At 39.6% G+C, this 144,179-nt stretch overlaps 2 protein-coding genes across 3 annotated transcripts; one reads left to right on the top strand and one right to left on the bottom strand.

Annotated features, from left to right (window-relative positions):
- The first annotated feature begins 51,937 nt into the window (after positions 1–51,937).
- Positions 51,938–59,466, top strand: LOC132822670 (uncharacterized). Its single transcript, XM_060835919.1, has 2 exons — positions 51,938–52,347; positions 58,867–59,466. Exons 1-2 carry the CDS (start codon positions 51,938–51,940, stop codon positions 59,399–59,401), a joined length of 945 nt encoding a protein of 314 aa, XP_060691902.1. The 3' UTR covers positions 59,402–59,466.
- An 8,935-nt stretch (positions 59,467–68,401) lies between these two features.
- acss2 (acyl-CoA synthetase short chain family member 2) lies at positions 68,402–142,368 on the bottom strand. Of its 2 annotated transcripts, XM_060836419.1 has the most exons (19): positions 142,076–142,368; positions 141,381–141,576; positions 119,146–119,237; positions 110,594–110,697; positions 110,136–110,208; positions 102,110–102,185; positions 101,787–101,919; positions 101,288–101,332; positions 92,375–92,512; positions 90,138–90,308; positions 89,576–89,709; positions 88,579–88,711; positions 83,424–83,480; positions 82,412–82,492; positions 78,921–79,029; positions 78,544–78,612; positions 75,190–75,366; positions 69,448–69,522; positions 68,402–69,346 (listed from the first exon to the last, which is right to left on the bottom strand). In XM_060836419.1, the coding sequence occupies exons 1-19, from the start codon at positions 142,215–142,217 to the stop codon at positions 69,222–69,224; spliced, it is 2,130 nt and encodes a 709-aa protein (XP_060692402.1). In that variant the 5' UTR covers positions 142,218–142,368; the 3' UTR covers positions 68,402–69,221. The 2 variants fall into 2 exon arrangements, with proteins under 2 accessions (XP_060692402.1, XP_060692403.1); XM_060836420.1 differs by lacking the exon at positions 101,288–101,332.
- Positions 142,369–144,179: the final 1,811 nt, after the last annotated feature.

The following is a 144,179-nucleotide window of genomic DNA, read 5'->3' as shown; positions in this document are numbered from 1 at the left end:
TGCTCCGGTTTCCTCCCACAGTCACAAAGATGTGCTGGTCAGGTGAATTGGCCATGCTAAATTGCCCGTAGTGTTAGGTAAGGGGTAAATGTAGGGGTATGGGTGGGTTGCGCTTCGGCGGGTCGGTGTGGACTTGTTGGGCCGAAGGGCCTGTTTCCACACTGTAAGTCTAATCTAATTCTCCACCAGTCTTTGCCACTTTTAATGGCTTATGCATGGATATGTCCAGGTCTGTCTGCTCTGGCACATTCTTTAAACTGGTAACCCTCTTTATACACTGTCTATCTGTGGTCTTTGCAGTAAAATGTATCACCTCATACTTCTCTGCATTGAACTTCATCTGTCATTTACCTGCCCACTCCACCAACTTGTCTGTATCCTTTTGAAGTTCTCCACTGTTCTCACATTTTACACTGCTCACAAATTGTGTCATTTGCAAGCTTTTAAATTGTGCGCCCTGCCTTAAAGTCACCCACCAGACCTATCTGCCCAGTCCAGTTGACTGACTGCGGTGTATTTGTGAAGTTGATAAAAGACTTCTTTTAAAATCCTGCTTAGCTAAAGACAGTCATTAATCAAACACTGTTCAGCTGTGCTTGACAGGGTAGGAGCCAAAGTAGGAGATTGTTGTGGAAATAAAGCATAAAACGAAAACATACTCAGCCAAATATGAAGAGTGGGAGTAATAGAACAGTGCGTCTGGTTAATTACCTTGGCGCACTATAACCAAGAAAATACTTGTGATAACGGATAATCTTCATAATTGGTTGTGTTTGTTATTGAAAATTACTAGTGATTGTTTCTAAATGGAAGGAAATTACTGTAAATGAGCCATTGGAATCTGATGTACAGTACTGGTACTTTTGAACTTGCAATAAAGTGCCTTTTGAGGAAATATAGTTGCTCAAAGCTCTCTTTACAAACATTATGTTGGCAGAAATAGTTTACCAGCTATTTGCATTAACTGGTGATTGTTAAAGGCACGTTAGACCAATGAGTTACATACGCCTTTTGGGAAAATATTTCCAATTTAGAAAGTTCAATTTTTATGTATAGTAAAATCTATACAGATTCACAAAAAAGTAGTTTTGTTTATACCTTGTGGCCTGATCTGTACATTGAATACTAAAGTTTAAGTTGCTGTTGCCAGTTCATAAACTATCTCCAGGACTTTTCTCTTTTGTTCATGCTCAAAAGGCAGTTTCCCTCATGTGATCAAACTTCCTGCAGGCTGAAAAGTGCAGCTCTGTTCATGCCATGTGTGTGGAATAATGGCCTAAAGTTTAATAAGTAACTTTTATTTGACATACACAGCATATAAACATTCAGCATGGGAAAAGTACTCAAAATCCTAGAGATCTGCCTGCTGGAGGTGAGTCTCATTAAGGTGAGAGGTTAAGAGCATCTTCCTAAGTTTGCAGATGACACCAAAATTGGAGGTATAGTGGACAGCGAAGAAGGTTACCTCAGATTACAATGGGATCTTGATCAGATGGGCCAGTGGGCTGAGAAGTGGCAGATGGAGTTTAATTCAGATAAATGCTTTTGATAAAGCTTTTAATAAAGTCCCACACAGGAGGTTAGTGAGTAAAATTAGGGTGCATGGTATTGGGGGCAAAGTACTAGATTGGATTGAAAATTGGTTGGCTGATAGGAAACAAAGGGTAGTGATAAACAGCTCCATTTCGGAATGGCAGGCAGTGACCAGTGGGGTACCGCAGGGATCCGTGCTGGGACCGCAGCTTTTTACAATATATGTTAATGATATAGAAGATAGCATCAGCAATAACATTAGCAAATTTGCTGATGAACAAAGCTGGGTGGCAGGGTGAAATGTGATGAGTATGTTAGGAGATTACAGAGTGGCCTGGACAAGTTAGGTGAGTGGTCAGATGCATGGCAGATGCAGTTTAATGTAGATAAATGTATGGTTATCCACTTTGGTGGCAAGAACAGGAAGGCAGATTACTGCCTCAATGGAATCAATTTAGGTAAAGGGGCAGTACAGAGGGATCTGGGTGTTCTTGTACACCAGTCAATGAAGGCAAGCATGCAGGTACAGCAGGTCGTGAAGAAGGCTAATAGCATGCTGGCCTTCATAACAAGAGGAATTGAATATAGAAGCAAAGAGGTGCTTCTGCAGCTGTACAGGGCCCTGGTGAGACCACACCTGGAGTACTGTGTGCAGTTCTGGTCTCCAAATTTGAGGAAAGACATTCTGGCTATTGAGGGAGTGCAGCGTAGTTTCACGAGGTCAATTCCTGGAATGGCGGGATTACCTTACACTGAAAGACTGAAGCGACTGGGCTTGTATACCCTTGAGTTTAGAAGACTGATTGAGACATATAAGATTATGAAAGGATTGGACACTCTAGCAGCAGGAAACATGTTTCCGCTGATGGGTGAGTGCCGAACCAGAGGACACAGCTTAAAAATAAGGGGTAGACCAAGTAGGACAGAGATGAGGAGAAACTACTTCACCCAAAGAGTGGTGGCTGTGTGAAATGTTCTTCCCCAGAGGGCAGTGGAGACCCGTCTCTGGATTCATTTAAGGAAGAGTTGGATAGAGCTCTCAAAGATAGTGGAATCAAGGGTTATGGAGATAAGGCAGGCAGAGGATACTAATTAGGAATGATCAGCCATGATCATATCGAAGGGCTGAATGGCCTACTCCTGCACCTATTGCCTATTGTCTAAGTGGAAAACTGAAACTGCATTCCATGTCGTGTTTTCTTGACATCAAGCTTGTATGGCAAGTTTGGTAAAATAGAAAGTTGAGTACTAATGGAGTGAATTGAACTTCAACAAACTTTAAACACTGTCAATTGGCACTTGCCATTGCCTAGCAAGCATCTTTTTCATGCTGCTTTTGTACAGCATCACAGGTAGAGTGAGATACTCCCATTGTCGAGATGGAACCTACCTGAATTCTCATCTAATTCAGCCACATATCTCGCCCACATTGCTCAGGCTCCAATAATTAAAAGTTTGGCCCTAAGTTAAAGAATTTGATCTCCCCAGTGTTTGTTTGAAGGAAATTACACCTTACCCAAGACCTATTTTGTAGAATTCAGTCTGCAACATAAAAATCTTTTAATTAATGTGCTGCACTTCTTTACATGAATCTATTTGACACCAGTTGCGGGTTGAGAGTGATTCAGTGAAACATTGTGGAGTGGACAGCCTCGGAAGAAAGAGTGGGAGTTTCAAACCTTCAGTAGTCTTTGTCCATTGTCATCCTGTGGTGGCCACAGCAGAGCAACCACATCTCATGTTCTGAGACAGGCCTAGTGTTCAAACTTGCCAGTGAATAAAGCTTTTGTCTGTGGCAGCTTACAAATGTCGCTGTAATCATGCTGATACAATAAGTTCTTTTACTCGCAGGACGCCAGGACCATTGCAGCAAAATGAAACATGGGAAGAGGAGTAGCTTTTCCATTCAATGAGATCACAGTTGATCTGTATTTTAATTCTATCCTACATGTTAACTATAACATGATCAAGCAAAACACAGAGTTAAAATTATTAATTGAACTGACATCTATTGCTTTCTATAGGCAAGACTTCCATGCTTCCAACTTCAAAGTATTTCTAGGATCTCTGACAATTTCTAAATATTTTTGACATTATAGTATGTAAAAGTATGTGTTGTAGGTTATCATTATATTCAAACGGTCACTGTGTTCTGTTGCTGCTTCCTTCCAGTGAAACAACCTTTTTGGTGAACCAGGTACATATCTACAGCTCCCAGTGAATGCACTGCTGCTATGTTACTCAGCACAGGACGTGTGACAGATAGACAATAGATAACAGACGATAGAACATGACTTGAGTGTAAATTTGGATTATGGTAAATGAGAATTTTGCATCATCAACCTTACTGTTTTGGTCCTGCTCCCTGTTCAAGACAAGTCTACACAGCCAGAGATAGATACGGATACCATAGGTGACCCCACATCTTCCAGGTTTTGTTGAGCTCTATGAACTCCACAACAGTATGCTGGCCCCTCTTCAAGACCATTGAACTTTAAGTTGTTCTTATTCACGCAATCTACCTAAATCAGATTTTATATTGCAGGGTAGACAAACTCCAAGTCACCAAGGATAGGAGACCCAATAGTTACCTCCATCTTGTTTTTCCCACTCAAAGTGGTCTACCAGAGCCTGGTTGATGTCACATGCCAACAGTTCCTTGGAGCTACAGATGACAGCTGGGTGAAGGTGAGAAACAATGGGGAATGAGCCACTCCAAACTCGATAAGCCTACCTCTAAGAGGTACTACCCCTCCATTACACCATTCTGTAAAGAAGATAAGGATAGTATTAAACTTATAAGAGAGCTTTATAAAATATTTTATAAAGACTGGATACACTGCCTGGACTGTGGTGGAGGCAAGTTTAATTGAGGTTTCAAGAGGATATTTGGTGATTATTTAAATACAAACAATGAAGATAGTGGGAGAATGTCACTAAATATTAATGCTCTTTCAGACAATGAATGCAAACCCAAACCCAAACCCTAACCCTAGCCCTATCACAAATGCAATGAGTCAAATGACCTCCTCTGAACTGTGACCATTCTATTGTTCTGTGAAATCCAACTAAGCCAATTACTGTTCCATCAGTCAAACATCAACAAATGTTAATTGGGATAATTAACATTACCATCAAGCACTACTTAGCAATAAGCTGTTCTGATGCTCAATTTGGAATCCATGGGCCCACTCAGCTTCTGACTTCCTTACAGTCCATTTTTATTACCACCATATAATGCACTGGACAAGGGCTTCAACTCCATTTTCCAGCCCATTTCTCATATCCCTTGATTTCTTGAAAACCAAATATCTGTCTGTCTCAGCTTTAAAAATATGCAATGATTGTGTATCCACTGGCGAGAAAGATGTACAATCCTTTGAAATAAGAAATTTTTCCTCACCTCAGTCCATCTCCCCTTATTCTCTGACTGTACCAACATGTTTCAGACTCCCCAGCGAGAGGAAACAACCTTGTGATGTCTGCCCTGTCACACCCTTTCCGAATTTTCTTTGTTTCACTTAGATCACCTCTCATTGTTCTGAACTCCAGAATGAAGAATCAATTAGCCGCATTCCCTGGTTGGCACTGAATTAGTTGGTCTCAGCAGAAGCATTATTTCCAACTGAAGTAACAGGGGGAAAATGTCAGATTCCGGTCTCTGCTTTTAATCAATGGACCTCCTGCTGGAAAATGTGCCCATGGAGTGAAGGAAGATTGGGTTTCATTTTGATGGGCCTATCTCATGCACAGTAACAACTTATAACTCTGAGCCCTCACATGAAACACAAAAGCCATTGGATGTGGAAATACTATTTATTGGGACAATGTTATGAGTTACTCTCCCAAGAAAGAGATTCACCTGCGAACAACGAATGTTGAAAATTCAAGATTATCAACAGAGTACAGCCAGAATGTTTTCCGTTAGATCACAATGCTCTAAAATTAACTAATAAACATATAAACAATGAAGGTTGTTTTGGTTGTTGAAATGTGAGCTTTAAAATTTATGAGTTTGTTTAATACATACTGGAAATTAAGTTGTCATTTAACAACTGATCGGCTTAACAATGTAGAGCTATTCCCACCTTGTGAAGCTGGAAGTTATTAATGCTAATGCTTTCATGGATAAAAAGGGTATCATTCTTCAGGCTTGTTTCTGTGCAAAAATTATTGTTGTGTTTTACTTACTGAGTAATGATTGTACACAATGAATGTTTTCTTCTCTGCTGTGAGGAATACTGGAAATCAACTAACTTAGTTTCCTGTCTGCTGAGTTCCACAATCTTCGTCTCAGATTGTATAGCATACAGCCAGCTAAGCTCCAGCTCAGAACAATTCAATGACTGTAAAATTAACAAACTCAGCCGTGCATTGTACCTCTGTAAGTTGTCACAGCCAGAAACATAAATTTACCAACATTTCCTTATTAGAAATATAGAAACATGGAGGACAATCAGGCCATCTGACCTTCAAACCTGCTTCGCCACTCAGTATCATCATAGCTGACCCTCTATCTTAACACCATAGTCCTGCTTTCTCTTCAGACCCCTTGACGTATTTAACATTAAAAACTCATCAAACTCTATCTTGAACATATTTGATGATCTGATCTTCACAGCCTTCTGTGATATTGAATTCCATAGATTTCAACCTCTGAGCGAAGAAATGTTTCCTCATCTCAATCCTGAAAAGCCCACCCCAGTCCTGAGACTATAACACTTGGTTCTAGGCTGCTCAACCTGGGAAAACATTTCTCTGCATCTAGTCTGTCTAGTCCTGTTAGAATTTTATACATTTCAATCAGATTCCTCCCCCTCCCATTCTTCTAAATTCTCATGAAAGCAGGCCCAGTTGAACCAACATCTCCTTGTAAAAATTCTAGCCATCCCTAATATCTCTCACTTGTAAACAGCATGGTTACAATTGCCACTCTCCAATCAGTAAGAACTGCTCCAGAGTCTGTAGAACTTTGGAAGATGACCACCAAAGTGTCAAATATTTACAGGGTTGAATCATCCCCAGCCTCTGAACTATGCGGGAAATGACGAGATAGCCGGGAAATGTAGTGAGAATGAAATAATGAAACTTCTCAATACGAGGTGAAAAATGTCAGAGTTTTCCATTAGGTTTCAAAGACTGAAAGAAATCTTGTCAGTGAGCAACGAGGGGCCTATTTGCATGCATTAACATCTCATTATGCGAATATCACCTCATTTATATGCAGTGCCAATTCCCGACATGAAAGTTATCTACAGATGCAGCTCGCCAGTATCTTCACTGGCTCTCCAGCTGGGTCAGCATTCCCGAGGATCTCAGGGCACACTCCATGGGCAGTGACTGCTTGCATCTACAATCTAAGGAGATTGACATCAACAAAGCACCAACCTCACCAGATCATGGTACATTTCAGGCTTATTTGTAACACAGTTCAGCACATCAGTACTGTACTTTGGAACTCTTCAACACCTTTCATTGCAATGTTGCTGCCAGACTACTTTGCATTCAGGGACTGGCATTATGGTCCCATGCATCACAACAGTGCACCACAAAGTTCTTAACTCTAATTATTGCTGGAAAAACAAGCTAATAAAAGTCTAACAAAGTAAAATGATTGTGCAATAATGATTAGATAAATTAGCATTGTAAATTAATTGACAACTTCACAATATCTAACGCTTCCAAATACAAATGTGACAAATTAGCAACAATAGGTGCTATGGAAAGAGTAGAACTCCTTCAGAAAGGATTGTAACATCATGTGGCATTAAGGCAAGATTGTCTCCTCTAACTTCATTCTTGTAGCTGCAGTTAGAATGACAACCAATCAGATATGTGATGATGTGAAATGAAAATATATTTACACACGCAATATTCTAATGACATTGAGGTGTCACCTATGCCACCTGGATGCCCCCAGAGTGCTTTCTTTTTACTTCCCTCCCATTATGTCTAGGTGTAGCCCTGGGTCTACAGTCAGGATGAAGGGAGTGTGCACTAAAAAGGAGCCTTTTGGGATGGACAATTCCAGGCATATTTAAAGCTAGATGGCCCAAAGATGCTGACAGTATCCAGCCCAGATGGAGGATCACCCTCCTTGAGTTGAACTTCCACAGGATTGAGGATTGCAGGGAGGGTGGAGGTGGAATATCTCTGCAGCAACTTAAAAGGATACTTTGAAGGGGCCTTTATGTAATTCCTCCTTCACAGGCACCCATTTTATCTCCTGGCCAAGCTATTGATGCTGACAACAAATGGTTACAGTGATGGTGTATGGGTTTGCTTGCATCTCCAGCAGCTATTGAGTGTTCTGCTGGACCTAGTTCTCCATGGCAGTGGCCATCCTGTCCAAGTTGGTGCATACATGCTGTAGCTAGCACACTAAAGAAATGTTGGTGGACTCCTCCAATCTTTGATCCAGTTTGTCAAAAATCTTCAACAAACTTGCCTGCAGCTCCAATATTTGTTTGTACATTTATACATAGTTATTAATGGCCAATACCATGGGTCTCTACTGTCTGGTCTCTGGCAGTTCTCTGAGGGCCAACAATCTGAAGTATTCCTTCCTCAGCCTGCCATGGACACATGTTAGCCATGTGCTCACAGGAAAAAGCTCCTGACTCTTATCTAGCTAAAGTACCTACCAAGGTCTCAGTATTTGAGCCAGTTGAAGGTGCAGGAGACAGCTTTGCCAATGCTTCCTCAGGGGTTTACAGTGGTGGCAAATGGAGAGCAGGAAAACACATCACAATGAATTTTATCTGTTTTCCGGAACATGGAGCATCACAACATGAGCAGTCTTTATCTTTTCCAACTAATGAAAGGATTGTCTCCTCCTAGAAGGTGAGCAGATAGATGTCAGATAATCCGCTATCCATCATTGCTCACTCTGCCTTATTATGAGCTGTTGTCTTCTGGAATGAAACAAAGACAGTGATTGAATGAGATCAAAGCAGCTGACACATTTGTTAATGTTAATGCAGATAGGGAAAAAGTGGTGAGATAAACCAAGTGAGTGAGTAGGCAGCACAGCAGACTGAAAAGTCTGCTAATCTGGTGAATTGGGTGAGTGGGAGCCACTGAGATAAGATACTACATATAATTGTGAGCGTGGGATGCCATGAGCCATTGTAACAGGTGGGCTCAGTATCAGAGTGAGATGAGATAAGAGAGAGAAGATGCAGAAATTCATGAATCTCTTCCTGCATTATTGGGGAATCTTCATATTATAGCAATGTTACTGACGTATGGTGGCAAGTTCAGACCAGGCTGGCCAGCGTCTGATGCTTTGACCTTCTCTGGCAGCCCTGAGGAAAGAGGACAGTCCTTCTCTCCACCATCTGTCTATCAGGAGCTCCAGATCCTTATCCATGAGCCAATGTACCAGCTTGCCATATCCGTTGGAGGTTTTGGCTTGCAGACTTTGAACAGGTATGAAGCTGGAATTCCAATATGATGCCAGCAGCGTGAATAGTGGAAGGATCTGGCGACAATGAGCATTTCTGTCATGGCATTTTCACGGTGTTGTAGGGGAGGTGCATTTTTAATGAGTGCGCATCCTAAAATTGTGCAAAAAATCTCACAAGAGTCCACAGACCGAAACCCATCAGAACATTTGCTGATATTAACATTTGCCATATTTGGAAATATTCAGATTGTAGAATCCATTGTATAATCATTTTACAACAACAGTAACATGTCAAGTATTCAGTTTTGGATGTTTCAAAAAAACTTGACTGACAATTACCATTGAGGTTGAAGTGGGCATGTTGTTTGGTCCTGGAAAAGCCAGTAAAAGAAAGGAAAAACGCAGTGAAGATGGGATGAGAAGGACACTGAAATCAGTTAGGTTGGCATAAGGTAACTGGTATGTCTGTGACAGGAGAGTTAAGAGCAAAAAAGCCAGCAAAGCAAAAAAATTCCAATGAGAGGAGCCATAACAAGTGACAAATGCAGAATGTGAATTGAGGTGAAAGACCCAATGAAGGCAAGGAATACATCAGGAATCTATGCTTTAAGATGTTTTTTATACAAAGGTTCTGTGTGCTTGAATACTGCCTTTCTGGACCTGCTATTTCCCATTTATCTCTTATTTAGTGTCATCTTTTGCTCATTTATTTGTTCTCTGTGTCTTACCCCAACATCCATTTTGACATTTCATAGTGACTACTCTCCACACTTGTTTTATTCTTTCCTCCAGTCTCCCACTATTTCTATCTCTGAATGCAATTAAACTCTGTTATCATTCTAAATTTTTCTGTCTGACAAGAGGTTATTAACCTGAATGATTATCTCTACTTCTCTCTCCAATTGACCCATTGTGTACTTGCAGCATTCTCTCAATCAGGATTTCTTCCTGTTCTTCTGCCTGTGCCATTGTTATAGTGAAGGGAATGCAGTAGATAGTGGATAGGTTGGAGAGTTGTGCAGAGAAATGGCAGATGAAGTTCAATCCAGGCAAATGCAAGGTGATGCATTTTGGAAGAGCCAGTGCAAGAGGGAACTATACAATAAATGGAAAAGCCGTGGGCAAAATTGATTTACAGAGAGATCTGGATGTTCAGGCCCATTGTACCCTGAATTTGGCAACACAGGTCAATAGAGTGGTCAAGAAGGCATGCGGCATGCTTTCCTTCATCAGATGGGGTATTGAGTACCAGAGTTGGCAGGATAAGTTACAGTTGTATAGGACTTTGGTTCGGCCACATTTGGAATATTGCGTACAGTTCTGGTCACCAAATTACCAGAAAAATGTGGATGTTTTGGAGAGGGTACAGAAGACATTCACCAGAATGTTGTCTGGTATGGAGGGAGCTAGCTTTGAAGAGACATTGACTAGATTAGGATTATTTTCATTAGAAAATGGAGGTTGAGGGGTGTCCCTGATTGAGGTCCTCAAAATCATGAGAGGTATAGACAGGAAGCTTTTTCCCAGAGTGGGGGACTCAATTACTAGGGATCATGAGTTCAAGGTGAGAGGGGGAAAATTTCATGAAAATATGCGTGGAAAGTTCTTTAGGGAGAGGGTGGTGGATACTTGGAACACATTCCCAATGGAGTTGGTAGAGGTGGGTACAATAACGTCATTTAAGATGTATCCAGGCAGATCCATGAATGGGCAGGGAGCAAAGGATACAGATCCTTGGAAAATAGGCAACAGGTTTAGATAGAGAATCTGGATCGGCGCAGGCTTGGAGGGCTGAAGGGTCTGTTCCTGTGCTGTAATTGTCGTTTTGCTTTGTTTTTTGCTCTAACAGAGAAATTCTCTGAAGAAAGCAATTGCTGAACTTTGCATTCAGATAGAAGTTCATTCGAAAATAAGTCTTGTTGCTTCAATGAATTCATAGCCTTTTTGAAACTTTTAATAGGTTAATCAATTGTGTTGATTTGCCCTTATTTCAGTCACCTGAAACATTTTGAAAGCAGTTATAAAAGACTATAGGGCCACCCAAAAGCACAAAAAAAAATCAGCAAACAAACGAACAGCCTGCGTTTCATTTTCACATAAACTCAAGGCAAAAAAGAAAAAAAAACAGGAATCAAACAAGACAATTGTCAAGCGCCCCTCAAAGGTGTAGACAGGTATAATGTATCAAATAAATATGGAGCTCCTTTATGTCATAAAAGAACTACTTCAATCTATGAAATTGAGTGGCACATGGATAAGTTAGTGGTCTGCCAAGTCTGCTCGTGAATAGAATATTATCATAGTGATTTAAATGAAGCTTTTTGATACCGATACTTTACCAAAAATTGTAGTGTCTGCATCAAGGTTTTAAGGTTTCCATTATCACAAATCAGAAATATGTATAATAGAGAACTCTGTGTGTAACTTGTATAATTCATATCTTATAACACAGTACTTTGGCATGACAGCAATTTTTTCCAAAGTTTCTAGAAGACAAAAATGAGCTATGAGATATGCTATTTGAATTAGTAGACTTTCTTACACTGAAGCAGAAACATGTTGCATCAAAGTGTTTGCTTGATAGTCTTGTTTCTCATTTGAAAATACAATCTGCTGTTCACAGGATCTTTTTACTATACAGTTGTTAACATTTCAACTTTAACTTTTTTAAACAGTATCACATCAACTGAGGATAGCCAGTCTCTGCTGTGAATGATGTAACAGTTGGGGAATTCACAGAATGTGTGTTGGCAGAGTTGGAGAATAAATGACTAACGGTCATTGAGAGAACAAAACAAACCTCTTCGAAGTTATACAATTACATGACACAATACACAATTTTGAAAATCCAAAATCAGCTTAACTGAAAAGCTACAAATTTGAAATAGATGTTTTTATTCCTAAGATTTATTTAAAAGTTTTAATAATTTGTCAGGGTCACGTTACAACGTCCTTGTGCACAATTGAATAAAGCAAAGTAACCGTTTGTAACAGAGGGGTGGTTTTCTGTAATTGTTTTGAAGTCTGACACTGACTTGAACAAAAATAGATTACAGAAATAGCTGCAAGGCTGTCACTATCCTACAAATATGCATTCCCTTCAATGAAAATTGGGTTAGAAATATTTCATGCTAAAAAGTATTATACTCTGTAGATGCTTTTGAGTCATAATATAAAAATTACTATAAGCTATAGTACATTTATGCCTGGTAATAAAGTCAAATCACAAAAGTTGATATGGAAGATACATATTATTGTAGACAGTGTCTTCTTGTTTGCATTGTGGCTCCCAACACCACCCCCCTCCCCAAATCAAACTACTTCCATTTATTAATGAGATTGTCTCTCTGTATGCAACATCTAAGACTTTAGGTATTTTTCAAGGTTTTTGAAAATATGGACAATCCATTTTCTCATAAAATTAGTTCTTTTGTGAGGTCATTAACATGAATCGGTACCGCAATTTCTTTCTACACAAATTTTACAATATCTGTGTGTATTTTCAGATTCTACCTATGATGAGTAAAAAGGGTGTGGGCGCAAGTTTTGCATTTCCTGCGGTTGCAGGGAAAGATGCCGGGAGTGGAGGTTGGGTTGGTGGGGGGGGGGACCTGATTACGGAGTCACGGAGGGAGTGGTCTTTTCGGAACACTGATAGGGGAGGGGAGGGAAACATATCCCTGGTGGTGGGGTCCGTTTGGATGTGGCGGAAATGACGGCGGATGATACGCTGTATGCGGGGGCTGGTGGGGTGGTAGGTGAGAACCAGTGGGGTTCTGTCCTGGTGGCGATTGCAGGCCGCCTACTTGCGGAACGCTTCAGGGAACACCTCTGGGACGCCCGGACCCACCAACCCAACCACCCCATGGCTCAACACTTTAACTCCCCCTCCCTCTCCACCAAGGACATGCAGCTCCTTGGACTCTTCCATCGCCAGAACATAACAACACGACGGTTGGAGGAAGAGCGCCTCATCTTCCGCCTGGGAACCCTCCAACCACAAGGGATGAACTCAGATTTCTCCAGTTTCCTCATTTCCCCTCCCTCCACCTTGTCTCAGTCGATTCCCTCGAACTCAGCACCGCCCTCCTAACCTGCAATCTTCTTCCTGACCTCTCCGCCCCCAGCCCACTCCGGCCTATCACCCTCACCTTGACCTCTTTCCACCTATCACATCTCCATCGCCCCTCCCCCAAGTCCCTCCTCCCTACCTTTTATCTTAGCCTGCTGGACACACTTTCCTCATTCCTGATGAAGGGCTTATGCCTGAAACGTTGAATTTCCTGTTCCTTGGATGCTGCCTGACCTGCTGCGCTTTAACCAGCAACACATTTTCAGCTCTACCTATGATGAGCCTATGACTTTAAAGGTATATTTTGTCCTTTTTTTATGAAAACAGGTTAAGACAGGAGTGATAAGCAGTCTGCTTTAAGCCAATCAAGTAAACACGTGTTTTTTTAAAGTTGAATGGGTGCTGTCAAGCTTCCACAGAATCAAGATTTTAGTTTTAGTTTTCAATAGCTATTGGGATTGTGAAAGCTGCAACATTTTTCACTCTCTCTTTTTTTACTGTTGCTAAAAACTGAAGTTCTCTTCCTGATGCTAGAATTGCATGTGAGACACTCTACTAACTTTGCCTTTGCCAAGGCTGTGTCTATGGGATGTTACTATATTGGAACAGATAATGAAAAGTTCATTATTTTGTTAAGTATTTCAACAGACTTACGATTAAGCCAATTCTTTCATTTTCTTTTTTATTTTGTCTTTTTTTTAAACAATATTGTATGAATAAAGGGTGTTTTGTTTCAAGCCTGGTAGTTTGATCAATTGAATTGTACTTGCCTTTAAATAAGAAAAAGTTAAGGTCTAGGTAGTCTCCTTGATATGTTTTGAGGGGGATTGGTCTGATCCATTACACATTGTACTATGTGTATGTATTATTATACTCTAATGAAATGATTTTGAGTTCTGTTTGAGATTATTTCTTCATCCATCTGGTCTATTAGGTGTAGCAGTAATGACCTGCTCAAGAACAGATCCTCTACTCATTATTCCACTGTTTTCAGTCACGCCTTTTTATTTTCATGTTGCTCATAGAATCCTCTAACTTTCAATCTCATGTCATCTCACATCATTGTTCTTTTAAGCTCTCATTGTTCATATCTCTCTCATGACCCTCCAATCATTACTTTCAGTTGGTTCTCATACCTTTGAAAATGACTGGGTTTTCTTGATGATATTCACTAATGATCTTTCCTCTACCCCTATTCTGAGGACTTCTTCATTGCTCTGGTGTTTTTTTTCAACTCAACTATCCATCCTTCTCCAGAACAATATTTCTCAATTTCTTGTCTTTGGATGTTCGTCTTTCTCAAGATCCATGTCCCAGTTCTGTGCAACAGCAGTTTCCAAATTAAAGATGTGTAAAATGTAAAATGTCTGCATCCATTCAGTAGCACTCCATGAGGATCAATGCTTCCTGCATGGAGGAGGTCATGGGCTCAGACTTGGTGCTACTCATGGCATTGTTGAACTCCATGTTGTTTGTGTGGGATCAGAGTCTCTGAAGTCTCACACTGCTATTTTATAAATATCTGTTTCTGTGATAATCACCAGGCTGAACATGTGGCTGAATTTAACATTGCTGAACTTGCCCGCAATCCTTTGATAGGCTGTTTACCAGTGACTGACATTCGTTCTAACCTCTCAGCATATCTCACAGATGGGATAGTATCTGTATTTGTATTGTTGAAGCATATGTTAGACTGATGTTTTGGTTCATCCTCAGATGGTGTCTCCCGCTTTGAGGTCTCAGTCGTCTTCAATATTTTCTCCTGCACTACCTCCGCCACCTGTCTTGCGGGACACAAGGGTGCAGTTATTACATTAAGTGATACCCTCTTCCTCCTGCCTGTACATGCCCCTGAGCTTTATATCAACACAGAGATGGCACTAATAAGACAACTGAGAAGGATTCATATCTGGAGTCATAAATCAATCTTACTCTCTCAGCTACGTGCCCTCATCACCTGCTGCTGCCATATTCCCAATTTCAATCACTCCCCTCTGTCATTGGCATTACCATTGTGAGGTATGCAATACTGCCACCATTTTTCTCTGCTTATTTGCGTTATGAGTTTTCTTCTTAAATTATAAAGGAAGAGTGGCACACAATCCTCCTATCCCAGTGATGTGTCATTTTCACTGACCATTATTGGTGCATTTGGGAGATCTGCAACATCCAGTGAATTGCTTGGCACTGTATCAAGTGTCAAGTATTAATGATGGTGTTCTGATATAAGCTTTCCTCTGTCTTGGTTCACACATTGATCTTTGTTGAATCCCTGAGCATGGCATATCTATACCAGTGCACGTGCCATGACTGACGTATTATACATGCAGGAATGCCACCATGCCAGCTCTCACCAGGTGATTGAAATGCCTCTGACAGTGCACCAATATAACTGTCGTAGCAGCTCACCTCTTTGGCCACCTGCTAACAAGGCCTTCTTTTAGATTAGATTAGATTACTTACAGCGTGGAAACAGGCCCTTCGGCCCAACAAGTCCACACTGACCCGCCGAAGCGCAACCCACCCATACCCCTACATTTACTCCTTACCTAACGCTACGGGCAATTTTGCATGGCCAATTCACCTGACCCGCACGTCTTTGGACTGTGGGAGGAAACTGGAGCACCCGGAGGAAACCCACGCTGACACGGGGAGAACGTGCAAACTCCACACAGTCAGTTGCCTGAGACGGGAATTGAACCCGGGTCTCCAGCGCTGTGAGGCAACAGTGCTAACCACTGTGCCACCGTGCCGCCCACATGTGACTTGTCTATGACACTTGTGAAATTCTACCACATATCCTCTGTGGATAATTTCACTCTCAACTATGGAAAAGCCTTCAGATAGACATCGTTTGACAGTGAGACTACCTCACAGTGAAACTTGTCTTTCCAAATGCTAGCTATCTTCAGCTCCAATCTTCAGTTTATTTTGTGTGTAGTTGATCTGGAGGCTGCAGGCTGCCTTTATACAGGGCAACTTCAATCTCACTGACAGCACCAACTGCTCATTACAGAGGAACCTCGATTATCCGAATATCAACTATCTACAGCTGGAGTGGACAAGGGGTGAGGGCGTGGATGGGTTGGGGGGGGGGAGGGGTGCGCGGTTGGTGGGTGGGAGCACATTGGTGGGGGGTGGCAGACAGTGGATGGGACTGCATGGACAGGGGCATGAGGGTGGATGAGGGAGTGGAGTTTTATTCAGGGTTGGGGTGCGGACATGGGGCAGTGTGGGGACAGACAGTGGGGTGGGGGGGTGGTAGGGACAGATGTGCGGTGTGCTGCTGCCTAGTCTCCTGAACAGGGAACGGACTTAACAAGTGCTCGCTGTGTCAATCCCATTGAAGTGATGGGGCAGCGGGTTGTTTTGGTGCAGGAGGCTTCAGCAATGCTGCAGGTCCTTTACACACGTGTGTGTCTGCTCAGAACCAAACCCTGAGACAGAGAGAGGGAACAAGGCAGGCAGAGTCAGGACAAAGGAAACTTCAGAAAACTCTGTGTCCCAGAGGAGAGGCATTGAATCAATTAACTGAATGATCAATTATCCAAACGAAATACTGCCTGCCCATCTCGTTCGGATAATCAAGGTTCCTCTGTTCTTGCTATTGGTCAGTTCCCTGGAGGGGAATTAATAAGACAAATTATGCAAGATGTTTAAAGAGGTGCCACCATCAATGTATGTGTATCCATGACCCAGAAATGGCCCAAGCATTGAACTCTCAAGAAACTCTGCAAATTCCAGCACTTTACATCCTTAGTTCTCTGTCTATTGCTGCTGAAACTATTAATTCATGTCTTTATTGCAATGAGTATCCATGTTGCCAGCATTCTGTTCATTACCTTTCCTGCATGGTTTATTGAGTAAACACCACTGCCAGCATGATATGGTCTGCATGTTTCTCTATAGATTAGCTCACAGACGATAACACAAAGACTGGATATTTGTTGAGACAGATACTTTGAAGTTTACTAAGATCTCCAACTATTTGCACTGCTGTGACATCTCAGACCTATCCACAGTTTGGATTTAGTTGCTTACTGACTGTTACATTACATGTAGGTGAAAGTGAGGACTGCAGATGCTGGAGATCAGAGTCTAGATTAGAGTGGTGATGGAAAAGCACAGCAGGTCAGGCAGCATTTGAAGAGCAGAAAAATTGACATTTCGGGCAAAAGCCTTTCATCAGGAATTCCTGATGAAGGGCTTTTGCCCAAAACATTACATGTACCTAATCACTGATTGAATACACTACACTGACTCCATTGCACTAATCAGAGTGACTGCAAGTGAGATCTGTTAAGCGGGAGAATAACATTGTGATGTTATGTGACTGTCTGAAAGGTACACCTCCCTTCATTCTGAAATCTAAGCAATAATGCAACAAAATCCATTTCTCTCAATTTGTTCTCCTCTCGATCCAGATGTCTTCGCTTTAACTGCATAGCTCTCAATGTATTACTCTTCCCCTAAATGTGATACAATAGGATATTAACTGGAAGTTTAGAAGTGGCTAATGGCCTCATTTTATCAGAGGAACAACTAAGCAGCATAGTATGAACCAGGAACATAGATTATACAACAAAGAAAGTGTTTCTCTTTTAGATCACACCACAAGGGTGAGGGATTCTGATTTGTTCCAGTAACGTCGAAGGTTCTTCCTTCAAAATTGTGTAGCTTGATGAATTCGGAGCACTGCATTGCAGTGGAAGGGCAGAAGAAAAGCATTGCTTTCTTCAGCATAGAACAGCACCTGTATCTTTTTCTGAGCCAGATTCCTCCTCTCACAATGAGCTAATAATACCAACTCAACTTCTGTCATAAGCTGAAAATCAATATTATCCTTTTTACCTGAAATAACTGAGACAAAGACAGCAACCTTTTCCCTCCTAGGGTCTATAAAATACATTAGCTCGTTAAATATAACATTCATTCAATAAGACGATTGTAAGTCACCAAACCCCAACTATCTATATTATAAAACCTTCACATTTTTATGTACTTTCTGTATTTCGTAGTTTCATTGTCATATAATAGTATAAATCTCATGAAATCGTTACTTGGAAACACATACAGAACACATTTAACAAATGTGAAGTAGATTCCAGCTGTTTATAATGAAAACAATTTTTACTCAAGAATTGACTCTTCTGCCTTCTTTAGTACTATTATTACAAGAGATTCAATGCTTCAATCTATGGACTAAAATCTCCATTTATTAAGTACAACGGACATGCAGCAGGTGACATTGTCGCTAAAGGTCATTCAACAGTTGCCATAGACAAAATGTAACCTGTAACAAAAGAAGTCCACCAGTCTGTCCGTTAACTTGACATTTCTAACAGATGCATTTCAAAGTAACTTCATAGGTAAACAAAACAAAATGGATTAAATGGCAAAGTTCAAGAGGGAAAGCTGTCTCAAAGATTTATAAAGAACAGGTTTGTAACCTTATACCCTAATGATATTTATACACTCTTAAAGAAACACCAGGGAACTGTTTGGATGCCCAGAGTAAGCAGAGGGTGAGATGTTTAAACTGAAGTGAAATGTTTAAAAAAAGATTCCAGCAAGTGCTATTATGATTTGGTGATCTTCTTTGACAATAGTCTTCCTGAGAGAAAAGCATTGATGTACAATCTCAATGTAATATTTATGTCTTGTGGGAAATCCCCAGGAGCTATCTCCCTCTCTTGCTTGAGGAATTATATCACCAACATTACTTAAATATCAGTCAAAGGGATCCTTTAATTTTCTTGCCAGGCTACCACAGGTTTAAGCATAATTATTTTAGACTATTAAAAATGAATAAATACACAACTGCCTCAAAACTATTTAAGATGCTCATTCAACATTTTTTACAGCAAAGAAATCTCCCTTTGAAAAGGCAGATTTCAACTCATTAGTAATTGAACCAGAGGAGATATAATTATTTTAAAATAAAACACACTTGTCACAACAACCTGAAATGCACAACTGGAAAGATGGTTAATCCAGATGGCATAGTAACTTTCATAAGGAAATTGGATATGTACTTTTAAAGGAAAATGTGAGTAAAGAACAAATGGGGGAAGATTAATTGGATAGATCTTTCAGAGAGTCAGCACAAGCATTAAAGGAGCAAATAGCTTCCTTTTGTGCTGTCAGCTTCTCGGATTGTAGTCCATCATTCTAAGTAATCATTGTCAATGTAAACTTCTCAAGAAATTACTTCTCTACTTCCAAAACTCAAAAAAAGGGCTAGTTTCACGGAATATGGCAAAGTGGTGGTGTCAAAAACCAACTAAAGGGACTATAGATACAGTATTACATATATCTGAAACAAGACAGTTCCATGCAGTGAACCATGGCTACAAAAAAAAGCATTAATACATGATGAAAGTAGTCAAAGAATAGGAAAAAAGGGAAGTCAAAGTTAGGGACGCAGCAATCCTCAGTGCTATCTGGAAATGTAATACCTCTATAAAGTCCATACTGATGAAATGGGTCTAATATAGATTATTTGTGTTTAAGGTTGTTGTAAGTGTTTGCTCTGAAAAGGTCCATAATGTTAGATCGTGAGTTTTCCAGTGATGTAAAAATTATTATATAAGGTAATAGTTCTGAAAGGGCAGGTTTTCATGTTATATTGGCTCCACCCATTCTCCAGGGGCTTATGCCCGAAACATCAAATCTCCTGTTCCTTGCCTGACCTGCTGCGCTTTTCCAGCAACACATTTTCAGCTCTGATCTCCAGCATCTGCAGACCTCACTTTCTCCTCCACCCATTCTACTGAATTCACACAATCTGTGGGTGAAGTCAAGCAGTTCAAGTCAAGCTGTCAGAGGGAATGCTTATAACTATATCAGAACCCTAAAGCCCCAGTAATAATGCCTGATCAAATGTAACATTACTTACTGACCATCAAAATCTTCAAATTCCCTCAGAGTCAGCTGCATCAGTGATTCTGCTTGATTCTGATGCACAACTCCAATCTACCCTGCTCCAATGACTATCTATCAGAATGTCTAGCCCATGGACACCTTGCTTTAAACCAAAATTTCACGGCAATGATCAAAACAGGAACCTTCTTCATCAGTAAGACCAACAGAATGTCCACTCTTACATTAATTGTTCTGATCCCAGCTGATAGTAATACAGGACACATCAGACTCTAAAGCAAAACATGGCTCGATGGACTCTAAGTTTTATTTTTGCAATTTCTTGAATGTGGTGGTCAGTCACTAAACATATTCACACAAAGTTGCCAATTTACTTTGAACAAAGCTTTAGTTTATTTCAGAAAAGAAAAAAAAAATCCATATATAAGGTAATTTGGAAACATCTTATCATAAATAGCAAAAAGAAAGGTTCAACCTTTTTCCCAACAACATACTTTACAGGCACTCAACCCCAGTGAAGTATCACCCCTCTCTTCAATCTTTAATTTGTTTATGTCAATGACTGAGGTAAAAAAACAGCATCCTGTCAGTGATGTTCAGTGCACTCACCAGGTATGATACTCTGCATAATACAGTCTCTCACTAAGACACACCCACAGGGTAACTCACTAACTTTGCCTCACCAAACTCTGAAAAAGCTCAGATTAGATTAAATTCCCTACAGTGTGGAAATAGGCCCTTTAGGTTCACACCAACCCTCTGAAGAGTAATGACTCAGACTCACTTCCCTTTGACTATTGCACTTAATACTATGGGCAATTTAGTATGGCCAATTCACTTGAATTGTACATCTTTGGACTGTGGGAGGAAACTGGAGCGCCCAGAGGAAATCCACACAGTCACAGGGAGAATGTGTAAACTCCACACAGGCAGTCGCCCAAGACTGGAATCGAACCCAGGCCTCTGGCGCTGCGAGGGAACATTGCCAACCACTGAGCCACCATGCCACCCTTCAGGGTTTTGTTTTCTTAACCGTATCCACTTGGGCTGTAAAACTGTTTTAAAATGTTTTTCCAGCTCTGATGGCCGAGACAATGCTAAGGCTAAACTGCACTTCATGCCAATATAGATTGTTTTTTTCTGATCTATAACTGTTCGTGGCTCCTCTCCATCTGTGGGTTGCAAATGTTGCATTAATAAACATTTCAGCAATTATTCCACCAGGTAGCCTCTTGGGTGTTTAGTTTAAATCACAAAAACTTTTGAAAAGGCTTATTTGACCCAATGCTGGCCCTTTAAAAGTTGCCTTCTCAAATTAAAAGCTCAAAAACTCATTTAACACTACTTTAGAATGTAAGTTGCAATATGCTAACAATATATTGTGGTTTTCATTGCATAATAAATAATCTTGCTCATACATTTCACAATTCATGTTAAAAAAAATTCAATAGACCAAGCTGTAAGGTTTTATTCAGAAATAACCATTAGAGACTTCTATAGCTTACTTAAATGTTATTCACAAGAGCATGTCAGTGACTAGGAATCCTGCAGATAGTGACCCACCTCTTGAGTACCCACTGCCTGAAACCATCTATAAAATAAAATAGGCATGTGATTGAATACTCCCACTTGCCTGAATAAATACAGCCCAAACAACACTGAAGAAGTTTGACATCATCCAGGACAAAGCAGCTCGCTTGTTTGGTACCACGTCCACAAGCATCCACTCTCCCCACCACCGAAGTTCAGTGGCAACAGTGTGTACCACCAAAAATACACTATAGAAATTTACCAAAGATGGTTAGACAACCCCTCCAAATTCACAACCACGATAATCTAGAAGCACAAGGGCAGAGATACATGAGAATATCACAACTTCAGGTTCCCTTCCAAACTATTCTGACTTAAAAACATTTTGCTGTTCCTTCAGTGTTACTGGGGCAAACTTCTGGAACTCCTTCCCGAAATGCATTTTTGATCTAATTACAGCATATGGACTGCAACAGTTCAAAAAAGCAACTCACCACCACCTTCTCAAAGGCAATGAGGGACAGGCAATAAATGCTGGCCAGACTGTGATGCCCATGTCCCCCAAACAGATTACTCAGAGCTGGAGGCATCTCAGTGTCATTTTTCAATTAATTTTAGCAATATTCCATGTGACAAACAACAAACCAGAGCACAGAAATGTCTGTTAAGGTTCTCCTTTTGAACAGAAATTACTGAATTCTTGAGGAAATGCCAGGACAGCCAATCAGTGGAATGAAGACATTTAATGAAAGAGTAGTGGCAAATCTAATAATAGTTCCTTCTTAGCCAATAACTTTTTTTTACTTCATGGGGTTATCTGAAGCTTTAATTCTAGCAAAAAATAATTAGGTTCTGACATAGCTCAGTAAATTAATGCAGCTGAGATTTTATAACTATTTAGGTCACAACTTTTGCAGTGTGATAGGTTTAAGGAAATACAGAGAACAGCAGCAACCTTTATACCTGGCCTTTTTTGACCTCTCAAAGGCCTTTAACTCTGTTAGTTGGGGGGGACAATGGAGCATCCCCTTCAAATGTGATTGCCCTCAGAAATTCATCATTATCCTCAGCTTGCTACACAATGGTATGTAGGCCATGATTCTCACCAGAGACCCAATTGTCTTCTGCAACCTCTCTAGTGCTATCATGTCCTTGCAGTAGTATTGCAACCACAACTGCATATGGTATTCCATCTGTGGCCTCACCAATGGTTTATAAACTTGTACCAAAACCTCCTTGCTCTTGTATTCTACAGCCCGGCTAATGAAGATTGCCTTCTTCACCATCCTGTCGATCCGTGGTGACACCTTCAAGGATCTTTAGACTTGTACACCAAGGCCCCTTTGCTTCTGATGGGAGGCTAGCAAACCTTTCAAGGGAAAACCTACAATGGAAATGTGTACTTTATCTGCCTCATTAGAAAGTATCTATGTGGTTTAATTATTGATTTTTGGTTCCATCAAAATCACATTTAAGCATTTTCTAATCCACAGCTCAGAGATGTTACTACACAGTTCTGGAGCAGGTGGGATCCCAAGGTTCCCTGTCACAAAGGTAGAGGCATTACCACTGCACCACAAGAGTCACAATTATGCTGACTAAGAATCAGTTATGATTTATTAACAGGAATACCCAGTGTTGTGGTTCTGCTCGCCGAGCTGGAAGTTTTTGCTGCAAACGTTTCGTTCCCTGGCGAGGGAACATCATCAGTGCTAAAGGGAACATCATCACCAGCTCGGCGAGCAGAACCACAACAACGGATACCCGAGCTACAAATCTTCAATCAGATTTTAAATACCCAGTAGGGAAACCCTACCCAATTCTCTACCAACTTCTCAAGTCTATAAGGACATGTGAAATAAATATACAGTGGCACGATTCTTAAAGTTTTTCAGATCTTATATGCATATGTAAAAATGCATTTGGATTCAAAAGATACAGAACTGGACAAGAAATGATTTCACCACAATAAAAAAGACCGTGTCCAATGCTGGTTGTAAAATGACTTCTGCAAAGGTATGATTCCAGGTTCCCCCCCCAACCCTTTGTGCTTAGGCTAATTCTAGCCTAGCTAATGTGTTCAACAAGTACATTCTCATAGAAAGATGATTCTCCTGTATTTGCTATTCTTATCTCCTGTTAATATATGACACACTTTCCAGCCAAACACACTGAGAAGTACTTAGGAGTGGGATCACTCTGATTTTCAGCATTATTGACCAGCAAATTTAATTAGACTTTAACTGCTGGACCAACTGACAGCAACTAATTCAGCTCAAACCAAGCAGCATTTTTGTTTAATGTCATGACTGAACATTTCACAGTTATTGTTGTATTTTAATTTTTGAAAAATAGTCCTTTACATGCAAATACTTTATTCAAATAGTGACCACTCTTTTTCGCAAACATTCTGTTGTTGATTTTCCTGGCAGAAACGTTTATCCAGATGCCCTAGACCATTCCCTCGATGCATGACATTGCAGATTTGTATCTCTAGTGAATAGAAATGATGAAGTTGTACAACTATGTGCTGATTGCCTTTTTCCACAGAGGATTCCAGTAATGCATAGCTCAATCTCTTTAAGAATGCATACCACTATATAATGTTGCTGTTAATAGCAAAGAATTTGTTGATTAAGACAACAGTTGTAGATGCCTTTCAGCAGTTAGATAATGTCAATTAACACTGTGTGAAATTCTGACAAAAATTAATCTTCAGTTCCAGCCATACCATTGATTTGCTGCATTATTTTGTACAAGCATCGAATTTCCTATTCCTTGGATGCTGTCTGACCTGCTGTGCTTTAACCAGCAACACATTTTCAACTGTGGGATAACTTAGCCCTGTCTATATTTTGCTGCTTATGCTGTTTGGCATACAAGTGATCCTGTTTGGAGGCTTCACCAGGTTAACACCTCATCTTCAGGTATGCCTGGTGTGCCTTCCTGCACTCTCCATTGAACAAGGGTTAATCCCCTGACTTGATGATAATGGTTGAGTAGGGGATATGCCAGGCCAAGAGGTTGCAGATTGTGCTGGATACAATTCTGCTGCTGCTGATGGCCCACAATACCTCATAGATGCCCAGTCTTGAGCTGCTAGATCTGTTCAAAGTCTGTCCCATTTAGCACGGTGATAGTGCTATAATGTAATGGAGGGTTTTCTTAATGTGAAGGCAGGACTTTGTCTCCACAAAGATTGTGTGGTGTTCACTCTTACTGATACCATCATGGACAGATGCATCTGCAGCAGGCAAATTGGTCAGGATGAGGTCAGGTATGTTTTTCCCTCTTGTTGATTCACTACTTGCTGTAGACATGGTCTAGTAGATAGCCCTTTAGGACCTGATCAGCTCTATCTTTAGTGCTGCTGTCAAGCCATTCTTAGTGGCGGATATTGAAATTCCCCATAAAAGTACATTTTCTGCCGTTGCCATCCCCAGTGCTTCCTCTAGGTTTTGTTCAACATGGAGGAGTATCAATTCGTCATCTGAGGGAGGACGATACGTGGTAATCAACAGGAGGTTTCCTTGCCCATGTTTAACCTGGAGCCATAAGACTTCATGGGGTCGGGCGTCAATGATGAGGACTCCCAGGCAACTCCCTCCTAACTGTATACCACCATGCTGTCATCTCTGCTGGGTCTGTCCTGCTGGTAAGTTCAGACATATCCAGGGATGGTGACAGTGATGTCTGAGACACTGTCTGTAAGGTATCATTCCATGAATATGACTGTGTCAGGCTGTTGCTTGACTAGACTGTGAGACAGCTCTCCCAATTTTGGCATTAACCCCCAGTGTTAGTAAGGAGGACTTTGCAGTGTTGAAAGAGTTGTTTTTGCCGTTGTCTTTTCTGGTCTTTGTCTGAACTGTCCCGTTTCATTTCTTTGAGACTTTGTAGCAATTGGTACAACTGAATGGCTTGCTTGGCCATTTCAGAGGGCAATTGAGAGTGAACCACTTTGCTGTGGGTCTGGAGTCACATGTAGGCCAGACCAAGTGAGGACAGATCTCTAAAGGACATTAGTGAACCAATCATCAGTAGATTCTTAATTCCAGATTTTTAAAAATTCAAGTGCCATGACCTGCCATAGTGGGATTCGAACCCTGGTCCCCAGTTTCTGGATTAATAGTCACCACGAGGCCATCGCCTCCCCCAGTGGCCTTATGACTATGACATGTTAATGATTAAAGTAATTTAAGCTGTGCTTATCTTATGATTTTACTTAAACTTTATTTAAAAGAATAATGAGCATGCTGGTGAACTCAGAAAAGAGAAGATTGATATGCAAGTGACCTTGTGATTGCATGAGAATGTGTACCACTTGTAAAAAAAATTACCAGTCAATTATCTTCAACAAATACTAATGATGGGTATTGAGTGACTACGTATGATACTGAACACAATAAATCTGATTTACTTGTATCGAACCAATCAGTGAATTAGCCAGTGTAGTTAACAGTGGTTGCTAACATGGGAACTTATCTAGTATCTGTGTGATAATGAGTTACAATGACTTTTGAGCCAGCCAGTATGGCATCTATTGGCAGTGCAAAATGACTCACTCTTGTGGCGCATTGGTAGCATCTCTACTTCTCACCAAGGTGGCTAAGGGTTCAAGTCCCACCTGCTCCAGATGTGTATAATAACATCTCTGAACAGGTTGACTAGAAATATAAAACAAGTCATCATTTACCTCACTCCCTTCTGTGGTAGCTGAGCTGTAGATTAGCATCACAGAAATGTATTAGCCTGATCCCCTGTTGCCTCAGCCAGTGGGAAATGTATTGAAAAATAATGAAATCACAATACTGTAAAGATGAATGTAACAGAGTGAGATGAACATTAATGTCAATGAAGAAGACAAATAGTAATTGATGTTCAAAAGAGAGAAATGTAAGAAAGTATAATTTTGTAAAAAGAACAGCGCAAAGAAATAAATGTTAAAATGAAGACTATGAATGGTGTGGAGAAAATGAGAAATCTAGAGGTGCAAATGCATAGAATACAACGGCTGAAATGCAAGTCATAAAAATTATAATGGGGCAAATATGATTTTTTTTGTTATTGAACAGCAGGAAAATTACGTTGAATTTGCCTGAGAAATTGACTGGCCTAATGGAAGGATTGCATCAAATCCGGAGCAGTCAGCTGTAGGAAGAATAGAATAGAAATTGGTCCTGAGATCAAAAAACACTATTTTTCAGGAATACATTCTGTGACCCAGGGCATCTAAAATACATCTATTACATGTTGGCTCCCAGCACTACTGGAGACCAATGCACTTGTTGTTCAATACTACACATGAAGAGAATTTGCTGTCATATTAATATCACCAGACTAGTAATGCAGAGGTGCAGGGTATTTCACTGGGGACACGCATTCAAAGGCAACTATAGCAGCTGCTGAAATTCAAATTTAACTAATTATTTGGTTTCATAGATTCATAGGTCCATATGGCGCAGAAAAAGCCCTTCGGCCCATCGAGTTTGCATTGACAGAATTACCACAAAGTATGCTAATCCCAATTTCCTGCACTTGCCCCATTTCCTTGAATTCCCCTCATTCATGTTCAATTGAACTAGAGACAGACTACACATGATTTGGAAGGGCATACAACTTTGAGCAATTCAGAGGAAGTGTGTGTCTTAATTTTTGGACTGAAGGGATTTCTATGAAAACAGTTGGGCCATTATTCACTGAATGTTTCGAAGAATGAGAGATGATATTTAAAAGAAACAGATGGTTTTGTTGGGTTTAGAGAAGGATGATCCCCAGTATGTTGTAGGTAAAGTCATTGCATTACATTAAGGTGTCTCATATGGACATGCTAACTGGTGGCCAGTTCTCACAAAGGAAGAACCTGTTTGATCAGATGACTCCTCCTCTTCCTTCAGATAACTTGTCCCAACAGAGCTTTGGTAACCATGGGATTCTCCAGTGGGATTGAAACTGGAGCTTCTGGCTGAGAAGTCAGGATCCTACATAGAATACTGATTACTATGCAATCAGTAAAACTGCACAACCTCGAGACATGGTCAGGGAGCCAATCAAACAGGGCTCCCAAAGCTCTGAAAAAGGTGATAGAAATAAATAAGGCATCTTGTACCTCAGTTGTTCATGGGTTTCTGGTAAGAAATAAAAACAGAAATTGCTAGGGAAATGCATCAAGTCTGGTAACATCTGTGGAAAAAAAGCAAAGTGATTGTTTTGAGTCCAATGTCTCGAATGAAGAGTCATCAGATTTGAAATGTTTAACTCTGCTTTCTTCTTTTGGATGCAACCAGACCTGCTGAGTTTTTCCAGCAAATTCAGCTTTTGTTTCAGATTTCCAGCATCCACAGTTCTTTGTTTTATATTATTACAATCTAGCAAGGGCTAGTTAGTAGTAATGTAAAGTGGTTATGATATACATAATGGACCTATCACACCTAAAGGCCAATTGCAAAGCTCAAGGTAATGGATAAGAAGTGAGGTCCCTGAACGAGCAGAATGGAGTGAAAGTGAAAGGTAGGAGAATGCATGCACCTCTGATAGCAGGTTTGAAATTGTTCTTGCATTAGAAAATTACAATCTAATTCTAATTTTGCAAGAAGGATATTGTGCAATAGTATTCTTACAGACATAAATTGCAAGTAGAGAGCATAGTTCGAGTAGATTTCACCATGTTTTGGCACAGAACATTGAAGAGAAGTCCTATTGCTTGTAAAGGTGGCTGTCAATAAACTTCTAAGTAACTAATGAAAAGCAAAACAAAGGGGATTAGGCAGTTGGAGTCAGTTTATTTTGTGAAGTAACAGCCATGTGGGTAAAGTGTTGGAAAAGGTTATAAGAGATAGAATTTATAATCATTGAGAGAGGCATAAGTTGATTATACAGTTTGTGAAGGGTAGGCCGGGCCTCACAAATCTTATTAAATTATTTGAGATGTAGAGCAAACAGGTGAATGAGGGTAAAGCAGTTGATGCGGTGCATATGGATTTCAGTAAGGCGTTTGATAAGGTTCCCCACAATAGGCTATTGCACAAAATACAGAGGCATGGGATTGAGGGTGATTTTGCAGTTTGGATCAGAAGTTGGCTAGCTGAAAAAGGACAGAGGGTGGTGGTTGATGGGAAATGTTCATCTTGAAGTTCATTTACTACTGGGGTACTGCAAGGATCTGTTTTGGGTCCACTGCTGTTTGTCATTTTTATAAATGCCCTAGATGAGGGCAGAGAAGGATGGCTTAGTAAATGTACGGCTGACACTAAGGTCAGTAGAGTTGTGGATAGTGCTGAAGGATTTTGCAGGTTTCAGAGGGACATAGATAAGCTGCAGAGCTGGGCTGAGAGGTGGCAGACGCAGTTTAATGTGGAAAAGTATAAGATGATTCAATTTGGAAGACACAACTGGAATAAAGAGTACTGGGCTAATGGTAAGATTCTTGGTAGTGTAGATAAGCAGAGAGATCTCGATGTCCATGTATGTAGATCTCTGAAATTTGCAACCTAGGTTGATAGGTTTATTAGACTTAGACTTACAGTGTGGAAACAGGCCCTTCGGCCCAACAAGTCCACACCGACCCGCCGAAGCGCAACCCACCCATACCCCTACATTTACCCCTTACCTAACGCTACGGGCAATTTAGCTTGGCCAATTCACCTGACCCGCACATCTTTGGACTGTGGGAGGAAACCGGAGCACCCGGAGGAAACCCACGCAGACACGGGGAGAACGTGCAAACTCCACACAGTCAGTCGCCTGAGTCGGGAATTGAACCCGGGTCTACAGGCGCTGTGAGGCAGCAGTGCTAACCACTATGCCACCGTGCCGCCCACATTAAGAATGCATATAGTGTGTTCGCTTTTATTGGTAGAGGGTTTGAGTTTTGGAGCCACGAGGTCATGCTGCAGCTGTACAAAACTCTAGTGCAGTCGCACATGGAGTATTGCATAGAGTTCTCATCACTGCGTTATAGGAAGCATTATTGGAAAAGGTTCAGAGGAAATTTACTAGAATATAGCCTGGTACAGAGGGAAGGTCTTAAGAGGAAAGGCTGAGGGACTTGAGGCTGTTTTCATTAGAGAGAAGATGGTTGAGAGATTATGTAATTGAGACATACAAGATAATCAGAGGGTTAGATAGGGTGGACAGTCAGATCCTTTATTCTCGGATAGTGTTGGCTAGCACAAGGGGTGCTAGCTTTAAATTGAGGAGTGATAGATATAGGACAGATGTCAGAGATAGTTTCTTTACTCAGAGATTAGTAGGGGTGTGGAGTGCTCTGCCTGCAACATTGCAGCATGATGACTCAGTGGTTAGCACTGCTGCCTCACAGCACAAGGGGCCTAGGTTCGATTCCTGTCTCAGGTGTCTGTGTGAAGTTTGCACACTCCCCCTGTGTCTGCGTGGGATTCCTTCAGGTGTTCTGGTTTCCTTCCACAATCCAATGATGTGCAGGTTAAATGAATTGGCCAGGCTAAATTGCCCATAGTGTTAAGTGCATCAGTCAGAGGTAAACATAGGATAGGGGAATGGGCCTCTCTTCAGAGGGTTGGTGTGGACTTGTTGGACCAAATGATCTGTTTCCATACTGTAGAGAATCTAATTTAAGCAGTAGACCTGCCAACTTTAAGGGCATTTAAATGGTAATTGGATAAACATATGGATGAAAATGAAATAGTGTAGGACAGATGGGCTTCAGATTGGTTCTGCATGTCAGCGCAACATCAAGGGCAGAAGAACCTGTACAATTCTATAATGTTCTATGCTCTGTGCAGCAGCTTTGTATGTGAAAAAATCTTTGCAGGTGGGCCCTACAAGGTTAGAAGGAGGCTATTGACAAAGGGCCTTTTTAAAGCAGTGGGGTTTACAGATGTTAAAGTGGACATTCCCATAGCTGGTAAAGTAATCTTGAAAATCTTTTTTATCTCTTTTGGCCACATATTTATGAGAATGTAGATTAATCAACATAAAAGTTCCATTTCCTTTTTTAATTCATTCACAGTATATAGGCTTGGCTGGCCATGCCAGCATTTATTGCCCATCTTTAGATGCCCTTGAAAAGGTGATGTTGAGCTGCCTTCTTGAACCCCAACAGACCATGTAGTGTAGAAACACCCAAAATGCTGTGAGGGAGGGAGTCAGCAATAATAAAGGACCTAGAATGGTGTATGACCTGAAGGGAAACTTGCTGGTGATGGTGCTCCTATGTATCTGCTATCCTTGTCTTACTGGGTGGTTGAGTTTGTTTTTGTGAAGGAACCTTGGTGACTTGAAAAAGTGCATCTTGTAGGTGGTACACTGCCTTTGTGCGTCAGTTGTAGACAAAGTGAATGTTGAAGGCATTAGATGGACTGTTAATAAAGTGGGCTGCTTTGCCCTGGAATGTGTCAAGCTGCTTGAGTGTTGAACTCACCCAAACAATGTTAAAGGAGTTCTAGTCATCTAAATAAATGGAGACTATTCCATCACATTCTTGAATTGTGCCTTGTAGCTGACAAATAAGCTTTGATGGATCTGAAGATAAGATACTCATTGCAGGATTCCTAGTCTCTGACCTGTGCTTGTAATTACAATATTTACATGGCTAGTCCAGTTCAGTTTCTGGTCAATAGTAACCCAACAGAATGTCGATGATGGAGGCCTCAGTAATGACAATGCCATTGAATGTCCGGGGATACAGTTGAATTCTCTTCTGCTAGAAACAGTCATTTCCTGGCACTTGTGTGACACAAATATTTCTTGCCACATATCAGCTGGATGTTTCCAGGATGTCTGGATGTTTCCAGGTCTTGCTGCATTTGGAAATGGAATGCTTCGTTATCTGAGGAGTGAACACGACCCACTTCTGATCTTATTATGTAGGGTGGTTACTGATGAAGCTGAAGATGGTTGGGGACACTATCCTGAGGAACTTGCAAAGAGGACAGATGGGCTTCAGATTGGTTCCGCATGCCTGATGAAGGGCTTATGCCCGAAACATCGAATGTCCTGTTCCTTGGATGCTGCCTGACCTGCTACGCTTTTCCAGCAACACATTTTCAGCTCCGCATGTCGTCTAACCTGCACATCATTGGATTGCGGGAGGAAACCGGAACACCTGTTGGAAACCCACACAGACACGGGGAGAGTGTGAAAACTCCACACAGACACACTGATTCCCAATGACACCAGTTTTGCTAGGGCTTCTTCATATCACACTCAATCAAAGGCTGCCTTGACATAGAAAGAGGTCACCCACACTTCCCCTCTTGAGTTCAGCTCTTCTGTTCATGTTTCAACAAGGCTGTAATGAAGTCAGAAGTTGAGTGGGTCTGGTGGAATCCAAACTAAGCTTCAGATTGATACCTCTACAGGGTGGTACTTTATATTTTTCAGAAACAATATCATCCAAATACACAAAATGCTAAATGAAAACTTTGGAAATTAAACATGTGATTATGGCCAGAATGGTGTTTCCTTGTGGTGGATTTTTCTGAGATGTATTTTACTGAGAATAGGTTGTGCTCAACTAAAGAAAATTCTTTATTTCAAAAGGAAAACTTTCAGTCACTCGCCTTGTGAATGTTGATGATTTCTTAAGGGGCATTACTGTAGGATTTGAGAAATATAATTTCAAAGACAATCAATAAATTATGTTAGATTAGCCAATCTGGAGCGATGGTAAATAGGGCAGTAAGTCATTTCAATCATGACCTAATATAATGTCTGAACAGACTTGACAACTGATGGTCTACTCCTGACAGGAGGCAGTTTTAATCTGAACAACCCTCAGTGTCCAACTCTGGTCCAAGGCTGGTTTTACAATCCATCTAATTTTACTCTTCATTAAAGTCAATGCAAGAACAATATTGAGAGGGGTGTGGAAACCCATATTTTAATTGGTCCCCTGGGTTTCCCGCAGGCTAGTTGGGTTAAATCTCTCACCATGAGTTTTGTTTTGTTGCTGTTTTGTCCACAAATTATCTTGAATTTACCTAATGGTGCCACCTTGTGGTTCGAATATGTAATTGTTAACAGAAAGTAAATACAAATAATACCCATTGTACAATATTGTTTTCAGTTCTCTTGATGTTTGAAAATTTGAAATAAGAGCATGCCCCCTAGACCCTCACTAGAATCATTGGTAAGTGAGATAATCCTGTTACTCTGGATAGAGCATCTTAACATTTATATCTTAACTGCAATTATATGCTTATAGCAATTGAATTGCTTTTTAATGTAAAATTATGTCATAGTGAGTGATTGGAATGATCTCCCAGGCATTATATATTTCAGCATCCTAAATATTTCAGATCAAAAGGAAAATCCTCATTCTCAATGGATTAGGCAGTTATTCAGTATGTGAGAAACCAATACATTGAAACAAAGAACCCGTTTCTATCCTCAGCAGTGCTGCATTAGCTCTCACATTCGTAATGATCTAAAATTTATCTCCATATTCTGGATTAAAGAATGGGAAAACTGACAGAACTTTGATTCCTGATCACCATCAAGCAATGAGAAACATGAATCTTTGACAAGTACTGAACTGGGTATGGATGTAGTGTTCAATGTGGTTGAAGAATGTACACTACGTGACCAATATTTTGAGACCACTGATCAATAAGAAAGCACTGTGACAAGAGAAAGGTTGGGTGTACAGAATTGGTAAGGGGAAGAAACAGAACTTTTAGTGTTTAAGATGACTAACTCTGGTAACCAATCCCCCACCATTGTTCTAAAAGCAAAATAAAGCAGATACTGGAAAACTTAAACACAGCATCTGTGGAGAGAGAAGCAGAGTTAGCCTTTCGAGTCTGTTAAGACTCCTCTTCAGAACAGTTCAGGTTCTGAATAGGAGTCATATTGGACTCAAAACATTAAGGAGAAAGTGAGGACTGCAGATGCTGGAGATCAGAGTTGAGAGTGTGGTGTTGGAAAAGCATAGCAGGTCAGGCAGCATCTGAGGAAAGTAGAATTGACGTTTTGGGTAAAAGCCCTTCATTAGGAGTGAGAGCCTCATTCCTGATGAAGGGCTTATGCCTGAAATGTCGATTCTCCTGCACCTTGGATGCTGCCTGACTAGTTATGCTTTTCCAGCACCACACACTCAATTCAAAACATTAATTCTGTTTCTTTCTCCGCAGATGCTGCAAGACCTGCTTCATTTCTCCAGCATTTTCAGTGCTTGCTCCATCATTATTTTTCTTTAATTCATAGCATCCATGACTATGATACATAACTGAGACAGAATCCCAGTGGAGCACTGGGACAACACCACAAAGACAAAAGATTCATTCTTCAGATGACACATTGATTGTTAATCTTTTCTGCCTGCTGTAATGTTCAAGTTGAATGTTTTTTTTAGATTAGATTACCTACAGTGTGGAAACAGGCCCTTCGGCCCAACAAGTCCACACCGACCTGCCGAAGCGCAACCCACCCATACCCCCAACACTTACCCCTTCACCTAACACTACAGGCAATTTAGCATGGCCAATTCATCTAACCTGCACATCTTTGGACTGTGGGAGGAAACCGGAGCAAACCCACGCAGACGCAGGGAGAATGTGCAAACACCACACAGTCAGTCGCCTGAGGTGGGAATTGAACCCGGGTCTCTGGTGCTGTGAGGCAGCAGTGCTAACCACTGTGCCACCATGTCGCCCATTAAAGATCTCATGGGGGAAAAAAAGGAAGTTCTTCTGCATTTCTGACTAATACTCTTTCCATTGTCATCAGAAAAGTGAATTAATTATTATTAGAGATAAACCGGTCATTTGCCTTACTATTATGTGCTAAGTGCTCCTGCTTGATAGTAGAGAACAAAGAATGCAGTTCATGAACCTCAATGTTAGTTGATGAATTAAGAAGAAGTGGGAAGCAAAGTTCTAGGTGCTGGAATGGGAAATGCAGATATTTCAAAAGCACAGAGAACCTACTGAATTTACATGTAGTGCATCATATTCATTTTGTTAATCCACTCCCATCTGAAAGTTTGACAGGAATTTTGAAATGGAGTCAGCTTTTCCTGGAAGTGATAAATGACTACTGCTGCGTTATCAGTTGACAGCTGGCCTGTCGCTATTGGGAGGGAAAGTACTAATTTCATGATTTTGTTAGGAAAGATTTTATTTTACAAAAACACCTGTAGAAATGTGGATACTGAAAATCAGAAATAAAAACAGAAGTTGCTGGAAAAGCTCAGCAGGACTGTCAGCAACTGTGGAGAGAAAGTAGAGTTAACGTTTCAGGTCCAATGATGCGACTTCAGAAGTGATTTTATTTAGCTGTTCTTGTCAATATCCATGCAAGCAATGAAAAAAAAAGAACATCCAAAATGACAATCAAAACAGAAACGGCTGGAAAAGTCAGCAGGTCTAGCAGCATCTGTGAAGAAAAATGAGGGTTAATGTTTCAGGTCAGGTGACCCTTGCTCAGAACCAGACCTGAAACATTAACTCTGATTTCTCTTCACAGATGATGACAGACCTGCCGTGTTTTTCCAGCAAGTTCTCTTTTTCTTTCTGATTTACAGCATTAGCAGTTCTTTTGGTTTTTACCCAAAATGACAAAGTCCAGAATCACACTGGTGTTCAATGGATACTTTGATCATCACATGAAATAAAATACTGCAGGTGCTGATGTTTCTATTCTGAAGAAGAGGCATTGGACTTGTTACTTTCTCCACAGATGCTGCCAGGTCTGCTGTGTTTCTCCAGCACTTTCTGTTTTTATTGTTTTGCTAACCATATGGTTAGGTAGCATTTTAGTGCCCAGAACTAGATGCTCTTATCTTTGAATCTCTATCTACATTCTTTGCTATATGTTCTTCCAGGGTTTGGATGTTTAAACCTTTCAGTAATAAACCAGTTCTTTATGCCACAGTTTATTTTTCAAAGATTAAATCAGTGAACATGCAAGTTCTTTTTAGGATCTGTTGCATAATTAAAAAGGAATGGTTTGCAAATTTGGACATCTATAAGACCATAAGTCCATAAAACATTGGAGCATAAATTAGGCCATTCAGCCCATCGAGCCTGATCTACCATTCAATTATGGCTGATAAGTTTCTCAACACTATTGTCCCACTTTTTCCCTGTAACCCTTGATCCCATTGACAATCAAGAACCAGTCTATCTGCATGACCTGGCCACCGGAGCCTTCTGTGGCTGTGAATTCCATAGATTAACCAATCTCTGGATGAAGACGTTTCTCCTTTTCTCCATTTTAAAAGGTTTTCCCTTTACTCTAAGTTATCTGTTCTATTATGGAATGGTTCTGAAAGTATTAGCAGTGGTAACTGCATTAGGCTTCACTTAATCCGATTGTGTCCTGCAGCTTTGGGTGGTGAAAATTGAATCTAGCTGAAGATCTTGATGGAATCAGACATACCATCCCTCGCTTCTGAAAGTCTTATGTCTAACTAGCAAACACGACTTTTGCCTATTGCTGTCATGCAATAAGCTGCAACTTGTTCTTAAGACAAGTCCCTCTTGTTAAGATTCAATAGTGGGTCATTGTCTACCAATATTCACTAAATAGGCCTTTATACACAATTAGGAAAGGAGGATCAGTGGCAACATTGTCCCGTAACCATTAGCAGATTGTTGATGGTTCTGCAGCACATATGACTTGGTGATCAGCAGTGGGATCATTGCTTCAAATATTTCAATGTAACAACAGTGGAAAAGATCCATTCAACAAGGAGAAAAAAAATCAGGGTAGGTTTTGCACTTTAAAGGCATTACTGCTTTAAGAATACGCAATGAGTCAGCAGCTACAAGTGCTCAAAAAGACAAGCAGACCCAAAACCAAACTCCAGGCTAAATGGATAGAAGTAAAAAAGAATAACTTACCATCCAAAGTGAGAGTTGCCACCATCACAAGAGGGCTCCATAAGATACAATAGCAAAGTCAAGGGCTGTTAATTTAATTAATACCAAGGCCTCCTCATCAGGAATATAATCGAGCCAATTTAAAGCGACAAAAGAGTAAGTTAAATGACAATCTAGCATAAGAAAATGATTTCAAGATTGTGAGAAGATCAGAAGACAAGTAATTTAAACCATACATTTGGCAGGAAGATTTACTATGTCCAAAGCCACAGTGGAGTTTGCACATTCTCCCTGTGTCTGCGCGAGTTTCCTTCGGGTGCTCTGGTTTCCTCCCACAGACCAAAAAATGTGCAGGTTAGGTGAATTGGCCATGCTAAATTGCCCGTAATGTTAGGTGAAGGGATAAATTTAGGGGAATGGGTCTGGGTGGGTTGCGCTTCAGCGGGTTGGTGTGGATTTGTTGGGCCGAAGGGCCTGTTTCCATTTTGTAAGTAATCTAATCTAATCTAATCTAAAGTTTATTTGAAAAATTAGGGAAATGGAAGTGCATTGTATATTAACCCATGAAAAATGGGAAAGTATCCATTTTCCCCATGAAACTTTCATCTAGGCTGCAGAAATTGGGAAATCTTTGATTTTGACTGCAGGAGGTGGGAAACTACTATTGATCACGACAAATGCAAAGAACCTCAGCAAGCAGTACTGAATTACAGACTGCTTTTTTTTAAATCAGAATTTAAACCTTTAAAGGAAGTAAAATACTACAGTATTGCCATATTACAGAATCGAAGTTATTATTAGCAAAAAAAAACAATGCTATAATAGAGTTTAAGGTCTTAAAATTGAGGGTTAAAACAACACCTAGAAAATGCTTTATTATCATTTGAGAACTTGGCTTTTATGGTGGAGAACTGATGCATAATTTAAGTTTGATTTGTATTTCTACATTTGGTATTTTAAGAAAGGAAGAGTATTTTCGTATCATTTATTCTGAATGGTTCTGCGGAGTCTGAACATTGTAGATATGTGTATTCTTAAATGAAGGTTTGCAGCTTTGGAGTAAAGCTTGAGGTGAACAGTTCTGTGCATTGGATAAGAAAGGTGGAAGTAATCATGAAATATAGTTGCCAAACAACAAGGGTCCAGAATCACAGAAAGACAGAGCTTTTAGAAAGTCAAACAGGATGCAGGCTCAGTAAGAGTGAAAATGTGCTATTAGTTCAACAGTGTTCAGAAAACTGGGGCTGGAGAAAAGGTTCCTGAGACGCTTAGAAGGAAACTGCTGGAAGCTGAGGATATAGAAAGCCAATGCATTTGCTCTGAAAGTGTTAGAAATCAGTAAGAAAATAAGTAGCTACATCAACTGAACAAGGAACTTTAAAATGGAGACAGTATGTTTTTTTCACTGAGGTTTGAGTAATTGTAAGATTGCTGTTGAGCATAAAATAGCTGAGTCTATTTCTAATATTTGTAATAAGACTGTTTCAATTATTTCTTGCATATATGTAGCATAATTAATGTTTTGTTTCCTTTTGTATGTAATAAAGTTTGTTGTTTAGTTAAAAGTACACTGGCAGTCTCTTGTGACTAACCACCATACTAAACAAATTGCAAAAATAAAACTTAAATTTTATCAAGTCAGATCTCTTCAATCTGATTTACCCAGTATTACCATTAGCTGGAATCACACAGGAGGCCAACTGAACCTGTCTACTTTGGAAGGTATAAATACTCTAAACACACAAGTGACAAACCAACACCAGAAGTTGGCCAACAGCCAGTTTCCATGCAGTAGAACAAACCAACTTCATTGGCACAAGCAGTGCCCAGCTATGACAGAATAACACCACATATATAAAACTTCCAGCTGGTATGCAGAAGTAGGATACTGTTTATAGCAGTAAAAAGCCAAATGTTTATTCACACAAAGATATTAATGTGGTAGAGCCACAAGCATATAAAAAAATGCATGAAGCATTCCTCGAAGATAGTGGTTATTCAATTAACTCAAATATAACTCTCATTAATTTTAAGCTTGATAACCATGGCAAAGGGAACAGTATTTACAACCTACCTGGAGGGAATTGTGTGTTTCTGTTGGAATAACCCTCAAGAGTACTGTGATGCTATGAATAAAACTACAACACAAGAGCATAAGAGAGTTGTCAATATACATGGAGTTAATACTTCTCACATTTGAGTCTGTATCCCTGCCTTAAATCGCAAATTGTTCAAATAACTTAAGAGTAAAACTTGTTCCAAGGGAACTATTAGTCAAGGAACAAACTATTGTAATGTAAAGAAGCAACTGGTAAAAGATTCCATTGGACTTCCTTGACTCGTGATGAAAAAGAAACAAAGTATTGACATTATGTATCTTAGCTGTTATCATAACAGATGGAAGTCTGCGACTACAAGAGTGGAAATGTTTCCTAATTCTGCTATCATCAAAAACCCTTCAGAAGACAAAAATCTGTGAAGTTTGGAAGAGAAAGAAAATACTGAGAAGAAGAATGAGCAGTACAATCAATATCCCCACTTAGCAGGCCATACGGCTACTTGGAGGTTCAATATGTGCCAATTGAAATATCATTGCATTGATTTCTGAATGCATAAGCTATTGCCACACAGACAGGCCTCAGAGATCTGTCAGCTGAAAAACATGGAGAAATGCTGATTATAGTCAAAATTAGAGTGGTGCTGGAAAAGCACAGCAGGACCAAACGTTGATTTTCCTGCTCCTCAGATGCTACCTGACCTACTGTGCTTTTCCAGCACCACACTAATCTTGACCCTGCTTGCTGATTATAACCTATTTGATCTTATTGACAAATCGTTAAATGAAGTTGGTCAGACTGCACAACAATCTGATGAACAAATTGATTCAGCAGATTTTATTTTGTTCCCAGATAATGAGTGATCACAAGGTCAAGAGCAGTATTTCAATCCTTCATCTTTCAAACAAGAACTATCAGTGGCAATGATAGAGGTAGTAAGTTAGCAGAAATGTTTTGTGCCATGATTGAAATATAAACATGTTAAGTTTACTAAGAATACATCTGATGAGGGTGAATAAAACTGCCCAACTGACTTAACAAGTTGAAGTCAGGTCCTTACATATTTCAACACAGGTGAATCAGCAGATTGAGAGTAAAGGTTTGCTTATGCAAAATGAAGATGAGCTGTAGAGAGCTTTATGGAAAGCAGTCCAAAGTTCACAGGTTGAGGACACTGTCAAAAAGACAAAATTGTCTGGTCCAGAAATCCAGGATATTGCAAGGATATGTTTTGACAGAGTAGACATCTTCCCTGATGGACATTCATGAGACTAAAGGTCCTAGGTGATGTTATGAGGAGCTCCTCTACAAAAGGGGTTCAGGAGATTAAGATTCCTCCAGTTAAGGTAATGGAATGACTATTGGGTTTAGCAGGAACAACAAGCTCCATAAAGTATATCTAACAGACAAAAAAGATAATCAGCATCTCGGTCAACAGTCTCCAATGTAGTCATCTACACATCTTCCACATTTAAGAATGCATTTTGGAAATCTCAAGACCATCTGAAGGGGGAGGGGACATTGATGAATAAAAGTAGTCATATGCCTGAAAGTATGATTTTTAACTACAGGGATAAAATGCTTGGTGGGAGCAGCTGTTGTATAAGGTAATAATTCTGAAAGGGTTAACGTTAGAGACAACATTAGGTTCGACTCAATCCCATGATGTCATGCGGTCTTGGATGGAAAAACAGGAATCTATCTTAAGATCCCATGGGATCAGAAATATCATCCCTGGTTATGAATTGACATAGTAATTATAAGACCATAAGACATAGGAGTGGAAGTAAGGCCATTCGGCCCATCGAGTCCACTCCACCATTCAATCATGGCTGATGGGCATTTCAACTCCACTTACCAGCATTCTCCCCGTAGCCCTTAATTCCTCGTGGCATCAAAAACCTATCAATCTCTGCCTTGAAGACATTTAGCGCCCCGGCCTCCACTGCACTTTGCGGCAATGAATTCCACAGGCCCACCACTCTCTGGCTGAAGAAATGTCTCCGCATTTCTGTTCTGAATTGACCCCCTCTAATTCTAAGGCTGTGTCCTAGTCTCCTCGCCTAACGGAAACAATTTCCTAGCGTCCACCCTTTCCAAGCCATGTATTATCTTGTAAGTTTCTATTAAGTCTCCCCTCAATCTTCTAAACTCCAATGAATACAATCCCAGGATCCTCAGTCGTTCCTCATATGTTAGACCAACCATTCCAGGGATCATCCGTGTGAATCTCGGCTGGACACGTTCCAGTGCCAGTATGTCCTTCCTGAGGTGTGGGGACCAAAACTGGACACAGTACTCCAAATGGGGCCTAACCAGAGCTTTATAAAGTCTCAGTAACACAACAGTGCTTTTATATTCCAACCCTCTTGAGATAAAGGACAACATTGCATTCGCTTTCTTAATCACGGATTCAACCTGCATGTTTACCTTTAGAGAATCCTCGACTAGCACTCCCAGATCCCTTTGTACTTTGGCTTTACGAATTTTCTCACAGTTTAGAAAGTAGTCTATGCTTTTATTCTTTTTTCCAAAGCGCAAGACCTCGCATTTGCTCACGTTGAATTCCATCAGCCATTTCCTGGACCACTCTCCCAAACTGTCTAGATTCTTCTGCAGCTTCCCCACTTCCTCAGTACTACCTGCCTGTCCACCTAACTTCGTATCATCGGCAAACTTCGCTAGAATGCCCCCAGTCCCTTCATCCAGATCATTAATTATGTAAAACTACCAAATGTAACCAGTCTCAATTGTTATCATGCATTAAATTACATCTTGTTAGGCCAAATGTTTCTTCTTGTTAAGGCTCATTAATGGATTATGTTCTACCAAACATGCCCTTAGACCCATATAGAAAGTAGGTATTGTTTAACCCATTAAAAACACTAGAAAGAAGGATTGCTGACAACATTCTACTCCAACCATTAGCTTCTACTGGTTAGTTCTGCAGTACTTGCAACAGAAAGTATATGGGATTTAGAAACTGAAGGGAGCTCTGAAGAAGCTGCATCAGTAATGATCATAAAAATCAAATAAGGTACAAAAAAAATTACAAAACATAATTTCAAATTAAACTACATTAAATCTGAAATATTATGCGCAGTTTTGGTCTCCTTATGTGAGGAAGGATGTTCTTGCTATAGAGGGAATGCAGCAAAGGGTTACCAAACTGATTCCGGGTGGCAAGGCTGAAGAATGAGAAGAAATCAAATCAGTTAGGGTTGTATTCACTGGAGTTCAGAAGAACAAAGGGGTTTCTCATAGAAACCGATAAAATCCTAACAGAACTAGGCAGGTTAGATGCAGAAAGGATTTCTTAATGGTAAGACAGTCCAGAACCAGGGGTCATTGTTTAAGGATAAGGGATAAACATTTTAGGACTGAGATGAGGACAAGTTTATTCACCCCGATTGGTGAGCCTGTAGAATTCACTACCACAGAAAGTAGTTGAGGCCAAAACATTGTGTTTTTTTCAAGAAGGAAATAGAGAAAGCTCTTGTTGCTTAAGGGGTCAAGAGATTTGGGATGGGAGGGGAGGGGAGGGGAGGGCAGGCTTGGGGTATTCAGCTCAATGATCAACCATGATCCTATTGAATGGCAGAGGAGGCACAAGGGGTGGATAGCCTATTCCTGCTCCTATCCTCTATGTTTCCTATGTTTTTTATGTTAACAAGTCAAGGGAAAAACAGGAACTACATAAACACATCAGGAGTGATTAATACCTTTAAATAGTCTTAATGGAATAGTGGAAAATAAACTGAAAACTGTAGGAAACTGTATTATTTTAGCATTACATCTTTCACTTTATGCTCCAAGGCTTGAGCAGTATAATTAGGGATTCACTTTGTATATTGCTTTAATAAGTTAAATGCTAAACTTATTCCTATCCTCTGGACCCACCAACACTGACAGTCTCTATTTCCACATCAGACACAGCATAACTGTGACTATTTGCTCAAGAAAATGTCAAGCTTCTGAGACTAAAATTTTAACCAAAAAATAGGGGTCAACAAATCCCCTTCTCCCACTGTCTCATTGCCCGTTTATAGCAGTGTATCAGCATATTTCAGAGTTAGCAAGTCAGGGACTGTTCCAGACATTGCCACTCCCAAAACTTGTGCAAAAGGAGCCTAAATGAACTTTATTATTGGATTTGTATTCATAAAATAATATTTCACAGTGATGCAGACACCATTTTGTGTGCATGAAGTTCAAACTTATTAAATTAATTTAAAAATACACATAAATACAATTTCATCAAACATCACTGATTTATAGACTAATTTTAGTAACATCATCAACAAGGTGTAATCAAGAAGATCTTTCAGATGATAAAAGATTTTTCTTTACAGACTCTAAATATTCTTCAGCAATATTTCAAGCCATCTTCATGCATCCAGCCTTTTGGGAATTGCGGTTTTGGAAGGATTTTTCTTTTGAAAGTAACCATTGGCATAAGCTTTAAGCTTAAGCTCCCAATGAGGATCAATTACTGCAAAACTGTAAATCTATTATTTTATCTGCCAATTATCTTCACCAATAATGGCCTGAATTTTTGAAAGCCTCTCTTTCATTTTAAAATGGCAGCAGAGGCTGAAATCCAGCAATACAGTATACAACATGGCAAGAGAGTGGGGATGGGCTCCAATTTGCACATAGACACTTCATACACCTGCAGATGTAAAAATACAACTGCCTCAGGCTGACCTGATTTTCTCTAGCAGAATGTCCAAACACAACTTAGGCATTTTAACCCACATAGGAAAAGGTCTAAAGCTAACTTGCTTAAAAATATTAGTTTATATTGCAGGCCGATAAAAGTGGCAGTCATCCAACTATTTAAAGTATCAGCACTGGAAACTGAAGATACATGAAACCCCTTTTTTCTTATGTAAATAACCTTTATAAATTAACAGATCAGATCGGACATCTAAAGCTCTTGCTCAAGGCAACATTTCCTTGGAACCCTAAATGCTGACCAATGATGATCTGCGTTCCGGGCAGAGCCTTATTATCATTCTGTCAGGTGATTTTCTATTATCCAATTAACTGCGAAGAAGAGTCAAAGAGATTAGTCAGGCAAGATCATCCCTCATAAATATATTTGGGTTTTATTTACTGTCTCAATGATTCACACCTAATCTTCATAATTATTCCTGATACTGAGCATTTATTTTTCTGGGTGAGACAAATGAGTTTGTAGTTAGAGCAGATTTGTCCCTCATTTTTAAAAATGGTATTTTTTTCATGCTAAATCTAAATGATTATTTGTTATATTATAAGTGTTTATGTTTCAATATTTTTTCTTAAACACTGCAAATTCTTGCTTTAACTTTCATAGTTATATGGGAAGTCTAGGCCATGGAGGTCTAGCTTACCATGTGATGACAGAGTGAATAGCCACAGCAAGCCCTTCTAAAAGAATCCAAATGACAGCAATTGACTGGACTGCTACATTAAAAAAAGTTGTGATTTCGGTTGCATGACTCAATTTTGCTATTCCATCCACTGCTCACTATTCTTTTAATGTAACATAAACATTTCCTTATTCCATGCTTTGCCATGTGTTCATACATGTTCATACATTCAAACATGTTAAGGCTACAGAATGCTCTGATGTAATCAGATTTGCTACAACGAACAACAATTGGGATACTGAACCAGGCAATAATAGGAAAGAAAATATTGACAAAATGTTGAAAATAATTTCACAATTCAAATATTTAAAAAAATATTAATCTTGGTAATATTACAGCTTGGTAATTTTCTATCAATTCTAATTGCACTAGATGCAACAGAGGCTGTGCAAAATGATACTGCTGGGGTGGAACATTGCAGTTCCTCTGTAAAGGAATAAAGGTGGAACAAAAACGAGGTAGACACAGAGACAAATAAGGCCTGGTCCTGGGACTCCTGGAAACTATCTGAAAAGTTCAGAAACTGGTGTGACAGGGTTTCAGGAATTGCTTTGGCCTTCTAAGACACTGTCCGAAGAGCCATGCATTGCTCAGGCTCTGGTAGTCTTTTTTCTCTCATCAATTGCAAGAAAGTAGTCAGTTAAGAAAATGTAATCATGGTAATGTATAAATCATATCACTTAGTATGAAACTCATTGGTTAAATTAAATATTCAAGACCAATTTTCTCTTTAGGAAGTAAAACGAGACAGATTTGAAACAAAAATCAAGAAAGTGTATGGGAGGACTCATATTATCTTGCACACTGTGATCAGCCTTGAGCTCTTTTTGATTTAACTTTTGGCAATCTGTCCTAATACATCCTCCTGTTGCCCAGTAGTTTCATTGGTTTTATTCTTGTCAAATGCCTTGGGAGATTTTACTATGTTAAATGAATTGCAAAAATTTACTTTTTTTTCTGAATTTATCTGGACTTTTGAGGCTCAACAGTTCCCCAAATAATTAGTCCCAGTTTTTAGCAATTAAAGTTAAACCTGCAAAGCAAGAGTTTTATTGTCAATGAAAACCAGCTCTTAAATATCCTTAAATAATTGCAAACACCTAAATCTGAGCAAGAGCTGTTGTGTGAATCATGTGTTGGATTCCTATTTGTTTACAATGTCAACCTACTAGCATTGGATACAATGGTGATTTAACACATCCATTTGAAAAGTGGGCTTCCGTGAATGCTTACAGTGCACATTGGCTACATTTGATGGTGTTCGATAGGAGAGCATTGACATTTATACTATTACAAATTCACTTGTTGGTTATAAATAGTTTAAGGTGTGGTGTATTGTTTATACCATCTTCAACGCTCAGTGACATTGTAATATTTTATCATACTAAGATTAGTTTACTGTTTAACTAATGTGGATAAAATGTGTTGACATAAATAACAGCAAAAATCAATAACTTTGTTTTGTTTAGAAATAACAGTAATATCATGAAAATGTTCAACAAATCTTTGTAAACATGTACATAATGCTATTAGATCGCTATCATGATGTCACATTAGTGAAGTGCTGTCATGATTTTTCTCACATTGCTTTCCTTTTCCAAATAACTATATTTAGAAAGGTGTCCTTTAAAGTCTGCTTGGAGAGGTCATCACAACAGTAAAATGTCCCTGGTATTTTTGAATTTTTCAAATGACATGAAGATTGGCTAATTTGTTGAGGCAATGAATCATTGAATCAGACTGAGCAATAAACATCAGGTTCAAATTTCAGTCTGTGGTGAATTTGCTGACCTTGCTAGCCTCATGAAAATAAGGGTCATTTTCCTTGAGTTACGGAGGGAAAGGTACTGTTTGCTATCCAGTGAACATTCCAGTGAGCCCATTGAAGTGTATCTAATTGGATGAGGAAAGAATCAGTCTCTGTAAGGCCCAGGTTACATAAGTTAATGACCAACTGTTGACCCCCACATGCAAATAATGAATAATACAGCAAGATATCAATGGGTGAGTGGTAGATGTCAAATGTCTCTTTGGAAGATGTCATAATTTTGGGAGAGGAGAACATAAACATAAAGAAAAACAAGGGACATTTTAACTGAATTACCAAGTCTAGAAGAAACTATGCAATAGTGGAAAGTTATATACAATTAGTAGCTTTTTTTTTTATTCATTTCTGGGACGGGGGCCTCCACTGGCTAACCAGCATTTATGGCCTGTCCCTAGTTGCCCTTGAGAAGGTGAGCTGCCTTATTTAACTGCTGCAGTCCACCTGCTGGAGGTTGACCCACAATGCTGGTTGGAAGGGAATTATTTCAGGTGTCTGCAATTAAAGAGGTTGAAATCTTAGCAGCCAGCAAAATGTCTACTTTTAATTGTTTCTTAGAATTTTTAATCTTAAATGACCAAAAACTGATTATGTTATTGGAAAATATATTCCGAAAAGGGGCTTCATAAGATTTAGAACATGTGCAAAATATATTCCATGATTCAGTGATTAACCATCAACTCAATCCCAACAACTTTATTTTCCCTCTCCAATTTCCTTCTCTCTGCCTCATTTGATACCCAGCTAGGCTAAAGTTTATCAGGTACTAGATATTCACTAATATTTTATGCCCAGACACCAACTTATTATTCATTTGTGAACCTTTATAGTTCCAGTTAATTCATCAGTTGGATGATATTCTTCTTCTCTCCATTTACAACTGAGATGATGGAAAGTATTTTCATTACTTACGTTATTGGGAAAACTGGAAAAAATTCTAGTATGTGACAAGTATAATTCATCAATCAACTGACCAACTGAGGGAAACTTCCTTCTGTGTCATTTATTGTCTGAGAAAAATAGGATTTGCTGAATAATGAGATTCAAAAATAGATTTGACTGTCTTGCACTAAAATTAATCTTGATGTATGTTAATGAGAAGTTTAGAATTTTAATATAAATTGCAGATTAATTAATGTGTGTTTCACATGAAGGTGATTTTATCTATCAGGTTATTATCCAGTTTCAAAAATACAAAAAAAACAGTAGATTCCTGTTTTCTTTATGACATGAAAAATAAGTTGCAAGTATGTGAATATACTGCATTTAAGGATAAATGTAACATTGAATTTACAGTTCACCAGATCAATGTTTAATCACATTGCCGCATCATGGAATTTAGAAAAAAAATGAATCCTTTTCTCCTAATGGTACTTGTTAAGGCAAATAATCTACTGTGAAGGAGGTGTTTAGTGAATATTTTAAGGAGCATCTTAATAGTGGACAGAGAAGCAGAGAAGGTTAGAGAAGAAATGTCAAGCTGAGGGCTGAGACAGCTGTAAGCACAGTTACCAAGAGTGGAGTGATTAAAATCAGGGATTCCCAAATGGCCAGAATAGAGAAAATCCAGAGATCTTTAATAAGTTTGGGAAGGCTATTGAGTTGGGAGCTGCAAGGCCATTAAGGAAAACAAGGATTAGAATTTTAAAATCAGAGACTTGCTTGACTTGAAGCCAAAATAAGTCAATGAGCACATGGATGAAGTGTAAATAAGTTTTGAAACAATTAAGATGGGTGCAAGTGTTATGGAGGAGGTCAGTTTGTATCACATGGAAGGTGGGAGGCTGGTTAAGGAGCATTGCAATATTTAAGTTTAGGGGTAACAATGGTTTGAGTGAGGATGTTAGCAACACACAATCTGAAGGTTAGGGGTGTGAAATTATGCTAGCTTGGTGATGGGCTTAATATATGGTCAGACACAATATCTTGAAGTTTAAGGATCCTAACTCAACTTAAAGAAAGTCATGTGTCTCAGTGGTAGTGTTTCTACCTCTGAACCAGAAGTTCTGAGTTCAAGTTCCACTTCAAGACTTGATGATCACAGAAGGTGCATTTACATCATACCCAACCTGTAAGCCTTCGCAATATGCCTCTGGCAGTTGGCAGAGTCACCAGCTCAGCCATGCTTGAGACAGCAGGCAACTGTCAAGCTAAAATCTCTGGTAGGGTTAGGGTTAGGGTTAGAGTGAAGTGGTGTACTTGGAATCACAGGAATTATTATTCTGTAGGAGGAGCACATTTGGATCGTTATGGCTGCGCCATTCTCCTGCTTCCTCCTATAACCCATCATACTGTTTCTTTCCAAATAAGAGTCTAATTTCCTTAGGTCACATCAAATGAACCTGCCTCCACCAGACTCTCAAACAGTGCATTCAGACCTATATCACTTTCAGTGTGAGAAAGATTTTCCTCGTGTCACTTTTGCTTCTTTGACAATTATTTTAAATCAGTGTTCTCTCATTCTCAGTCCTTCCACCAGTGGGAACTATTTCTACCTATCTACACCATTCAGAACCATCACAATTTTGAATACCTCTAATAAGTCTCCTCGTAGACTTCTATTCTCTAAGGAAGATAGTCCTAACTTTTCCAATCCACTCTTATAATTCAAGTTACTCCTCATTCTCATTAACTTCTGCAGCCTCTTCAATACCTTCAAATCTAAACACACGGTATCCAGAACAATACTACAGCTGAGGCCGAACTAATACCTTGTACATTTTCAACAATACACTTTTGTATTCTATGCTCCTGCTAATAAAACTTAGAATATTGTATGTCTCTCCAACCTTGAGAATGCATATCTTGTGCAATGTGGGAATTCCAGGAAGCATTGTGCTCAGGAAGTGCCATCAGTTGCACCAGCTCTGGGTTTCAAACGTTAAGCAGCAGTTAATGTCACTACGGTGCACCCTTGAGGCTGGGAACTACATCTATGGTACATTTATAGATGACGTCACCCCACAGCTTAGTAGTTTGCAGGCGGAGTGGGATTGGGTGACCACCTGGCAATCAAAAAGAAATACACGGCTGGTGCAGGAGTTCCCTGAATGCTTCTCATTGTTCAATCAGTTCTGAATACTGATGAGAATGATCGTATATCTGAGCAGTGCAGACAGACCCAAGTTCATGGCAACAGCTGCTCAGAAGGAAGAGGGAAGGAGGTATAGAGGATACTGGAAGAAAAATAATAGTAAGTGATTCAAAAAGAGGATAGATAAACATTTCTGCAATCACAGATGTGAATCAGGATGGTGTTGCCTCCCAGGTATTGCATTTTGGTCAAACAAATAAAGGCAAGATTCTACAATTAATGTGGGGCTTTGGGTAGAACAGAGAAACCTCGGGGTTCATGTACATAATTCTCTGAAGTTTGCATCACATGTAGTTAGGGTGGTTAAGAAGGCATGTAGCACAGCTTACCTTCATTGCTCAGACCTTTGAGTATAAGAGTTGGGACATAATGTTGAACTGGTGAGTACTGAAGTACTGTATCTAGTTCTGGTAGCCCTGTTATAGGAAGGATATTACTAAGTTGAAGAGGATTCAGAAAAGATATCATAGAGTCATAGTGTGATAGAGATGTACAACACGGAAACAGACTCTTCAGTCCAACTTGTCCATGCCGACCAGATATCCCAATCCAATCTAATCCCACCTGCCAGCACCTGGTCCATATCCCTCCAAATCCTTCCTGTTCATATCTAGATGCCTTTTAAATGTTGCAATCGTATAGCCGCCACCCCTTCCTCTGGCAGCTCATTCCATACATGTACCAACTTCTGCATGAAAAACGTTGCCTCTTAGATCTCTTTTATATCTCTCCCCTCTCACCCTAAACCTATTTCCCATCCCGGGGAAAAATAACCTTGTCTGTTTATCCTAACCATGCCCCTCATGATTTTATCGACCTCTATAAGATCACCCCTTAGCTTCCGACACTCCAGGAAAAACAGCCCTAGCCTAATCAACCTCTCCCTATAACTCCAATCCTCCAACCCTGGCAACATCCTTGCAAAGATATGCCAGGATGTTGCTGGGAATAAAGGGTTTGAGTTGTGGGGAGAGGCTGAACAGGCTGTGACTTTTTTCACTGGAGCATAGGAGGTTGAGGGGTGATATTATAGAGGTTTATAAAATCATGAAGGGTATTCGTAAGATGAACGGTGTGTGTGTTTTCCCTCGGGTGGGGGATTTTAAGATTGGGCAGCATATTTTTAAAGTGAGAGGAGAAATATTTTTTAAAAAGATATAAGGGACAATTTTCTTTTACACAGCGCATGGTTGTGTGTGGAATGAACTTCCAGAGGAAATGGTGGATGTGGTTATAGTTACAGTGTTTGAAAGAGATGTAATTAAGTACATGAATAAGGAACGCTTGGAGAGATATGGACCAAACACAGGCCCTTGGGATTGGTTTAGTTTGAGATTATGGTTGGCATTGGATTGTTTGGACCAAAGGGTTTGTTTCCGTGCTGTATGACTCTGTGACTGTGACTCCACAGTGTCAAGGTCAAGGATGCCACTGAACAGCTGCTGAGCATTGTGAGGGAAAAGGTGAACAATCAGCAGCCCTGGTTCACATCAGCAGCAACGTCATGGGTGAAAATAAGGAACAGTCAAAGTAAATGAAAGGAAAGCTACCATCAATGCGCGTGGAATGAATCTGAGTAGAATAACTTCCAATCCAGGTCTGGCAGAAAAAAAATGACAGCTGAACAACACCCTATCTTCAAAGAGCAGAAGAACCTGTGTGTATATGGGCATAACTCTCTGAAAATAGCAGGGCTGGTCATGTGAACAGATAATAAAACATCCAGTAACTTAGGTTTTGTTAATAGAGGCACAGTTACAAGGGCAAGGAAGTTATGTTGAACTTTTATGACACACAAGTTCAGCCTCAGTTCAAGTATTGTAACCTGTCCTGGGTGTTGCAGCTGTATAGGGTGCTAGTGAGGTCACACCTAGAGTACTGTGTACAATTTTGGTCTTCTTACTTGGCAAAGGATGTACTGACACTGGACAGGTGAAGAGAAGATTCACCAGTTGATTGTGGAGTTGAGAGAGTTGGCTTATGAGAAGAGATTGAGTAGACTGGGACTATACTCATTGAAATTTAGAAGAATGAGGGGGAATTTTATCAAAACATATAAAATTTTGAAGGGAATAGATAGGATAAAAGCAGGAATGTTGTTTCCATTGTTGGGTGAAACCAGGACTAGGGGGCATAGCCTCAAAATGAGGGGAAGCAGATTTAGGACTGAGTTGAGGAGGAACTTCTTCACGGGTTGTGAATCCGTGGAATTTCCTGTCCAGTGAAGCAGCTGAGACTACTTCACTGAATACTTTTAAGGCAAAGATAGATTTTTAAGACCATAGGAGCAGAAATTAGGCCAATCACCCCATTTTTGAACAGTAAAGGAATTAAGGATGATGCTGAGTGGAGAGTAAGTGGAGCTGAGTCTATGAAAAGATCAGCCATGGTCTTGTTGAATGGCAGAGCAGGCTCAACTGGGCAGATGGCCTACTCCTGCTCCCATTTCTTATGTCCTTATGTGCTACACTTAATGGTTCCAGCCATGAGGAACTTCAATTATCAAGACAGATGTTGTCACTGGATAAAATGGATGGAGGTATTGAAAATCATGAAAGGTCTGGCCAGAGTAGATTGGGAGAAACCGTTCCCACTTGTGTAAGAAAGAGAGGATACAGTTTTAAAGTAATAAAAAAGCAAAACTGATGTGAGGAAAACGTTTCATCCAGTTGAGTGTTGAGGTCTGAAATGTACTGCCTGAGTGTGTATAGTGGATGCCAGTCCAGTAAAAGCATTCAAATTGGAATTCGATTGCTATCTGAAAAGGAAGATGATAACACGCTTAAGGGAACAACGACAATAAGCAATGACTCATTTAGAGAGCTGGTGAGACACAGTAAGGCAAACGAGGTAAAAACAAGGACTGCAGATGCTGGAAACCAGAGTTTAGATCAGAATGGTGCTGGAAAAGCACAGCAGGTCAGGCAGCATCCAAGGAGCAGGAAAATCAACGTTTCAGGCAAAAGCCCTTCATCAGGACCACAAGCCTCTGTGTTAATTCAATGATTTCAGATATCGTGGGTTGCTATCCCAGTTAATACAATCCTGACTCTACCTTAACTAGTAAATGATGCGACAAATATTTATTAGCCACCACAAGTAAAGATGCGTGTGTAGCTACCAGACGGAGAGGCCAATGTTATTTCTACACTCAGAAAATGAGGAACGTGAATCTGATTCCTGATGAAGGGCTTATGGCCGAAACGTCGAATTTCCTGTTCCTTGGATGCTGCCTGACCTGCTGTGTTTTAACCAGCAACACATTTTCAATGTGAATCTACCTACATTCCAAGGTAGGAGTAAGGGGATTAATTAATGAATGAGCCCGATCGATCCTCCAGTCGGCAGGGGGCGCACGGCCGCGGATTCGGGTCCGCGCTGCAGGAGTCCGATCGATCCTCCAGTCGGCAGGGGGCGCACGGCCGCGCTGCAGGAGTCCGATCGATCCTCCAGTCGGCAGGGGGCGCACGGCCGCGGATTCCGGTCCGCGCTGCAGGAGTCCGATCGATCCTCCAGTCGGCAGGGGGCGCACGGCCGCGGATTCCGGTCCGCCAACATCAAGAGGCTGATGGCGGGGCTGGAGTAATGGAGGCTGAGTGCAGGCGGTTCCACGGCTATCAATTCGAGGCTGACGAGGTCTTCCAACGAGGCTTGGCCCAGCTGGGAGATGCGGTGCGGTGTTCTGAGGAGCGACTCCTTGAGGCCAAGGTGTACTATTACTGCAGGTAGGAGTCCCAGGCCCAGTCTCCCTGACATGGTGCCGTTTGGTTTCACTATGTTTTAATCCAGATGCAGCATCTCAAGAGCCAAGCTCCAGCTGCTTCCCATTCCTGTTCATCACAAACCTGATTCCTTACACTCCAGTAACTTCCCTTTTCAATCTTATTGTACTTTCATCTACGTTTTGCCCGCTATTTTAAGGGGGTTGGTTAGCTCAGTTGGTTGGACGGCTGGTTTGCAGAATGATGCCAGTTCCCACACCAGCTGAAGTTGGTAAAAAGGTCCCACCTTCTCAGCCTTGCCTGAGGCATAGTCACCCTCAGGTTAAAGCAGCAACAGGTTCTCTCTCTAACGAGCCTCTTGGTGTATGGCAGTTTTTTTTAAAAAAAACTATATTACACAGACAAATCAAAGAAAATTGGAGCAGAATAGGCTCCAAAGAGCATCATTATCAAAATCAATGACAAAAAGGCTAAAACATTTAAATTGAAATATAATTTTGTCAGGTGACAATGCACCCTAGCCCCCTACTGATCGCAGAATGTGTGAAATGTTGTGCATTCCCACTACAAGGATACCCAAGCATGGACATGATCATGGAAGAGGCAAGCAGTTGGGTACACTAACCTCATCAGTGGCATGAGCTCTTAACATGTTCCTCGTTCCATGATATGCCTTTTCTCTCTATTCCTCTGTTCTGACATTTTTGTGAAAAGATAATGCTGATCTTCTCTCCTGAATGGTAGCAGTTTCTCTGCACATGCAAACTTCCAAAAAAACCTACAATTATTTGGTTGCAGCACAGACACAGATTCCACTTTGGTGATTCTACCAGTTTTTAATGTGAACAGCTTTTAGCAGCATTCTAGTGTGCAACAGAAAGAATTTTGCAATGTACAATAGTTTTCTATCATTATACTATGAGTAAAAAGTGAGGTCTGCAGATGCTGGAGATCAGAGCTGAAAATGTGTTGCTGGTTAAAGCACAGCAGGTCAGGCAGCATCCAAGGAACAGGAAGTTCGACGTTTTGAATTTCCTGTTCCTTGGATGCTGCCTGACCTGCTGTGCTTTGACCAGCAACATATTTTTAGCTATCATTATACTATATCTGCTAAGTTAACCCGAATGTATCACAATGCAGACTTTTCCTGTTATCCTTACCCACTTGCCTTCCCACCTCTTTTGTCATCCACAATCTTGGTAGTAACATTCACTTTCCTAATACAAGCCATTAATAAATATTGTAAATAAGTGTGGGCCAGCACTGATCCCTGTGGCACTCCAGTAGTTAAAGGTTGCCATCCTGATAATGCCTCCCTTATCCCAATTCTCTGTCTTCTGTTAGTTAGCTAGTTCTCTATCCATACTTATATACTACCTCCTCCACCATGTTATTATTTATTAAGCACCTTTTGAGAATCCAAATATATTACATTCACTGAAACGAATCCCCTTTATCTATCCTGCTTGTTGCTTCCTCAAACCATTATAATTAATTAATAAGGAATCTGGAAGATTACTGCCAGTGCCTTTTTGTCTATACTTCCTTTAATATCCTAGGATGAATCCCAAAGTTCCAGGTAACTTAAGTCTTTAGCCCCAATGGTTTCATGAATACATTTTCCTCTAGTAATAGTTATTCTATTTATATACTCTGCTCCTTTTGCCCCTTGATTATTTAGTAGTTTTGGTGTGCTATTAGTGTCTTCTACTATAACAATCAATGTATTTATGAAACCTCTCTGCCATTTCCTGGTTCTCCATTTCCCCAGCATTGTCCTTTTAAAAGCCTATGTTCACTTTGGTTTCTTGTTTCATTTTTATATTCTTAAAGAAACTTTTGCTGTCTAGCTATTACTTGCAAGTAAGACCATTAGGTATAGGAACAGAGTTAGGCCATTCAGCCCATTGTTTCTGCTCTGCTATTTGATCATGACTGACATGTTTCTCAACCCATTCACCTGCCTTTTCCTGTAACCCTTGATTCGCTTAATAATCACTGACTATCTATCTCTGGTCTTAAATACACAATGACTTGGCCTCCACAGCCCTCTGCGGCAATGAGTTCCATAGATTCATCACTCTGGCTGAAAAAAATGTCTCAACTCTGTTCTAAAGGGTAATCCCTTCACCCTGAATCTGTGTCCCTGGGTGTTAGTCTGACCTACTAGTGGAACCATCTTATAGGACACAAAACATTACAGCACAATACAGACCCTTTGGCCCTTAATGTTGCGCTGACCTCTAGGCCTCTCAGTATCCAGCAATTTTTAGTCAGATTCCTCCGTATTCTTCTGAACTCCAATGAGTACAAACCCAGAGTCTTCCATCGTTCCTCATATGACGAGCCCTGAATCCGAGGGATCATTCTTGTAAACCCTCAAAAGTTTTTTCTCCCGCTTTATTTGGTTGTCTTCTGGAGGTTTTTAAAACTTTGCCAGTCCTATGGCTTACCACTAATTTTTCGTTCTATTTAATGCTATCATTAACTTGCCTGGTTAACCTTGGTTGGCTTCTCCCTGTCCAAGAATCTTTCTTTCTCACTGGGATATATCTTTGCTGTGAGCCATGAACAACTTTTTAAAACATCTGTAATTGTTGCTGAAACATCTTTACTGCTAAACTCATCCAATCACCTGAAGTCAGCTCTGCTTTCATTCGTTTCTAATAACACTTAAGTAGCAACCAACTGTGCTAAGCCTACATAAGTTGTTAACTGTCAAATGAAATGCTACATTTTACCATGTTATGCAGTGGACCTTTTACTTTGACATTGTTTATTAAATTTGCCTCAAGACATTACCAGATCCAAAATACCCTGATCACTGGTTGAATCCACAACATATTATTCTAAGAAACTGTCCAAAATACACTGAATTCTTCCTTGTGGCTACCTCTACCAATCGGACTATCTCAGTTTACATGAAGATTAAATTGTATATGATTAATGTACTGCCTTTGTTACATTTCCTCATTATTTTCTGATTTATTCTCTTTCCAATTGTTTAGCTACTGTTAAGGCGCCTATTGACTATGTCTACCAGTGTCATTTTTTTTTAAACCTCTACTCATGTAAATCCCATGTCTTCTGACCCAAGACCATTTCTTGCTTTGGTATTCATTCCATCCTGTTCCAAGAATGCTACCCTTTCACCTTGCTTGCCTATCATAGAGATGTACAGCACAGAAACAGACCCTTCAGTCCAACTTGTCCATGACGCCAGATATCCTAAGCTAATCTAGTCCCATTGCCAGCACTTGCCCATATCTCTCTAAATCCTTGCTATTCATATATCCATCCAGATGCCTTTTAAATGCAGCAATTGTACCAGCCTCCACTACTTCCTCTGGTAGCTCATTTCATACATGCACCACCCTGTGTGAAAAGAATTGCCCCTTAGACCTCTTTTATATCTTTCCCCTCTTACCCTAATCGTATACTCTCTAGTTCTGGACTTCCCTACCCCAGGGAAAAGACCTTGTCTATTTATTCTATCCATACCTCTCATGATTTTATAAACCTCTATAAGGTCACTCCTCAGCCTCCGACAGTCCAGGGAAGGTAGCCCCAGTGTATTTAGCCTCTCTCTACAGCTTAATCCTCCAACATTGCCAACATCCTTATAAATCTTTTTTGAACCCTTTCAAGCTTCACAACATAATTCCAATAGGAAGGAGACCAGAATTGCATGCAATATTCCAAAAATAGCCTAACCAATGTCCTGTACTGCCGCAACATGACCTTCCAATTCAGATACTCAATGCTCTGACCAATAAAGGAAAGCATACCAAACTCCTCCTTCACTATCCTATCTACTTGTGACTCTACTTTCAAAGAACCTGCACTTCAAGGTTTCTGTTCAGCAACACTCTCCAGGACCTTACCATTAAGTGTATAAGTCCTGCTCTGATTTGCTTTTCCAAAATGCAGCATTTCGCATTTATCTAAATTAAACTCCATCTGCCTTGCCTCAACCCATTGGCCCATCTGATCAAGATTCCATTGTACTCTGTTAACCTCCTCCGCTGTCCACTACAACTCCAATTTTGGTATCATCTGCAAACCTACTAATTATATCTCCTGTGTTCACATCCAAATCATTTATGTAAATGACAAAAAGCAGTGGATCCAACCCTGATCCTTGTGGCACTCTACTGGTCACAGGCCTCCAATCTGAAAATCCACCCTCGCCAGTTCTGTATCCAAATGGCTAGTTCTCCCTGTATTCCATGAGATCCAACCTTGCTAACCAGTCTCCCATGAGGAACTTTGTCAAACGTTTTTGAAAATGTCACATACCCCGAATGTATAATTCCCAGCTATGATGTCATTGTAACCATATGTCCATAATGGCTCTATGATTATGCCACAATTAATCTGTATTTGTGCTATTAATTCACTTACTTTGTTCAGAATCAAAAAGCAGCACATCACTGCTTTCTACTCACTCCTTTGTGGAGCTAAAATTACCACACCTAGCTGAGTTTACTTGTGCAATATCAGATAACTTTTTTATGAACAGAAGTTATGTAATGTTTAGAGTTAGCCATTTTGCCCTTTACTAAGAAAGTGACCTCGATTCATGATATTTCGAAGGAAGAAGCATCTGAAAACCGTTTATACCAGTGTAAAAATCGGATTTTAAAGACTATTTTTTAAGGTGAAATTTATGGGGTTAACTATAACATGGATACTACTTTTGAGGAGCTGAAATTCATGATATAGTCCAAAGTACCGTATCATTAGCAGAAGCCCAATTGCTCTCTAAATGAATATAAAAATCACAATGAATTACGGTAATTGCTGCTTCATCGTTATTTGTCTTCTGTGCAATTTTAATAACTTTCAGCTTTTTCCGGAGGGCATTTTTACACAAAAAGAAGAAATTTCAAAACCTCAACTAGGTGTATGACTGTATTCCATGATTGTTACAGGGGAAATGAGCTCAGTGGAGCTGCACACAACTGAACCTGATGTGTCTTAAACCTTCCCGTCAGTTTCTTCCATTTCCTTCCGTTTTCTCGGTGCAGTTGTTTTAGTTTTTCAAACTAACATTTTAAGCTTTTATTTTTGATTAAAAAAAGTTACCGGACATGTGACTCTCATACAGTCTCACTGATCATTGTAGCCATAACGTTTATGTACAGGATAATACCTTGACTCATTAATGTTGACTTGTTATCTGCAAAGAACTAGGGTTGACTTTTACTTGAGATACATGGAAAATTACAGATTCTTTGGCCAAAAATAGAGGGTCAACTTTTACATGAGATTGACTTTTACTTGCAAATACATGGTAACAATAAAATGTTTTCACCTGTACACAAACAGTGCCAACTGAAGTTATATATTAATAACCATATCAGATTGTTGTATATGATTGTAACTGTATTGGAGTTGATGTGTCTGGTGGTTCTGATAACCAATTAAAAATTAATGTTAAACCAATACCAGAGTTATCCATATGATTTTCAATGTTTTTCTCTGCCTTTGATATTATCTACAATTTTCAGAGAGAGATAATCATGAAAAGCATGGAAAAGCTCTCCATTTGATTGACACTGTCATAGAATCATACAGCACATAAAAAGAGGTCATTCAGCCCACTGAGTCTATATTCTACATCATATAATAAGTAATAGCTCTTCTCCAATACTCAAAATCAAGAAATCCTCGTGTGCAAATTACATGCATTGTTTTAAACCATGAACTTCAGGAAGACCTTTGATAAGGTCCCACGTAGAAGGCTGGTCCAAAACATGAGTGCCTATGGGATTCAAGGTAAGTTGACAAACTAGATCCAAAATTATCTTACAAATGGGAAGCAAAGGGTGATGGAGGGTTCTTTGTAGTTGGAAGCAGCAAGCAGCAGTGTCCCAAAGGGATTATTGGTGCATGGGGTCTTGCTGTTTGTTATTTATATTAATGACTTGGATGTGTCTTTTGGAAGGTTTAGTTACTAACTTTGCAGATGATACAAAGTCTGGGAGTGTTTAGATAGTGAGGAGGTCTGATATTGATCAGCTGGCAAATTGAGCAGAGCAATGGCAGATGGAATTTAATCCCGACAAATAAAGATGATGCTTTAGGAGGTGCAATAAGGAAAAGATATACACAATAGTAGGCCTGTCAGGAGTATTGAAGAAAATAAAACCTTTGTTGACAAGTCCATTGATCTCTGAAGGTGTCAGCACAGATAGACAGGCTGAAGGACCTATTTTTGTGCTGTTTGACTCTGACTAATGGAAGTAATAATGATGCAAAATGGGGATGCAACCAATTTTGACATTTTGAATTTGTGGGTGGATGGTGCATTTATCAGTGTCATCTAAATGACATATATTTCCTTGAAACATGTTTAAGAACACATTGCTTTGTATAAAAATGGAAATGCAGCTTTTTTTTACAAGTTTACTTTATTGTTTCCATTTGTTTTGGGATTTTGTGACAGTTCCTGCTTGGATTAATGTTAGGCAGTGGCATTTGTGTGGAAATATCAAATAAAACTCCCACTTTTTCTAGGTTTGTTGGACCCATTGATCTTGAAAGCTACAAAGGATGGCTTTCTTCACAAATAATTGATGCCAAGAATGACTTAGCGGCAGAGGAAGATATGACAAAGGCTTTTGAGAGACTGCTCAGACAAACTCCAAGTGATCAAGGACAAAATGACGAAACAGCAACAATAGAGACCACAAAGGTCAATTACTCGCTACCCATAGATCAACAAGCAGAGAAAATGGAGGATGTGAGAATGCAATTTCAGGTTAGTGAAGAGATAGAAGGTAATGATCACAACACGTACTGTGGACTAACAGAAGACAGCCAAATAAAGGAACCACATGAAAATAAAACAATTGGTGACACTACACATCTTTCAGCTATTACCACAGAAGTTACTGGAGAAAGCTGCACCTTATCTTTTGCTCAAGTACTGCACCTTGTGCAAAGTGGACAAGAAATCCCTGGCATTCAAAAACACAAAATTATGTCAATTAATAGTGCACCTACTGTTTCACAAATGGCAAGGAAGCTTAAACCTTGGGAAAGGGTGTAATATTTTTGTTATGAAATGGTATTGAATTATTACATTTCCTGTAATTAAAATGCAATCATAACTAGCTTCAACTGAATTAGAGGCAGATTTGTGGTTCTCCAGCTGGAATTTGAATTTGGTAACCAGATTTTCCTAGTTCTTGATGCAAGGGTCAAGATATAAAATGTCCTATTGTAAGAGGAATGTTCAGTCATTCACCTATAGAGATAATTTTCTTCATAATCATAAAGACATGTTGCCAGTCCAGAGTATTCTCCATTCCTGCTTGAAGAATAATCACAGCAGTAAGGGTATCTACTGTAACCTGGGAGACATGCTGTGATTTGCGAGAGAAGAGGAAAGTAGATTGAAGACTTAGAGAATGTATGATTAAAGATTCACAATTACAAAGTTGAATGCTGGTTCTGCATCTTTTTCTGAAATTTTTGTAATAAGTAATGCATGTTAATTGATTACTAGTTTTATATAAGAACAGGAGTAGCCAATTCAGCCCATCAAGCCAGCTATGCCATTTAATATTATCATGGCTGATCAAACACTTTGGTGCCTCTTATCCACACCATCTGCACAGTCCTTTATGCCATTGATAATCAAAAATTTATCAACATCTACTTTGAACACACTCAAAGACTGAGCTTCCACAGCCCTTCTGGGGTGGATAATTCCAAAGATGGATCATTCTCTGAGTAAACATATTTCTCTTTGGTCTTAAATGGTATCCCACTTACTTTTAAAGTTGCGCTGCCTGGATCTAGACTCCCAACCAAGGGAAACCTCTTACTTGCGGTACCTTATCTATCCCTTAAACTACATGTTTTGTAGGTTTCAATGAGCTCACCTCTTATTCTTAGAAACTCTTGAGAGGACAGGCCCAGTTTGCCCGAGCTCTATTCATAAGACAGTCCTACCATCCTGGGAATAAGTGTGGTGAATCTTCTTTGTACTCCCTCAATGACAATAAATTATTTAAGGAGATAAGTACACAGTATTCTAGGTGTGGTCTAACCAAGTTGCCATATAATTAAAGCACTGAAAGTCACATCATATTACTCATGTACTCAAATCATCTTGTGATAAATGCTAACATTCCATTAGCTTTCCTGATAGCTTGCTGTATCTGCATGTTAGCCTTCAGTAACTTATTGACAAAGCCACTAAGGTCCCTTTGCACATTTATACTTTCTGACCTTATACTATATGAGAAATATTCTGCATGTATTAGCAAAATGGATAACCTTAAATTGCCATGTTCTTATTCATTCACTAATTCTGATTAAATCCTCTCGAAGAAGTCTTACATCTTCCTCAAATACACATCCTTCATTAGCTTTGTATCATGTGCAAAATTGGAAATACTATGTTTGGTTCTCACATCCAAACCATTGATATATAGTGCCCAAGTTCAGTTCTTTGCAGTACCCCACTTTCACATCAGCACACTAACTAATGACCCAGTTATTCCCACTATCAGTTTTTTTGTGTTAATTCATTCTTAATCCATTCCAGCCCATTGCCTCTTATACCATGTGCTGTAATTTCATGTCAGCCTTGTACTTATTTTTCTTAAAAATAAAGTTGTATCAGTTCTGATAGAAAAAAAGCTGCAGCCACCAGTTCTTTTATAAACTGTGGAGGTTAGGTGCACTCTTACCTCTGAATCAAGTTATAGGTTGGAGTTGCACTGCAGACACGAGCATGAAGGTCGATACTCCATTACAGTGCTGAAGAAATGTTGCAATGTTCGAAGCATTGTCTTTCAAATAAGATGTTAAGTCAAGGCCCATTCTGATTTCTGAGCTAGCAAGAAAGATCCCATGACATTATTTATAAAGAGCAGGGCAGTTTTTTTTTTCTAGTATACTGGTCAATATTCTTCAGATTACAAACATATTTAATGGTCATTACCACTTTGTGGGAGCATGCTGTATACAAATTGGCTGCTGCATTTTACATAACAGTGACTACACTAAAAGCAATGGATATACAACATTCTGAGATGTCCCGGCATCAGGAAAGGTAATTGCAATTTTTATATTTTCCACTCTAAAGAATTCACATTTAGTAGGAAATCTTAAACCATAGATGAATACACGTCTATTCTGGCTTCTGTTACATCAGACAATTTATTAAACTTGATTGAGATAAGTACAAGTAAAACTTGGATTATCAGGTAAAAATGCAGCATTATCATTCTAATATTATAAACATTATACCGTTGTCATCACTGGCATGGCAAGGCAGGAACTCACTGTCTGAGAGTCAGAACAGACATATATGGTTGGTGCAATCATTACCTATTGCTAGTTTTTAAATAAGTTTGTCCTGCATCCACTTCTCACTAACTTGGAACAAAAAGGTGAAGCTGTGCTTTGAAATCTAGACAACAGATTTTAAAAATTGCTTGTGAATTGCTACATGACTTAAACATTGCTAGACTGAGACAAAACTTTCATCGGCATTTGGATGCATGAAATCAGATTTTGAAAAGGAACAGTATACAGGTTGAGAAGAGAATGACGATGGTTGGGCCTCTGAGTGGTCAGGGTATTGCTGTGAGAATACAACTGAGATTGCCAGTGTGCATGACTCTTGTCCCAAAGGGGATAAAAAGAAAATGTATGTACAAATTTCTTCTGCTTACATCATACTGGGGGAGGTCCCTGTTTTATGAATGTTCATAATTACTAACACAAGCTCACACAGGATGACATATGAACATTTCTTGTACTTACAAACGCCAGCTTTGTACTGTTCTGCATTGTGTTCTAAGTTGCATACAAATTGACTTACAAATCGATGCAGGAACTGAACCTGTTCGCAACCTGGGACTGTCTGTCTATATAGCTTCTAGCATGGTAAATTCATCACACCACGAGCCTGACTGATGAGCTTAAACCAGTTTCTGGTATAAGAATCTGGCTTTTTCAATCAATAGTGTTCAGCTGCAGAATCATAGGTTGAATCTAACGTTGAATCATATCTAATGGTGTTGAAGCCTACAAACATGACCACTGTGAGGATAATTGACATGCTGCCTGCTGTGTTGTTTGATACAGTCTGCCAGCCATTGGGATGTTTGGCCTACATACCTGGCATCACACCAGCAATGAAAGTCATATAACATTATTAATTAGTGTGGAAGGTAAGCCATCTTTATGGCTTGACAGTAGCATACTGTTTAGAAACCATTTGTGGATTTACTGCAAAGTAGTAGCATAAGAAAACTAGCTTCAGCTGTTCAGACACTTCGCTCTCCCAAATACACTCTGAAGAAATCCTTCACTTTCACAAAGACCATACAAGTTTGCTTCCCAAACTTGTATCTGCTCCGATTACGTTTTGATGCTTCAAAATTGCTGCAACCCCTTAGAGAGAGGAGATGGATGGGTTGGAAAACCTGTAAGAATGAAGAAATTGAGCTGTGTGGCAGCCATTGCTGTCTTTAAGCTCACAACCCAAAATTTCAGCTTATCATTGTTAAAGTGGAGATTTGAGATGGCCCAGGGAATCCCTTATGGACTCAGACCTGTAAGCCTCTCTCTGTTCATCCCAGTGATCGTCTGACATTAAAAAAACCTTTTTACAGACAGTTTAGTTTAATTTTAGTCATCCCCTTTATTTACCAATAGCATCACCGTTACAACATAACACTGATACCTATAAGCTAAACTAACTATGTTCTAATAACTGAGGAGAGTAGGGTACCAGCTCTTCAAGTGCCCCAGCAGGCTACTCCGACGTACTGATACAAAGTGGCTTCCTTTATACAAAAGTTTGAAAAAGACATTGCGTGTTCTTAATTAGACAGATAACAGTGAAAAACAATAATTCATAAAGAAGCAAAGTTAATTGACAGATCTGTGTGCGCTTGACTGACCATCAGGTGGTTAAAAACAATCCAGCCGAGTTAGGCATTTGCTGGCAAGATAAGTTCCTATAAAGAAGTACCAATCTAAATTAAGTGGGAGATGTCAAACAGTAACCTTGCACAGCTCGCATGTCTGATATCATTGTTTTACGAAATGGTTTCTTAGCAAGGAGGGCAAACCTTTGACCATAAAATGGCTTCCCAACAGACTATCAGAATCTCTTCAATGTTAGGTTTAGAATAATTTTAAGCTGGGAGCAGATTCCTGCTTTTTATCTTAAGCACAGAATCATTCTGTACGTGATGCTGAAATGTTACTGCAAGGCTGTATTTAAAATGATTAATTAGTCTCGAATTAAACATGCCTACTTTTCAAGTTTGTGACTAAAATTTAAATAAGACATAAGATCTGACTAGTTAGAATTGACAGCGGTGCAGTCATGGTCTGTAAAAACAAGTTGAAGCTTTACTAATATTACCTTTTACAGAGTTTGCATTTCATAACCAGTAATGGCTACGTAAAATCACCAAAATGTCTCAAAATGCAATTAAATTCAATCCATAGCAAGTAAGCACAAAGATTTAATTTTCTACTGGCTCCAACAGCCTCAGCACTAAAATGGTCTGTCTTTCTCGTGTCCTTCTGAACTCTAAAGTCAGGGTTTTGCAACAGCAAAGAATTTTTTTTCTCTCTGTGTCTGCCCCGCTTGCAAGGGGTAATGAGAATCCATTATAATTGACAGTGTCTGACCATTAATTACAAAGCTTTTGATAGTACAGAGTTTCGTTTCAGGGTCAGAATCAAACACTGTCACTAATTTCACAAGGGATCAGCTGTGAATGTTATCACTTGGTGTCCTGGTCACAAATTCACTGATGCTAAGGCAAATATTCTTAATTGCCTTGCAGCATCCTGTTGTCACTTGGTGAGCCCAGATGTCGGTCTTCTACATTCCTCAAGATCCCTTCCTTTTTCTGAGCTTTCCTGCCTATTTTCTACTGCAGTAAATGTGTTCTATAATTCAGCATTACATTTTAGTCTAAATGTTTAAAGACAAGTTTTAAGGCTATAGACTTTCTCATCACCCCTACCATGGAATATTTACATACTGAGAGCAATAGAATGCCCACGTACTTTTTTGACATTGCGAGTTCAATTGCCAATATACCATCCAAGGAGGCCATTGATATTTGCACTATATTGGAGCAATCTAGATGTGCCAAAAGTATCTGAATCTGTTTTTTATCAGACTTGTGAACTTTGAAATTGACATCATGATTTGCTGTGTCAGCATTATGCCAACCCAAATAGACTGTTTTGCTATGGGATTCTGTCCAGGCCTTTGATGCGCTAACATCTTCATTGGTTACCATGAGAAGCATGTCTTCAATAGAATGACGATTAACCTTCTACCCCTGCTGAACTTCCAAGCACACAAACATGAAATGTTTAAGATATTCAAATCTTCGTCTGCAAAGAATTTTTTACGCAGGTTAAGAAACTACATCCTGCACTCAGATTGTCAATAGAAATGAAGCATTCAAATGAGCTCCTTCTCAATGTGTTTGTTAAGGAAATTTGCAGTGGTTCTTAATTTTTTTTCTCTCTATTGAAAACCTGTGTTGACTGGTTATTATATGTCTTGACATTCCTACACTTTCAGAAGTTACAAGATCAATGTTATAAGCAACCTTATGAATAGGGCCCTAGTCATCTGCTAACCATGTAATTTTGAGGACTACCTCAAAATTACCCTGAGAAGGGGAAGCTTTTTCAAAATTCGAACAGGTGAAGCCAGCTGTCCCAGGCTGCTACTTTGTAGTAAATGTAAGTGCTTTTCTACACAGAATTCTCCACGAACAAAAAGATGCCTTCCTGCATCACAAGTCTGGTATGAATCTCAGTGCCAGAATGTTGCTACGTATGCAAGGCCATACATCTCAGAGATTTGCACACCATATCAAACATGTGCTGCTGACCATTTGCAGTGGTGCTCATGCAGCCTGTGCTTGCAAGCCTTAGAATACCATGCCCAACATTAGGAGTGATCCTACCAATGTTTACTGAGAAAACTTGAAAATGCTAAGAATTACATTGGAAATCAATTTAAGACAGTCAAGGTCACAGTTTGACGCATTTTCACATGCTAGAAGCTGTGAATAGTAACACACAGGACCCTGTCTTATGTAAGCAAGAAGCATTTGCACATATTTTTCACGTTTTCCTATGAGAAAGTAGTCAAACTGTCAATCTCTGCTGCCTTCTCATGGAAATACCCAAATGAATCAGTAACCCTGAGAACTCTGGTTACTTGTGTCCTTGTCAAAGACCAAAAGCCTCAACTTAATGTCTCCTTTTAGCAACGTACAAGCAACATAGCTGTAATTAATGCAGAATTTCAAACATACATCGTGCAGTGTTTGTGTGGAGATAAATTCAAATGTAGTATAATGGTTGGAAAGAAAAAATTCCTCATGCAGCAAGAAGTAGTTTAATAGACATTACAAGCAAGAAATGGACAACAGTGTAGGAACAACTGCAGGGCGATGGCTTTCTGATAAACTGCTTCTACATAAGTGTGATGTAGTTAGTACAAATAGTAATAATTCAAGAGTTGCTTCATATCCCACAATTTCTCCCTGCAAAAATATACACAACTCTTTGAACATAACTGTGAATGCAATACCCCTATAGGGGAAACAGCTGCAGAATTGCTGTGATGTGTTTTATCATTTGAACAGCTGGTTGCTTAGTTTGGAATCTAATATTGTAGTTGACCTTAAGGTGTGTTGGATCTACAAAGGTCTTCTGCTTACCTTTTAAAAGGTGTTTTACTGATGAGCAATACTACATCTGAGATCAGACAATAAGCCAGAACACCCATTCCACTAATCACATGACATTACAAAACCAGACTGGCTCAGTTGTTATTAGCAACAATGTTATAAGATTTATGTCATTCTTACAACAGTGGATTTTCAATACTTTTCCAAGAACCAACTGAACATACAGCCTGATAGGAGACTGATGCTCTCCAGCATGGAATTGGAAGTCACCCTATTGGTGTCTCTTCAAAAGCAGCAGCACCACCTTTCAAGTAAAAGTGGATACAATAAGATCTGTAGAGGGTCCATGGGATTTTTTTTTAACCATCTAAATGAACTGCAGAAGATAAACTTTGAGAAATAACATTTCAATGTTGCAGTCCTCAACTAATTTATAAATTAGAGGGCACACGATACAACTAATTATATTTATTCTGTTTATTTCCTGAAAATATAATTAAAGTTACTAGAATTGTCTTAATATCAATCTGCAAATCCACTACACAATATTTCACAACATCAAGGTTTGCCAAGTCAACTTGAAATATAAACATGGAAGAAATTTAAAATAAAAAAGAGTGCATTAATAATAAAACAGCTGTAGTTTATGGATCACATCCTAGGGGTCGGGGGGTTACAACTTAGTTTGTTAAAGAATAATTCCTATAAAGACATGGTTTGCAATCCCATAGAATTGCTTACAGTGAATCTGAACATAGAATTTAAAAGAGTATAAGGAGAATGATGGTGCAGACACTATCAGAAGTTAATGTGGTACAACAGGAAAAGGAGCTGATGACACGAAGGCAATTTTTTTTAGGTGGTCAGTGCTGGTCTTAGAAGGGATTCAGCAAAGATTGTGGACTACCTTTGAGGTGATGGCTTACAAGACTACAAGAGAATTTTCTGAGTTCAGATATTTGATGTAGGTAAATTTTGTGTTGTGATTTCACCCTCATTTTCTGTTTCATCTTTCCATTCTTATTGTCTGTTAACAACTCCTGTTTACGCAAGGTTTGTAGCTCAGGTTGAGGCTTATGATGTAGGTTTGCTCGCTGAGCTGTAGCTTTGATATCCAGACGTTTCGTTACTTGGCTAGGTAACATCAGTGGCAACCTCCAAGTAAATCGAAGCAGTTGTCTCCTGCTTTCTATTTATATCTTTCTCCTGGATGGGGTTCCTGGTGATGTCATTTCCTGTTCATTTTCTGAGGGGTTGATAGATGGTATCTAGATTTATGTGCTTGTTTATGGCGTTGTGGTTGGAGTGCCAAGCCTCTAGGAATTCTCTGGCATGTCTTTGCTTAGCCTGTCCCAGGATAGATGTGTTGTCCCAGTCGAAATGGTGGGTTTTTTTCATCCGTGTGTAGGGCTATGAGGGAGAGGGGGTCATGTCTTTTTGTGGCTAGCTGGTGTTCATGTATCCTGGTGGCGAACTTTCTTCTTGTTTGTCCTACATAGTGTTTGTGGCAGTCCTTGTATGGAATTTTATAGATGACATTGGATTTGTCCATGGGTTGTACTAGGTCTTTTAAGTTTTGTTAGTTTTGTTTCAAGGAATACCTTGATGTTACAAAACTTCTGTAAAGGAAGCGAGCTAAACTACAAGGATCTGCTAGATACAAAGCCTTAACATAAATATATCATTCTGTTCTTGGGGGACCTTCAACAGTGATACAAGACTTCTGACATTGTGAAATGACAGTAAGTCCTCCTCATTTTTTAGCTGTGTTTGAATCATCACAATATTAAACCAAATAAAGGTTGTAGCTAAGAACAAATTGTTGTAGAAACTCAACAAGTCTAGTGCATTTGCAGAGAGCAAACACAGATAATATTTTAAGTTCGGTGACCTTTCTTCAGGCAAAAAATTGAGGAGGAGAACCATCTAAGTGAGTGCTGTCATTGTGCCTGTGTGACCATATGAATTTGGGAGTCAAACATTGCTTATGAAAATACTTCGAGTAAAAAATGAGGTCTGCAGATGCTGGAGATCACAGCTGCAAATGTGTTGCTGGTCAAAGCACAGCAGGTTAGGCAGCATCTCAGGAATAGAGAATTCGACGTTTCGAGCATAAGCCCTTCATCAGGAATGATGAAGGGCTTATGCTCGAAACGTCGAATTCTCTATTCCTGAGATGCTGCCTAACTTGCTGTGCTTTGACCAGCAACACATTTGCAGCTATGAAAATACTTCATCGAGAAAAACTCATCAATAGTTAATCTAGACTTCATTTATATGAAAAGCTTTAATTGGAGTACATATCACCAACATATTTAACAGTTAATCTATTGCAAGACACAGCATTTGCAAACATCAATACCTTCATTTTTATTTGATAAAAAGTATGGCTTTGTACACCTTGAGTTGTTCCACATAAACAATGGTTGCTTGTCTGGTTTAAAATTAAAATCTGGTAAATAAACAATCCCTATAGTTATCAGAAGCAATGCTGCAACTAATGCTTCATGAATTAAAAGAATAATCCCACTTGTTTGTTATTTCTCTGCCAATAAGTAAATTTTCCCTGATTTTATTTTTAAAGAAAGGTCACATACCCATAATTGCTAATAGTCCAAATAGATAGGGACAATTCTAATGTAAAGTGGTATGGGACAGGGAAAGCAAAATAAACAAAGAATACTGCCTAATATTTTAGACAATTCAGAATGGGAACTACTCATCAATAAATTCATTTTCATTTGTTTGAATAACTGAATAATTGTTGTATAAGCATTAAATCATTTGTTTAAACTAAAGTTTAAAACAGCCTTGGAATGTTTGGTTGTTGTACTGACATTGAAGCAAAGAAAAAATACTTGTATAAAAATACAGAGAGCACATTGAAAATAAAATGAAATGTTTAAAGTGATGCGTTTTTAAAAAAGTTATAGAAACGTAATCAACTTATTGCAAATGGACAAACTATTCATATTAATTCTCTGTTACAAGATATGCATTAAATATCTAACAAGACAATCACCCACAACTTAAATCATCACCATAATCTTCATAATGCTTCTTCTGGTCCTTTACCCATAGGCTTCCCATAGACCTGGAATGCCCTTCCCCAGGCATGCACATATACCTGTGTACACGACAATTTGAATTGGGAAACACACTATTTTAAGCTGTTCTACATCTGTTGCTGAAGAGTTCTTCTATAACTGTCCCATCTGCAAGAGTTGATGTATCTCCAAGTTCTCTCTCATTTCGGGCAATCTGCCTCAGAATGCGTCTCATAATTTTCCCTTTATGGGGGGAGAGGGGAGAGGGGTGGAAGTCAAAAGTTCAATACAAAATTTTTAAACATATATAATTTTGGATAAATTATTTACACAATATACCTTACCAGAACGGGTTTTGGGCAATCCAGGAGCATTCTGTATATAGTCAGGAGTGGCAATGGGTCCTATTTTAACTCGAACTGCAATATACAAAAATAAAATTGTTAATGGAAATGGACTTTTCCATTAACTTGCAAAGCATAGGTAAAGTTAGAAAATTCCCTTGATTCATTGCATAAGTTCAGATAACATTGTGCGAATTTACAGAGAGCAAGATTATAGTGTGAATGTAACCTACAGGTAGAAAACCAGCATTTGAGCAAGACATTATACTCAATGATTTGGTAATGATTCTTTTGTCCAAAAATTAGGCTACACACATCCATTTGATTCATTGAAATCAGAAAGGTAATCTTGGTTAAAGGACACAAGTATCACAATTACCAGGAAGAAGAAACCATGAAGGGTTCTAGACCTTTGTCCTTACACCCCCATCTAATAATCTATTTACACTTCAAGCAGTTTTATGTCATGTGGTTCTCAGTTCAAAATAAATCACATTTTTAAGCCAAAATGCTGGAGCTTCAAACAGATTTCTCAAATCGCACCATATGTTACAGACTCATGAGATCAAAATCCTGAAATTCCCACCTGAAGGACACTGTGGGTCTACCTACAACACTTAGATTGCAGTGGTTCAAGAAGGCAACTCACCACCACCTTTTCAAGGGCAACTAGGGACAGGCAAGAAATGCTAGCCCAGCCAGCAATGCCCACATCACACAAGTGAAAAATATTTTTAAAAGAGTTAAAAAGATTCATACATTGCTAGTTTGATACCCAGACTGGAGCACAATAAAAAAAAGTTATGTAAACTCTGGTTACTTAAAAAAGGGACACCTTTTTCATGCAGAGGGTGGTACATGTATGGAATGAGCTGCCAGAGGAAGCGGTGGAGACTAGTACAATTGCAACATTTCAAAGGCATCTGGATGGGTGAGTATATGGGAAGGGTTTGGAGGATATGGACTGGTTGCTGGCAGGAGGGATTAGATTGGGTTGGGATATCTGGTTGGCATGGACAAGTTGGACAGAAAGGTCTGTTTTCGTGCTGTACATCTCTATGACTTTTAACATATGCATGACCATATATTTTAAATCATATTGGAATAATTATAATAGGTTTAGTTAATGAAGCCAGTTTAGGATAGATGAGATGACCTGGGGGGCATTGATGTAGCAGAGGAAATAGTGGGGGGTGGTGCCAGTGTAGCTGCGAAGATGGACTGTTCCACATATCCGACGAAGAGGCAGGCATAGCTGGGGCCCATGAGGGTGCCCACGGCTACTCCTTTGGTTTGGAGGATTGGAAGGACCAGTTCAGTCAGTTGAAGGAGGGTGTCAGTGGAAGGGTACTGGTTGGGTCGGCGGGAGAGAGGGCTTGGAGGCCTTCGTGATGGTGGATGGAAGTGTATTGGGACTGGATATCCATGGTGAAGATAAGGCAATGGGGGCCGGGGAAGCGAAAATCATGGAGGAGGTGGAGGGCATGGGTGGTGTCCCGAACGTAGGTGGGAAGTTCTTGGACTCAGGGGGACAGGAAAGTGTCGAGGTATGCAGAGATGAGTTCGGTGGGGCAGGAGCAGGCTGAGACAATGCGTCGGCCAGGGCATCGGATAGATGACCACATGATGGATTAAGAGATATTTTATCAGAAGAACAAGAGACCCTACTATTCCTGCTGCTATAAAACGGTCCAGGATGTTCTGCAATGTCAGATCACAGGATCCATTAAGAACTTGTTTATTTCATAACAATAAATCTGCATCTTCTGTCATAGACCAATTTCTAAGCAATACTCCCAACTGAAGTCTGGAATATGAACAGACAAGCTGACAAGACTGAAGTGGCAGGACAGTGCTGTGCCTTTGGTGTTGGCAAGGATGTATGAGTATATCTCCTGCCAGCTTTTGGGACTGGGATTAGTGTTAGCAGAAGGGTATGGATTTCTAATCTTTCGCTGAAGAACTGTTATACATATTTAATGCAAATGTCCCACTCTTTTCCACAGATCAAAGAAGAAAATATCAGATTGCTAATTCTACACAACCTAAGGCAGAGATTCAGGGAAATACATAAGAGGATGGCAACCAATTGGAATCACAAATTACTCTGAACAAAGCAGATCACACATGATATATACAAAAATAAAATAGATTAATTATATTCTCCATCTACAGATACTTCATGTATAGTATAATGTTGTTTAAATTTATTATTACTGAGAACTTTGAACATTAATTTCAGGCTGGGGTTCTGGAGTTTGCAAGAGACTCTCAGAGTTACACAAAGTCAGACACTTGCATTTTTTCTGTATTTGCTGCGATTTTAATACTGCCTTCCAGCAAACGGATACACATTACTTCAGACATTAGATTTGGGTATTTACAAATATATTTGCAAATAAAAAAGATGAAAATATAGCTGCAGTGTAACAACAAACGTAAAGGTTTACATTTTGAGTTTTACATTAATGTCGGAAGATACTACTTCATACTGCCTTTGAGCTCTTAATAGCTTATAGGCTGCTTTCCAACTTTAGAAATTTCACTGATGGGGAATGATTACTGAACAGTGCACACACATTGCATATGCAGATCCCCATTTTCCCAAATGCAAACATGAAGCATGCAGGTAAAATTGACAGTGCCACGTACACCACTCAAATCCCTCACTTTACATTACTTGGAGGAATGAAGTCACTACTGATTTAAAATTAAAGCGTCTCATCAGTGAAAGCCCTTCGAAATATTCAGGTTCAGCTCTACCAACCAGCCTCTTACTGCCAATTAAAGTTTCACAGCTGATGGGTTTGTGACCTTGAAATCAATGTCCCACTGTATGTTGGAATGTTATTCTTATATATTTTCAGTTCAACAACATTTTGACATGCACCTGAACAGTTCTGCAAACAAGCATTTTCAGACAGTTTGGTAATGGTTAAAGTAATTATACTTCTGAGTCTTTTCAATAAGGCAATGATGAAATAGCTTTGGAAACTCTGGCAACTATGTAAACAGGACATAAACTAGACCGGAACTTTTTTTTCTGAACACCTCTGAAAAAGCTCAGAACATCTTTTAAGCTTTCGGATTCCACAGGCCAGAAAGCCTCACAACTGCACAGATGAAGAAACTTATAGCAGGGCCCCTCTCAAACAGCATACAAAGCAGAGAGTTGAGGCAATTGCAGTTTTTCAGGAATTAAGACCGAGGGAGCACTTGAAATGTTCACCTGCCTTTGCTTTTCAAATTGCTGCAAATACTCAGGGGTGCGATCACACATATTGATTTTGCGCGATACAGACATCAAGATATTATTGTGACAACATTCTGTTCCGTCTTCCACTTCCTGAGGATGAGCACAGGGACCATTCTGCGTGTTACATGGCTAAGTGGAGAAAAGAAATATTCCCTCGGATTCCCTGCTCGGAGTTTGTCCTGCTGCACTACAACCATGGAAAGCTGCAAGTCAGGCCTGCATGCCTTGGGATAGAGAATTGCTCCATCTGAACTCACTGTATGATTTACAGTCAGCAGCTGGCCATGAAAGAACCAAGCACATAGCTAAGTTTTTTAAAAAAAATTATTCATGGGATGTAGACATCACTGGCTAGGTCAATGTGTTGCTTCTCCTTAACTGTCCCTTTTGCCTATGGCACTTAAGAGTCAACTACATTCCTGAGGGTCTGGAGTCACATGTAGACCAGACCCAAAAAATAATGGCAGCTTTTCATGCCTAAAGGACATTACTGAGCCAGATTGTTATAAAAAAATCTATCAACAATGGTTACATGGCCACCAACAGGCCTGATTTTTGCTCCAGATTTTTTTTTTGTTCAATTCAAATTTCAGCTTCTGCACTTGAATCCAGGTACCCAGAACATTAGTCTGGGTTTCTGGATTACTGATCCAGTCACTTGACCACATGACACCACTACCTCCCCATGAAGCCACATCAATTGTGAACTACATTAAACCTCACCCTATTCATACACATCTATCTGTAAAACTGCAGATGTAAAATCTGATCATGTTGTTACTTCACAGTAAGGTCTGCAGGCTACTGGACTGAAGGGTAAGACAAATATTTGAAACTGAGGGTTCAACTGCTTGCATCTGCAATTAACTACAAAAGAGTTCATTGGTTTCCTTTGTGATTAAAATATGATGTGGTTCCTTGCTTACATCACAGATATATTTGGAAAGCTCAGTGAATTGAAGACAAGAATTCAACAAAAGAATACAAAGCTTCTGCAAATGAATGACCAGTTCAAATCACTTGTGAAGAAAACTGCATTCAGGAAGAGTAACATGCTGTGATTAATCTTTTCTTTCTAAATTTTTCTGTGAAAATGAGATCAGTGTTTCACTCGTACACTAACTGACCATTTCTATGTCTTGGAGATGCCTTTGCAACTTTTTTTCCCTGATATGGATATGGAAAAGTTTGCTTGGATCCAAAAAAATCATTTTCAATGTCAGCCTGGATTCACTGACAGTTGAAATTGAGCAGCTGATTTGGGATTTCCTGTGATCAAACTTAGGAAAACATTTTCCAGAGTATCTTCAATGGATTGGGCATGAAGAGTTACCATCCCTGACTTTGTAATGCATCATCTTCATTGGTTTCATTGCTGCCAGAAGCCTTTGGCCATGGCCTAAGCAATAACCAACTCAACACCACCACCACAATCACCTCCATTTGGATGAGGACATGCAGGCAGGTCTGGCTTGTCAATTCTCTCTGGTTGTCTTCATTTCTGTACCATCTTTTCCTGCAAGAAAGGGATATATGCTCTCAAGGATCTCACAATCTGTTTGGCTGTTGTGGTTATGAATAGCTGACAGTATGTGCAAGCAGTGACATGAGGTTTGCAGCAATGTCAAGTACATGTGTGTAAGGAGAAGCTATAAATGTGAAGTATGAGTTCTGATTGGTAGACTATTGTAGTGTGAGTGAAGGTACTGGATTGCATTAAGCAGTGATAATGTTTGATAGGACCTGGAAGATGCATTTGCTGACCTGCACTAATCACGGGAGGTCACTGAACTTCTTGCTGCACTGCATCCAGGTCCTCAGGGCTTGTTTCATTACACTGACTGCTACAGATATCTGCTCCCATTACCCTCTGAGTAATTTTCTGGACACTCTCAGGCAACCTATGGACAAAGCACTTATCAACCAAGGCCTCCACTATAGTATTGGAAAATCTACCTGCCTTTCTCCATGTTGCACCTTTATTAAAGTGTTTCCTAAGTTAGAATCAGTTGAAGAATGTCTGCATCATGTGCTAGAAGCCAGAGTGCAGCTGCTTTTTAAGAGCTGCCGGTTAGCTCTAAACAGTGGAAGTTAGCTTTGAAGCAAATATTAATTTTGAGCATCCTGTTGAGGTGTATAGCCAGTGAACAACATGGGCTGTGCTGATGTCAAATAGAAATCACTCAACTGAACAGGGATCACCAAGACGGCACTTCCACTGAACATGCACTGGTTATGTGAACATTACAATCCCCAAGCCTGTATTATTTGAAAATATTCAATTTGGAACCTATACACTTTACAGACGAGGCTTTGGGGAGGTAAGAAATGAGGGAAAGCTTTTTTTCAAACCATGTAACTTAATACACTGGGCCAAAAATCATATTCAATACACATTTTCATACTTAACGATGAGTTTTTATCATTTTTTGTAAAATCATGTTGTTGATCTTAAATTTGTTCTAGTATTCTTTAGAAACAGGTACCTTGATCTTTTAGTTCAGCAATCAGCGTTTCAGTAAATTCATATCCAGCTTTCAGAGTGACAAAGCAGTAGAGGCATTCTCCTTTTATTGGGTGGGGATGACTCACAACAGCAGCTTCAGCTACAGTTACATGTTCTATTAATGCAGACTCCACTTCAGCAGTACTCAAAAGGTGCCCTGTAAAAAAAACATTTCTTCTCTTAGATAGTGTTACAAAGGAATAATATAGTTCATCATTTTGTGTATACATTTTAACACCCAGAAAAAAAAAAAATTCCCTGGAGCAGAGGCTGAACCTTAGAGATTTATAAAATCATGAGGGACATGAATAGGGTAAATAGACAAGGTCTTTTCTCTGAGGGGGGGGGGGGTTGCTTGTGTGAAATTAGCTGCCAGAGGAAATGGTGAAGGTTGGTACAATTACATTTAAAAACTATCTGAATAGAAAGGGTTTAGAGGGATATGGGCCAAGTGCTGACAAATGGGATGAGATTAATTTAGGATATCTGGTTGGCATGGATGAGTTGGATCAAAGGGTTTACTTCCATACATCCCTTCCATACATTCCATACATACATTTTCTGCTCTTATATCTAAGTAAGAGCTGTGTCGATGCTTGCTAATAAACCATAAGTGCTGTTACGTTAAGAAACAACAGCAGGGTGAGATAAATGGAATAGAATTGAATAATATCAATGCAGGAAATAATTCAGAACAGGGACCTGGAGTAAAAGGAATAAAATTAAATGGACCATTTATAAATAGGGAAAACTGAAGTACAGGGAGGAGAGTAGCTCAAAGTGACGAGACTTCCTAGAGTAAATGTTCTTTACTATGGACATGCAGTTCCTATGCATTTTAGGGATGAGAAGCTTCAGTTACATGGATAGGTTGAAAAATAAAAAGTATATATGATGAACTATATTTGCCCTACAAAGTTTTCAACGGGCCTGCCAATTTAGCTGGCACTGCCATACACCTATTAGCATCACACAACAACTGGCAGTGATGCTTTCTCTGTTTTTAAAATCCAAGTAGCTTAGCTCTGAGAGACCAAACAATAGAAATGAGGACCAAGTGGTTCAGAGTCAATTAAAAACTGAAAATAATGTCAAGGTGTAGCTCATGTAGTAGCATGCACAAGTGCAACCATAAACACATCAGTCTGTATGCAGATATTCAGCGTGGTCAGAACCTCTTGTCCTGACTGAGATGGGAAAGAACCTGGTGCAGTCCTCCTCATTACACTTAACAACATGAACCCAGGCACTGACTGGAACTAAAAGTCTAGAAAAAACAATATCGATGACCTGGATGACCCAATAAGAGATTATTTTTCTGCTGTTAAGCTAGTTGCCATCTTCTATATCATGTCTAGAATCCCAACATAATCCAATTTGACTGTTGGCTGCATCTAGTGAATAAAAATGAAACCCTTTTAGGAATGAAGTTATTTTTAAAAATGTCAGGAGAACATACATCATATATTCATTAAGATATCTATAAGTGACCTCCTTTCCTACTATCATGTCCTTGCTGGCAGTTGCAGGCACTAGTTAATCCCATTCCTTTGCCTTTACCCAGAAGCCTTACACATCTTTCTCTTCAGTAAATAACCACTTTCCCTTGAAAATCATAACATAATATGTTTCCACCAGGCTATCAAGCAGTCCATGAAGATCCTAACCACATGCTGCATGTCTTCTTTCCTGACTTTGTTAGGATTATTTTGCCCTATGCCTTAATCCTCTAGTTCTCAAGCCTGTTATCAATGGAAACAGATTCTCCCTATTTACTCTGTCCAGAACACTCATGGTTTTAAGCACCTTTATCAAATCTTGTCTGAAACAACTCTAAGAAAAACAACCTTTTCTTTTCCAATCTATCCATGTAACTGAAGATTCTCATCTCTAAAATGCTTCTAAATAAATCTTTTCTACACCAAACTGAACATTAACTCATCTGTCCTAAAGTGTGGCGTCCAAGATTGGATAATATTCCCAATGAGGCTGAACCAAATTTTAACAGTTATTTCAACACATTTAGAAACATGCAACACTTTATAGATAAGTTATTCATAATTTCATGATGACGGTTGGAGCAAATTCCTTGAAACAATTTCTTGTCCTTATGCATGTTCAGAAAATTCCCAATCATGTGAACAAGAATTGACCATCCAGTGAGTACAGTCATATGAGATATACAGCATGGAAACAGACCCTTTGGTCCAGCTCATCTATGCCAATCAGATATCCTAATCTAGTCTGGTCCCATTTGCCAGCATTTGACCTATATCCCTCTAAATCTTTCTATTCATATACCCATCCAGATGCCTTTTAACTGCTGTAATTGTACCAGCCTCCACCACTTCCTCTGGCAGCTTATTCCATATATGTACCACTCACCTTAACTTATGCCCTCCAGTTTTGAACTCCCCCACCCTGGGGACAAGACCTGTTCTATTTACCCTCTCCATGTCCCTATGATTTCATAAACATCTATGGTCTGTACAGTCAAGTCAACATAACCTCCCAGTTGCTAGCCACTCCAACTTCCCTGACAAGATGCCCATCCTGGGCCGTCTCCACCATCAACACAAGACCACATGCAAACTGCAGAAAGAACACCTCATCTTCTGCCTCAGGAGCTTACAACCATATGGCCTTAACATAGAATTCACCAACTTCCAAATCTCCCCACCCTCCACCTCATCCCAGGCCCAGCCCTCCCTCTCCACCCCACCCCCTTAACCTGACCCCACCTGCCCAGCTTTCTTTCCACCTATCCTCTCCATTTTTCCCACTGACCAATCACAGTCACCTCCTACCTGCACTCACCAGCATCTGACACTCCAAGGAATATAGTCCCAGTCTATTTAGCCTCTCCCTATAGCACAAACCCTCCAACCCTGGCAACACCCATCTAAATCTTCCCTGAACCCTTTAAGTTTCACAACATCCAAGTACCTCGGGGTCACCACTTACAAGTCTCGATTAAACTGATTTAATAATAAAATATAGTACGGTCTTTCCACAAGAACATTCTAATTACAGAAACAGTAGGCTAACCATAATCCAATCATTCAAGTTTCACATCAAGTAAGAACAATAAAAATAACATTGTCTAACTGTGTAAGAATTTTTCTTCAAAAAAAAAAAGAAAACATAAAAGAGGGAAGCATCAGAGCAAATAATCGCACTCGGCTTCACCTCACTGAAGGGTTAGTTCAGGTTTGATTTATGTTGCAGATTTAAAATTCATGAGGAGTGGTTCTGACCTTGCATCTATTCCAATATTTTGTGACAGCATACTATTTCTGTTGGGAATCAAAGAAGTATGAACTACAAATCTTACCAGATACATTTAGCATGTCATCAATCCTTCCAGTGATCCAGTAGTAACCATCCTTATCTCTCCTGCAACCTGTCAACGAAATTGAATGATTTAAAACTAAATATTTGTTTAAATTTATGCCTATTTAGTAAAAATACGAAGAATGTAGACAGTACCAAAATATTACTAGCTAATCTGGCTTCGACAACAAATGGTGCATTTTTAAAGCATTCAGACATTCAGAAACTGTGCCTCATGGTCAAGGAAAGAAAGAACTCGCATCCATAGAACACCTTCATGACCTTTCAACTTGCCAAAGTGTTTTAATGACAATGAAATACTTGTAAATTACTGTCACTGTTTAAATATTTATTAGAAGTCCAGTTTAAGCAATTCACCATCTCCTGTGACAAAATATCCAGGGAACTTCTTAAAATAGGTGGTTTCAAAACGTTGATGGTTGCCATAAATTGTACGCATTATGGATGGCCAAGGCTTCTTGAATACCTGGATGTAAAAAAATTTAAAGAATAGACATGGTTTAAAGCTAAGTAATATAACCCACTGTCATGTAGAAATATTAAAACAATGCATTAAGTTAATCACATTAAGAGTTTATGTCTCAAACTACACAACAGACAGACAGTCTGTATAGTTCATGGGTTGACTGTAGTTGCAGTGACTGAAATCAGTTTAATGCTGTTTAAGTTTTAACAAAGTCTTATTTATTTTGTGCAGCTATTATCAATGCTATGACAATGAAAATAATGTTTGTTACAATATTGCTCTCAGTAACAGAAATAAACTACACCCATCAGGTTAGGCAAAAATGAGGACTGCAGATGCTGGAAATCAGAGTCTAGATTAGAGTAGTGCTGAAAAAGCACAGCCAGTCAGACAGGATCCTGATGAAGGGCTTTTAACTGAAACATCAATTTTCCAGCTCCTCGGATGCTGCCTGACCAGCTGTGCTTTTCCAGCACTGCTATAATGTACACCCATCATGTTATTCAAGCAGGCTGTGTGTTTGCAGATGAGGAGTAGAGAGAGGAGAATGCACTGAAGTATAAATACAACGGATACTACCACTAGAAGGTTAGAGACCTGACCATTTTCATATACTCCCTGCAAATTGCATTCCTGCTTCGATTTAAAGGTTATACTTCTTCCTTTTTACAATTTTTTAATCCAGCACACTGAAAACTTCCCAAATACCAATGTGCATTCTGCTAATCCATATTGCTCCAGCTAACTACTGGCAAGTACGTGTAATCAGTTCAAGGTATCTATCCTTTAATTTTTACTACTGTTCCCGCAGCGACCAATTCCCTTTGACCGTCATGGCAAGATCAGCAACACAGCATAGTGGATGTAAACAATATTCTACATAATACTTCACAGAATCCCTGCAGTGTGGAAGCAGACGATTTGGCCCATCAAGTCCAAACTGACCTGCCAAAAAGCATCTCACCTAGTCCCACCACTTTACCCTATCCTTGTAATTCTGCATTTCCCATGGCTAATCCACCTAACCCGCACAGCCCTGTACACTATGAGCAATTTAGCATGGGTAATTCACCTAACTTGCACATCTTTGGAGGAAACCGGAGCACCTAGAAGAAACCCACACAGACACAAGCAGAATGTGCCAACTTCACAGACAGTCACCAAAGGACGGAATCAAATCTGGGGCCTTGGTGCTGTGAGGCAGAAGTGCTAACCACTGAGCCTCCCTGCTATCTTTAGCATCACTTGAACCTTTTTTCAGATTCAAGGGATGCTAGGAACCTACGGACACCATTTAATTTACTAATAAACTGAACGCTAGATTACCAGTCAAGAAAAAAATGAAGGAAATTTGCTTGTGACTAAATGGTGACAAGGATATCCCCTAATGAAAATAATAGTAATGAGTAATAAAATACAAACTTCATCAACTGGATAAATTCAGATTCATCAATGATAAATTCTGATTGAAGAAAAAATAATGAATACAAAAAATGCAGCTTTTTGAAATCCTAGTGTATGCATATTAAGATCATCGGTTGTCCTTAGCTTCAACTATAAGTACTTGGTTAGAATTGGTTCCTTTAAACAGCTTGACACGTGGAGCTGCGGTTCTGCTGTTTCTACTCTGCATCTAACTGCATTTCACAATGTTACTCAGGAAAACAATTTTGGACATGTCATTGTACTTCCCTACAAAGAGCTCTTCTCCCATCAGTTACATTTTAAATGGTATATCTTTGCACAGTAAAAGCAGCATTGTCTGTAATGTTTGCAGGTTTTAAGGGGTTACTATTTAAGGATAGTTTGAAATTGCATTAGGTTATGTCCAAAGCAATTTCATACTGTTTCAGTTAGGAGTTATGTCAAATTCTTTCCTCAGACATTTAATGCAAATTTACGAGCAAGAGGAAGGAGAACTGACCTTACACTTAAAATGGTCATAGAACTATCTATCCTCTATCCAACTTCTACCTTCTTTCCTGAGGTGTCACTCAATACCATCACTTCTCACTGAGGGAACAGGAACTAATTGCAGCACTGTAACTGTTGCCCTAGTTGACATCAATTAAGAATATAAATTAAGAATGGAGCTCGAGATTTAATATATGGCTTGAGTGAAGAAAACATTACTATGATTTATATAAGACTGTACACTTGGCAGGACATGCCGAAACATCTCAAGGAGAAAGTGAGGACTGCAGATGCTGGAGATCAGAGCTGAAAATATGTTGCTGGAAAAGCGCAGCAGGTCAGGCAGCATCCTGACGAAACGTCAATTTTCCTGCTCCTTTGATGCTGCCTGACCTGCTGCGCTTTTCCAGCAACACATTTTCAGCTCAAAACATCTCAAGGCCAATGAGACATACAAGGTGTGAGTACAAATGTCATGCTGCGGCTAAGCTGCACACAGAAATCAAATGAATAGATAATTAGGTAACTTATTTTAGCTATGTTGTCCAAGAGATAAACGTTGACCAGGATAATGGTCAACTATTCTTCAAATAGTGCTGTATGATCACTTTTGTCCACTTGGAAGGTTGAACACTTCAAAAAATGAAGTGTTTCTAATGTGCAGCAAGTAATGAAATTAAGCCAAGGTCAGTCTAGAACCTGCAACCTTCTGACTCAGAGGCAGAAGTACTACCATTTAGCAAAGGTTACCTTAGTATTACATTCACATGCAAGGCGAATAGAAAACTCTAAAGTTAAATAACCCACAAGCATTTTTCTAAAATCAGTTCTAGCTTAGACTAACAAAATTAAATGGAGCTCTCACCAGTCACAATATTTCTACTTAATGTTTAAAGTATTGCATCACATTTGTAAAATAAATGTCATTGTTCCTGTAAAACTGCAAACCAGCAATGCACATATACAAGTTCAACACTATTACAGGTCCCTGTAGAATGTTATATGCAGCTGGAAGATCTGCACTATACTGCTGATTTCGTGTCAATAAAAAAGGATAGCTGCCCAAAACTACCAATATGATCAGATGACTACTGATAAGTCAATCTTCAATATCAAGAAAAAGGTGGGTGCTTGATGTCTGTCATAAATTTAACAATTTAAATACAAATAATTCTGAGACAATCCACTAACCCATCAATTTACAACCAACAGGAGACAACCTAGAGCCAGAATGAACACCAAGTGACATGACATTGCTTATTAGATATGGTCTCACTTTATTTTCTATCAAACCAATTACAGAACCGGAATAAGCATCAACGTGGGAATAAATAAGCAAGCCAACATGCTAATGTTTAGTGCATAAGGGTTTGACATTTATAAATTAACTTGAAAGCGTTTTCTTTTATCTAATACAATACACATTTTTAAAGGTTTCAAAACAAGATCGTAATTCAATTTTTCATACCAAATAACCTTCGGACTCTCCTTCCAGTTCTTCTCCAGATTCATTGAGGACGGCAGGGACAACACCGAAAAAGGGAAAACTCTGAAAATTAATGAATATCTGATTTGAACATGAATTATTTGAATTTATAGTTTATTCATAAAAATTATAACAAATAGTATCATGAAACATCTCCATTAAAAGTATTTATGTAGGCCAACATATTATAAATTTGGGATTTCGAATTTTGCACCAGGGACCAATTTTCATCTGAGACAACGGTAGGACCATTACAATGTCCCTAAAACTGACCATTTCTGCTGGAAGTGCACATAATTATGAGACAAGATTGTATTAATTGTATAAAGTCAATAAGGATTACTTTGAGGGTCACACACAAAGAAAACACCACTTGATTAAAGTAGAAAGCACCAAGTTCCTTTGTCATCAGATCCCAAAGTCAACACTTTCAAGAGAGATAAGCAGGATCTCCCAAAATGCAAGTCACAGAAACTGAAGAGAAAGGAACAAGGGGACATCTTATTTAAAGCAAAACTGAAAAAAACATTTTGCTGTCAAAATCTGGAATGGAACTCTATCAGATAGAGACAATAAGATTTAATTAAAATTTGTTGAAACATTGTTCAAATTGAGGTCTTCAGCTGATATTCACAAGTATTGTCTCAGCAATGCCTAAGTTTCAAATGTGAAATGGTGCAGAAAGGACAGAATAACCAATTTTAAATGTTCTTTGAGAGTGAGAGTAGCAGCTTTGTCATTTCTACCATACATAACTGATACAGTAAAAACGAGACAGCAGTCCTCCAGGACCAAGGTTCGACATGACAAAGTGCATAAGAAGTGCAAAACACACAAGTTAGCACAGTAATTCCTGACACATCAAGACAACAGGCACAGTGGTGTACAAATTTGCTGTCCACACAAAGTGACAAATAATGACTTGTTATAGATATTGTTCTGCAAAATTAATATTGCATTCAGCAGAGAAATATTTGTGTTTCAGGGTACTCACAGCTGACCCTGGCTTCAGTGGGATGGCAGCTGGAAGAGGAGTAATCATGTGACCACCCTGCAAACAACAGATAATCTACATTAAGGCAAACAGCTGACAATCAAGACTAAAATGAACACAATAATATAGAAAATACTGGGAAAGTGGTAACACATCATCTTCGTAATGAACCAGCCAACTACTGTAATAAGGAAGGATGATATCTTAGAAGGCTTCTCAACTGAGGCTGTTTGGGTAGAGCTTAAAAACAAAAAGGGGGCAATCACATTGTTGACAGTATATTATAGCAGATCTCTAAAGAGTCAGGGAGAGATAGGTGGACAGATACGTAGGCAAATTTCACAGGTGTATTAAAATAACGGTAATAATCGTAGCAGATTTCAGTGTCTCTGATATTAACTAAAATAGACAGAGTGAAAGGCCTAGAATGCTTAAAATATTTCTAGCTTTTTAAGCCAGGATTTAAAAAGCCCTACAAGAGTCGGGGCATTGCCAGACCAAAATTTTGGTAACAAAGCCAGGCAACGTGATAGAAGAGTCATGGGGGAGAGCATTTTGATGATAGTGACCATAACTTAGTAAGATTTAAGATAGTCATGAAAAAGCCACAGATGAACAAGAAACAAAGGCTTTGAATTGTGGAAATTCTAATATATGGTATGGCCCAATATCACTAAATTGGTTGGAAGTAGCTATTTGTAGGAAAATCTATTTCACAGCAGTGGAAGTCTTGCAAAAAGGAAGTGCAGGGTCAATGTGTTCCTGCAAAAGGTGAAGAGAAGCAGCAGAAGAAGAAACATGTCTAGAGAAAACTGGATATCAAGGAATGTACGGAACTGAGTAAGTCCAAATATAAGGGTCAGACTGTTCAGGAGAGATATCAGGACACTGGAACTCACTTCCACAAATGGCAGTTGATCTAGACCAGTTGTTAGTTTTAAATCGGAGGTAGATTTTTCAAGGTTTATGTAAAGATTTGTAGTTCGGGTGCTGACTGTCATTGTTGTGGGTATGTTTGCCAAGCTCAGAAGTTGATTTGCAGATGTTTTGTCCCCTGTCTAGGTGAAATCTAGTACGATGGAGCCTTCTGTGAAGCGTTGCTGGAATTTATTTGGTTCCTGCTGCTTCCAGCGTCCGGTTCCGGTTGTTTGTTGTAGTGGCCGATACATTGGGTCGAGGTCAATGTGCTTGTTAATGGAGTCCATGTATGAGTGCCATACTTCTAGAAATTCTCTGGCTGTCCTCTGTTTGACTTGTCCTATTATTGTTGTGTTGGCCCAGCTGAATTTGTGGTCCTTGTCATGTGTGTGTGGCTACTAGGGATAGCTGGGTATGGCATTTAGTGGCTACTTGGTGTTCATGGATGCCCACAACTACAATGGATAAACATTTGTTAAGCAAAAGTATTAAGCGTTATGGGCCGAAGGCGGGTATATGGATTTCACAGATCAGACATGATTTCATTGAATGGTGGAACAGGCTCGAGAGGTTAAGTGGCCTACTCCCACTCCTACATCCCTTATGGTCAATATCAAGGGCCCAGAACATGGGAAGTCCTACAGACATATTAGAAAATACAGGGAGTTGCTTAAGAAGGAATTAGAAAAGCAAAGAGGTGGCATGATAAAATACTGGGGAGAGGGCCTGAAATACAAATTGCCTTTGGATTGAGCTGTAAGTATATAACAACCAAGAGGATAACCAGGGAAAGAGTAGGGCCCACTGGGGACCTAACTGGTAAACTGTGGACTGATGATGTGGATAAGATTTCAATTAGTACTTTACACCTGTATTCATGACAAAGAAGGATGATGTAGGTAGTCAGGGAAGAGGACTGGGATTACTTGAATACATCACAACTGAGAAGGAGGGGTCTTAGTGAATGTAAGATTGGATAATTCCGAAGATCCAGATGAGATGAATGCAAGGCAAAGGCAGAGATTGTGAGAGCCCTGACAATTATTTTCCAATCATCTCTGGACACAGGAGAGATGCCAGAAGACAGCTATTGTGGACCATTATTCAAGAAAGGCAGTAGGGATAATCCAGGAACTATTAGGGAATGATTCTAAAATCAGTGGTAGGGAAACTATTGGTGGGGGGAGTGGGGGGGGGGGGCGGGAATTGAATGCACAGAATGCATTTCTATTTAAAGAGATAAGGATTAGTCAAGGATAGTCAACATGGCATTGTGAGTGGGAAATGATAGATTTGATTGAGTTTTCTGAAGAGGTGATCAGATATATAGTTGAGGGTAGTGCTGTTGATGTAGTCTACATGGAGTTTAGTTAGACTTTTTCCTAATTTCTCACAAGGGTGACTGGTCAAAGGCAATTTGGTGAATTGAATTCAAAATTCACTTTGTGTCAAGAAACAGAGAGTGATGGTCGAAGGTTGTTTTTGTGACTAGAAGCTGGTGTCTAGTGACATACTACAGGGTTCAGTGCTGGGTCCTTTGCTGTTTATTGTGCACAATAATTAGCTAGTCAGATGACATGATAATTGGTGGTGTGCTAAAAGCAAGAAGGAAAGCATTAGAAAACAGGATGGGCTCATCAGCTGGAAAGAATAATGGCAATTGGAATTTAATAATGAAAAAGTATGAGATCATGTATTTTGAGACGACAATCAATGGCAAGTAAAGAATGAATGATAGAACCCAAAGAAATAAGGAGAGTCAGAGGGACATTGCTGTGCATATCCACAGATTCTTGAAGGTAACAGGACAGGTGAATAACTTGGTTAAGGCGGCACATGGGATACTTGTCTTTATTAATCGAGGCATTGAATACAACAGCAGGGAAATTATGATGGAGCAAAATAAGACATTAGTCAGGCTACAGCTGAGTGCAGTATGCTGGAGTTCTGGTTGTCACATTATAGGAAGGATATAATTGCATGAGAGAGAAGCTGCACAGGAGATTTACCAAGATAGTCATAGAGATGTACAGCATGGAAACAGACTCTTCAGTCCAACCTGTCCATGCCGACCGATATCCCAACCCAATCTAGTCCCACCTGTCAGCACCCAGCCCATATCCCTCCAGACCTTTCTATTCATATACCCGTCCAGATGCCTTTTAAATGTTGCAATTGTACCAGCCTCCCAGCCCATTCCACACACGCACCACTCTGAAAACGTTGCCCCTTAGGTCTCTTATATATATCTTTCACCCCAAATCTATGCACTTGTCTACTTACCCTATCCATGCCGCTCATGATTTTATAAACCTTTGTAAGGTCACCCCTCAGCCTCTGATTATCCAGGGAAAACAGCCCCAGCCTGTTCAACCTCTCCCTATAGCTCAAATCCTCCAACCCTGGCAACATCCTTGCAAATCTTTTCTGAACCCTTTCAAGTTTCACAACCTCCTTCCAATATGACCTCCCAACTCCTGTACTCAATACTCTAACCAATAAAGGAAAGCATACCAAATGTCTTCTTCACTATCATATCCACATTTGACTCTACTTTCAAGGAGCTATGAATCTGCACTCCAAGGTCGCTTTGTTCAGCAACACTCCCTAGGACCTTACCATTAAGTGTATAAGTCCTGTCCTGATTTGCCTTTCCAAAACGCAGCACCTCGCATTTATCTAAATTAAACTCTATCTGCCACTCCTCAGCCCATTAGCCCATCTGATCAAGATCCCATTGTAATCTGAGGGAACCTTCTTCGCTGTCCACTACACCTCCAATTTTGGTGTCATCTGCAAACTTACTGACTATACCTCTTATGCTCACATCCAAATCATTTATATTAATGATGAAAAGTAGAGGACCCAGCACCGGTCCTTGTGGCACTCCACTAGTCACAGGCCTCCATTCTGAAAAACAACTTTCCACAACAACCCTCTGTCTTCTACCTTTAAGCCAGTTGAATCCAAGTGGCTAGTTCTCCCTGTATTCCATGAGATCTAACCTAGCTCACCAGTCTTATGAGCGGCATGGTGGCACAGTGGTTAGCACGCCTGCCTCACAGCGCCTGAGACCTGGGTTCAATTCCTGACTCAGGCGACTGACTGTGTGGAGTTCGCACGTTCTCCCCGTGTCTGCATGGGTTTCCTCCGGGTGCTCCGGTTTCCTCCCACAGTCTAAAGATGTGCAGGTCAGGTGAATTGGCCATGCTAAATTGCCCGTAGTGTTGGGTAAGGGGTAAGTTATTGGTGGGTTGCGCTTCGGCATGTCAGTGTGGACTTGTTGGGCTGAAGGGCCTGTTTCCACACTGTAAGTAATCTAATCTAATCTAATCTTTGTTGCCTGGGCTGGAGCATTTCAGCTATAATGAGAAACTACATAAGCTGGAGTTGTTTTTCTTAGAGTATAGGTGGCTGGGGTGGGAACTGAATGAGGCAAACAAAATTATTAGGACCATAGATAGGGGTAGATAGGAATAAATGGGATTGTTAATAGACGGATCATTAATCAGGGGTATAGATATAAGCTAAAGGGGTGGAAGCTGAGAGGGGATTAATTAAAGAATATTATTTCACCCAGAGGCTGCTGGGTATCTGAAATCACTGCCTGAAAGACTGTTAGAGGTGAGAACCATCACAACATTTAAGTATTTAGATGATCACTTAAAGTATCATATCAGACAAGGCTATCAGCCAGGTATTGGAAAATGACTAGAGGAATTAGGTCTTGATGAATAGTGTCCTATTCTGTAGAACACTGACTAGATAAGCTGTTTGAGTGCAGTTTTGCTTCAATCTGAGGTTTCAAATCAGATGAACATTAAAGTCCAATCCAAATAATTTAAACAAAGATTTTTCTATAATCATCATAAATTCAGTCATAAATTGTGAACTGTAAACTCAAACCAAAATAATTCTTTATCCTTGAGGCAACTTAAAAAGTACCACCATTATCGTGAAATCCTGTTTGCAGTGGCTAAAGGCCATAATGTCAATATTCACTTACAAAATTTATAAAAATGATTTGAAAGTTTGAATTTTATCCAATGTAATTGTGCCAAATCAACACTTGGAAACTGTAACGGTCACAGTGCAACATGAAGAATAAGTGGGCCAATTGACAAATCCTTCAAATGGACTCCAGCATGCATAATAACAATGTCACTTATAAACTTCCTTTTACAACATCAGTTCTGGAGATTTTAAAGTATACCTGTACGGTTTTAAAAAGACTTACAGTCTCAGTCTGCCAAAAGGTATCCATAATTGGACATCTCCTGTTCCCCACTACATTATAGTACCAAAGCCAGGCCTCTGGGTTTATTGGTTCTCCCACTGTGCCAAGGATTTTCAAGGAATCCCTTCTAAACCTGAGTGGGACGAGATCCAAATTTTAAATTTCATAACTTTAAAATACACAAAGAAACAGGTTTACTGCATTCCCTGCACTACACACCTGATATCTCTCACACACACAGCAATATTTTGTTCCTAATCACTGTGTCATAGTAAAGATAAAGTGTGCAGATTATACCCCTAAAGAAAACAGTAATGAAAAGGTCTTCTTTATCTTCAACCACACATAAAACACCAGACACAATGAAGGATGTATTTAAATACGCTAAACATACATAATTGCACACATGGGATCAATTAGAACTGTTAATCTATGTTGGTTATATTAATTGTTTAATACTATCAGCACTGTATTTTGAAATTCTCTTCATTTTTGATTGTAATAGTAGGTAACATATAAAACAATACATCAACTCAAAATGAAAAAAAAATGTCTACCAAGCCTACTCCTTTACAGCTACTATACAACTCATTCTATCAAAGACTCATTTCTGCACATTTTATTTCCTGAGGAAATGCTTTGTGTAAACTCTCTTTGAAACCCAAAAGGTAAATCAAGGAAACTTTAGGATATATATCTTCATTTATCACATTTCTGCTACTCAAACCTGGATTCATGTCACCCAGAGATAACCTTCACCTACACATTGTCATTTCCAGTGTAATCTCACAGGAGCCTCACATTTCATTGGACCATTTAAATATCTGCCCCACCCCAACTCCATTCACCCTTTATAATCCAGCTCCTGAAAAGATAGCAGGCATTAACTTTTTAACTACTGAATAATAATTTTGGACAAGCAACAAATGAAAACAATATTGATTAAAAAACTTTTTTTAAAAAGGAGTTACAGCTTTGCTGATAGGAAAAATCTCACCTTTTAACTGGTTCTTCTCCATATTTCATTAGCAATCGAATAGCTGTGGGTGCAGTGTAGAATTTTGTCACTTTGTATTTGTCAATAATCTCCCAGAATCTACTTATATCAGGGTAAGTCGGTACACCTTCAAACTAGAAATTATTTTTTCAAAAAAGTAATAAGTTAAAACAAAGTTAAGTGTATCTCAGTTCAACATGCTTATGAAACCTCTATGTAGTTTTAAACTTTGCGGAGACAGCAGCTTACATCTATTCAATTGCAAACTTTTCCATTCAAAGCTTTGGCAATATGGATCCGAAAGCTCAACTGGTTTGAGACCAATCAAATATTGCACAGTGTTAAAGACTTCTACATCAGATTGGCATGTATGCCAGTATTGGAAAATAAGTGAAGGAGATTGGAAACCTAAATGCACGCTATTATAGAAATCATACAGTGAATTTTCTTTCTGATTTTACCAGTTAGTAAGATTACATGGAGTACAATATACAAGGAACTTTTCTTTAGGAATTTCTCTGAACAATTGATGTGTAGATAATATCGATACTTCAATACTAACCATAACACTTGTAGCACCATTGGCCAGAGGTCCATAAACAAGGTACGAATGGCCTGTAATCCACCCTATATCAGCAGTACACCAATACACATCATCAGGTTTGTAGTCAAACACATATTTAAAGGTTGTAGCAGTATAAAGAAGATAGCCTCCAACAGTGTGCTGCACACCCTTCAAGAAAACAAACAGATTTGATTATAAACTTCAAAGATTTTATCAAATAAATCTACAGGGAAAAAGCTTCATATGTAGAACGTAAACTCCTCAATTAAACACCAGAATGAGACTGGAGTGAAAAAGATAAATAATAAAGACATATATTGTAGATACTGTATTTCCTCAGGTATGTTAAAAACAGAGGGCTCTATTTCATTTCCTCTTGCAGTTGAGTTGGAAGGTGAGAAGGCCATAATCAAGTAGAAAGCATGGACCCTGACACCTTCCCAACTCTAACATAATTTAAGCAGTGGCTACATATCTGCCCAGCTCTAACAGAGATCCTTTCGTGTCCAAAAGGCAGAAAGGGGGAACCATCATAGGTTAAGCAAAATAAACTTGTGGCAGTTGCTTCATGACAGGGCCTCATTGACGGTTCTGCATTCTGGACTCCTGTGGAGGTCATTCCACCACCACCATTCTGGTAGCATTGTTAACAAAAGGAGCTGCTGGCTTCAGCACTTCCCAGAGATGGAATTGACTGCCCTGGGGTCATTAATCCCATCGATCAACAGACTCTCCCCAAAGAGGGCAACACAAGTGTCTCACTGGTTCTCCAGTGAGCAGCCCATCACCTCCAAAACAACACCCATGCTGATTACCAAACTGAGGTGTTTACAATGGTTCAAGAATTAATAGAATAGGTATTGAATTCAGGTGGTGTTGAACAGCACTTCAGCATAACTTTAAAATTAGATGTAGGCTGAATAGAGCACTTTTTCATACAAAGAATACTAGCTAGCACAAACTCCATCCTATGAAGAGCTAATGAGGTTGGTTCAATTGAAAATTTCAAAATTGAGATTAATAGATTTTTGTCAGGTAAGAGACTACTGGTTACTATATTCAGCATTTAGTTGTCAGTTGGTAGTATATGCCATTTGAAGATGCAAGAATTTTCCTCAGAGTAACACAGCTCCATTCAACCCTCACAGAGGAAAATCCTAGTAAAGTCATCCAAAAATTTTTTGCCACTCATTTTGTTTACCTGTGTAGGTCAATCTGTTTACGTGGGGTGCAGGATGGAGGGAAGGGGTGGCCTCTCTTGGGTAGCTTCAGCAACCAACTCACAGTTCAATTGTTTTGACCCTTGGTGGGTTTCTCTTTAACTAGAATTTCTTCCTTTTGGAAATGCAGCAATTCAACCTATCTGCCCTCTCTGATTGGTCAGGAAATACAGAAGGCAAAGTTAAGAGCAGGAAGAGTAGGCATAATATTGTGGATGTTATCAATGAATGATACACGTTGAAGCATATTGAGGAGGGGGTGTCAATTATATTCTAGAATTTCCTGTGACCATGGCTCTAGTGTTGCATCAACTCCAGGTAGAGAAATGGCTAGTTACATTTTACAATAATGCAAATAGATTTAATGATATCAGCTAAACAAAAGCTGCATCGAATTGTAGGTCCCTCACATAGTGACCTTGATAAAAGGTTTATTGAAGAATCAAAAGAACGATGCCCAATTTAAAAACTTTGGCTATTCAGATAGGCTAATGATGTTGGGTCTATTTACTTTAAAGTACATGAACTTGAAAGCAATTTGTTCAAGGTAACTGAAATAATGGAAAAGCCACACTGTTTTTCCACTGATAGCTCATTAGAATGGTTCTCCCTGATCTACAAATTGAAACAAGCTACATATCATGTTGCTTTTCTTTTTCACAAAAGTAGCAAAAGGACTTAAGTTAGTGATCTTGTGTGGTACATGTTGGCTATCTGCATTCCTTCAATATCCAGCTGGATTGATTCTTGACTGAGATAAAGATCACATTTTATTAATAAAAAAGTAATCAGTTTCCATAAATGTGGTCATTGTGATCTGGATTTCATTGCTCTATGTTTCTTTTTGCCTTTCCCAGAGGTTTTAAGTGACTGTGGGTGGAGAGAGTGGTTGGCCATTTCTAATCAGGATTGTCCATGCATCATGAAGGTGAGGCAAATTGGATGGATCAAATGGCCTTGTCCAACCCATCGCTGTCAAATGCATTGCTGTTCTAGATGGAGCAAAGTCATTACCTTTGGTTTTCCAGTTGATCCACTAGTATAAAGGATAAACAGAGGAGTTTCAGAATCACACCATTCAGGTTCACATTCATCACTGGCTTCCTTCATTAAATCATGCCACCAAAGATCAACCTCAACATTCCATGGAGTCTGAAATGTACAAAGTCCAATAAACATGAGACTAAAATATTTATAAAATCAACAATCTACAGTAATTAAAATACATCATAGAACAAATTAATATCTTGGATCTTTATTCTGTCATGAATTCATAGTTTGATTTAATAATGAGGCACATATATTCTACAAAAACTGCATCAGGGTTAACTAAACAAGTGTGAAATACCCATGATAACACGTACAACCTTTGCAGCCCAATCTTGGGATGGATGACAACAAAAAAAAAGCATAATGAGTATTAAATCCTTGAAACCTGAAACAAAAATATGCTGATAAAAGATGCATCGAACAGGACTTAAAGAGGGTATGCAACTTAAAAAGTTTCAAGTATTCTCATAAAATATTACAGTGAAAACATTAAATTTGCCCCTTACAGAAACTGTCCAACACACATAACTTCTGCTACTGATAAAAGAAAACAGAAGAATAATAGAATAATTATAGCATGGGAGAGGACATTCAGCCTACCTTGTTCATGCCAACTCTCTGCAAGAACAAGTCAACTAATACCCCTTTCTGCCTTTTCCATGTAGGTGCTGCAAGTTCTCTCTCTTCGGGCAATTTTCCAATTTGCTTATGAAAGCAGTTATTGAATCTACTTTTACGAGATTTTTAAAAGAACATTATAAATCATAACCACTGCCTATATAATTAATTAGTTAGGATCTGGAATGCATTAACAATAAGGAGTTAGGAAAGGCAGATTTAATGATGGATTTCAAATAGTAATAAATACCTGAACAGAACTTGTCTAGATAATATTTGTATTTAAACACATCCTTATAGCAAATAGCTGCAAGTCTTTAATGAAAAGATGTAATAACTTATGTTGGCAATACAATTAATTTGTGTCAGTAACACTTCACAAACAGTAATCAAGTCAATTACTAAATTTGATAGTATTTGCTGAATCACTAGGAGCACTCCTTCTCTGTCTCAAAGCACTAAATTAGATTGGCAAGACTCACCTAAACTATGACAAAAGGGCAAAAGGAACTACACATTAATATTTTATCTGATAACGTGGTGGTCTGGATTAGGAACTCAAAGCCCGATACTTAAGGACAAAATTGCCCTGAGGCAAGACTGCTTTCAATTGGGTCTAACTTAAAGAGAGCGGAAAACCAATAAGGCCTTTGAAAGAAAACTATTTTCGTCAGTTACCTATTTAAACAGAAAGGGACCAGTTTTATGATTCAAAATTTAAATGAAGACAGTAATATTGACACACATTAAATTGCCCAATAAATACCACATATTTATCAATATGCGTTGAATATTGCAGCAACGTTACAGCAGTAGATTATAAAGTTAGCATTAATATGTCATAATACAGCATGCGGTTCAGAAAGAAAGAATTATGCAACATTGTACATGTAATTACACTATAAGCTACTTTGGCATTCCTTTAGTTACAGACTGAAGCCATGCATTCAATGTTGAGTAGTTCAGCATGATTACATTTTTAAAAAGAAAGGCTCTGCAGTACAGTACCACTGATTGTTAGGTGATGGTTAATTTTCTATAGCACAATTACAGTATTTGATCAATAGAAATGACTGGCATTAAAAGCTCCTTTCAAAGTTTTAGAATAAAATGAAGCCCTAAGATATGAACCGCCTCAAAATTGCGGGAATTTTTCAAACACCAGAGTAATTATGTAAAGCCAGAACAGACTTGCATGTGCATGTCCTGGGATGAGTGAAAAACAGCTGCAAGATTGCAATGTACAATCCTATCTTTTTATTCATTACAAAATGAACCCAAAAAATCTCTTTACAGTTCCTTTTAGTTATCAGAACGTTTGTCCAGAGTTACTTTTTATGCTCAATCACAAAGGAAGTTTTCAAATTTCAAAACACTCAAAGATTAAAATATATTTAAACACTATAACTTAGGGAGCTTATAAGAAGCCAAAGCTACACAGGTAACTCCATTTAACATTTTAACTGGAAAATGTACAACTGTGTAAGTACCTTTCTAATAAGGATTGTGGATCAGGTTACAGTAGGGGGTTCCTCCTCCACTCTAGCCCAGCAAGTTTACCCAGTGAAAAATCATTAATCTGAAATGAACACAGTTTCACTCTATGCAGATACTGCCTGATTTGATATGTTCAAGTATTTTCTGTTCTTCAGATTTTCAGCATCTACTGTATTTACGTTACCTGTAAATCCCTCTCTAAACAGAACCTCTCCACTTACAACCATAACACTTCTTGTACACCCAAAAATCAGGATCTCCCACCAATCTAGCTTTCCGATCTCAAACAATACCTGAACTCCATTGTCTCTGATCTTGTTCTTCTCTTTGTAATCTCTCCGGCACTTTCCATCTACCTCATTCCCCATGCTTTTTACCACCTTTTCCCTCTCTGATCTCCTTTCTCCAACATCACCACTCTCCCCGTAACTAGCTTCTTACCTTTGATCTCTCTCCGCCAAGCCTCAGTTTCTGATCTCTCCCTTCCCTTAAGCCTGTAGTCTCTGCTCTCCACATATGCCCTTCTCTTTTCCCCCACTCCCCTCAGCCACTGATATCCCTACTGTCCCTCTTAACCTTTAATTAATTCCAAGCTGTTGCTGGACAGCCTGCTAATCTCTCAATACAGTTAGCTGTAAAGCCAGGAAAGGAAGACAAAACCTGAACAGGTACTGCAATCGGAGTAGGCAGAATGTGAGGAAAATCAGGTCTCCTCGGTTTCTCAAGCTTTAAAAGTGCATTACTTCCCACACCTGTAAGAAATGGGGGACAAAGTTTCGCAATAAATAAAATATATTTAAGTGAGAGTAGTACAAGCACAGGAAAATAGGAGGCAGGAAATTTAGGAATTTAGAACAGTGGGAATGGAGGTTAGCGCAGTTGAGTGTTCCTCCTGCAGAATGTGGGAGGTAAGAGTCACCACTAGTGTCCCTGCTGACTGCATCTGTGGGAAGTGCACCTAACTCCAGCTCCTCAAAAACCACATGAAGGAACTGGAGCTGGATGAACTTTGGATCATTTGGAATGGGAGGCAGAGGAGCTCATTGAGAGGAGCTACAGGGAGGTAGTCACATCTCAGATAAAAGAAGAAGGCAGAGGGGTTACTGTCAGGAGATGGAAAGGGAACCAGACAGTGCCAGTATCCCCTGTCGCCATTTCCCTCAACAAGTATCCAATTTTGGATACTGTGGGGTGGGGGCTGGGGAAGAGGGGAAATGACTTACTAGGGTAAGCAATGGGGCACAGGTCTCTGGCACAGAGTCTGTCCCTTTTGCTCAGAAGGGAAGGGAGAAGAAGAGCAGAGTATTGGGGGACAGATAGGAGGCTCTGTGAGAACAAGAGAGATTCATGGTTGGTGTGTTGCCTCCCAGGTGCCAGGGTTCATTATATTTCTGATCATGTTTTGGGGATCCTTGAGGGGGAAGGAGAGGGGGAGCAGCACCAATTCGGAGGCACCAACAACATAGGTAAGAAAGAGAGATGGGGATTTAAAGGCAGAAATACTAGGAGCTACGGTGGAAGCTTAGAGCTAGAACAAACAGCTGTTATTACTGGTTTGTTGCCCATGCCACATGCTAGCAAGGCGAGAAATAAGGAGAGAGAGGAGTTGAACATGTGGCTACATGATACAGGAGGGAAGGTTTTGGATTCCTGGATAATTGGAGCTATTTCTCTACAAATAGCATGGTCTTCATCTGAACCAGAGGGGTACCATAATCCTGCAGGGGAAATTTGCTAATGCTCTTTGTGTTGAGAGTAGTGAGGTCGGAATTAAAGGTTTCACGGTCGCAAGAAGGCACCAGCAAGCAAGAAGTTGGTTTGAAGTGTGTCTACTTCAATGCCAGGAGCATCCAGAATAAGATGGGTGAACTTGCAGTATGGATTGGTATCTGAGATTTTGACATTGTGGCCATTTCAGAGAGGGTAGAGCAGGGATGGGAATGGTTATTGGAGGTTCCAGGATTTAGATGTTTCAATACGAACAGAGAAAATGGTTTGGTGGAGGGTGGGGGAGAAGAGATGGTGGTGGTGGTTGGTGGCACTGTTAGTCAAGGACAGTGTTACGGTTGCAGAAAGGATGTTTGAGGACTCGTCCACAGAGATTGTATGGGTTAAAGTTAGAAACAGGAAAGGAGACGTCACCCTGTTGGGAGTTTTCTATAGGCATCTGAATAGTCGCAGAGACATAGAGGATAGTATAGCAAAGATGATCCTCCATAGGAGACTGAGTGACAGGGTAGTTGTTATGGGGTCTTTAACTTTCCAAATGTTGACTGGGAATACTATAGTTCGAGAACTTTAGATGGGTCAGTTTTTGTCCAATGTGTGCAGGAATGTTCCCTGACAGTACATAGACAGGCCAACAAGGGGTGAGGCCACATTAGATTTAGTACTGGGTAATGAACCTTGCCAGGTGTTAGATTTACAGGTAGGTGAGCACTTTGGTGAAAGTGACCACAATTCAGTTATGTTTACTTTAGTGATGGAAAGGAATAGATATATACCACAGGGCAAGAGTTATAGCTGGGAGAAAGGCAATTAGGATATGATTAGACAAGACTTAGGATGCATAGGATGAGGAAGGAAACTGTAGGGGATGGGCACAATTGAAACATGGCGCTTATTCCTCGATAAGTATGTACCTGTCTGGCAGGGAGGAAGTTGTTGAGCACGGGAGCCGTGGTTTACTAAGGAAGTTGAATCTCTTGTCAAGAGGAGGATGAAGGCGGCTTATGTTAGGATGAGACGTGGAGGCTCATTTAGGGCACTTGAGAGTTACAAGTTAGTCAGGAAAGACCTAAAGAGAGAGCTAAAAAGTGCCAGGAGGGTACATGAGAATTGATTTTCGGATTAGATCAAGGAAAACCCTAAGGCTTTCTATAGGTATATCAGGAATAAAAGAATGACTAGAGTAAGATTAGACACAATTAAGGATAGTAGTGGGAAGTTATGCATGGAGTCAGAGGAGATAGGGGAAGTGCTAAATGAATACTTTTCATTAGTATTTACACTGGAAAAAGACAATGTGGTCAAGGACAATACAGAGATACAGATTACTAGACCAGGTAGAATGGAGGTTCATAAGGAGGTGGTGTTAGCAATTCTGGAAAGTGTGAAAATAGATAAGCCCCCTGGGCCCGATGGAATTTATTCTAGGATTCTCTGGGAAGCCAGAGGGGACATTGCAGAGCCTTTGGCTTCAATTTTTATGTCATTATTGTCTACAGAAATACTGCCAGAAGACAACCCTGGTAATTATAAACCAGCGAGCCTTACTTCGATTGTGGGTAAAGTGTTGGAAAAGGTTATAAGAAATAGGATTTATAATAATCTAGAAAAGGAATAAAATTGATTAGGGATAATCAACACGGTTTTGTGAAGGGTAAGTCATGCCTCATAAACCTTACTGAGTTCTTTGAGAGGTGACCAAATAGGTGGATGAGGGTAAAGCGGTTGATGTGGTGTATATAGATTTTAGTAAGGTGTTTGAGAAGGTTCCCCATGGTAGCTATTGCACAAAATACAGAAGCAGGGGATTGAGGGCAATTTAGCAATTTGGATCAGAAATTGGTTAGCTAAAAAAGACAGAGGGTGGTGGTTGATGGGAAATATTCATCCTGGAGTTTAGTTACTCGTAGTGTACTGAAAGGATCTGGGTCCATTGCTCTTTGTCATATTTATTAATGACCTGGATGAGGGAATAGAAGGATGGGTTAGTACATTTGCAGACAACATGAATGTCGGTACAGTTGTGGATAGTGCCGAAGGATGTTATAGGTTACAGAGGGACATAGATAAGCTGCAGAGTTGGGCTGAGGTGGCAAATGCAGTTAAATGTGGAAAAGTGTGAGGTGATTCACTTTGGAAAGAGTAACAGGAATAGAGTTCTGGGCTAATGGTAAGATTCTTGGTAGTGTAGATCTCTGTGTCCATGTGCATAGATCTCTGAAAGTTGCCACCCAGGTTGATAAGGGTTGCTTTTATTGGAAGAGGGATCGAGTTTCAGAACCATGAGGTTATGCTGTAGCTGTACAAAACTCTGGTGCAGTCACACTTGGAGTTTTGTGTACTGTTCTGGTCACCGCATTACTGGAAGGATGTGGAAGCTTTGGAAAGGGTTCAGAGGAGATTTACTAGTATGTTGCCTGGTATGGTGGGAAGGTCTTATGAGGAAAAGGTGAGGACTTTAGGCTGTTTTCGTTACAGAGAAGAAGGTTGAGAGGTGACTTAATTGAGACACATAAGATAATCAGAAGGTTAGATAGGGTGGATAGTGAGAGCCTTTTTCCTCAGATGGTGATGGCTAGCACAAGATGACATAGCTTTAAATTGAGGGGTGATAGACATAGTTCAGATGTGAGACATAGTTTCTTAATTCAAAGAGTAGTAGGGGCGTGGAACACACTGCTTGCAACAGAAGTAGAGTTGCCAACATTAAGGGCATTTAAATGGTCATTGAATAGGCATATGGATGAAAATGGAACAGTATAGGTTAGATGGGCTTCGGACTAATTTCACAGGTTGGCACAACATCGAGGGCTAAAAGGTCTGTACTACACTATAATGTTCAATGCTCTAGGAGTACTCTACTGAGCCTATTCTACCATTCAATTAGATCATTTCAGCCAGCTCAATATTCTCTTTCTCTTTCCAGATCCCTTAAAAGCTTTGCATAACAAGAATTTATCAATCCCTGACTTAATCCAACATTGAATGACACTTAGAGGAACGTTTCAATCTTCTAAGAGCCACTGTGTGCAAAAGATTTTTCCCAACCTCATTCCTGAAATGTCTAGCTCTATCGTTTTCTGATTACACCCCTTGTTTTAGACTTTAAAATCAATGAAAATAGTTTTTCTTTATCTGCCTTATCAATTCTCCTTAATATCTTCGAATCCTCTGACCAAATCAACTCCTTAACTTCTAAATTCCATAAAACATAATCCTTGGTTGTATAATTTCTCTTTATAGTTTAACGTTTGGAGACCAAGTATCATTCTAATAAACCTACTTGCATCTTCTCAGAAGCCAATGTTTTATTCATAAGACTTACTGCTCAGAACTCAGTGCCAACACTACTTTAGTGTTTTCCATTTATTAAAATACTAAAAGCATTAAATGTACTTAAGATTCAGACTGAGGACAGAATTACTTGCAAGCCGAGCTGGCTGTGTTGGTGAAAGCCATCATGTCTTTGCAGAGCATTTTCCAATATCTCAATCTGGACATGGGGTATTTCAAATGAGTATCAAAAACTTGCATTTGATAGGGCGGTATGGTGGCTCAGTGGTAAGCACTGCTGCCTCACAGCAGCAGGGTTCTAGGTTCAATTCCAGCCTTGGGCGACTGTCTATGTGGAGTTTGCACATTCTCCCTGTGGGTTTCCTCCGGGTGCTCCGGTTTCCTCCCACAGTCCAAAGATGTGCAGGTCAGGTGAATTGGCCATGCTAAATTGCCCATAGTGTTAGGTGCATTAGTCAGAGGGAAATGGGTCTGTGTGGGTTACTCTTTGGAGGGTCGGTGTGGACTGGTTGGGCCGAAGGCCTGTTTCCACACTGTAGGGAATCTAATCTAAAAATCGGTTCATTGAAAACATTGACATCTGGCTACAAAAATGGTCTATGAAAATTGAGCAAACTATTTCAGCCTCGGGCGACTGTCTGTGTGGAGTTTGCACATTCTCCTCGTGTCTGCATGAGTTTCCTCAGGGTGCTCCAGTTTCCTCCCACAGTCCAAAGATGTGCAAGGTGAGGTGAACTGGCAATGGCAAATTCCTCAGTGTTCAAGATGTGTAGGTTAGGTGCATTAATCAGGGGAAACATAGGAAATCTGTCTGGGTGGGTTACTCTTCGAAAGGTTCGTGTGGACTTGTTGGGCTGAATGGCCTGTTTCCACACTGTGGGGATTCTATGATAAATCTCCAATTTCATCTAAACAACAGAAGATAAATGGATAGCACTCTAAACTAGAGTTTCAACATACCAACTGAAGGTGAAAAGTTGGGAAATACGAGGACGAGGAAATCCAAATGAAGTAATTTAAGAATAATTGTTACTAGTATGAACGACAACTACCACAGAGAAGAGAGCACTGAGGACTAACAAAGAGCTTTTGTGTTTTAAGTCTGGGGAGGTATAACTTCATGGCATAGAAGAGGCAATAGCAAAGTTCTTAAGTGGTAGGCTATGCCACATAATTCCCTTCTCAATGCAGATCTGTAAAAAAAGTGACCTGTGCTTCAAGTTGAGATTACTTCTGAAATGGTTATGGAGACCAATCACTCTCATGAATGAATAATACAAACGACTCAGCATTCTTTACATTGTCTTTTTCATTATAATTGGGAATTGGAAGTTTTATCGGCTAATTTGAAGTTTCGCAATAACAACCCACTTGTGCAGCATCAGTTGCATGAGAAGGAGACTGAAACAGGGTTGTAACCAATCCTTGCCCAATTTTGATTTGTTTACTAAATCTTCAGGGAGTTAGGGGAAAAAGAATAGAGAAATCCACAAACATTTGAATTCTATCAAATCTCTAATTTTCAGACTTTTACAAATCAGTAAAGTTGTTCAAAATGTGCAGAACAGGACAATCTTAGAAGTGTGCCTACAACTACAACAGTCATCAGTAGACAAAGGACACAGCAGCTGTTATGTTGCGATACAGTTCCACAAATGATGTTAATAAACTAGGGCAGAGTGGGAGAGCAGAGAAACATATAGCAAAGCTAATTGTGCAGCTACATCAAGACTAAAATACCTTTATTTTATGATGAACATTCTTTGCTTTCACATTGTCTTTATCCTGTAGAAAGTTCATAGATGAAAGAAACAACATTTTGGCAACAGCTTTTTCTTTTGACATCTTTATGTTTTTGTAACCATGTCAAATATTCTAGATCTCTGCCATCCAACAATATTGCACATAAATTCCAATGTAATTCTCAGCAGGAAACTGACTAGTCATTTTCATTTTTAATATTAGTGCTATATAAGAATACACAATGCTTGTGGAAAAAAAATCAATGTCTGCTGGTCACAATCGTAGGAACCAAAATAAATTCTCACAAATGTTGGCATGTCAAATAATGAAATGTCAATCATGAACAGTGGATTGAGAAACAAGCAACATGATACTGTATTGTGCAGACCAGGGCAAATTGAATGAAGGAATTCTAAAAAGGGCGAAGGAAATCTCAGCACAATACATGTTATCCTAGTTTGCAATGCTTGCTAAAAATCTCTCTGCTTTTTCTCACCTGGACGTTGTAGCAGGATCGTTTTGCAGGTGGTGACTGTGCATCAGTTGAAGCTTTATCTGCACAAGTTCCTTCTGCAGCTTCTGTACCTCCCAAGTGCTTTACAACAATGCATTTTCCAACAGGGAAGTTCCTTCAAAGAAAATTACTTCAGAGTCAGGAGTAACGTCCACAACACATGAAATTTATTTCTATTGTTTATTTTTAAGAGAAAGGAACAAAACGTTACAGACATGAAAAATTTAAATCAACCTTTTGATTCAGATGCCGTAAAAAGTATGAAATTTTGAAGGTCACTTACTGGAAGTATTACAAATACACACCTCTCTTTGCACTTCTTGAGTGCTTCGTCCACTATCTGTTTCAAGTTTATGGGTTTATCCCCTCTATAAAATCCATCTGAGAAAAGATGATCAAAGCAAGTTCAATATTTACTTCTGATTGTGATACTTTTTTTAGTGCATTGTAAACCACATATAAATCAGCCAGAAAGGAATGTAGTCACCCACTGAATATGCCTGATGAGACCAGTCCTAATTAACCCCTTTCGCATAATCTATCAAAAGATGCCCTGCACAAGCAGCTTTAAAATGTGCGAGTGAAGCCCAGAAAAAAAGAACAATATTCAAAAGCAAGAATCAGTTTAGGGCATTTAGCAACTATTCTGATATTCAATTAGATCATGACTTGTTGTTACCAACTTTCATAATCACCTGATGAAGGAGTGTCGCTCCGAAAGCTAGTGCGCTTCCAATTAAACCTGTTGGACTATAACCTGGTGGTGTGATTTTTAACCTTCATATAATCCACCAATTTTCCTGACATTCCTCAATATTTTTGGTGAACAAAAAAAACTTTTCAATTTCAGGTTTATAATTAACAAATTTACCAAGACTCATCTGTTGTCAACTGCAGATAACTTCAAGTTGCTAGCATTCTTCAAATGAAGGAATATTTTCTAATATAAATCCTGCATGGGTTGACTCTATTTTCCAAAATTCAGAAGTAATTTTTTTTCACCATTCATCTATTCTCCTTGATAAGATGTCTTTTTTTCCCTCCCCCGCATTCTCTCACAGGTTATACACATCACTGGCAAGGCCATAATGTTTGCCCTTCCCAAATACCCTTGGGAAGCTGTAGTCCATCTAATCATTTGATCAAATAACCTCTTAATATTCTAAATTCCAGAACATAAGCCCTACATGGCTGCAACCTCTCCTTCTAATTCAATACTAGCAGCATCCAGTAGATCTAGGCCACAGTTGCTCCAAGGCCAAGATGCTCTTACTATAGTGGGATGCCCAGAACTGAACAGTACAATTATTGTCACACCAGGTTTTGCATACTGCAGAAAATCATTTACTCCTATATCCAGAGGATCAGAATCAAGGCCAGAATTCCATTAGTTTTTATTGAAAAAAAGGTTTTAGGTTTACAAAGTTACAAAAGCAGTACTAAATAGTATGACAACTTTATAATAAAATAACAATAACAGAAAACAAACTACTACTCTATTCCACAGACTACCGAAACATGAAAAAAGCAACAGAACTCTATAAAACTATAATTCAATAAATAACCAAGGAGAAAGAAATAAAATTAAACCAAGTTATGACAAGGTACTTAAAATTATATTTAATGAAATTACTGCAGTCAGCACAATCTCATTGAAGCTCCCCACCATTGGGAGCAATAGTAAATAAACCCGTATTTGTTTGGGATTCCTCCCCCCTGGGGCCCCCAGACACATCTTTCACAGCTACACAAAGGCCCTGAATATTATAGCTGATATGTCTGCATCAATATAATTCAAAAAGGGCAGCTATGTTTTGTAACACAATTTTGTTTTCTGGTGCAACATACTTGTAAGGAAGTCCAGGGGGATGTGTTTCATGACAATCCTACGCTAACTCATGAGTCCTGAGGGTTTCTCTGACACCCAGCTCATTAGAACCTTCTTCCTTGCGCAGAAAGGAAGAATATTAAACGATTTCTTCCCATGCGCAGCCAAAGAGAGAAGATTTGGAAGACCCAAAAGGACAGACACCGGATCCAACTTAACCTCAGTTCCCAAAACCTTTGCCAAAACACCTGCAATATCATCCAAATACCTGCAGAGCTTGTGGCATGACCACAAGCAGTGAGTAAGAGTACCAACCTCCATTTTACATTTAGAGCACACTGGGGACACTCCCGTCTTAAACTTCGCAAGTTGTTCTGGTACCAGGTGAGCCCTATGAAGTACCTTCAGTCAAATAGCCTGGATCCTATTACAAATCAAGATCTTCCAAACATTTTCCCAAATATCCTCCCACATCTCTGAGGAGATTTCCACCCCTAATTCTTGAGTCCAGGTTTATAACCTTTCAATGTCCTTCAAGACATTACTATCGAACAAGTGATAGAGAGTGCTAACCGAGAGGGCGCCTGTAGACTGGAGCACTCTCCTCTCCATGTCCGACTTGTAGGAGTTAACCATCAATGTAGTCTTTTTTATATACCAAGTCTCTAACCTGGAAGTAAGGAAAGAGATCTCTCCTAAGTAGCTCGAATTTCTGACTCAGCTGTTTGAAGGATATTGTGACATCCCCGTTAAATAGATCTCACAAACAGGAGATTCCTCTGGTCTCCCAAAGCTTAAAGCCAGAGTCCATCGAACCTGGCTGAAATTTCGACAGTCCCATTATGGGAGTGAAAGGGGAAGTTTTTTTTGTAAATTGCCCTTGCCTTGCCGCATCATTCTCCGTGCTTTAGGACAATTGGGTTTTTACAGTGATCCATAACAGTTCTCATCGTTTTCATAAAGAACAAATTAATGAGGGGGCATTTTGTCTGGGAGGCCTCAAATGTCTAGCCAGGTTGATCAAGAATCCTGACAGGTCCATTTAGCCACATAGGATAGTACGGAACTCAAATTGGTATTTCCTAAAGTCCGGAAAATCTAGACACCCACCCTGGCTCTTGCGGAAACTGCAATTTATCCAGCCTAATAAGAGGCAGCCTATGATGCCAAGTAAAAGATCCAAGCCAGCTGTAAAGCCTTGGCATTATCAAAGGGAGCATTCTCATGGGATATAATAAACGAGGAGGAACATTCATCTTAACCAACCAAGATATCGGAAGATCTTCCCAGCGCTAAAGGTCCTACCTTATCTTCTCGAGCAACTGCCCATAACTGGTTTTATATAATTGATCGAAAACCGGGGTATTAAAAACTAAATACAAAAGAACCTCCCTGTGACCACCAGATGGGGAAATGGGTTCCATCCCCAAAATTAGATATACTAATAAAACCCCACAGGCATGGCCTCTGATTTCATGAAATTAATCTATACCCTGAAAACAAACCAAATAGATTAATTGCTTGTATTAAGCAGGGCAAAGATGTCATTGGATCGGTTAAAAAGAGGATGTCATCCACATAGAGGGTGATTTTATGCCTACCTAACCCTACCTCCGGGGCAGTTATATTGGGATCTGTCTGGATGGCTTCCGCCAGTGGCTTGATCACCAAATGTAAATAATAGTGGCGAGAGGGGACACCCTTGATGGCTGCCTCTGCCAACACTAAAACTATTTGATCTTATATCATAAGTGAGGACTGCTGCTTTCAGATCACTATGCAGCACTGCCACCCATTTGATAAAAACCTCTCCAAGACTAAACCATTCCATGACATAAAAAAGGTACGACCACTCCACCCGATCAAATGCATTCTCTGCATCCAGAGAGAATACCAAACCCGGGATCGCTCTTTGCTGACATATTTGGACCATATTTAATACTCTTTTAATATTGTTGGTAGACCTACAACCCTCAATAAAACACGTATGGTCCTCCTGGACAATATAAGGCAATACCCTCTCTAGCCTTAACACCAGCATTTTCAACAGGATTTTAAAATCCACGTTCAGTAATATGGGCCTATAAGAAGTGCAAGCTTCTGGGGCTTTTCCTTTCTTAAGAATAAGAGAAATATTTCCTTTTCTCAAAGAAGGTGGGAGGCAGCCCTGACTGAATGATTAATTGTACATATCCAAGAGTGGCCTAGCCAGGTTGTCTATAAACTCCTTATAAAACTCACTTTGAAATCCATCTGGGCTGGGCACTTTACACTCTGGAGCTGCCTCATCACCTCCTGTATTTCCTGAATTGTCAGGGGGGCACTCAGAAAGGACACCTGCTCTGAGCTTACATCGAAAGGTGCATGGTCTTAAAAAAGGACTCCATTTTCATCATTCTATCCTCATAGCCCTCCGACTGATACAGCTCAAAATAAAAAACTTTCTAAATGCTGCATTAATCTTTTTTAGCATTGCAAGTAAAAGTACCAGCACTCTCTCTTGTGGATGTAACAGATTGGTGGGGGGGAAGAAACCATTCTTCTTTTTGGCCAAGTATGCTAGATATCTTACTCAGTTTATCACCATCCTCAAATAATCTATGTTTCGCAAAAGACCTGTCCCTCTTTGCTGTTTGGGTAAGTGCAGCATTCAAAGTAGCTATACCGCTGCAATTTAGGTAGAGACAGCCTATCAAAGTATGCTAACTCAGCTGCCTTCAGGCAAGCCACGAGCAAATGTTGCTGTTCTCCTCCTGTCATTTCCGGGTCACAGAGTAAGAAATAATCAAACCCTGCGCATAGGCCTTGGCGTACCCAACAGCACCGATGGGTTGCTGTCCGCACCTAAGTTAATATCCCAAAAAATTTTAAACTCCCATGAAAAATACTCTATAAACTTGCCACCTTTCAGGAGGAAAGGGTCCATGTGCCTGTGCCGGGAATCCGTCCTATCACCACTGGCCTTGACTGCCATGTCACTGCTGCATGATCAGAAACAGCAATATTCCCTATTCTGCAAGATAGCACCAAATTCTAAAAGGTCGATGGGACACAAAAACCTGTCAATTCTAGTACAGCACTTATGTGGATTAGAAAAAAAAAGGTAAAATCCCTACCTTTGGGGTGAAGACATCTCCATACGTCCACCAACCCCAACTCCTTGTTCAAGTCAACTATAAGTCAAGATTGCAGAGACATACCCACAAGACCCCTAGGCATCCTGTCCACCTCGAGGTCAATAATATAATTAACGTCTCCCCCTATAATTGTATGATGCGCCGTAAAGGCCATTAATCTAGACAGTGCATCTGCTAAAAATTTAAATGGATGTGCTGGGGGAGGCAATATATATTCAGAATCCCATATTCCTCTCCATGTATTAAAGCTTTAAGTATTATGAATTGCCCATACTCCTCCATAATTTGGCCTAGGGTTTGAAACGGGAGGTTTTTCCGGATGAGAATGACCATTCCTCTACTTCGAGTTAAAAGATGAGAAAAACATATGGACGAATCCTCCCTGTTGCAACTTCAAATACTCCTTATTGGTTAAGTGCATTTTTTGTAACAAGGCTACATTGACCCTCTCCTTTCTAAGGCTTGACAGTATCTTTTTTTCTCTTAATTGGTGAATGACACCTCTTAACATTCCAGGTGCACCATTTAAGCGAATGGCTAGCTATGATCATCCAAAACAGTCAGTGACCCCGGGAGGAAGAACCCCACTCATAGTGCAGAGAGTGAAAACCATAAACAGTTTGTATAAGTTTAAAAATGCAAGTTCCAAAACTACTAAAATCAAGACTTCTAACAACTGCTTCTACAACATATCAACATTTCACGTAACTGAAAGGAGATTTTCCCTCTTGTCCACTGCGGGTGCTCATACCATCCAATAATCTCATCATGACTCCTTCTAGCTGTAGTTAGGCCCCCGCCCCAGACAACACAAAGAAAGGAAAAGAAAACAATATCTTATGACAAGAAAGTTAAAAGTGGGTACCAACTTATCCCCTCCATCCTGTAATCCTAGGCACTTCTGGTTGAACAACAAAAAAAATTTAATATATGACCTCTCCCCTCTTCCCCCCCACCCCCAATCCAAAACAAAATATGCCTGGAAGGGGGCCAGAAGGGAAAGGAAACAAAAAAAAGAGAGATCATTTTGACCCCAATGTATATTAACAAGACGACCAAGACCACCCCTCCGACAACCAGGCAAAATACAGGGAAATATAAATAATTGTCCATATAATTCAAGCCAGTCAGTCTATTTTAAAGCATCCAATAAGTCCTTTGCCTTTTCTGGTGAATCAAAGTTAAACACGAACCCCCGCTGCTGAAATGCAGTATCGCCGGATATCTATGGAATACTAGATATTCAGGTCCCTTTTTACCTCATCAAAGGCCTTCCTCTTGTGAATCACAACTGGAGAAAAGTCCTGAAAAAACATGATTCGCAATCCTTTATATACCATAGCTTGACAATCCTTCCCCAATGTTCTAGAGGCTTCCAGCATTATTTGTTTGTGTCAATAGTGCTGGAGTCACACTAGGACTGGGTGGGGGCATTGGTCCGATCTGAGGCTGCACATTGTGACCTGGTGGGCCTGCTCTACCCACACCCAGCCTACCACAGCCTCCTGCCTTGGAAACTGTGTGAGCCATTGCTCCAGAAAGCTGACAAGTTGGCCATTTTCCTCCCCCCGTTCGGGGAGCCTCAGCAACCAGATGTTCTTCTGACGACCTTGACTTTCGAGGTCGTCAACCTGCTCCTCCACACTCGGCACTCGAGTGCCAGAATCTGACCCACTAAGGATTCGACTGCAGTCTCAGAAGCTATGGCCCGTTGCACTGTCTCCCCGACACGCTGGGTCTCCAGGTCTCGCCACTGCAGTGTGACCGAGATCAATTCAAGCCCAGCACGGGTCTCTTCCATCGACTAATCTATATTCTCTTGGAGTTTCAGAAACTCCGAGATCAGGCTCTGTTCTGCAGGTGAGTTCCCGGGGGAGGTCACGAAGGCTGATGCTGCGGCCATGGGTGTGTCCGTTGTTGCCGGGGGGGGGGGAATTGCTTGACACAATCCCAGTGCTTCTTTCCCCCTAGTCATCTTCTAAACTGCACCAGACTGTTCAGAACTAGTATTAAATAATTCTAAACGGTTGGGAAATAGTTATTTCCGACAAATTAAACAGTAAAGGGAGGGTGAGTGCCCCACTTTGTCTGGGTTCTGGTGCACAGCTCAGCAAAGCAGACCTCCTGGGTCGCTGCCATCTTGACTCCTCATTAGCCTTTTTAATAGTGTTTTGTCCATTCCCAGGACAGTTTTATTTTCTGTATATGATACATTAGTGGAGTTGGATCACCATTTAGAAAGAACACTGATTCAACTCTTTAGTTTCAAAGCAATATCCTCACATTTACCTATAATGAAATCTATTTGCCATGCATGCTTCCAACTGTATTGCTTTTACAGTGCTCCCTATCTTTTGTCATTGGCAAACTTGAAATTATTATCCCTTCACCCAGCTTGCTAATAAATACCTCGAGTAGTTCAGCTCCAAACAAAGGTCAATGCTGAATATCAATCTGCTTTCAGCCTGAATGCCAGTGTATCTCATGCAACAAATTCTTGTTACACCTTTCTGGCTAGAAATTGTTAATTGCCTTTGATAACGCAGCTTGTGTAGTGTTTACCATGCACGTTCATTTGTGCAAATAACTACAAGTATATTTGTATGCCAGTGCAAACATTTCAAAAATGCACAAATCTCACTACTCTCAGTGTGTGACCAATCAGAAAGAAGTTATCCCCATAGATAAAGTTGGTAGTTTAGTGGTGATATCACTGGATTAGTAATCCAGAACCCCAGGTTTCCAATTGTGGGGTGGGGGGTGTGAATATTTCGAAGGCGAATTATATGAGTCTGATCTCTGACCTCAGAGAGGGTCAAAGATTGAAGAGGGGTCCTATCCAATCAGTAAATTTGGTGCTTGAGAACTGGGGTTTTTAGTTTTTGGGGTGTGGGACAGAGAGGGAGTATGTGCAGCCAAGCAGAAAACACTCCTGTTCATACTGCTCTACAAGACGACAGTACCTATTGCCTTCTCTCCAAGATTGTCCTCACTTGGTGCTGTTTCTAAGTATGGCCACGGTCTGGTAAACCCAGCTGGAAACTTAAACTTGAAAAGGGGGTTAGATCAGTCAGTTGCAACCTCATTTACATTTTTAAAATCCCAATACACCTACACTACCCCACTCATCCAGCCAGACCAAAGCACACAGATCAGCAAACTGGAACTGGTTTCCTGGGCAGGCTTAGAATCTTTGCTCATTTAAATCCCCTTCCCCAACCAATGCAACCTGCACAGTCACATTAAAATTCCCAAATACATTGAAACAACAAATGAAGTACTTCACCAGTAGTGCAACAGAAGCCCTGAAAATATTGCTACAGATTAATTGATAGGCAGAATTTGGTACACAAGCTGTTTATTTACCTGCTGTAACTAGCAGAGAACAGTAAGAATCCAGAATTCGTTCACATAGAGATTCTGCAGAAAATCCTGCAAACTGAAATTTAAAATGAAAATTATTTGACAGCTCAATAACAGCGAATTGGATTTACATTGATCATCTGGATTTAATTGCTTGAATTTGCTAAAATGAAGTCAGAGTTGCATGCTTCTCAGCATTCACAAGGATGCTGCCATTAATCCCTGGTGGGCTGGTTATGTCGATACAGCAGCAACTAGAAGAATATAATATACCTAAGTTTTTCAGTATTTAAAGTGAGTCCCATTCTGTTTGTGTTGGATGAGAAGGAGATTTCTTGAACTCAGTTACCGAATTGATCTGGTCAATTAAAGTATTTATTAAATAATTATTTAAATTTTCAAATTCCCTACAATTACAGTAATCATAATAAAAGGAGACTAGCAACTGTATTTTTTCTTACCACAATGGAATGTATTGCCCCTATTCTGGTACAAGCTAACATGGCAACAACCAGTTCTATTATCATTGGCATGTAGATTGAAACTCTGTCTCCTTTCTTCACTCCTGTGGATTTTAAATAAAAAGACATAAATAGTTGCATATATCATGACAGGAAGCAACATTTTTTGGTTCTGGTTCATCCAGGGACATCCAAATTAAAACAGGGCAAGAGAGTATGCAGCAACTAAAATTTATACCAGACTGTGTATCATTGTATGTTAGTGAGTTCAGATTTAAAATTTAAACGTTTAACTGTTGTTTTTAATCTACACAAGTTATTTGTTCCAATCAGTATACCAAAACAAAACACTGTGTCCAAATCTTTACTGTAGAACATCTTACAAAAAAGTGAAATAATGGTTACAAGAAATCAACATGATTTATTTCTGTCCCCTCCACTCCCCCGGTCAAAGGTAAAAGCCAAAGCATAGATGACCAGATTCATATCCAGTCAATTCCTGTGCTACTGGTGGTCATCCGAAAATAACTTTGGACTGAATTCCACCACAATATTTCCCATAGTTTCTTTTTGGGGAGAAATGCACTAGTTGTTTTTCTGAAAATTATGAACAGAAAATTTTAATAAAACTGAAGAGTAATATGAGCAGCCAGTATATGTCGCTTCAAAGTATCTAATCATCTGCAATTACTAACCTGGGTCAAATTCAAGACAAAAACAATTCAACATGACCATAAAATTCATTCAACTGGAAAATTCAGTAACCGGATAACTTATGGTTATATGAAACAATAGAATGTTAAATACAGTACTGTATTGTTAACAGAAATAACATTCTTTAAACAGATATAACAGAACATACGTTAAATATTATTGCAAGGAAATTTATCAAGTCAGATATATGATTAGAAAATTAAACTACTGAGGTTGACTGAACTATATACAAGAACTTGAGGCATCAACACATACTGTCTTTAGATCATACTTGTGATCCTCCATTGTACAAATTATCCACACTCAATCTACTGCTGTAGAAAGGTTAGTTATGCCACACAGGTGAAGTTAAGAATGGACAGTCATAATCAGTATGGATTCCACACAACACATCACATACTTGTACTAAATTCCATTATGCACTATAGCAAATGCTTTAATTTTTTAAAAAAGTGTAGTGGAATTCAACATAAGCACGTTACAAAAACTACAGTGAAATCATGAATAGTCAAATTCAGTTACCCTGAAACTCTAGTTGTGACAATGTTGTCAGCCATTTTCACCAATAGAATAGAAAATAAAGCAGAAAGATACCTGCTACAAGCTGAGGTGTGGACAGTATCTCCAGATTTGCAAAATCCGTGCAGGCATGTCATATGACTGTGCCAACCATTTGGAGAAGAATCAGACAACACTATAGTGCACAATCTACATGTATGGCTAAACCTGTAAAAGATAAAAACCACTACCATTCGGAAACAAAGTGAAGTTAACACAGCAAGTAAAATCTAAGTTGTGCAAAGCAAAAGTGGACAAAAGATGTGGAAGATGCCATCAAGTTTATCAACTGTTCTCACGTCTAGCCAACAAAGAAGCTCTGCTAATGTGGTCCAAGTCAGCTCAAAACAAAGAAGGTTTCCATCTCTCGCCCAATTCTGCAATAAAAATATAGTCACCTGGCAAGAGGCTGAGCCACAAAGAGTTAACTGGAGTGATGGACAACTGGACAAATCCAAAACATGGTACAGTATTATCCTTCACACTGTAGGCAGTGATGGCAACAATGACAGACAACTGGCTAAGCGATCATATCAGTGGACTGACAAATAAACATAAAAAGAGATGTTTTTGATGTGGATGAAACCAGACTGTTTCACTGTCTTTGATTAGGTCATTCTTTCATGGTTAAACATGAAACGTGTAATAGTGTAAAGCAAAGCAAAGAACTTGCCACTGCTAGGGTTTGCGCCAACGCAAATGGCACTGAAAAGCTGCCACTTCATGTGACAGGAAATTCCAATGCCTTTGCAATGTAACAGGCTAACAGACCACCTGGATGCGCTCCAGCATTTTTGAGATGTGAATCAAGAGAGTTGATAAAACCTATTAATGGACGAATAGGCAGATTGTCATATTTATAGACAACTGTCCTGCACATCCAGAGATCACTGGCCTGGACATTCTTGCATCCCAAAAGCATGGTCAAGCTCCAGTCAAAGGATCAGGGGTGATTCAGGGCCTAAATATCAACTGCTGATGGTAGCTGGTCTCTCAGGTTATTGAAGCCACTAATAAGCAGATATAAAACCTGACTATTCTAGATTCCAGGTGTGAAAAATGGTGACAGAGGCCACAATTGGCAACGGCTTCCAACTCGCTGGATTCAAATGGGCTATGACTGTGCAAAATGCTGACAATTTGAGAGGAGCAGGATTGAGCCAATTGATCCAATGGCAAGAGTCTTTTCATTCTGGTATGGGAGGCAGTCATGGGAGTTCCATCAGGAACAACAATTGAATCTTACTCTGAGTGGATGGCATAACAGAAATTTCAAGTGAGGTGATCGTAAGTCTGTATGTTTTTCAGCCTAGTCCAACAATTCTGAAAAGCCTGATTATTATTCACCTGCTCTCATTTCCTTCGTTGAAGGCAGAAAGACCAGAGAGATGCTCCAAGATTATTTAATTCAGTAGTAAATCAAGGAAAAATGGTTGAATGCATTGATGATATGGTAGATTGTATTGCCCTTGTCTGAACAAAGCAGAAAAAAAAGTACTGAATTTTTCAAATGCTAATAGCCAACAATGCCTATTACTGTTTAAGATTCTGGATTAGTGGTGCTGGAAGAACACAGCAGTTCAGGCAGCATCCGAGAAGCAGTAAAATTGATGTTTCAAGCAAAAGCCCTTCATCAGGAATAAAGGCAGAGAGCCTGAAGGGTGGAGAGAAAAGCTAGAGGAGGGTGGGGGTGGGGAGAAAGTAGCATAGAGTACAATAGGTGAGTGGGGGAGAGGATGAAGGTGATAGGTCAAGGAGGAGGTGGAGTGGATAGGTGGAAAAGAAGATAGACAGGTAGGACAAGTCATGGGAACAGTGCTGAGCTGGAAGTTTGGAACTAGGGCGAGGTGGGTGGGGGGAGAAAGGGGAATTGAGGAAACTGTTGAAGTCCACATTGATGCCCTGGGGTTGAAGTGTTCTGAGGCGGAAGATGAGGCGTTCTTCCTCCAGGCGTCTGATGGTGAGGGAGTGGCGGTGAAGGAGGCCCAGGACCTCCATTACTGTTCTAAGGTGTGAACAAAATCTTTTAAAAATACATTTTTCATTCATTTTCTGCATCACCACATTTTCATTTTTCTAAAAATGTTTGTGGGTAAAATATGATTATATAGGGGCATCCTCAGACATCTCGAAGCCAAGTTTACACACATTTACAGGCATGTCCACAATTTTACTGTATATTCTGCTACTTTTGAATTGCACTGGATTTTCCACCCTCTCAACTTCACTGAACATGGGGATTGACAACAGCTGCATAAAAGCACAGAATTCTTTTCGGTTTGAAACTAGGATACCAAATGCTTTATCCAACTCAAAAAGTAGATGCACCCCATATTGGAATTGTGTATACACACCTGTATATTTTCTGGCCAATGCATGTACAAACATTCAATACACTTGCATTGAAATTCATTCTGCACTTGTATTATCATTCCCACATAAAGAATTTAAGTTACTCAAAAGGACTTCAGAAGAACAGCCAATGCCTCTGGATATCGCTAGGTTTTACTGAGAAGCAGAATATTTATAACAAAAGTAATATGTCAATTTTATTATTGTTTTATGGAGAAAGAACATGTTGTGCACTTGTCACTTTTTTTTTTAAGTAAGCCTATATCCATAGCGATACTAGGGATAAAAATATTAACTGCACCTCATCTAATAACATCCACCTCAGTTGGACGCTGTTCAAATTGTAATGAACACTTATCTGTGTGCCAATCTATGATCCTTTTGATAATTAAAGTGAATGGATGGAAAATCCTGGTCATTTCATTGGGTTGTCAACCTGCCAAGATTGCCCAGAATTCTGCACAGTTTGATCTCCTGGACATTACGGTGAGCAACCAATGACAAAAATCTGAAGTGCTTTAAAAAAGTAGGTGCTTTTTCTCCCTCTTATTTGGACACTTTTGTTCACTGTTGATGGAAATGTTGGTCTGGAGATTGGTAAAGACAGTTTAACAGGGCAAAGTAATTGCACATTGGCACTCCTATGATAATACTTTCAAGATACTTTCTTACAGGTCTGACAACTCTAGCTCTCAGTGCAACAGCTGAGCTGACACCACTGTAAATCAATATGATGCATAATTGACTCAAGTAAATTGTTCTAGTCATACCAGTCCAATCTATGTCTACATTAAAACCTAAATTTTCCTGGTGGTGGATATTGAATAAAAGATTTGTACACTTTGTGTCTGTCACTGTGTCTCACACCTGCACACACACACACACCATGGGTGCTGGGAAAAAATAAGCACTACCGCAGTTAGGCAGTAGTGTGGGGGAAATTAAAAAAAAATAAACGGGAGCTGATGTGAAGGGCACTGCTTGTCACTGGACCACTCAGGTGTTTTCCCTCTTGAGAGTTGGATCTGTGTGAAGGTGTCAGAGGGGAAGGGGACTATCCCTGAACCAGCTACCAAAAAAGAAAAAAAAAATCTAACCAAGAGATGTACTGCCCTTTGATGTGAAGGGCACTGCTTGTCACTGGACCACTCGGGTGTTTTCCCTTGACTTGAGTGCTGGATCAGTGAGAGGGTGTGCACCTGTGCAAGGACTCTCCTGCTCGAAAGTGTCAGAGGGGAAGGGGACTATCCCTGGACTAGCTGCCCCACATAAAAAACAATTAAAACCTAAAATTAAGGCAAGTGGAACACACTCAGTGAATTATAGACCAATCAGCAATTCGTTGGTGGTAGGAAATATAATGGAATCTCTACTATTAAAAAAACAGAATAGAGAATATAAAAGGAGGTGAAATGTGATATGAAAATCAAAGTGGATTTTAGAAGTGAAAGAACTGCTTGATTGAAATCACTGACCTTTTTGAGGAGGGAAAAGAAATAGATTGGAGTGATGCACTGGGAATACTTTATCTTGATTTTCAAAGATGTTTGATGTGATACCACATAATAAAGAAGGTCAGATAACATGGAATGAGGAGGGAAGTAGATGGACAAATAGCTAATTGGCTCTGAGAAAGAAAAAAAAGTGGGTAGAGGCAAAGTGTAGTTAATTATAGTGGAAGAAGGTGGGGAGAAGTAGGAATTATGTTTGAATCATAACCATTAGTTTTTATGATGGCAGGACAGGCAACATTAGCGCATGGATGGTAACACCTTGCCTTCTTATACAGAAAGATTAGATCCATAATCCAGCAAGGTTTCATCCTACACAACGGCACAAAAAGCTGAAATATTGAAGTAATGAAGTCACTTTGGTGGTTTTTACACAACTACATTGGTCCACCAGAGTCTTCACAGTAATAGAATGTAAACAAAAAGCAAATTAATGGTAACTAAATTCCAGCATGGAATCAAGATGGAGCACTTTCTGATTTGACCAAAACCTGCACTACCCATTGGTGCAACAAAAACTTCATAAATGCCTTTGAGCTCATCTTCTCAAAAGACAGTTAAGACATCAACTACCTCCATTATAAAGAAGAGGACTAATTCCATTAAAGTACTGCAAACACCTGGAAACTGGGTTGGATTGGGATGCAGAGAATCAATAATAGGATGTCTCAATTACATCACAGGATCTGTTGCAGAACACAAGCACAAACCAATTCAAAGAGCTGTCAGCTCTGACACTTTTATCAAAGAAATGCATAAATTAGAATATATTGACCATGGCCAAATTAGAGAAGACATTCTTCAGTGTAAAGAGAATCAAAATTGCCTGACAAAACAGTCCATTTCAAATGCCGACAATTGACAACACCATGATGTCATCTCTGGGGGCGGTGGCATCAATGTCAAATTATCTGTAACCAGGTGGCATAAAGTTGGTAAATAAGACCACATGTTCAATGTACAGTTTGCATTAACAATCATCAGCTACTGTTTCTGAAGCAGAAGCAGAACATGATTTAGAAAATCACACAGAAGTTGAGGAACAAGAAAGATAAGCGATAGACACAAAAGTCAGAAAACCATTTATTCTTTTTATCTTACAAATCATTTGCACGCTGTATGATCATTTGTGAACTTAAATTTTTCATGAAAAGTTAAAGATTTAGTACTATTTAAGACAGAAGTATTTGCCACTTTTGATATTAAAGGAAATTTCATTTCAACCAAAGCTGCTAGTACCCACTTGCCATGTTTTGTCTGTTCTAGTTTTGTTTGAACCACTATTGCACAGGTCACAGTGTCCTGTTACCAAGTAACAGCATGACTTTGCAAAACAAGTCTCTAATATGGCATTGACAAATAGTTGACATACTATTTTTATCTGATTAAGTTTCAGTGTGACATTACACGGGCTGCTATATATTATAGATTCTTTGTTTGTTTTTTGTGCCATTTACCCAAAGGAAGAAACTCAAGAAAAAGATTCAATACAAATACTGAAGGTATTGCTACTGCGTAACCTCATTTCCTAATAATAGGAGTGAGCAAAAATGAAAAATGAGCTGCTGGAAATCAAGATGTAGCTCATGTGAAAATTTCACATGAAGCATGCAAAAAAAAAGAGTTACCTCTGGAAGGTAGGCCACCCCGTCATCCAGGATAAATGCTGGGATGAGTCCGGCTCTCCTTGAATGGCTTGCCACATATTAATGTTTTTTCAGAGGATGATTAATTAGCTTTGAGGTAGGTCTTCTGTCCATTTCGGGAAGGAGGCCCTGGCTCAGAGGTGTGGGTGGACTGGGGGCCAGCAGCAAAACCACAAGCAATGAACAGCACCGGTATCACAGCACCTGTACAGAATGAGTAACCTCAGGTCTCAAAATCCAGGCAAGTGCTGAATCTTGCCAGGACTGCAGGGTGCAAATCCAAAGGCAAAACGGTGAGTCAAAGTTGGAATGCACTGATTGGACAAAGGGGCCCAGGAAAGATGCAAAATCACCCTGGTAACTTTCCCTTTTCTAGCCAGCAGTCCACAGGGTGAAACCTATCACGCCGCACACTGAGCATAGGTCTCTTCCACTCTGTTAAATCACAGCAGCAGCGAAGGGATGAGGCCCTTAACTACAGATTAACTGATCTCAACTGGGCCAGGGATATGCAACTCACTAGATGTTTCCAGCCTGTAAAATTGTGGTGGGTATGGCAGCAGATTCCACTGATAGGACAGTACTCTAATTTACCGATCAACCCACCTGCTTTAATGCCCACGGGTAGACAATAAAATTCAGCACCAATACGCTAAAAGGAATTAAAAATAGATCAGGGACACCAATACTTCAATCACTAAAGTAGTGACATAAGTAAACAAACTCTACAGCTTCCTTCTAGAGGGTTAGAGCTGAGAAATAAAGTTATGCTAAACTAGTAAAAAAATGTTTGTTAGACCACTCTTGAGGTACTGTATGTAATTCTGGTTGCCATGTAAGAAAAGTGATATTGAGGTACTTGAGAGAGTGCAAAGATGGACAACAAGGAAGTCACCAGGAATGAGGGATATGGCCAACCTTCGAAGTGAAGGTCGAGGTGCAACCTAACCGGGATTTTTTAAAAATTGTGATGGATTTCAATAGAGTGGAGAGAGAATATTTTCTCATATGAGGACCAGCTAAACTAGAAACCATAATACAAGTCACCAAGAAATCAAATAGGGAATTCAAAAAAAACTTTGACCCAGAGAGCGAAAAGGATGTGATTGCTGCATCTATATTTGCTTCAAAGGGATGCTAGACCAACATGTCAGACGAACAGAACAGAGAGTTAGAGCTCAATTAGGTTATGGTACTACAGCTGGATGAGGAAAGACAGGAGAAGGCTCAATTAGAGCATATTTGCCAGCACAGAACGTTAAGCCTGCGCAGTGCTGTATAATCTTTAAGGCGTTAACTAATACGTAATACTAATGGTTCTCTTGTAATGAGCATTTTGACTTCTTAAAATTGCAGCAACAGTAGGTTAAGAATAGCAGAAAATGTTTGAATTATATCTTTAAAGATAACTTCCCCATGTTGTGAGAAGTGCCTAGTGTTCATAACTCAAAAATAAAATCATGTACTAATCAATAAAATCCATATAAAGCTATTCTGAGGGCAATGCTAGGAAACAGTGCCACGTGCATCCTTGGCTTTGCCAATTTAATTAAACCCTGAATAAAAATTCAGATAACTAAATCCTGGGTATGTATCACTCATTTGAGTTTTTTAAAAAATGTGTTCATGTCCTTTTACATTTTCTGAATGTAATTAATTTGCACAGACACTGACACATTAGTCATATCAAACATTAAAGACCTTATATTTGATTTTGATCTTTTATAAAACAGGGAAAATGAATTAGGGAGATTTTAATTGAGGAGCTTACCATGAGATTGCAGGACATTGGCAAATTTGCAGACCTGCTGCAAGAGTTCTTTGTAAGTTATTTGCATACAATCTCCAGGATCATTCCCCTCCCTGCAATCAAATAACAAAGTTATATTTCTACTAACCTTCTGCTATTTAACACTATGCATCATATGAATTAAGACACAGAATTAACAATAATTTACATGAAAGAGGAAGTAACATTTATTGTTCAAGAGATTTGAAAAGAAAAATATATCAGTACACAAGATCATGAATATTGCAAGTTGTAGGCTTTCTACCTTTTCGAATAGATTCCTGGTTGTGTCTATGATGTAGTAGAGAAGACAGGCGTTTTCAAACAGAAAAATTTGGCAACGGGCAATGAATTTTGAGGGTGAAAATAGTTACCAACTCATCACCATTTTCTAGTAGCCCACTAAAAATTATAAGTAGAGCTTTGATATTATATCAGATACCCCATTCTGCCAGATGTGGAGGATTCAAATGGAATGAATATACAATTTTGGAAAAAAGTGCATTTGCATACGAATCAGTAACCGGGTATGTCCCTCAAGACTGCTCTGATATTCAAGGTGATCGTGGTTGACCGGATTACTCCACATTTCTGCCCACCCGAATCACCTTGCAGCCCCTTGTCAATCAAGGATCTATCTCTGTCTGAAAAATATTCAAATACTCTGTTTTCACTCCAGTTTGAGGAAGGGCATTCCAAAGACATATGGCTCTTAGGGACATAATTTTTCACCTCTGTCTTAAAAAGGGCAATCCGTTAATTTTAAAAACAGTTCTAGATTCTCCCACAAGAAGAAACATGTTTTCTACATTTGCTCCATCAAGTCAAATCAGGATCCTCCATGTTTCAATCACAGAATCCCCACAGTGTGGAAACAGGCCATTTGGCCCAACAAGTCCACACCAACCCTCTGAAAAGTAACCCCCCCACAGATCCATCCCCTTACTACTCTACTTTTCCCCTTGACTAATGTGCCTAGCCTACACATCACTGAACACTACGGTCAATTCAGCATGGCCAATCCACCTAACCTGCACATCTTTGGATTGTGGAAGGAAACCACAGCACCCAGAGGAAACCCACGCAGACACAGGGAGAATGTGCAAACTCCACACAAACAGTCACCCGAGGCTGGAATCGAATCCGGGTCCCTGGTGCTGTGAGGCAGCAGTGCTAACCACTGAGCCACCGTTCTGCCCCAGTGGCCTCTTGCTTTTCTAGACTTCGGCAGATAAAAGCCCACCTCTATTTAGACTTTCCTCAAAAGGACAACCAACCCCTTCCAAGTACTAGACTAGTGAACCTTCTCCAAGATGTTTCCAATGCGTTTCCATTCTTCCTTACTTACTAAGACCAATAGTATACACTGATTACCAGATGTGGTCTCACCAAAGCCCTGTAAAACTGAAGCATTTGTACCTAATAAGCTCTTTGTAAATCTCCAAACCTTAACTGCTGATGGTACAGCAAAATGTATAAGCAAACTGGAGTGATATTGCAATAACAAGCAATCCCATTGCCTTCAAATGTGGGCTCTTTGCTAAAAATTAAGTAGTCATTAAACTAAAGCAGAGGGTAATTCCTGTATTACATTAATCTTCTGCATTCAGTTCTGTGGCACACCTGATTTCAGGAAGTTTTAGCACTGTGCTGACAAGTAGTAAAAAAACAAATCAAAGAGTTGCATTATGTCATGGGCGGGTTTGGGGGGGGGGGGAAAGAGGAAGGGGAGTGGGCCTTGTCAACCTTCCTGAATATCTAACACTCAGGAGTAAAATTTTCCTCATTCCCTTTGTCAGGGGGCTTGAGGCTGGTGAAGGAATGGGGGTATCAGCATCGCGACAGCTCCTCAACACATTTCTGCCTCTGGGGAACATGCCCAGAGAGTGTGTTGGGATCCAGATTGACTGGTGAACCAATGGGATGAAGTGCCCATTGGAGGCAATTTTGTGAGGTATCCAACATTTTCCAATGGCTGACTAGAACCCCAAACATGTCGAGATCCCTGGCTCAAATGGAGCTGGCCTTCAGCAGTAGTCCAGGCAGCCACCTAAGACTGAGGTTCCATTCAATGGGGAAGACACCATGATAATAAATGGCCTCAACCTTGGCAGTACTCATTACTGTGGGACTGCTTTAACCTTCTTGTTTAACAGTCCTATCCTACACATATAGGTCATCTTAAATCCACCACTTGTCAACAGGGCACAGAGGAGCCCTCATGTTTCCCTGCATACCTTAGAAATACCCGCCGCTGACTGGACCAGCAGCAATAGGGGTCTGCTTACCACCTTAATAGGAGAGTGTACATAGGACTGGATAAAGTGGGAGAGAGCATCCAAAAAAAAACTGCAATTTCAGCCTAGCTGCTGGCAAGTGCAAACTCCAGACTGTTTTTAATGAAGAGTTTCTCCCATTTCATGCTTTCTCTGAATATTACAAATTTTGATAATTTCAATTAACTAACAAAAAAGAACTCAACTTATATAATCAAACAGCCAGGTGGGAAATACAACTGTAGCAAAGGACTGCAGATAAAGCTTAGTCAGATTATACAGTTTTTGACTACGTTTCTACAAGTTTCAGAAGTCAAAGAGCAGTTTATGCAATGTTTCACTGAAGCACACGTTCAGCTTCCTTACAATATAACAGCGACTAATTCTAAAAAAGAATTAACACAGAGCTCAATCATTTAGGATGCTGTGAGATGGACGATGGAGATTTCGAGAAGTAACGATAGATAAGTATGTGGAGTGATGTGTATCAACAAAGTCTAATTTTATCAAGAATGGTTGTCTTCAGTCTTTTTAGAGAATTTTTTTCTTAAAGGTTAGAGCCACATTTACAGCTGTACTTCAAGTTATCCCTGAGGTCTCTTTTATATCTTTCCTCTCACTCTAAACGTATGCCCTCTAGTTCTGGACTCCCCAACCACAGGGAAAAGACTTTGCCTAATAACCTTATCCGTGCCCCCCATAAATTTTGTAAACCTCTATAAAGGTCACCGCTCAGCCTCCAACGCTCAGGGAAAACTGCCCCAGCCTGTTCAGCCTCTCCCTATAACTCAAATCCTCCAACCCTGGCAACATCCTTGAAAATCTTTTCTGAACCCTTTCAAGTTTCACAACATCTTTGAGAGAGGAAGACGACCAGAATTGCACGCAATATTCCAACAGTGGCCTTACCAATGTCCTGTACAGAGGGTGGTACATGTATGGAATGAGCTGCCAGAGAATGTGGTGGAGGCTGGTACAATTGCAACAGCATTTGGATGGGTATATGAATAGGAATGGTTTGGAGGGATATGGGCCAGGTGCTGGCAGGTGGGACTAGATTGGGTTGGGATATCTGGTCGGCATGGACGGGTTGGACCAAAGGGTCTGTTTCCATGCTGTACATCTCTATGACTCTATAACCAACTCATGGCCCCTGTTAATTGCAGAACCCGCACTACAATAGCCTGAAAACTAAATCTCAGCTCTGACACTGAGGTTTCTTCCATTTCAGTTTTTTGCTTTGGAATCATACTCAAGAACTGGACAAGCCACATTCTGAAATTCTCCACCTCCTTTCTGTCTCCTATTTTCCTTCAAGCCAAGATCTTATTACCTCCTTTTTTGGCTCAAAGACCAGTTTTATCTCAGGAAGTCTCTGTGAAGCCTTGTGATGTTTTTCCATGTTATAATTTTTAAACAGGAACAGGAGTAGGCCTTTCGAGTCTGACTGTCCAGTGCAGTCCATTGTTTGGAATTTCACTCCATACCTTTTGATCTGTTAGCCCTAAGAACTATACCTAAAGCCTTCTTGAAAGCATTCAAATGTTTTGGCTTCAATCACTTTCAGCACCAGCAAATTCTACAGGCTTGCCATTCTTGCGATGAAAAGAATTTTTCCTTATCTCAGTCCTGAATAGCCTACCCCATAACTTTAGACTTGAACCTTAGTTCTGGACTCCCCAGTCATTGGGAACATCCTTCCTGCCCGGCCTAGTCCGATTAAAGTTTTATAGATTTTTATGCAATCTCTCCCTCTTCTAAACTCCAGTGGATATACAGCAGTCCTGTTTGATCCAGTCCCTCTTCCGAAGTCAGCCCTGCCATCCGAGGTATTGGTCTGGTAAATATTTTTCTCACTTTTTCCACAGCCAGAGCATCCTTCCTCAGATAAGGGATCAAAACTGCACACAACATTCCAGGTGTGGTCTCACCGAGGCCCTGCACAATTGCAGCAGCTCCTGGGGGCAGCATGGTAGCACAGTAATTATCAATGCTGCCACACAGCACTGGGATCCGAATTTGATCCCAGCCTCAAGCAACTATCTGCGTGGAATTTGCACATTCTCCCCATGACTGTGTATCTTTCCTCTAGGTACTCCGATGTCATCTCAGTCTAAAGATGTGTCAGTTAGGTGGATTGGCTGTACTAAATTGTCCATATAGTGTCCACAGATATGCAGGCTAGATGGATTAGCCACAGAAAATGCAGTGTTACAGGGGTAAGGTAGGGGTGTGTGTCCGGGTGAGTTGCTCTTCAAAGGATTGGTGTGGACTTGATGGGCTGAATGGCCTGCTTCCAATTTGTGGAGATTCTACGATACTGAAATCTACTCACTATGAAGCCCAATATACCATTTGCTTTCTTCACCGTCTACTGACCCTACAAACTATCAGATGTTTCTTTAACAAGGCATCAAATAATAAATAACTGAATATGGGACGCAATATAAAGAATACCAGGACGAAGTACCAGTAAGAAAACATGGAAGAAAAATCAATACTAATTAATTTGTACTTAATGCAAAACTCATCTGAATTTCTCAGAAGTCTAATACATACCTGCTATGGTATTTGTAAAATGATACAAATATAAAAGGTTGGATAAAGGTAAAAATTGTAGAAAATTATCACCAAAAGGAAAGATTAGAATTGATTTTGTTTTAAGTCAGATTTTTCAAATCAAACTTTTAAAGTTGGTGAGTTAATTCCAGTTTTATTACGGAGATAACAGATAAAAGCGAAATGGTAATGCTATTAATAATGAATCACAGTAGAAACAAGACATTTGGAGAGAAAGTATAAAAATGTGACGTACATCCACCCATAGAGAGAGATACTGAATCACAGAATGGTTACAGCACCAGAGGCCATTCAGCCTACTGTGTCTGTGCTGCCCTCTGAAGGAGCAATTAACCTAGCTCCATCCTCCTGTCTTTATCCCACCACTTTCCTTTTCAGATAATGATCTAATTTTCTTTTGAAAAAGAAAACTTAAACAAGCCTCCATCATTCTCAGGCGGTGCAATGCAGATTTCTACCACTCATCACCTGAAAAACATTTTCCCGTTGCCATTGCATCTCTTGTCAATTATCTTAAATTTATGCACTTCACTTCTAAATTCCCACTGGGAACAATTTCTTCACAGTTATTCTGCTCAGACCCCTCATGAATTTGAATACTTTTATCAAATCTCCTTTTAACCCTCGATTCTCCGAGATGATTCCCAATTTCTCCAATTTTTCTACATAAATGAAGTTCCTCATCCCTGAAACTATTACCATGAATCTTTGCTGCATCTCCCTAATGTCTTCACTTCATTCCTATTATACATTTGGAAAACTGAGAAACGTAGTGGCTAAACTATAAAGTTTGCTATGTTTTTGTCACATCAGGTAACGTCTCTCATAAACAAGTAGATAAAGCACAAACAGCTTGATGATAGTACCATCAAGTGTAGCAATTTTAATATACTTGTTAACTTCATTACTACCAGCTTGATATGCTCTTTCAAAGAATTTCAAATGAGACACTTTGAGTTTGTCCAAGGCAATGCCCTATGGGTAGTAATAAAACTTCAGAGAGTCAACAAAGACTTCTTTTGCATGCATCCTAACAGATGGCTCATGAGCAGAACTGGCAAAGGCTTCTAAGCAGGTAGCTGGTTCACTCACCCACTGGAATGACTTATCCAAGAGAAAAATCAATTGGCAAATAGGGAGAAAAAACTGCAAGATGGGTAAAAATGAAAATGCAAAAACAACATATGGATTATTCATTATTTATTACTCACTTACTGTGGCTACCATCCAAACGTGCTTGCATAGCTTTTGTGACTAAGATGCACATAAGTTTGCTCCAAATCAAAGGTTTATAATACCACTGTACTGAGAAGGCATTTAGCAATACACTCATTTCATTCCCATGTCCACACAATAACATCAGATAAAATTTCAAAATTTAATGTCATTCATGTAATTGACTAGCCTTTGAGTGACAATTTCCAACAGGCAGAGGCTAGCCAACTCTTCTTGACATTCAATGGCATAGCCAACACTGAACTGTACCACTAGCATTCAATAGATCCGCAGTGATTGAAATTTAACTGCAGCAACTACTGTGGCTACAAGAGCAGGTCAGAGGCTGAGTATTCTATCACAAATATCTTAGATCATGACACCCCACGTCCTATGTAGCAACCCATAAAGGCACAAGTCAGAAGTGTGATGGAATACTTTTCAATAGCAAGGATGATTGCAGCTGAAATGATTCTCATAAAACTCAATGCCATCCAGGACAAAGCAATCTTCTTGGTTAGCATCCTAATTACCACCTTAAACATTCATCTCCTGCACCATCATGACAAGGAGGCTGTAATGCAGCATTTAATAAATGCACTTCAGCAATCCAAACTCTTGACTTCTACCACCAAGACAGACGAGGGTAGCTATTTAATCGGAACGCCACTACCTACAAAGGTTTCCCTCCCATTCGCATAATGTCTTGGACCTGGAAATACATTTCTGTTCCTCCTTTATCAGTATATCAAAACCCTAGATTTCTTTACTGAATAACACCTTGGGTGTAACACACAAACTTCAGGTGATCCAGAAGGCAACTCATCATCACTTCCCAAAGGCAATTAGGAATGAGCAAAGAATGTCGGCTTTGTCATGACACCCACATCCAATGATATATTTTGAAAGTTTTTATAAAATGTTTTATGCTGTTTCACAAGTTTTCTTCATTAACATATTAAAATAAGCATGGAATACAAGGGAGCTATCTAATGGAAACAAAATTAGCTTGATAGTGGGAGACAGAGGGTGGTGGCAGAGGGTGTTATTTTTGCATAGGAGGTCTGTGACAGCTGCAAGGATCTGTGCTGAGTCCACTGCTTTTCATCATTTATATAAACAATCTGGACGTGAATATAGAAGGCAGGATCAGTAAGTTTGCAGATGACACCAAATTAGGTGGTGTAGTGGACAGTGAAGAAGATTATTTCAGAGTACAATGGAGCCTTGATCAGATTGGCCAACAGACCAAGGAGAGGTAGATGGAGTTTAGTTCAGGTAAATGTGAGGTTTTGCATTTGGTAAGGCAAACTAGAGCAGTTACTGTTAGGGCCCTGGGAGTGTTTATGAACAAAGAGGCATTGGAGTGCCAGTTCATGGTTCCTAGAAAGCAGTGTTGCAGGTAGACAGGATAGAGAAGGTGGTGTTTGACACACTTGACTTTGTTGGTCAGTACATTCAGTATAGGAGCTGGGAGGTCATGCTGTGGCTGTGCAGGATATTGATTAGGCCACTTTTGGAATACTGTGTTCAATTCTGGTCTCCCTGCTATAGGAAAGAGGGTGTGAAACTTGAAAGGATTCAGAAAAGATTTACAAGGATTTTGCTGATATCAGAGGGTTTGAGCTACAGAGAGAGGCTAAATAGGCTGAGGCTTTCAAATCAGTGACTCTGATTTCTCTTTGCTCTGAAGGAGGGTTACTGGATCCAGAATGTTAACTCTGATTTCTCTCCACTGATGCTGCCAGACCTGCTGAATTTTTTCAGCAATTTCTGTTTGTCATGAAATACTCTCACTTACCTGGATGGTTCCAACAACAACAACAACAACAACAACACAGAAGAACCTTGACCCGCTCCAGGGCAAAGCAGCCCACTTGATTAGAGCCACACCCACAAGCATCCATTCCATCCACCACTGATGCTCAGTAGCAGCAGTGTGTGTACTATCTATATGATGCACTGCGGAAAATCACCCAAGACAGCACCTTCTAAACCCACAACGATCCCATCTAGAAGGACAAGAGCAGCAGATATCTGGGAATACTACTTGCAAATTCCCCACCAAGTTACTCACACCTTGACTTGAAAATATATCACCATTCCTTCACTGTTGCTGGGTCAAAATCCTGGAATACCCTTCCTAGTGGAATTGTGCATCATCATACAACACTTCGTCAGCTAATGGTTTAAGAATGCAGCTCGCTACTTAGCTTCTCATAGCCAACTGTGGATAGGCAATAAATGATAGCCAGCCAACAACACCCACATCCCATGGAGAGAATGAAAATAAATTTCTGACAGACACCCTTATAGTTTCAAAAAGACAATTTTAAGTATCAGAAAATGTCAGTCGAGTATTGCTGTATCAAATCAATTTACTTCGCTTCTAGCCTGAAATATCTAATTTCTCAGCTTGAAAAACGTTCCTACTCAAAATGATCAGAAGTATAGAATGGACAACCTGTACATTGTCTGTTGAATATAATTCAAGCAAAATTCACTTTATCCAAAAAAAAATCAGTTTTAAATCATGAAACAAGTGTAGGTCTGTTCATGAGAAATACTTTGAGATGGTAAACAAACAAAGTATTGGGAGAAGTATAAAGTAAATCAATGCAATCTTGCTATAACAAAGTCTTGATCGCATTGCTAATGACAGAGTTAATACACATTTTTTCCAGAAATTTAAAGATGTATCTGCAAAGGGTACTGTATCTGATCTAATTTCCAAATAGGTTATCCATTCGTGGAGGCAAGTCTAGCTCTTTGATAACAACACAGCTCAGACATTATTTTCTTCTTCTACTACAGTGGAAAATACATTTCCTGAGGGATAAGCTAAAAGTCTAGTCTCATTCCAGATCAAATAAACCCCACTACTAGTCACTGACAGCCCTCCTAATGTTGTAGTAGCCCTAACAATGTTCTCTCCTGGTTACCATGTCAGTGAATTTCTAACCAAGATATTTGAACAGTTTACAACAGTTCAAATTTCTCTACAAGGCGAACGCAAAGCTTCCCTCAGGAAAACTAAACCTGACTCAATGATTATTTCCTGCTCATCATCTTTTTCACAGATCTACTGATTCATGACACTTAAGGTACAGTCCATTTTGCTATAACACGGTAGTTCCATTCTCATGCAATTCCGTATTATAAGAAAATCACATAATAGCAGTACCATGTAAACTAATGGGGTCAGAATCATGTTATAACCAACACACGCTTTAAAAATTCATACTTTAGAAACAGTAACCTCAATTCGTCAATTGTGTTATAGCGAATTGGCACTTACGAAACGCACATTATAGCAGAATGACCTGTACTTCACTTATAAACAATCAAAACACATTCTGCACAAAACTCAAATATTCAGAATCCATAATCCAGATAAATATGTTAGCACCCACATGAATACATTACACATCATTCATTTTTTGTGTGTGGTGGTTATGGCTTGAATTCAGGGAGAACACTAATTCTAGGGTTTTAATCAATAAAGCTAGAGGCAAGTGGAAGTGGGAGTTTATCAAGTCGAATGAATTTTATTGCAAAGTTTGACAACTTTATAATGTTTTGGTTACATTATAAACATACAAATTTAAGATCCATCTTCCTTGGATCATCAGATAATGTAAGCTTTAGACAGAAAATAAAACAGAAATTTCACCACATACATGCTCAAGTTTTCCATTAAGGTGATACCATGGTTTACAAATGGCAACAACACAAGTTAGTTCTGCTGGTGTATTATACATTTGTTGCAGAATTAAACCAACAGTTGGATCAAGTTTATGAGGGAGTGATGCCACTCAATTTGAAATTCTGCATTCAAGCCATATTTAAACAATTTGATACTTGATCCAGTACAACAGCTGAAGATAATTCAATGCATGATGTAACCAATGAATGACATTACATAATACCAAGTGAAATTGCTTTGAGTAGAAGTACATTGTATTTTGTGCCATATTCTAAAACGTGTAGCTCGGAAATTAAAAAAATATATAGCTCACTTGGTGCTTATGCTGTTAATTATGGACATAACTTTGTGTCTAGATCAGTGGGCAAATACTATAAGTTCAAGAAATCATGGGGAGGTAAAGGAAAAAGTCTACTGCAGGACAGTGCAGTGACCAGAAATTCATCACAACTTATAATTCATGGGATTCCTCTTCCTCACCACAAACAGTTGATCAATTATAACAGCACTTGTTCTTCGTCAACTGCAATTTTTCAGCAAGTTTTGGAACACCAGTATTTCAAAGAGGGTAAGAAATAATGAGTGGAAAGTCAGTGCCTTTCAAAAGATAGCTTTTAATTGTTGTCATTATGGTTCATTTGGCAACACTTGAGAATTCAGAAGCTTCAAATCCCATTCAAATCTAAAGCAAAACATTCTAGGTCGTCACTCCAGTGCAATACTGAAGCAGATGCATTGTTGAATGTAACTTGGTGAGTTCTCTCTTCTCCATTCCAACGTAATTACGTTTTTCAAAGTAAATTAATTATTGACAAACAGCATTTTTGGTAGCAAATAATTTGTTACAAATGTGGAGTCTTAATCTTTCATTTTAATAACTTATAGTCTGTGATCAGAACCATTTATAGTATTTAACCTGTTCAGAGATGTTATTATCCACCTGTGGTGCAGGTGATACCTGAACCCATGCCCCTGGTCCAAGGATAGGGTCATTACTACTTCACCACAAGAGAAATATATATCCATTTTTGTACTGAGCAAGCCAGCAGTCTATCTCTGTAGCATTTATGAAACACAGTTCAGAGAGTTGCTAGGTGTCAATATTCCAACAATTATTCCTGCCCAACAATTTTGAAATGGGATCATTGTAATGTATTCAACAGGCCACTCAGGACAGTACAGGAGTCAGTGTAAAGGAATTCAAAGGTCACAAGCAGTTGGATAAAGAGGCAGAACATAGACTTCACATTAGTGGTGCTGTCCTTTTAGCCGAACTGCTGAGAAACTAATGAACTACACAGATTCGAGGAGTGAGGAGTGAAGAGTTGCAGGATGGCTCTGTGCTGTCATAATACCTAGTAGGAAGTTCTAATAATTAGCAGGCAGATAGATGTTGGAGTCAATACTCACAGAGATCCCGGTGAGCTAAGAAAGTGGGAAGGTCATTTGAATAGCGCAGAGACAAACCGTGAAGGTTTCAGCAGAAATCTATAAGCACTGATGGTTTAGTATAGCAGAGTGCATGTATTGCAAAATCCACAGGCAATACTTGTTGGATAAAAGGATCTCAGAAAAATCCAGAAGTATTACCCACTTTGTGAAGTTTACTGAGTGACAATCAAGTCATTCTTCTGAATTCCAGGTGGAATTCAGCCCAATCTGTCCAGCCTTTCATTCTTGAAAAATCTGTTTATTCCAGATAATCTATTAAATTCAATCTCATAAATCTCTCTCTGTACTGCTTTCAATGCATTTATATCCTTCTTTAAAGAAGGAAAAATAGCATTCTGTGGGAGAGGTGATGGCTTCGTGGTATTATCGCTGGATTGTTAATCTGGGGTTTGAATCCCACCATGGCAAATGGTGAAATTTGAATTTAATAAAAATCTGGAAATAAGCCTATGATAACCACCATGAATCAATTGTTGGAAAACCCCATCTGGTTCACTCTTGCCCTTTAGGGAAGAAAACTGCAATCCTTATCTTGTCTGGACTACATGTGACTTCAGACCCACAGCAGTGTGGTTGTTCTTTAACTGTCCTCTGGAATGGGAATTAAATGCTGGCCTAGTCCTCATCTCATGAATGAATAATAAAGAGAGAGAGAGAGAGAGAGAGAGAGAGATAGAGATAGATAAGATAGATAGATAGAGAGAGATGGTCTCACCAATGCCCTGAATGTTTGAATACCAACTGTCTCTGAATCTCACATTATCAACAGCAACATCCTGGAGGTTAACACTGACCAGAAACTTCAGGGGACAAAGGTATAAATTGCACAGCTTGTGGTTACAACTCACACCCTGTTTTCCCAAAGTATGCCTACCATCTACAGAGGAACCTCAATTATCCAAAGGACACAGGCAGGCAGTATTTCAAATTTCGGATAATCGAATGTCGGATAACGTAGATTAATCAAGCATCGGGCCTTTGTGATCTTGCCAGAAAATCAGATATTCAGATAATTAAATGCCGAATAATCAAGGTCCCTCTGTACAAGGCACAAGACTGCAATGCGGTGAAATACTCTTCTTTGCATGGACAAAGGCTCCAATAACACTTCAAAAGCTGACACATACAGAACAAGGGATACGACATTATACATCTACAGACTCCAGTGCACAGCTGCATGTGTACATCATCTGCAAAACACACTGCCATAGTTCTTTAACAGCATTTTTATAAATTCATGGCCTCCATTTTCTAGAAGGACAAGGACAGCAGCTGCATGGGAACAGAACGCCTCCAGGTTATGCAATATCTGTTAGTGTGGACTTGATGGGCTGAAGGGTCTGTTTCCATGCTGGAGGGAATCTAATCTAAAGAAAAATCACTTTCTTCACTCTCACTGGCCAAAAATCCTGGCATGGCTATCTAACTGCATTGCAACCCTGACCACACTGATTGCAGCAACTCAAGAAAGTGGCTCACTGTGACCTCCTTAAGGAACTGGCAATACTGTCCTTGCCAGTGACACCCACTTCCCAGAAGCAAATGAAATAAAATCCATCTTTTTTTTTCCAAGCATGCCACTTGACGCAGTTCATAAAGAAAGTAGGTGAAATATGGAGCAAGGTGGGGAAAGAACAGAACCAAACATGAAAAACTTAATCTCTGTAAGTACCTTTAACAGTGACCAGTCATTAATCAGGCTGTTTTCCTTCAACCAAATTGTTATTTGCAATGAAATCAATCAAGTTGGAATACTCTAGACAACATCAGCTGAATTAGTTTTGATCATAAATCACTCACAGTCTACAGCTTCAGAGTTAACAAATTGCAACTAACATCATAAAACAGGAAGATATACCACAAGGCCATCCATCTGAAATAATTCTGACCACACCACTGTAGGTAGTTCTTCATAATATGATGGTTGCATTCTTGTGTGACCTTGCACTATATAAAAATTGTACAATAAAAGTAGCACCTAAAAAGTGTTGCCAATGGAGTCACATAAAGCCAACACAAATTTTAAAAGTTTGTGCTTTAGAAACAGTGTCCCCATTTATCAATCTCGTTACAGCCAATTCACACCGACAAAACGTGCACTATAGCAGAACGACCTGTACTTCTATCTAGTTTGTGAAGTACACTAACTATAGAGTACTAAATAACACTTGATAAAATGTGTACAGAACAACCTTGGCTATCCGAGCATCAATTGTCCGAATTTCAGATTATCTAAGCAAGGTCTCAAGGTCCCATAAAAATTTTATTTAATTCAAATAAAAGCACAGCGAAAGCAGGCAATCTGGGCTGATGGCAGGAGCAGGAACAGGATCACCACGGGACCCTGTTCCTGCTATTGCTGCTGCCACGAGAACCCTGATCAGTTATCTGAACAATCAGTAATCCAAACAAAATACTCCCTGCCCATCTCATTCGGATAATCAAGGCTGTCCTGTAAACTGATACAAAACTTTGGAAAAATTGGTTGTCTTGAGAGTTGGGTTGACAAGAAACATCACTGAAGTATCAATTTTTCTGTTTTATTAAAAGGAGCTATTATTACTAATCCTGCATAATGACATTTAAAAAAAAAATCAGAGGAATTACAGGAGAAATTTAATATGAAAATTTCTTCAGGCACAGAAAATCCCCTCCCAGTCCTACAGTCACTACACCAAAATACCTAATCCATTCCTCCAACACCAGCCTTGTGCACCAGGCCTCATTCTTACCCTGCTTCATCTTTGACTTTCAGCAATTAGACTCTGCAGTTGAAATTTCCTCGAAAAAGCCCCCTGCTTTTTCACTTCTTTCTCCACCTTTAAGATCCTCCTTTTTGGTCAAGGTCATTGGTTACCCCTTATTGATATTTCCTCCAGTGACTCAGTGTCTCTTTTCATGCAATTGCATCTTGGCAAAGCAAATATACATAATATAAATGTTGACAAGGTTGATTCAACGCAGAAATTGAGAGATTTGCAATTGAGAGATATTAAGTCTAACAAGACTTAATATGCCACTTGCCAAACTGACTAACAAGGCCAGAGTCATTAGCTCACTTGTCAGCATGACACCAAAATAGGGCACATCAAGCAGGTGTTGCTATTGCCATGCACCTGCTGTTCTTGTCTTTCTAGATAATGAAGGTCATGGATTTATAAAATGCTATTAAAGAACCTTGGCAGTGCATTTTGCAGATTGTGCACACATGCAGCTATGCACTGGAGCCTGTAGATATATCATAGCTACTCCAATCAAATCATTGCTTGCGAGCCTAAAGCCAAATTACAGGACGAAAACGTGTCCAGGCTATCTCAAATTACCCAGGAAGGGCAGGCATCCTAAGAATGCAAAAAGTGAGTCTTTAGTTCATGCTGCTACCGGGCAATAGCAACCAGAATGGTATTCATTTTTTACTAACAGAAAGTGACCATCAAGCCAAAGGCATTCTGCCTACCATGTAAATGATTCATATGTTATAAATATTTGATTGACAGTGCAATTCCAGATACAAAAGGTCATATATCCCAACTAGTGGATCATATCAAACAGCACACCCCTATGGATGTTTGCAATAGGCAATGTGCTGACTGTCCTCAAATAGCCCCTGCTTGCACAACTCATAATATAATGTATAATTTCAATTCCACATTTTCACTGCACATTCAGGTTTGTTCAGCAAGTGCTAAGAGTTATAATAACAACTGATTTAAGAAGCAGCATGCTTTTTTTTTTAAAAAACCTGGCTCTTCAAAATATGGAAGCAAGTGTGATGAAGCTGCTCCTTTAACAAGGTTATGCAATCCTTGGCTTTTTTTCTCCAGAGGGGTCGTAAATGACACAAACTCCAAAAGGTCTGGGGTTTGAAGGATTTAAGGGCCAATTTGATAAGGGTGTGGGCCAGTTCTCCCAGCTCAGCTTTACTCTTTTTTAAGCAGTACTGTAAAGAAAGGCTGCTGGACCTAAAGCAGCAAGTCCAGCCTGGTACTCTCTCTCTCTGACTTCTATCTTCTAAGATGATGTTTTTGATTTTACCTTTTGTGCCCAGGGATGTTCATGGGGATTGTTGCAATGATGTTGTTGGAACAACATCATTAAATTGGGATAATTTGTTGTGTTTTCAGATAGGTCAATTTATTCAGTATTCTGTTTACTGTGGTTTTTGTTTCATTGAGTAATCTTCTAATTAAATTCTGATTTATTCAAAACTAAGTGGTTTGACCAGCTGATTCTCTCCTGGAATATCCATTTTACACCTGCTTAAAACAACTGGCAAAGTTAAGGTCTGGGTTACCTTCTTAAAATATTTTGTGTGGCTTGATCCATAACACCACCTTTTAGGATTTGTTACCTCAGTCTGCTGAGGCCAGCGTCATGTGATAATCCACTGCACAGCTCCATTAATCTGAAGAATCCCAAATAAGGTTTGAATGTTTGCCTGTACTATCAATTACTCCAATCTTCATCATTTCAAGATAACCAAGTATTCACCTTCAAGTGATACCAAGGAAGCCAAGCTTGCACCATCAACAGTCTTATACAGTCACAGCACCATGTTTTTTGCACCAGCATACAACTACACCCAACCAACCCCAAATCACGAAACTTGACAACATTTCTGATACGTACAACAATACAAGTTTTGAATACAAATTTGGTTTGCTTAGGACAGGTTTGGATGATAAAAGACAATAATGATGGACTCTGCAATCTGTTGTATGGAGGAGTGCAATATCAACTTTGTGATATTCTGTAAATACTGATAGCAATATATTTTTAAATTTTTTTCAAAGGATATTGACATTGCTGGTAAACCAAGCATTTGTTCCCCACCTTAAATTGCCCTCAAGTAGCTTGTTTGGTTATGCCAATGGGCAGAGTCAAACACATCAGTGGGGAAAATTCTTGAATCCATTATCAAGGACTTTATAGCGAAGCATTTAGAAAGCAGTGGCAGAATCAGACAGAGTCAGCATTGATTTATGAAGGGGATTGACAAATCTGTTGGAATTCAGTGAAGATGTAACTAGTAGAGTTGACAAGGCAGAGTCAGTTGATGTGGTGTACTTGGACTTTCAGAAAGCATTTGTCAAACTCTCGCATAAGAGATTATTGTGCAAGATTAACGCACAGGGGATTGGGGGAAATGTATTGAGATGGATAGAAAACTAGTTAGCAGGGAGGAAACAAAGAGTAGAAATTAATTGGTTCTTTTCAAATTGGCAAACAATAACGAGTGGAGTGCCACAGGGATCAGTGCTAGGATCCCAGCTATTCATAACATTTATTAATGATCTAAATGAGGCAACAAATTGTAACATCTTAGAGTTTGCAGATGACAGCACGTTGGGTGGGAGGGTGAACTGTGACGATGATGCAGAGGTCCTTCGGCATGATCTGGACAGGTCGGTGAGTGGACAAATCATTGGCAGATGCCGTATAATTTGGATAAATGTGAGGCTATTCACTTTGGAAGCAAAATCAAGAAGGCAGATTACTACCTGAATGGCTGTAAATTGGGAGAGGGGAGTGTGCAGCAGGACCTGGGTGTCCTTGTACACCGGTCACTGAAGATAAGCACGCAGGTGCAGCAGACAGTAAAGACGGCAAATGGTATGTTGGCCGTCATTGCAAGAGGTTTTGAGTACATGTCCAGGGATGTGCTGTTTCCTTGGTGAGGCCACACCTAGAATATTATGTGCAGTTTTGGTCTCCTTTCTGAGGAAGGATACTCTTGCTCTAGAGGGAGTGCAGTGAAGGTTTACCAGGCCGATTCTAGGCATGGTGGGACTGACATGAGGAGAGATTAACTAAGTTAGGATTGTTTTCACTGGAGTTCAGATGGGGGAGTGGGGATCTCCAAGACTTATAAAATTCTAACAGGACTAGACAGGAAGATACAAGGAGGATGTTCCTGATGGTGGGTGCATCCAGAACCAGAAGTCACAGTCTGAGGATTTGGGGTGGACCATTTAGAATAGCGAGGAGGAGACATTTTTACAGCCAAAGAATGGTGAGCCCGTGAAATTCATTACTATAGGAAGGAGTTGATGCCAAAACATTGAATGTATTCAAGAGGCAGCTCAACATAGCACCTGGGGTAAATGGGGAGAAAGCTGATTTAGGCTATTGAGTTGGATGATCAGGCATGCTCATGATGAATGGCGGAGCAGGCTCGAAGGGCTGGATGGTCTCCTCCTGCTTCTGTTTTTCTACATTTCTGTCTGTCTGGAATCACATATATGCCAGATCCAATAACAAAGATAGAGCTATTGGTGAACCAGATTTTAGAAAAATCACCACTGTTCACCATTACCCAACTAAAGATTTTAATTCCAGATTTGTAGTAATTATGTCTAATTTCACTAGCTGCCATGGTGGGATTTGAACTTCAGGAATACTAATCTAATTAATTCATCATCATGCCACTTCAGTGACATGTATATTAAGTCCCTGTATATTAACTGTATTAATAAAACAAGGATTAAGGTAATTCATTGGGAATACTTTGTCAATTGGCCAACAGCAACACTAATGACTATAAACCAGACAGTAGAATATAATAGGTGCTGGAAAATTGAAATTAAAATAACAGAAAATTCTGGAAAGGAAGAAATAAAGAGAAGCCTGTAATTGGCTGGAGAGTGGGGTGATTAAATGACATAAGTCCTTAGCTTTGTAACTACTTATAGATCCATATGACATCTAGTTCTGAAGAAACATCACCTGCCTCAAGCATTAAACTCTGTTTCCCATTTCACCAAAGTTACCTAACCTATGTTTTTTTGGTATTTTCTGTTATCATGTCAAGATTAACGGTTGCCTGGCAACTACAAGAACTGGTTACTCTGGGTTGCCTCTCAATAGCAATTTTTAGTTCTTTGACATTTTTATTTTTCTAATTATTCCTAACTTTGTTCATACTGATTTTGCTTTCAATACCCAGATCTATTCAATCAAGTTGGGTTTCTTCCTTTTGGCTTACAATTTTGCCAATTTTTATTTTAAAAACTTTCCTATAAACATTAAGGAAGGAAATATCACACTTTACAACAAAGTGCAAAAACATTTTTTTTTAGGATGGCAAGATTCCTTTATGCTGAAAATGCGTTGCTGGAAAAGCGCAGCAGGTCAGGCAGCATCCAAGGAACAGGAGAATCGACATTTCGGGCATAAGCCCTTCTTCAGGAATCCTGATGAAGGGCTTATGCCCGAAACGTCGATTCTCCTGTTCCTTGGATGCTGCCTGACCTGCTGCACTTTTCCAGCAACACATTTTCAGCTCTGATCTCCAGCATCTGCAGTCCTCACTTTCTCCTCGAAGATTCCTTTATACCTGCAATAAATGTTCCTCGTACTATGTACAATCTACACGACTCTTTTGTTTCTCATACTTACTCTAGCTTCTGAATGAGCTGAAATTTCTCATTTGAAATTATGAAAGTTTGAAATTAAAACTGAGATCTCGCAAAGTGCATGGGTGTAAAAACAAGACACATAAATGCACAGATTCCATGCCCAACAATCCTCTAAAATATTTTAATCATGAAAAACTTTAAATTCTAATTGTGCCTATCTTCTATTGATTTCACTACTGCATAAAATTCAAGAAGGAGTTGAAGCAAGGCAAACTGTTCCCTCCAAAAGATACACTCACACTTTTCCCTCAAACATCTAACACCGAAGCATAGACAATACGACTATTTAAGGGCATTAGCATTTCAAGACTGCATTCGATATGATCATGGCTATCAGCACTTTCTCCCCATACCCTTCGATCCCTTTAGCCCTAAGCACTAGATCGAACTTATTCTTGAAAACATTCAATGTTTTGGCCTCACCAGTTTACTGCAGCAGAGAATTATACAGATTCACCATTGCCCGTGTAAAGAAATGTATCCTCGTCTCAGCCTTAAATGGCCTATCCTTTAATCTTAGACTGTCATCCCTGGTTATCAGAAATATCCTTCTATCTAGTCTGTTAATTCAAAAAGGTGCTATACAATTAAACACACTTTTTCACAGCAACAAAACAAAAGTCCTGTGCAATTTACAACACAGGAGTCATGTCAAAAAGCAGAAGTTTTAACATTGGTTTAAAATATAACAAATAATTTATTGATCACAAATTGCTGCAGCGTGTTAAAAATCATAACCTGATAACACCATGAATATTATCATTAGTATCAGCAAATTCCTGACATATACATTGATACAAAAGCAAACTATAACTGTTAAACTACCTATTGGAGGTGGATTGGAGATGCCGGTGTTGGACTGGGGTGTACAAAGTTAAAAATCATACACCAGGTTATAGTCCAACAGGTTTAATTGGAAGCACAGTAGCTTTTGGAGCACCACTCCTTCATCAGGTGGTTAAGCAGCAGTCCGAAAGCTAATGTGCTTCCTATTAGAGATGGCTGAGAGAATCCCTGATGGACTCGACCTGTAAGCCTCTCTTGGTACGTCCTGGAGATCGTACTCTGTGGTAGTCTGGAATATAAAACTCTTACAGACAGTTTAGTTTAAAATTATTACCTTTATTTACCAATGGCATCAATGTTACTCTATAACAGATACCTACAAGCGAGCCTTGATCTAAGGTTCTAAACCCATTAGCAGAGTAAGAGTTCTCTCAGGCTACCCTCCTTATTGTTGCAAACAAGCTGTCTTTACACAGAATTTGGTATTAAAATTACAAAAAATGCCACGTGTCCTTAATCAGATAAGCAGCAATAAAATGGCAGAAGTCTGCAGAGGAAGAGAAACTCATTTACATGTCTGTGTACATCTGACTAATTAAGCTACATGCACATCAAAGTGGGAACCCTGATCAAGCCAGGCCCCAAATGGCTGCCTGCTTTGGATGGATAGACTTCCCTTTTAACAGTATATCATAATGAGGGAATAGTCTAAACTATGTAGAAAGGTCATGAGTTAACCTTGCCCAGCTAACATGTCCAGTATCACTGTCCTAAAAAATGGCTTTTTCTTTTAAAATCATCTTAGATTCCCAGAATGCAAATTAAGTTCATAACTTTCCCGGATCTCGAGCTCCAGGGAACAACACACAAACATTCAATCCATGACAAGCCAGTGTTCACTCAAATCAGACCACAAAGAGTTAATCTTTCCACCAGCTTCTGTCCTGAATGTCTGTCGGTCTCTCTTTCTCTCTGTGTCCCTTGAACCCTTCAGTCAGTCAATGATTATAATTTATAGAATAATGTTTTCTCTCTCTCACTCACACATGAACATCTTCCAACTTCCTTACTACATCAAATTCAGCCTTCATGTTTTCCTAACCCATAAGGGTAATGAGACATTCACATTCCAGAACAGTCAAGATGAGGGAGCTGAGCTTCATAAATTCAAGTTTGCTCAGTGTGGTACACATGAAAACATATCAGAATTGTTCTATTATGTGCATATTCCACTCAGCTTATTAAATTAAAGTTCTTCCCTATTGAGTATGAGTTATGTTAAGAGTCTTCAATATAACCTGAATTTTTAGTTATCAAATATCCCACAGTGAAATATGCATGCCTTCAGCCCTCGGAGTGAGAAGGAAGTACTGCCACATATTCCACAACTGAACAAATGTTATCACCTTATTTACATCGATCCATTGACACGAAGAACAGATGTCCCCAATTCTTCTGAATAAATGCCGCCCCTCCTCCTCCTCCCCCGGTCAAGCACTTTCCGCAATTCCTTAGCAGATGTGTAATATGCAAGGCTACAAGTTTTTTCATAACTTCTGCTGAAATAAAATTGTATTTCAAATGAACTAGAAAAGTATATTTTTGATTCATGCTTACTTTTCCACATTTCAAGCAGTTCTTGTGTTGGTTTCTTTCTCAAATTCCTAAGATGGAATTGTCAAACAATTTATTTATAGTAAGGTTACATCCCACAGTCTATATACAGTATGTAAATGCATTAATGAAAAATGATAGCTGCTACCAAACTAGAAGCCAGAAGTATAAACAAATGCTACAGGTTGTGGGTAATATCCGGCAAATACTGTCTATAAACAAAATATGATATAAATATTTATTCTAACGTACAAAGATACATCAAGCAAGAATCAATTTGACTACATAGATTGTGACACCAAATAACAAGCTCAGGTATTAACCTGTATCTAGTTCACAGTGGCACAGTAAACAAAAACAATGAATAGCCACAAAAAAAGAGTGTAACATAAAATTTATAAAATCAATATCTATTCACTGATTTTCCATTTGGGTACTTTTAGGCTCGTTGCACAATGCTTAAATTAAAAATGCTGGTGTCCTCCAGTAACTTGTAGCACAAGTATACCAGTTATAATGTCAAAAGCAAAAAGGAAACTTGAGAGAAGGGAAAAAGAGGACAAGTTATATACTATAATATTCCTGATGAAGAGCTTATGCTCAAAACATCAACCTTCCAGCTCAGCGGATGCTGCCTGCCTGACTGACTGTGCTTTTCCAGCATCATACCTTTGACTCTGAAAGTTATATAATACTGCTATCTTGAATTAAGAGTGGCAAATGATCATTAATTTAAAACTTATCACTAAGTGAAAAACTGCTTGAGAAATATTTCTATACTTTTTAAGAATGATGACTGACAATTCAGAGTTGCTGATGCAGATGCCATTTCATCTCAAGAGACAAAATACACAATAGAGAGGAAAACAAATGAGAGTGAGTTCAATATCTTTAAATTGTTCAAAAAACCATTGATCCAAAGTGTCCTTCTGTCTTGTAAATATTTTAATTAGTCGGTTTAGAAATTTTAGGCTCCAGAAGAGTGTCATGTCAGACTTGAACCCAGGCCTCCAGGTTCAGAATTGGGGACTCTACTAGTGTACTACAAGAACCCAAGTCCATCTGTCTTGCAACTTTCTATGGCACAAGTAAGACCGCCATTTCAACAAAATTCTTACATCACGAGGTGTTCATTTCAATTTCTAGATTCGGTGCAAACTCATCACTTACCAATAAAATGCAATTTTATCCCCCAGGGCTCTCTCTTTGACATTTCTATCCAACATATTGTAACAAATGTTGGTGGTCGCACCTTCCATCCATTTAATGTAAATTTTGCCTTTCGTGCCATCAAAGTTATAATCGAAGAAACTGCCAGTATGGGGAGTTTTCCAGTAAAACTCTTTCGCGATTTTCCCCCAGAACTCTGCACAAAAAAATTAAAACGTGTTTTTTAAAAAAAATGCAGCACAATGTATTTTGACAAGTGTTTCTGCTAAAATGAGAAACTGGATTAGGGTAAACATCTCTGGCAATACTGCACATTAATTATCAACGATATCAATTTTTGATTTCTTTTGGCGTAACGCCTTCGAAAGATGTGAATAAGTGTTAGATTCCAAAGCATGCTATCTTTGCAGCCAATTTCAGCTTATCACTGATCTCTCCTTGGACTGGAAGGCTGCAGAGACGAGAGTCGCCTTTAACACTCAATGACACCCAGAAATAAAAATTAATATCTGCATGCTCAAATAATACAGATGGGCGCTTCACAAACATGGGAAGAAGTGCCAAAAGGCCCTGTTACCTGAGAACAGGCCTCCTCGAAATGTCAAATTCAACACTTCCCGAACACAACAAAATGTAGTACAAATATGAAATGACACAGCTGGCGTGAAGCATAAATAACGTGCAGCACACGCTACCTTCCGGGTTCTGTATGGACTGTAGGTAAAGATCCCTGTACTTTTGGAAATTCGAGACATGAGCTCCATTAGCAACTTCGGGAGCAGGGTGATAGACGTCTTTTTCAACAGGTGTCTTGTCAGGGATCATGGTGGCTGGCATAGAGGGAGGCGGCTGCGCTGAGCCGATCGCCGCTGGAGAGGAGGGAGAGAGCTGTCCCGGCGAGGAGAGCCGGGATGAAGGCGATAGACAGAGACACAGAGAAACAACGAAAAGCACTCAGCCCGAATCCCTGGGCTGACCAAGCCCCGCCCTTGCCTCCAATCCATCCCTCCCATTGGCCGCATCCCCACCAATCAGCACCCGCTTCCTTTCTATCCGCGCCCACCAATAGCGCTGCAGGGATCCGAGAGCTCGGGCCAATCGGAGCCCAGCGCGTGCGGCATGCGGCTACAAAATCCCTAAAGTATCAAGTCCGGACATCAACGCGGAAGTTCAGATCAGCCAGATCTGCTCCAGCTTCGTGCGAGGCCCTTCAGCCGCTGACGTGGTGAGGGGGCTGCTCGTTTGTACAACGCAGACTGCAAGAAGGAAGTGAAAGTACTGCAGCCACATTTCCAGACAACGCAAAAACAGGTGGAAAGGCAGGTTGTGAGGGATAAAAGTGGTTTGCGGAGAAATATTGATGGTTTGAGTAAGTGGGCAAGAAGTTAGCAAAGGAATATAATGGAAGAAAATGTGATGTTCATTTTGGTCAGGAAAACAAAAGAATAATAACATTTTAAATGGAGAAAAAAACTGCAGAAAACTAAGTGATTTTGGAGGCACTTGTGCACGAAATACATGTAGCACACAAGTGCAGCAGGTAATCAGGAATGCTATTGGAATGGAGGCCCTTCAAGAGTGTTGGAGTATAAGAGAAGTCTAACTGCCAATGTATGAGGTGTAGTGAGACCTTATTTGAAGTACTGTGAGCAGTTCTAGTCCCCTTATTTTGGGAAAGATATTGTTTCATTAGTGGCAGTTTAGAAAAGGTTCATTAAGATTATTCTCACCATAAATGGAATAGTTTATGGGCAAACACTAAACATGGTTGGATTCTACTCACTGGCATTTGGATAACAGTGATCTCATTGAACATGGTTAAAAATCACACCACACCAGGTTACAGTCCAACAGGTTTATTTGGAAGAACTAGCTTTCAGAGTGCTGCTCCTTCAAGTGGTTGTGGACATTAAGATCATGTTCACAGAATTTATAGCCAAAGGAGTTGTCCGGTGATGTGATTTAGTAAACAATCTTAGATTTAAAACTTTTTTTTTATAATGGAATATGCTGGTTTCTGTTCTTTGATATGTCCATGTCATTGAAACATGTAGGAATTTGAGGGCTTGATAGGTTAAATGTTGAGAGGATGTTTCTTTTCATGGGAATCCAGGATGAATGGGTATAATCTCAGAATAAAGGACACCGATTCAAGATGGAGATGAGGAGGGATGTGAGTATTTAGAGTCTTGAGAACTCTAGGGAGTTGTAGGGGCAGAGTGCATATGCATATCTAAGGCTGAGGTGGATAGATTCTTAATCATTAGAGGAATCATGATGAAAAGGAAAATGCAAGAAACTGGCCATCAGGAATGTCAGTTCATCCATGAACAATGGAGCAGGCTCAAGTGTCCGAATGGCCAACCTGTTGTCTTATTTCCTTTGGTCAGCTTTGCAGGTGGATTGAAGCACTGAAGAGTTGCATTTCATCCTATTATCCATAATTGCCAGATTTTAATAAAAAAAATCTATCATTACTCATAAAATAAACAACACTTTTTCTGCAAAGTAAAGTAGTCTGAAATAGCTAAGTACCAATGAAGGACAATCCTTAGATGTGGGGCAGCTGCTTGAAATCAAAGTAAATCAACAAAAAAACCTGCTGACTCATGCAGGTCAGACCACCTCAATGGTGCTGGAGGGTCATGTCAAGTGAAAAGGTTATTAAATTAGGTCTGAAACTTAATTCTTCTTTCTATGATCCTAGAGGTTCTAAAGGTTACTGGCCTTAAAACATTGATCAGGCTTTTCTTCCTCCTTGAGAGCAAATACAAAAATGGTAGAGATTTTTGCTACGTT

The sequence above is a fragment of the Hemiscyllium ocellatum genome, chromosome 15 (assembly GCF_020745735.1).
Source record: "Hemiscyllium ocellatum isolate sHemOce1 chromosome 15, sHemOce1.pat.X.cur, whole genome shotgun sequence".
NCBI classification, from domain to species: domain Eukaryota; kingdom Metazoa; phylum Chordata; class Chondrichthyes; order Orectolobiformes; family Hemiscylliidae; genus Hemiscyllium; species Hemiscyllium ocellatum.
Note: the sequence above shows the minus strand (reverse complement) of the source record. Positions and strands in the feature narration are given on the sequence as shown.

Excerpts from the sequence above, each read along its gene's own strand:
- LOC132822670 (XM_060835919.1), top strand. The coding sequence starts at position 51,938 with ATGAATGAGCCCGATCGATCCTCCAGTCGGCAGGGGGCGCACGGCCGC. Across the intron at positions 52,348-58,866 it reads AAGGTGTACTATTACTGCAG|GTTTGTTGGACCCATTGATC; the intron begins GTAGGAGTCCCA and ends CACTTTTTCTAG.
- acss2 (XM_060836419.1), bottom strand. The coding sequence starts at position 142,217 with ATGCCAGCCACCATGATCCCTGACAAGACACCTGTTGAAAAAGACGTC. Across the intron at positions 141,577-142,075 it reads GTCCATACAGAACCCGGAAG|AGTTCTGGGGGAAAATCGCG; the intron begins GTAGCGTGTGCT and ends TTTTTTGTGCAG. Across the intron at positions 69,523-75,189 it reads TGCTGAACTAAAAGATCAAG|TTCGAGTTAAAATAGGACCC; the intron begins GTACCTGTTTCT and ends TGTATATTGCAG.